The following is a 141,924-nucleotide window of genomic DNA, read 5'->3' on the forward strand; positions in this document are numbered from 1 at the left end:
CACTATCGTTAGTGTACAATGGCCTTGTAATGTAATTTGTGAGTGTGTAATGTAATTTGTCGGAGAAGGCAATGGCACCCCACTCCAGTACTCTTGCCTGGAAAATCCCATGGACGGAGGAGCCTGGTAGGCTGCAGTCCAAGGGGTTGCTAAGAGTCGGACACGACTGAGCGACTTCACTTTCACTTTTCACTTTCATGCATTGGAGAAGGAAATGGCAACCCATTCCAGTGTTCTTGCCTGGAGGATCCCAGGGACGGGGGAGCCTGGTGGCTGCCGTCTATGGGGTCGCACAGAGTCGGACACGACTGATGCGACTCAGCAGCAGCAGCAGTGGTGTAGTTTGTCATTCGTGAGCGCTCTGGGCACGGTGGCCGCCACTCAGCCAAGACAGGTCCCAAGGGGGCTGGGCTCTGCGTGAGGCCTGGACTCCAGTGAAGCCAGACTTGGCCGGTACCTGGGGAGCTGGTTATAAGCAGAGAAGCCATGCCCACCTCCACCAGGAAATCCAGGAGAGCACCTGGGCACTTTTTTTTTTTTTTTGTAACCAAGTCATTCTGTTGCACCTGGAAGTTTGAAAAACACTGATCTAGATGACCTTTAAGATTCCTGAAGGTCCTAAAGGGCTGGATCCCAATATACAATATTATCACGGAAATCATCTTCATCAGCATCAAATAGCTATCACATGCTGAGTGCATGGTATCTACCAGACGCTCTGCTAAATGCTCACATACATGACTGCATATAATTCGTGAGGTAGCGTTATCATCCTCACCCCAGTTTACAGAGGAGGAGACATGCAGTGACTTCCTCGGAGCCAGGCAGAGTAGCGACCAAGGAGAATGTCACTCTCCGGGCTCCCACATGAGCTCCCTGCCCCATGCCCCACGGCTCTGTGTTGCTCGTGCTGGAAAGGCCCTGACTTTCACCACAGGCTGCCCCAGGCAGCAGGTCACTGGGAACCTGGCTCTTGGGAATCTCCATGCCCTCCAAATACTTTAGTGATGAAAGCTTCACCTCTGGTTTGCGTTGCTGACATTTTTCTCGTAAGCACAAATGAAGGCAGAGACTGTCTTACACACAATGTCCTTTCCTGATCAGTGGTGTCGCCGAGTGACATCTGTGGCCACCCCCATTGATTTAACATCCCAAATGCGTGCACGGCCCTTTCTGTGCTCCAGGCCGCCTTCTGAGCCCTTTATGTGAGTGTCTCAAACCTCACGATGCTCAGAGGTAGAACCTGTTACCACCCCCAGTTTACAGGAGTGCCAAGGAGAGCTGTGAGGACCCGCCCCAAGGTCACAGAGACAAACGTGGAGCCAGGCTTTGACCTGTTCTAAGAGCCCACACTTAAGAGTTGGTCTGGCAACCACTCCACCAGGGGTGTTAGGACCCATTACTGCAACCCTTGGGAATCAAGCAGCCTCTCTCTGACTCCAGCAGGGGGCGCCAAAGCCCCCTGCCCCAGCCCTGCCCCAGGCGCGCTGCAGGTGGCTCAAGAGGGGGTCTCTAAATGCCAAATGCCCTCGCCTCCCTGGCAGGGTCTGACCCTGCAGGCTCCTTGCTCCTTCCTGGCTCTCTCAGTGACTCCCAAGCCGCTCCTGCTGCTCCTGCCCCTAGCTGGTTCTCTCCATCATACTCAGCCTTTCTTCCATCATACTCAGCTTCCCCTGTGGCTCAGATGGTAAGGAATATGCCTGCAACGCAGGAGACCCGAGTTCAATCGCTGGGTTGGGGACCCTGGAGCAGGGCATGGCAACCCACTCCAGTATTCTTGCCTGGAGAATCCCATGGACAGAGGAGCCTGTTCAGGCTACAGTCCACCAGATGGCAAAGGGTTGGACTAACACTTTCACACTTTCAGCCTCTCTGCCTCCCAAGGCAGTATCCCATCCCTGCCTTGGCTTAACCAACTGCTGGCTGCGGAGACCTCAGTCACCCTCGGAAGCCCACACCCTCTCTCCCGGCACACACATTCACCTGTCCAATCAGTGACCTACAGGCACATCAAACTCAGTACCTCCAAAACCAAGTTCATGGGCCTCAGACCAGCTTCTCCTGCCCGGCTCCGTGTTGTCCTCATCAACCACCCTGCCTCCTAGGGCAGAAGCCTGTTTTGGGGCCTCTTCACCCCATCTCCCTGCCTTCAGACTGTCTGCATCCACTGGTCTCCTTGAGTCTTCACCAACCTGAGCCCTCTCTCCCAACAACCTCCCACCTCATGTCCTGCCTCCCTCTACTGGTCCCATAATAGCCACCATGTGCCTTCTGAAGCACAAACCAGAGCCTGTCACACCCCACTTGTCTTTCGGAGAAGGCCCATACTTATTCACTTTCCTTGTTGTGCAGTCGCTGAGCTGTTCTGACTCGTTCAAACCCCACTGAGGCACCCCAGGCTTCCCTGTCCCTCACCATCTCCCAGAGCTTGTACCCTGAATTTATCCCCAGGCCTCCTCTTGGGCCTCACCTCTGCAGCCCTCCCCACCCCATTCCCTCCAGCACTCCGTTCATATTAGCAAGAAGAGTAACACCGATCTCATCGTATCGTGAGAGGACTGAGTTAATCTGCTGATGTTCTTGATGACAGCACCCGGCATGCAGCACGTTCTACCTATGTGATGGTTAAACTGGCCCTCAAACTACTTGCCTCTGGACGGCAGACACTGAATGATTTATTTGATCCACCTGCCCCAACGTCCTGGTCGTGAACCAGTCCCTGGTTCTGAATGTTCCCTAACATTTGTGACCTGAGTGTGTCATTGGTCTAAGACTGATGGTGCGTGTAGAGAAGAAAGAGCACATTTGAGGGGCCTTCTGGAGGCCGGCTGCTCAGGGCTGAGAGAAACAGGCGGAGGATAGCTGCTCGCCTGCCATGGGGCTCCACGGGGTCCGCATGCCATCTCCCCGCTCCGGCCTCGCTGGCCTTCCGTCTCTCTGCAGCACAGCCCTCATCCCCTCCTGGGGCTCCTGCCCACCTGTGAGCCTCTGTCCTGCCTTCCTGCTCTGCTGGACCCTTTCATCCCTGCCCTTCAAGTCTCATGTCTAAAATCAACCCTCCAGCCCCAGTGCTGTCTCTCCCCATCACTCTGTCTTATCATCTGCACCTGCCGCTCTGACGTCTCCAATTATGCACTTGTTTACTTCGGGTCTGCCTCCCCCATCAGCTCGGAGAGAAGGATGTTGTACTTATTCCTTAAAATATCCACGGCGCCCATCCTGGGGCATGGCACAGACATTTGTGCAACGGGAATGGACGCTAGAATAGTGGTTTTCATTGACCTTGTGTGATTTAGCAAAGCCATTCAGAAGTGATAACCCTGGGGAGCTGGGAGCTGTTCACTAGAGTCACGCACGCCTTGTTTGCAATCTAGCTCGGCCACTCCTCCAGCTGGTGTCTTTGGGAAAACACTTTCGCTGCCCTGAGCCTCGATTTCTTTCGTTGCAATCTGAGTCCCAAAGCCCCTAGCTCACTGGACTGGGCTGTGTATCACGGGAAGGGGTCAGGACCTCTGGCCAGCTCGGACGCTGTCCCCGCGAGAGAGCCAGGCCTACCTGCACCGCCCGCCAGGTGTCGCCGCGAGCGCGCGCTGAGCCGCCGGCTGCGCCCAGAGCCCTCAGGCGGCTCGGCCGCCCCGCGTCTGGGCTGCGAGCGGGGAGTCCAGGCCTCCGCCCGACTCCGACTGTCCTCCAGGAGCGGGATTCCAGCGGAGGCTGTCTCACCTGGGCACCCACCTGCCGCCCCGCCTCGAATAGACGGGGGTGAGGAGGAATACGCTGAGCCAAGTCATCCTCCTCCGCCACTAGCCCTGCTAAAGGGGGCGCCCTCCCCCAAAGCTGGGGAGACGGGGGGTGAGCTCTCCACGACCCCTCCCCCCCCCCAGCTCCGAGCACTCAGAGGGACCGGGAGGCAGGCCCGGGCGCGAGCGAGGGTTCTCGGCTTAGCTCCGATTCCCCCCGAACCGGAGGGCTGTCCCTGCGCGTCCGTTCGCCCCGCAGTTGGCGAGTTGGAGCCGGAGTGGCGGCTTCGTGAGGACTCCCATTGCCCCCCACCCGGCTGGGCGCCCCGGAGCCGAGAGGGGGCGCCGCGGGAGCGCGTGGGGCAAGCGCGAGCGCGCTCGGAGCAGGAGGCCCTGTCCCGCGGGCGCGGGGGCGCGGGGCGGGCGCTCCGGGGAGGCGGGCGGGGAGGGGGCGGGGGACGGTGGGAGGGGCGGGGGCGGGCGGCTGCAGCGCCCCCGCACGCCCCGCGCCTCGCACACTCGCCCCGGCCGCTTGCGCGCAGCCCGGCGTCGCCCCGCGCCGCGCTCGCTCCTCCCTCCTCCCCGGGGCTCGGTGGCTCCCGCGCTCCCGGCGAGGCTCAGGCGCCGAGCGCGCGGACGGGCGCACGACAGACGGCCTCGGGAAGCCTCGGCCCGCGCCTCCAGGGCGGGCTATGTGGATTGCCCCGCCAAGGCCGGCCCGCGGGATCAGCCCGGCCCGGCCCGCGGCCCCGGCGGCCAGCGGGGACTATGAACCGGAAAGCGCGGCGCTGCCTGGGCCACCTCTTTCTCAGCCTGGGCATGGTCTACCTCCGGATCGGGTAAGGGCCGCTCGCACCCCCTGCACGCGCGTCCCGGCAAAGTTGGCGTGTCTCGGGGAGGGGTTGAGCTGCCCGCGAGCCGCCGCCGGCCGCCAACTTCCTCGGCTCCGCAGATAGGCTGAGGGGGTGAGGTGCGGGAGCTGTGGGCGCACAGAGGGCCCCCGCAGGCGCGAGCCCTAGGGGCGCGCACAGCTCCAGAGACACGGCCGTCCTGGGAATGCCCGAGGGAGGAAGCCCCCCCCCACCCCAAGCTAAGGACAGCCCAGCTTGGACGCTCCAGTGCGGAGGACTCTGAAGAGGGTCCCCCGCTGCAAAGGGTCAGCGCCTCCCAGGGACACTCGGACCGGGGCATGGGACCACCAGCCAGGACCACAGCAGCTCCCAGGGAGCTCAGCCCCCCAGAGCCCGAGAGAAAGTGTCCACAGAGGGGCGGGCACAGCCGCTCCTAGAGCAGGGCAGTCCCCGGGTGGCAGGCGGGGCGGGTCTGAGAGCAGGGAACAGGTACCCGCAGGGAGGGACGTTCGCTGGGCCAAAGCACAGAAGCCTGGGCACCACGCGTTTCTAGGGACCCTCAGACCCCCGGGCCGAGGGGACAGCGCCAGCCACCCGAGCAGACGCACACAAGGGTAGAGCTGGAGATGGCCCGAGACACCCAGGGACGCAAGCTCGCGAGCCAGCGCTGGCGAGAGGCGGGGCAGCCCGCCCCCTAAAGCTGGGCACCCGAGGCGGCCGGCGCGTCCGCCGAGCGGCCCTCCCCACCTCACCCTGGCGTTTCTAGTAGGTGGGCCGGGGGGGTGGGGGGGCCGCTCGGGCTGGAAGGTGGGAGGGGGCGGCCCGGGACGCGTCTTGGAGCTGCGTTTGCAGGGCCAGTCACCCTTTGTACTTCGGAGATAGTGCGCGTGAAGCGTGGGGGCAGGGGCTCCAGGGATGGATGGGGGGTTCCGACGCGCCGGGGCCACCTTGGCAGGTTTCACACGAGCGGCGCCCCCAGCTCCGCTTGGGGAGGGAGCGGACTGCAGGGTCTGCGGCGAGGTGTGTATGTGTGTGTGTGTGTGTGTGTGTGATGGACCCTTTGTGTTTTGTCACTCGCTTCCCCCGCCTCCCCGCCCCGCGGCTCCGGCGATCTCGCAAGTTGACCGGCCGCGGCGGCCAGCAGGTGCGCACGAAGCGGACCAGGCGGCTGCCAGCCGTGACCGCGGGCCGGGAGGCGGCTGCGGGGCTCGCGCGCTGCCTGCCTGCGGCTGTTTTAAGTGTTATTGATTCGCCCGCGTCTGGGTGGCTTTGCTTTTTTTTCTCCCCCCTGCTTTAATCTTCATCTTGGCCCGCGCCCCACCGCCCCGCGCGCATCCAGGAAGCCGGTGGGGCTGATTGGCGCTGGCCGCGTGCGGCTTTATCTCCTTTTTAATTAGAAACGGGGCGGAGGGACCCGGGAGCCGAGAGAGAGAGGGAAAACAACAGAAAATAACCTCCCCTGGCCGCCCCACCCGCCCGACCTCCCGCCGCCGGCGCCGAGACCTCACGGTCCCCGCAGGGATCCAGCCGCCCAGAGGGACGGAGGGAGGGAGCACTGGAGCGCCCGCCTTCCGTCCTGCGGCCGCCCTTTGGGGTGGGGAGAGAGGGCCAGGTCAGGCGGGGAGTGGCAGGGTGGTTTGCGGCCAGGCCCTGCTGCTCTCTGCACCTCGGCTTATCCATCTGTAAAATGGGCATGAAGGGTGAAGTTTCACAGCTCTCTCCCAAGAGGCCTTCTGGTTCCGATGGATGGCAAGGCACCTGTGTATTCTTATCTGGATAGTTCCGGTGACTCAGGCACCAGCCTTTTGGAACAATCAGACCCAATAACAGTAACTACTATACAGCTCATTTATTGAGTGCTCCCTGTGTGCCTGACACCTTGGGAGCACTTCCCACGTTTAATTTTTCAGCCGCCCTTTGAGAGGAGGCCTAGTTAATACCCTCATTTTAGCAATGGGGAGACCTAAGCGCAGAGAGGAGATGTAACTTGCCCAAGGTCACACAGCTTCTAGGTGAAGGAAGCTTTGGTGGCACCCTAGGCCTGAGCGCTTAGCTTTGAGACTATTTGTGCCTCTGAATTTTATTTTTCCCCCAAATGTATAATTTCACTCTCTGCCGGTGGAGGGGGTTTCCTGGTGGTCAGCTAGGTGTTCAGAGGCATCTCCCGTCTTGTGGCCAGAGCATCTCTGCTTGACTTATTCTTCTTATGCTGTCTCTTCCTCAAATAGTGCACACCCTTCTAGCTCCATGTTTTAGAGGCTGAGACGAATGACCGAGAGCACTTGTCAGTCTCCAGGTCTCACCCTCTGTGAGCCTCGGCTTTCAGCTGTGCAGAGGGGACACGTGAAATGGACGTGACGGTCCCTGCCCAGGAGGGCTGTTCAGAGAGGCCTCGTGGTCCAGTGTGTGTGGCGGCACAGCCATGCTGCCTGTGCGTATAGTAGGCACCCTGCAAAGCTCACGGATGCGTCCGAGTTGGGGGTGCCTCTGTGTGGCAGGCACGCAGCCTGAGTGATGTTTCTGAGGCTCGTGATTGGGATGGAAAGTTAGGAGGGATGGAGTGGGAAGACAGGTTCCCTTAGGCGGGATGGTCAGGGAGGGGACCCTCGAGGTCACATGGCTGATGGCAAGAGGCCAAGCACGTGAAGCTCGGGGGGCGAGAGCTTCCCGGGAGAGGGACCGGCGAGGATCAAGGACCCGAGGCAGGAGGAGGAGGGCTGGTGTGTGGCAGGTGTGGTGGGAAAGAGGGCAAGGGTGGTCTGTTACACACTTAGAGAGTAGCAGGGGCCCCTCCCCTTGGTGAATCCCAATCCCAGATCGACTTCCCACAGCCCAGGATGGGCAGGAAGGATGAGGCACTTGGTCGGTGGGGCCACTGACCTTGGCCGTGTCAACAGGAGCTCATTACTACAACCCGACTGAGGTCTTCTCGTTCAGAGGATGCTCGATGACTTTTCAAGGATTACACACAACGGGAGCTCCAGACACGTGGGCCATCTTTGTGTAAGGAGAGGGCTGGCTCCATGGTCAGCGCTGGCATCAGAGCCTCTCTGGGGTTACCTTGATGCTAGGAAGTGGCCCCACACTCAAGCCAGACACCTGCAACTCACACGGTCGCCTCTCTTTTCCTGTGTCCTTGCCCGAGCCCTCCACAACGCTGGGTCACTTCATCTGCAGCCACCCCGCACCACTTCCACCAAGGCCAAGCCATGGCCACCTCTGGCCTGCCCACGCTCCCTGCCTCGTCCTGTCCCGCAGTGCTCTCCCGCCCGGGGCTGGAGGTGGGGGGACCCTGCCAGTGACCGGCTTCCAGCCCTCCCGTGCCTCGGCACACATGGAGAAAATTCCTGCCGCCAGCCATCACCTCTCTCTGGGCTCTGCCCTTCCCTGAGCCCTGGTTCCCAGCTGGCTTTTGTAGCTTCTTTCTGTTCCTTGGCGATCCCAAGCTTGTCCCCCTCCCAGGACTTTGCATCTTCTGTTCCCGCCACACCCCCTCCCCCGCCCCCCTGGAATACTCTACCTCAGTCCTTCCCACGGCTGGTTCCCAACCCTTCAAGGCTCCACCGCACTGTCACCTCCTCCGGGAGGCCCTCCTTGACCACTCCAGCTGAAGCGGCCCCTCCCCTCCCCTCCCCTCCCCTCCCCTCCCCTCCCCTCCCAAGCCCACCCCTACTTGCTATCACAGCATCTTCATTATTTTCTCAGTAGTGGGCATCGCTGAATGGCCTGTTGTGTTTATCTGGTGCATGCATTGTGGCCTTTGGTGACCCCTCGAGGGCAGGGCCTCGCCTGTCTGAGCCTGGTGCCCTGACAGGTGTCTGGTATGGACCCGTGCAGCGAGTGAGTGAGCAAGACAGGAACCTCACTGCCAAGGTCGTGAGCGTGCTCTAGGCCACTCATGTTTGGAGTGGGATCCACATACTCCATGCACCTGCAGGAAGGAAAGACTGCAACTTTTATTCACAATTGCTTTTTAATTTTGCTTTATTTTTTCTATTTTTTCACATTAAAAATTTTTTTCTGTTTTTTTCTTGTTTATTTTTCTGTCTTTTTTGTTTTCTCTTTAGAGTTGCTTTTTAAAGATGTGTTTATAATGAAATGCGTACATCCGTGATACATCTATAACACGTCTAAGTGTTTTTTCTTTAATATCTGTGCACCTGCTGCCCTATTAGAGGCAACTGCTTCGTGAAACTGAGGGGTTACCTTTGCAGTTTCATCCAAGATGAAACAGAGATGATCCCTAAACAGTTATCAGTTCCATTTCGCATGATTCTAAACTTCGTCTCAATTGAATCCTCCCAAAGATGCAAAGGCAGCTGGCTGAGTTCGTGTGGCAGTATGTTTGTTGCCGGCGTCATCTTTCTTTGTGTCTAAAAAGGGAATTACGCCTAATATTGAATATACACAAGTGCTGGGAATGACAAACGTGTGAACGTGGGCTGGGCGTGCAGTGTCAGAAGCTGAGAGGCCTGTGATGGGAGCGGTCGGGGGAGGCAGAGCTGGACACCCAGGCAGGGTCTGCAGGCTGTGCCCCGCCCGTCCACCTTGCTGGCCTAATGCTCCGTCTCTCTGTGTCCCCTGCTCCAGTGGCTTCTCCTCGGTGGTAGCTCTGGGCGCAAGCATCATCTGTAACAAGATCCCAGGCCTGGCTCCCAGACAGCGGGCGATCTGCCAGAGCCGGCCCGACGCCATCATCGTCATAGGAGAAGGCTCGCAAATGGGCCTGGACGAGTGTCAGTTTCAATTCCGCAACGGCCGCTGGAACTGCTCGGCACTGGGGGAGCGCACTGTCTTCGGCAAGGAGCTCAAAGTGGGTATGTGCTACCTGGGCACCCCGAGTGGGGTCTGACAGGCCATGGGGAGACCAGGAGGCCTTGGGACTGCTCCAGGATCTCCTTCCCCTGCCCCAGGGTGGAACACCCCAGCTGTGGGATCCCGCAGGTGCAGAATTCAGGTCCGGTGAGGGGGTCAGCTCTCTGGTTTGCATCCACGCCACCATCTGTTCACGGCGGAGCTGCAGACCAGGGGCCCAGAGGCCAACTGGCTGATACAGCACTGGTGCTAGTCTGCAAGCTGATGCTCAAATTTTCAAGTTATCCGTTTCACCAAAAACATGAACTTCCGGCTGCTTTTGCAAAACTCGGAAGAGCTACTGATAGCTTATACCTGTGTCCGCTGAGCTAATGATGGGCTGCAGCTGAGAACACCGCACCCTGTCAATGGAGCCTGGGCAGCCCAGTCACGCCACAGGGCCCGCCCCTACATGTCCACCCGCTGCCCTGATACGGGCCACCTGGCCTCTGTGGGCATTCGGGTCTCCAGCCCCTGTCTTACGGGAATGGTGCCTTGTGCGGTAAAACACGCACAGCCACACACACGGTGCCAGGCCGCGCATCCGGTCTCCAAGGCGATCATGAGGGAAGCCTGGTGGAAAGGGCATCGGAGGGGTGTTGGTGGCCGGGAGGCCCGCGCTGGGTGGGGAAGGCCGCGTTGTGTGTTTTCTCGCTTGTGTGCATCTGGACCTGGTGGGGCCGGGAACCCTGCAAGCCCACTGCTGAGCTGAGAAGTGGGGCGCTTCTTTGGAAGTGAGGTCAGCTTGGGGTCCCTGAGCCGCTGTGGTTCACCCCAGCCCTCTTGACTGCTCCAGGGGCATCCCTGGGTTCTCCATCTCCCGCGGCCCTGACAGCAGCAAATTGAGTTCGTGTCGGAAAGATCCAACTGGATCTGCCCACTGCCCCGTGTCCTCACCCCAGCCTTCGGGAGCACCTCGGGGCTCCCCGGGCACCCCAAGCCCCCTACCTGTCCCTGGCCGCCCTGAAGACCTCATGTCCCTTGTAAATGGAAACTGGAATCTGTCGTCTCCCGATTAGCCTCCTTGGGAGGCTCTCCCAGCCTTGGGATGAAATCCCACCTGCTTATCCATCTACCGCACCCCCGGTCCTCATCTGTTCTCACCTTCTCATCCTCCCGCCCACCCAGCCTCACCTTGTTCCCCGAGCACACGACACCGAGGTACCGTGCATCCCTTGCACCTCGTCTCCTCTCCCGCCGTCTTCTGAGCCCTCGCTCGTGGTCCCTCGTGCTTTTCTCACCTTTTCCTGCCCACGCCCCTACCCCCTGTTTCTGGGACCCACGCCCGGGCTCTGGCATTTTAGCTGGATCTTTGTTAACAAGTGAGGTGTTACGTATGGGGAAACTGAAGCTCAGGGGGACTTGCCCAAGGTCCGCAACAGCGAGTGGCACGGCCTCCTGGGGCTGGGCTGACCCCAGTCTCACTGGCAGTCTTGGAATAGCTGCCTGTTGGTGGCGTGGTGATAGTGCCAGGCATGGTGGCATCCATGTAATAGTGGGCCTCCAGCATAGGGAGTCCCGGGATGAAGCTCCTCAGCTGCCCAGAGCTGCAAAATTGAGGGGTCTGCTGCAGGCTGAGGGGGGGCGGGGTGGATACCCAGTCTGCACTTCTCATTTATACTACCAGTATATTCCCAGCAGGAGCAGAGGCCTGGGGCAAGGAGCATTCTTGCAGAGGAGGCTCCAGTAGGAGAGGTGGCCTCGGGGGTTTTAAGCAAACAGAGGCTCCAGGAATACCCCTGGGATTGCAGTTTTAGAGTGACAGGCCTGCGAGGGACCTGGGACTCAATCTGATCGAATCTGGGGCCTGACTCGGGAGCGTCCATCCATCCCAAACCATCACAGGGACCGTGGACAACAGGGCTGATGTTGTACGGGCCTGGGAGCCGCACTCCGACCATTTTCCCGGGAGGGGGGCAGCTCGGGCGGCCATACAAGCCAAGGGCCGCAGGCTGGGCAGCTCCCACGCACAGTCCTGGGGATGGGGTCTGTGATCAGGGCCCAGGCAGGGTCAGCTTCTTCTGAGGCCCGCCCCGTGCTTGGTGTGTAGATGGTCTCCATCTTCCTGTGTGCTCACTTGGTCTGCAGGTGCCCTGATGTCTCTGCCCTAATCTCTTCTAAGGACACCAGTCAGGTTGGAAGATGGCTTAGCCTAGTGGCCTCATTGTAACTTAACCCCCTCTTTACAGGCTGTGCCTCCAAATACAGACACATTCTGAGGCCCTGGGGGTTAGGGCTGAATGTATGAAGTTTGAGGGACACAGCTGAGCCCTTAACAAGCAACCAGACAGCAGGATGGTCTGCACTTTAGGGAAAAGCATATGAGGAGAGCTGGGTGCTCAGAGGTGAGACGCCCAGGTGGAAAGAGCAGACTGGACAGTGGAGATGGCTTTGCTCTGGGTCCTGAAGGGTGGGAGGAATTTCACTGGCCAGTGAATTGGATCCCAGGCGGAGGGGACCGCAGGGAAAAAACATGGGCGTGTGATTGCTAAGGGGAGGGGCAGCGGGGGTCTGCGGCCTCAGGGATCAGGAGCCTCAGGTGAGACCATAGGCCAGCTATCAAGGGCCTTACACACCAGGCATTCTGTGACCCCTCATCAGGCTTATCAACAGTGTGGCCCCGGGGGACCCAGGAAAGCATTCAGCCCCCACTCCAGGCTTTTCCTCTGCTGAAATAGAACGATGAACTCCCCCTAGAATCCACCAAGATGACAAGGAGAACCCTTGTGAGCATTTCTCAGGCAACTTCTGTCTCCGCCTCCCAAGCCACACTTTGTCTCTCCTGAATCTTGATGTCTGATTTATCCTACTGATAGATCCCCCTGAAGCACATTGTTTTGAGTTGTGTTTAATTTTACAGAGGAAAGGCATCACGTAACATGCGATCTTTTGGAATTTACTTTTTTTCCCATCGCCGCTAACAGAGCTGGTATGTGTCGTTTCTTGTAGCTCTTTTTTTAAAAACATATTTTTTATTTGGCTGTGTCGGGTCTCAGGTGCAGCATCGGGACCTTTCGTTGCCATACGTGACCTTCTACTTGTGGTGCTCGGGCTGCAGAGTGCTAGGGCTCAGTAGCTGTGGTGCGCAGGCTTAGCTGCTCCGTGGCATGTGGGATCTTAGTTCCCGCCACCAGGGTTCGAACCTGAGTCCCCTGCATTGCAAGGCGGATTCTTAACTGCTGGGCCACCGGGGAAGTCCCCCTTGTGGCCGTGGTTGAATCATATCAGCCATGGTGAGTAGATCCCATCTGTGTGCCCACACACTGGCTGAGGGCCATCTGGGTTGTTACTAACAGGGCCCCTGCAGGCCTCCCTGTGCGCATGTCCCTGGGCCCCCGTCTGTGTCTCTGGCGTCTGTAGTGAGCCGCAGAATTGCTGGTGGCGGCGGGTGAGGACAGAGCTGCTTGCCCCAGTGACTGCACACTTTCTGCTGCCCCAGCCCGCATTGCTGACCTGCACCCGCTCCAGCACTAGGGATCACCCAGAGGTCTTCCTCGCTGCCTGCGGGGCAATGTGAAATGCTTTCTCACCCTGATTTGCATGTCCTTGAAGTCAAGGGGTTGCAATCTCTTCCCGAATTTGCTGGCCGAGCAGATTTAGTCTTGGGTGAGTTGCCCATTCATTCTTGTTGCCCATTTTCCATCAGGTTGTACGCAGTCGCGTCGTGCCATCGGTAGAGGGTGAGAGCTGCATCCCAGTCCCTGGGCAGGGCCCCAAGGAGGGTGGGTCACATGGGGCTTCACCCCCATCTTTCATCTTTATTGAGCCTTGATTGGGGGTGGGGGGCCCTTCCTCACCCATCACCGCATTGGTCTCTCGCACCTGCATCTCAGCTCAGCACCAGGTGGAGGCTGACCATGTCACACGGAGGTTTTGTGTTGAGATTGAGATGGGTGCCGAGTTTCCTGTGGCTGCAGAAGTTCTTGTTCGTGTGGTCCTAACAGACATATGACTCCCGAGGCCGCCATGTATCCAACAGGCTGGTGGTAGCAGTGGGCCGTGGGCCATCCAAGTGAGCGCCCGTGTCCACCTCCCATGGCCCACCTTGCCAGGAGGCAGGCAGCAGCACCCCCAGGACGTAAGGCCCTGGCACCCAGAGGATGTGGGCCATCGGGGGCATCCCTTCACCCTTCCAGGAGGCCCTCGTGCCTCTCTGCTATGAAGACAAACTCAAGGAACTGGAGGTGCTCTGGACTTTATTCCTGGTTTTTCCAGGACAAGTAGAAGTGGAATAGAAAGGGGAGAGGCTGTCGTTCCCGTTTCTAACCTGAGCTCCTCATTTTGATTCTACGAAGCACATCGCCCAGTCTGTCCACTTCTCCCCAGCTCCATCATCACCTCCTGGTTGGAATCTCCATCTTCAGAGAGCTGTCGCCCAACTCCATCAGTCCCTAATACACTGCCCCCCAACCCCGCCAACCACACGGCCCCCAGCAAAGCCTGTCCTCTTGGTTGCTTGGACCATGGCGTTTCCCTTTGTAAAACCCTCCCTGTTGCTCTGAGAACAAGATGCTAACCGTCCCCCGGTCCTTTGCTGACCTCCGTAACCTGCATCCCGACCCCATCTCCCCCCCGACCCTCACGCGTGACAAGTCCTTCCCACCTCGGAGCCTTTGCCCCGGCTGGTCCCCAACCTGGACGCCCTCTGCTCCTTCCACCCTCGGCTCGCATGCCCGCCACTCACCAGGGCCTGCTGCGCAGCGTAGACTGCCCGTCCCTCGTTGCCCCTCCCCTTCCGTGGTTTTCTTCACGTCACTTGCTGCTCCAGGGCACGTTCTCTATTTGCTTGCTTGTGCAGCCCCGAGGGACGGTGCAGACCCCCCACCCCAGTTCCTTCTGGAACAGGGGTCAGAGCAGAAGGGCCGCAGGGCCAAGCTGCTGAGTGATGGTGGGGACCTTGCATAGCCCAGCGTCGTGCAGGCCTCCCCCTGGATGCCACCTCCTCCAGGAGGCCTTCTTTGACCACCTGGCCGTGACAGCCGCCCCACAGGTCACTCCGTCCTGTTGTCTTTACAGCACTTACCGCTTTCAGAAGTGACTGCGTGCTTTGGGAAGGCTGTGTGTGTCTGACATCAGTCCGCGGCCGTGGGGAAGTCCATGGAGCATGGGCCTGTCAACCGTCTTCTCTGTGTGACCCCAGGGCCCGGCGCACAGTAGGTGCTCAGGAAACACATGGAGACAAGCTTGCTTCCCGGGCAGGCCCGCCCCACTCTGCCCTCCGCGCCCAGCCGCTCTGAACCCTCCAGGGTCTTGGTTGTCTTCCGGCCCAGGTCTGGGCGCACCGCACACGGGGGACGTGCTCCGTCCTCTTTGAGCGAATGCTTTCTGTTTCTGACCCGAAATGCAACCCTGATGGTTCAGTCCTGCCTGCGGTCATTCTGACCTGTCTTAGCCCAGCTTTCTGTTAGCTCTCTTCCCACGTTTGCATTGCTTCAGGTAGAATGAGTGTTGTCTAGGTCACTGCCTCGGGGAAACCGCTCCCGCACCAAGGCGCGACTCAAGAGGTCCTGTTACTCTGTCTGTTCTGGGGAACACAGGTCTCTAACCCTCCCCACCCCCACCTGCCGCTCTGGGGTGAAAAGGAGGGCTCCCTGGATGATCAGTTTGGGACCTCAGCATGCTGTACTCCCTGCATTAGAGGCTCTGAGAAGTCCTGCAGACAAGAGAGCACCTTGAATAGGCTTCCCTGGGGGTCCCGTCTCCCCAGACCTCGGGCTCATTGACAGTCTGCTGGAACTGCTCTTCCAAGGCACCCACCCCAGGAAACGGTGCTCTGGGGACCCTCACAGATGGGCCATGCCCGTCCCACGGCTTTCGGACTACCCATGGGGACCCTCATAGATGGGCCATGCCCGTCCCACGGCTTTCGGACTGCCCAGGAATCCACTGAAAGTGTGTCACCCGCCCCCAAGTCCAGCGTCCTTCCCCGAGGGCACAGCAGGGCCACGTCCCAGTATCTGATGTGGATGTGGACTGTGAGGTCCAGCCAGCGTCACTCTCCAAAGCCTTAAATCAGCCACAACATTCGGAATCCCTGCTTCTCTATACACGTACAGGAAACCATTCCTGTGCGCCTGTAACATACGTACAGCAGATAGAGTGAAGATGCGCTGTGTGCAAAGGATTCACGCAGTATTTTTTTCATATTTTTTTAAGATTCCACATAAAGTGAGATCATATAGTATTTGTCTTTCTCACAGTCCATCCAGAATGTTGCAGATGGCAGGAGTTCTTTCTTTTTTTTTTGTGAGTAATATTCTGTTGTATGTATACACGTGTGTGTGTGTGTGTGTGTATTTATATATGTATATATATGGGCTTCCCTGGTGGCTCAGATAGTAAAGAATCTGCCTGCAGTGCAGGAGACTCGGGTTTGATCCCTGGGTTTGAAGATCCCATAGAGAAGAGAATGGCAACCCACTCCAGTATTCTTTCCTGAATTCCATGGACAGAGGAGCCTGGTGGGCTAGGTCCATAGGGTCGCAAAAGAGTCGGACACGACTAAGTGACAAACACCTTCACTTCTTTTCGTGTACACGCACATGCCTCTATGTACGTATGTATCACTTCCCTATCCATTCGTCTGTCAATAGATCCTCAGGATACTTGCGTGTCTTGGCTAGTGTAAATAATGCTGTGATGAGCTTGAGGGTGCAAATATTTTTGAGTTACCACTTTCATTTTCTTTGGCTACATACCCAGAAGTAGAATTGCTATATGCTAGTCCTATTTTTAATTTTGTAAAAACACGTTCGTCTGTGTATCTGGCTGTGCCGGGCCTCACTTGCGGCACGATGCAGGGTCTCTAGCTGTGGCGTGTGAACACTTGGTTGCACCCCTTGGATCTGGTTCCCCGACCAGGGATGGAACCCAGGCCCTCTGTCTTGGGAGCACTGGGTCTTAGCTGCTGGACCACCAGGAAGTCCCTGTTTTTAGTTTCCCAAGGACTCTCCACACTCTTACACCAGGTTACAGCCCCATCCGTGCAGTATGTAACCTTTACTTCTGCTTTAGGTGCCTTTGGTTGAATTCATGGGACTTAAGTGCCCGTGGGACTCCCCCGCCCCATGTGTCCACCCCTCATTCATTCATTGGCCCCACAGATATTTACTGGAGTCTTCCGTGTGATAAGCAGCTGATGAATCAGCCACCGGGCCTGCCCTTGGGGTGCCCACCATCTGCTGGGGACAGACAGCGAAGTCGGGGCTGAAATGTGCCCTGGGAGTCTGCTAGAAGAGGGCTGGGCGCCAGGCGGATGGCACCCGGCTGGAGCATGGAAGGCTGCCCGCAGGGTCACCTAGAGTGGGCCGCCGCCACCCAGGAGAGGAAGGGCGTGGTAGGGAGGGGCAGTCACAGGCGGCCTGCAGGTGTGGCCCCAGCAGAGTGACCTGGGCACTGGCGGGATGCTGGGGGCCGGTGGGGGCAGAAAGGGGCTGGAGACAGGGGTGGGGAGGGATCCTTCCCACAGGGTCTGCCAGGGGACGGGAGTGGGGAGAGCTCTTTGAAGACCCTCTCTCCCTTGTGTCTGGGGAAGAGGCAGGATATGGGAACGATCAGATTCTTAGCACATATAGAAATCTGCTAGGAGTCCAGCATTATCGTCAACAGAGAAACGGTGATTTCCTGACATGCGCTCCTGGGGACGGCTGCATTCTTTTTCAAATACTCACGACCTCCTGTTTGGTACGCCCCTGCGGAATTTTTCCAGGGAAGGGCACCGGTGACCTAGGACTCAGGCGCTGGGGGCCACCCTCCTCTGCCTACAAGCAAGGCTACATGGATGCGTTTCTGGGCTTCTGCTCCCACCCCATTTCACTGCTTCTCCTCTCAAGTGGTCTAGAGCAGCTCGCCCCTCTCCCCGCGGTGGCCGGTTTGGGAATCCGCATGCCTTGCACAATGGCTCCGTCTTTCCCCCATCTCGGGCTGGGCGGGTGGATGGAGCCCATGTCTGGTGAGCGGATGACAGCTTGGAGGGGTGATCTGAAGACCTTCCCAGAGAGACACACAGAAGCAAGGGGCGGGCCAGCTCCACTTTCTCTCTGCCATTTCTTAACAATACGCCATCTTGCCAGAGCAAAAGACCTATTCTTTCCCTATTCTTGTTTAGAACGCAGCTAACAAAGGACTTTTTGTCTTGTGTGCATTTTTTTTTTTTTGCAAGCCTCAGTTCATCCTGGGTTTTAGCTCTCCTGACACTATTCTTTGAGATGACTCTTTTGTTAAAACGTTCTCTTGCCAGCTTTCCTCTGGTCGACAGACACACTCTCACACTCTCGCACGCCTTCACACGCACGTTGATTCATTCAACTGCCGAGGCGTCGCAGATCAGTAGCCTGGGTCCTCTGTGTTGAACTGGCGTCGCAGATCAGTAGCCTGGGTCCTCTGTGTTGAACTGGCGTCGCAGATCAGTAGCCTGGGTCCTCTGTGTTGAACTGGTCTTTGAATTCAACACAGAATAAGGATGGTGAAGGTGCTGAGCCACAAGCCACAGAGAGGATGTCAGGAAGGCCCCTCAGAGGGGACCCCGAGCTGCGCCTTGAGGGAGACGGTGACCACAAACCCTCCTAGGAAGAGCCGCTGCTTACCCGCCCCTTCCAGGCCTGCTCTTGATTTGGTGGCTGGTCCCTTGGCTTGTTTCATCTTCCTAACATCCTTAGGAGGCAGGTGCTTTATTATTCCCATTTCACAGAGGAGGAAACTGAGGCCTTGAGAGGTCAGACAACTCACCCCAGGCCCCACCCCCGGGAAGTGGAGCTGGGATGTCAACCCAGCTGGATCGGCACTCCCCTGCTCCGGGCCCTGCTCTGAGACCACTGGGTAACATGGCCTGTCACCAGGTCAGTGGGAGAGGAAGGGTATTTGCAGACTGAAGGCAGAAAGGCTTGGAGGAAGGAAGGAATGCCTTGAGCCTTTCTTCTTTTTTTGTAAATGTATTTGTAATTAAACCACAGGAAGATACAGTACGCATGTGTGTGTTAACTGCTCTGTCATATCCGACTCTGTGCGACCCCATGGACTGTAGCCCGCCAGGCTCTCCTGTCCATGGGATTCTCCAGGCAAGAATACTGGAGTGGGTTACCAATTCCTTCTGCAGGGGATCTTCCCAACCTGGGAATTCCTGCATTGCAGACAGATTCTTTACCATCTGAGTGAGTGTCAGTCAATTGTATGGCTATTTTGAATTAGATTCTGATACACCTATGGGCCAATGTACTGCACTGTACGAGTATTTTAAAAGAACCTCAGGTGTTTGAACAATCTTCTGCAGGTTTGTTGTTGACCCTTGACGAGCAGCAGCAGTGCGCTCCAGCCTTGCTCACCGGGTGGAGATGCTTGGTTGCAGTGGAGGCAGGAGAGAAGGGCGGACGCTGGGGACTGGAGATCAGCTCTGTGGGCCTGTCCCATCAGCCAGGCTCAGCCAAGACGCGAGCCCCTGAAGCCCCCACTCTTCCGTTCATCCAGGGGTACCCCAGTTCCTCGGCTTGGAGACAGCCAGGTGTGGCATTCTGAGCCCAGAGAGGGCTGTGAGTGCCACGCCATGGGGCTGGCAGAGGCCACCTTTTTCCATCTGTATGTTTTCCAAATCATCATATATTTCGGCCGGTGTCACTGCAGATTGCTCACTCTCTGACCCATCAGCTTTAAATAGCAAAAGAGAAAAAAAATACAGTGCACTTTGTGGTTTCCAGTAAGATACCGTAAATACACCCAGATAATATTCCGGTGCAAACCATTTGCAGCGGCTGTGCAGGGCGGTGGAATGGAATCTTTCGGGCAGGCTCGGACACCAGTTCATTTCCTCTGTCCCCGCCGGGATCATTACGGAGCTGGAATGCGGGGAGGGCGTCAGCCGGGCTCCCCGGGTTCATCTCCCTGATAACTCCAGTCTTTACGAAGAACCTCCCAGGGAACTGAGCTTCTCTGAACACAGAGGTTTCGTTTCATCTTCAGGGCAGCTGGGTCATGTCCTCTGGGCGGTTCCCACTTCCTAGGCAGGGAAGCTGAGGCTGGGGAGCCGGAGTCCTTGCTGAGGGTCACCCCGCTGAGTAGGGAGCAGGTAGGAGGGACGAAGAGGCTCCATCATAGACAAGTTCGGAGCTGAGGCCACCCGGGCTTCTGGCTGGAAAATTACCTGCAGGTGCAGGTGGCCTAGTGGAGGATCCAGAGGCAGCGGTGAGGGCAGGACTCCTGCTGGTAGCCAGGAGACCCTGCTCCTAACCCTCAGGTCTCGCTGACTCACTGGTGACCCTGGGCAAGTCTCCCGGCCTCTGTGAAGCTCTGGGTCCAGGAGGAACCTTGGGCTTTATGTCTGTGGTGCTGGGTACTTTTCTCTGGTTCTGAAGACAGAGGGCCCTCTGCCCAGGCCAGGCGGTGGGGCTGGCAGGATCTCCTCCCATGCCTGCTCCCACCACTGCCCATGCCAGGGCAGGGCTACCTGACCCTGGTGGCCGGGAGCCCTCTCTCCCTGTGCAGAAGCCCCACCCCAGAGCTCCCTGCCCCTGTCATCTCCCTGTCCTACACTCTGCAGGGCCCTGGGCTGCCTGAGTGATGCGATCTTGCTGTCTGTCCCCCCAGAAGGCAAGGCTTCGCCCAGATCCCTCCCTCAGGTTCCTCAGCCCCCAGCGTAGTAACCCCCACCCAGGAGGTGCTCAGGAAATAGCTGTGGAGTGAAGGAACAGGGCACTTGGCTTGGTCGGGGGCCAAGGAGAGGCAGGGCGGATGGAGGCTCTTCCTCTGCTCAGGGACCGGAGGGACGCGGGGTGGTCAAGGCGAGAGGGGGCCGAGTCTGCCCCTGGAGGGCATGGTCAGCGATGGCCAAGCCCACTGGCCCCATGAGGAAGAGTCCGGAAAGAGCCTGGCCAGGGACTGGAGCGGGTGTCCTGACATCAAGGCAGGAGAGAGGGTCAGACTCTGGGGCCAGGCTGACCGGGTTTGGGTCCTTGTCAGAGCACACCACCTCTCTGGGCCTCAGTGTTCACGTCTGTAAAATGGAGATAATGACACCACACACCTCAGGGGATGCCAGAATGAGGCAAGTCGATCTGCACTGAGCGTTTAGGAAAGAGCCTGGTGCACAGGAAGCATTTCACGACTTTGCTTTTCCTCTTATGAAGCGGGTGCCAGTGGGTCACCACCTCGTCCCGTTCCTGCAGCAGTAAAACAGGCCCCCAGGGACACGTGTGTACGTGTGTCCAGGGAGACTCACGTACACAGCTTCGGGAAACCGCCCCACCGGAGGGCCTTCCCCAGGCCGAGAGAGGGGGGTCCCGGGAGCACGCATGTGATCGGGGTCGGGGGAGTCCTTCGAGGCGACCCGTGACCTCCGGGTTGGCATCCTGGCTGTGCTCCCGAGCTCCGCTCCCCGAGCCCCCGTTTCCCACAGACCCAGTCAGGAACTGCTGTTTGCCTGGGCGGGCAGAGGGCGTGGGTGGGCGGCGTGTAAGGTGGCCTCTCGCGGAGAGTCTGAGGGTTTAAGATTTTGGGACCCTTGTCTACCTTCTTTCTGCTGTCAGCTCTGTTCTCAGCAGCCCGTCCCATCTGAATGGGTCTTATAAGTGATTTATTGATGTTTTAACCAATAACCATTGAATGGCAGAAATAAAGGCATGTTGATTGGGGTCGATGCCTTATGCCAAAGGAACCTCTCTCAAGTGTGGGCTTTCCCATGCAGTGAGGAGCCAGGAAGGGAGGAGGGAGCTGGGACTGAGGAAGGACCCTGCCGACTGACCGGGGCCCGGAATCCCAGTCCGGGCTGGTTTGCTTCTCAGAGCCTCGGTCTCCTCCTCCTTAGTAACCTTGTGGAGAATGGTGGCCACCCGCAGGGCCACTGGGAAACAGCCTCAAGTGTGGGTCTGGAACAGAGCAGTTGCTTCACCAAGGTCCCTTCTCTTCTAGCCTCTCCCTGCATCCCCAAAAGCCCCCAAACCCCAGGCCTCAGGCTGACTCTGTGCCGATGCCCTGAGTGGGGCGACGGCAAGGTCGTGCCAAACAGGCGCAGCCCATCCCTGCCCTGCACCTGCCAGGTCAGAGCCTCTCTGGACCCTGATCAGCTGGGTTCCTCGCCCACAGCTGAGCAGAGCTCTTCCCCAAAGCGCCGAGCCAGTAATAAGTGCTCAACGAAGCGCCCTCGGCTTTTGGCTCCTGTTGGGAGCCTGCCTTCATTCATTCACTAAACAGATGACGTACTGAGTACCCGCTCTGCAGCAGGCCCTCGGGACACGACACGGCACTGCCTTGCAAGGGGTGAGGCTCAGAGCCAGCGGGAGTGGTCGGTGCGGCATGAGCAACAGCCAGCAGACGAGTCTGACACTGCAGGAGGGCGATGGAGAACGCAGAGGCATGGAAGTTTCTCTCCGTTCTTCCCAGGAGGCCTGGGATTCCATCTGTTACAATTATCATAATTCTCGCCCCCGCTTATTCATGCGCCGGCCACGGGCCAGGTGGGTGAGACTCACAGATACAGAAATGGAGGTTCAGAGAGGCTCAGTGATGTGCCCAGGGTCACCCAGCTTCTGGCAGGGTGGAGTTGCTCATTCATTCAGCCCGCCCTCACGCGCTGTCATGGGGGCTGTCAACAGTTGGAGCCAAACAGGCCAGGAACCCCGAGTCTGGCCGGGCAGCCGGATGCTGGGTCATTCCCACACACCGGCCTCTGCATGAGGCAGCTGTGTCCTTCAGCCCTGGTGGACCAGTGGCTAAGACCCTGCCCTCCCAATGCAGGAGGCCCGGGTTCGATCCCTGGTCAGAGAACTAAGAGCCCACCGCAACTAAGAGTTTGCATGCCACAGCTCAAGTTTCCGCATGCTTCAGCTGAAAGCCAGCACAGCCAAATACGTATATTCTCTTAAGAAAGATCTTTAATAACAGTCACAGCAGCGGTATCAACTGTTTACGGGACGGTCACTCCGTGCCGGGCGCAGTGAGTCGGCCTCCTGCCGGCCCATGACTCACAGATGCTCTTACACCCATTTCACAGAGGGAGCAATAGAGGCCTCGACAGGTGAACAGGCTTGACAAGAGTTGCACAGCCAGCCCCCTGCCCAGGGGAGCTTCCCTGGTGGTCAGTGAGGAAGGGGAAGTATGGGGCTGGGCAGTCCTAGTCTCACACTGGTGGGCAAGGTCTAGGCCAAAGTCAGTAGCAGGAGTCAGCAGCGGCCCTTCCGCATCTGGACCTGAGCAGCCGGTTCCTGGGTCCTGGGAGCTCGGAAGCTAAGAGTAATGGTCCCTTTGTTTCCCAGGGGCCGTGGGTGCAGACGTGAGGGCCAGCTTGGGGGCGGGGGGGAGAGGGGAGGCCATGACCCATGATAGACTTCACCCTGGTCAGGGAGTGACCTTGAACTCAGGGAAGCTGTGTGTGTGCAGGGGTAGCTGCCCTTCTCCCACCCATTTGGGATAGGCTGGGGGGATCCCGGTGGGAACAGAAGCCATCAGCATCGCTGTTGGGTCTGGGTAGGTGTCCTCCCTGAACGTCTGGGTTGCCACGTGTTACACAGGGGCCTCAGAGGCCCGGGACCCTGGGTGGGAGAGCCCCGCCCCTGTCCCAGCCCCGCCCACTGAGTGGGAGAGCCCCGCCCCTGTCCCAGCCCCGCCCACTGAGTGGGAGAGCCCCGCCCCTGTCCCCAGCCCTACCCCGCCCCAGGGATGAGCCTGGGGAGCAGGGCAGGTCTCAAGTGGCAGGCCAGGGCCCCACCCCTCCTCAAGTTGCTGCTCTGCTCTGGGGCGAATAAAGGAGACACAGTGTCCGCTCACCTGCCAAGGCCACCAGCCGGGCCTCCGCACTCTGCGGTCATCTGATCCCCAGGGACAGTACCTGGTCTGCACAGCTCAGCACTGCCGCCCTACCAGTTGGGTGGCCTGAACGAGCCAGACTTTTCTCTCAGCCCCAGTTTCTTCAACAAATGAAGACTCCTTCTTACCTCACAGACTTCTCCTAAGGGACTGTTAACTACCATCATCAGTAGGAATAGTAATCAATTTGATACCCGGGGTCAGTTTCTCACGCAGGGCTTCCCTGGTGGCGCAGATGGTAAAGGGTCTTACCTGCAATGCAGGAGAGCTGGGTTTGAACCCTGGGTTGGGAAGACCCCCTGGAGAAGGAAATGGGAATGCACTGCAGTATTCTTGCAGAGGAACCTGGTGGGCTGCAGTCCATGGGTCTCAAAGAGTCAAACGCAACTCACACACGCTTTCTTTCTCATGCCAGGCTCTTTGCTAAATTCTCTGTTAACTCTGCCAAGTCCTCTCAACCTCCCTAACAAAGTGGGTGGTCGTTCTCCTACTTTGTAGTGCAGGCACTGGAGCGCAGAGCAGTTAGGTGACCTGGCTGAGGCCACACAGCCAGAAAGTGGTGGAACGGGGCTCTCCTCTCCATCTCACTCTCTGTGTTCCCTCCACCTGGCGATTCTCTGCTGTCTGTGCGGCTCTGACTTCGCTGTCGTCTGTGTGCTCCCGTGGGTCGTTTCCTTGTGGGTCTGGTGTTCGGTAGTGTGAGCTAGAGCTTGAGCCTCAGGACGAGGAGGAACTTGTCTGCGTTGCAGTCACTGCATGGCCGAGCTGGGGTTTGGACTTGGGTGTTCGCGCTCTGGAGCCCCTGGGTGAGCAGAGCTGTCGTAGAATGCCAGGGTCTGGCCGTAGCACAGTGAAGCAGTGGGTCCGGCAGGTGGACAGGCCTACGTGTCTGCAGGGTTGGTGGAGCAGGGGCCGGCGGGGGAAGGTGGCTGGGGGGCAGGGTGCTCATGTCCTGGCAGCCTGGGTCGGGGGCTGTGCAGTGAAGGGCGGGGGGTGTGAGAAAAGGCCTGCCTGAGTCAGGTGACAGTGACCCGGGGCTTGAAGCATCTTGGGGGTCGCTGCCTCCTCCACCTCCCCGGCCCCCGCTTCAGCCACCGTCACCCCCCTCCCAGACCCTGAAATGCTTCTCTGCCCGCAGAGCCTCTTCCTCCAGGGGCTTCCCTGACCCCCACCCATCCTGGCTCTGAGTGCCCACACCACACGCGGGGCCTGGGATCCTGTCCTTCCTGGTCAGACGGTGCTGCTCTCAGACCCAGAGGGGCCGGGAGGCTGTGTCACCAGCCCAAGTGACTCCCCGCTGGGTTCTGTCTCCTGCCCCCCAGCTATGCAGGACCCTTGCACCCCGCTGACCACCCCAGCACCCTCTTGCTGGGCCCATGTACCTCCTTCCACGGGGCCTGCAGCCTCCCTCCCGGCCAGGCCCCATCTCCACGTAGCTGGGAAAGCGTATGGGGAAGCGACCCCTCAGCGCTGGGTCTCAGCCTTCCCTCTGTAAGGTGGGGACCCCACCACAGCGCCTTTCTCATGGGGACCCCAGGGAGCAAGAGGTCAGAGTTTAGAACAGTGTCTGAAGGTGGAGCCCACATGCTGCGCAATTGATTCAAGCCTGTGAGAGTGAACAGAGAGTGAGGACTCGATGCCACTTTGAGCGGGGTCCCCAGGACCCCGCTTCCCGATGCCGGTCTGTCCTCCCGTCCCTGCGGGCGGTCCCTCTCCCCTCCCCCAGCTCTGATATCTGTGTCAGACGGAGGCTGAGGATGCAGGTCCCAGCCTTGTCTGCACGTGCTCACAGTCTCGTGGGCTGGACCTCTGGACCGCAGGTGACCTGGGTGCAGCAGGAGCAGGACCCCGAGCACAGGAGCTGCTGTTCAGGCAGGCGCCACGGGCCAGGTGGGCGCCCAGAGCTGCGGACAGACTCTCATCTCTCTCTCTTTTTAATCCTTACTTATCTTTTGACTGAAAATTTTGCTTTTATTATATTGGGAAGAGTTATTAAGTAGTTGTATTTAAACATTATTGTTCAAAAAATAACAATAAAATATATATTGAAGCGTAAGGATACATTTGCACACCGCATTTTGCAAAAGGTCCTTTCATTAGTTACCTGAAGGCTCAAAGTGGCAAAGGGCCGTCACTCTCCGTTCACGTTCGTAGGCTTGACCCAGTTTCATAGCAGGTGTTCGCCACCATCAGACACCGGTGAAAAACTCTGATCTCCTATTCCCTGGGGTCCCCACTTTATGGGGGAGGCCGAGACCCAGGGGAGGGTGGCAGCGGCTGAAAGTACCAGAGGAGAGGCTGATGTTCTGTGGTTTCGGCCCAGGCCTGTGGCTCCAGAGCCTTTGCACGCTGCGGGTGTTCGGCGTGCTGTTTGACGGTCGCCAGGGCCTCGTGTGTGTGTGTGCGCGCCGTGAGCGCAGCCACGTCAGTGTGGAGCGTGGGTGGTAATCGGTATGCTGGGGGGCCCCTCCTCTGACGTCACAGGGGCCAGGCAACCAGGTGCCCCTCTCCTGCGCTGCCCCCGTCCACTCCCCAGGGCGTTCAGTGACTGGGGATTGAACTGGGGTGCACGTGATGGGGGAGCTCTGGGGGCCAGGGACGGGCACTGGGCTGGTCTTGGTGGACCCCAGCGGAGCTCAGCCTGCCTCCTCACCCCAGATGCCCGGACCTGAGCCCAGTGTTTCCGCTCTTGTCCCCGCAGGGAGCCGGGAGGCCGCCTTCACCTACGCCATCATCGCCGCGGGCGTGGCCCACGCCATCACGGCGGCCTGCACCCAGGGCAACCTGAGCGACTGCGGCTGCGACAAGGAGAAGCAGGGCCAGTACCACCGGGACGAGGGCTGGAAGTGGGGTGGCTGCTCTGCCGACATCCGCTACGGCATCGGCTTCGCCAAGGTCTTTGTGGATGCCCGGGAGATCAAACAGAACGCCCGGACTCTCATGAACTTACACAATAATGAGGCAGGCCGGAAGGTAGGTGGCCGGGGGATGCCTGGCGCAGGTGCCACGAGACGGCTTCTTCGTTAACGGCTGGGGTTGGGGGTCTGGCGATGGGGCACGGGGCTCTGCCCTTGCCTGGTTCGCCTGGAGTCCGTGGTCCATTCGCTGCTGGTCGGGGGTCCTGTGTGGTATGACGCTGGTCAGTTACCCACAAGGCTGAGTAATTGTGTCCCTGTTAGAACATTGTAACCCAGCAAGATGGGATGAGGTGTGGATATGAACTCTAGTCCTGGGATCCACAAGATCAGCTGTAAAAACTCAGACTGTGGGCCAGGGGGGCCTCGGGAGTTGAGATGAGTTCAGTAAAAGTCATCCCCCTGGGGTGCATGCCAGGGCTGCTAACACGTCTATGGTCAGATTAACCAAGATCTGGAGCTGAAAAGGATGGAGGGGACCACCCCCTCTTCACTATCTCCTCACGCCCTCCAAGAGTCTGGGCTCAGCTTGGAAGACGGTCCGGGGTGTCCCAGAGTGGCTGCCGCCTCTGGCTTTAGACCCAGATTTTCATGCACAAGCACTTCATTTTTTCGCTGTTTGTTTTTAAAACTGGTCGTCACCAGTGACTCTTGAAAAATGTGCAAGAGGGAAAAGAGAAAGAAGGTTACTCCAGGGGCTCAAACACGTGTCCTGGCAACGGGGCCTGGCGCTGCCTGTTTGGCTGCCAGGGATCCTTGCTTTGCTCGAGCGTGTCTGGGGGCCAGCGGTCTTCTCCCTTCGTCCTCACGGCATCCTTGTGAACGGGAGCACTGTTACCCCATTTTGCAGATTGAGAAATTGAGGCACAGAGGGGTTGACTGACGTGCTATTCAGGGTTAAAGCCAGAATGTGAAGCCTGGAGTCTGGCTGGCGGGCTGGCCCTCTGCACAGCGTGGGCTGGAAGCGGGCCCCCTGGGTTCTGATCATGGCTCTTGCCACTCTCCTCCTCCTGGGAAGTAAGCAGGGCTGGCGGGAGTGTCCTCGGTCCAGGGCAAGAAGAGACAGGGAGGGGGCAGGGGAGCCCTTCCCAGGGCCTGGCACACGGCTGGCCCTCAGCACAGGGTGGGTGTGACCGCAGACGGTGCGTACGTGTGGCGTGGGAGGGAGCTGTCTGGTACCGATGTTGGGGGTGGCCTGCCCGTCTCAGAGGGGAGCCGGGCTCCCTGCAGGCGGACAAGGAAGAGGCACCAGCGGCCGTCTGTCCCTCCCGCTGTGTCAGAGCCTCCCGGCTGGCCATGGTGAATCACCGGGCAGGTGATGATGGTGGGACGGGGGGTTGGACTAAAGGCCCTGCCGGTCCAGCCCTGTGCCGGGAGTGCCTGCCCAGGGAAGTCTGTCCCACCCGCTTGCTATGGTCGGAGCACTCCTTAGGGCTGAGGTCATGGGCTCCCTCCTAACCTGGAAGCTCCCGTCCCTGGGAGTGGACAGCTCCACTCTGGTTTGAGAGGACACTTGAGGGTGGCCTCCTGGATGGCCATTCAGCCAGACGCTGTATTTTCCAGAGCAAAGAGGCTGAATCTGGGGCTCCCCAGTGCACACTGATCCACCCCCAGCGCAGCTGCTCTGTGGTTTGGGGGTGCAAGCAGAGGCCCGGAGCGGGTCCTGACTAGCCTTCAGCTACCCGGGGCAGTGGCCACACCACTCGGTCGGAGCACAGCAGGAAGGGGGTCTCCCTGCCTGGCTCCTCACCCGCAGAACCGAGGCACCCCAAGTGACCGGACGCAGATCCCAGCGGCCAGGAGCAGGGCCTAGCCCCAGGCAGCCGAGGCTCAGCCTGGGCCCACCCCTTTGGGGGCCTCAGTGTCCTCATCTGTCACACGGGTGATGAGCCTCCATTTGCTCCGGGGCTTGGCGGGGGCGCAGTTGGGGGATGCCCAGGACCCTGCAGCCTGTAGGCATGGGACCCCGCACCAGAAACTCTGCCCACCCCAGGCTTCCGTGGGCCCCAGGTGCAGTGGGGCTGGAGGTCTTGGTGAGCTGGAAGTCCTGCTGAGCGTCTTGGAAGGAGGCGCAGATGTGTTTATCGCCGGCTCCCTCCCCCTGCTGAGAGGAGACAAGACTCAACCTGACCACGGGGCTCTGGGCTTGCTGGCAGCCGTACGAGAGAAAGGGGGGCGGGGGGCGGGGTGTGTGTCCCGGGGGCCGGGGTGGTGGCAGACCCCACGAGGGGTGGCCCTGGGGCTGCAGGGGCGCCCCCGACCCAGCTGACTGATGACGAATAACGCGCAGGGACCACCCTGTCTCCAGTTTGCTCCGGGGGGCGCCGAGCCAGGCTTTCACCTGCAGATGTGTCCGAGGGGCTGCGCTGGGGGGGCAGTGGGCACCCCTGCAGCCATGACCTGCTGTCCCGAGCAATCGTGTGGTCAGCAGTGTTGAATCAGAGGGGTCAGGCGAGAAGACAGAGCCAGCAGATCCTTTGGAGATGTGATGTTCCAGTCAGAGTCGCTGTTGGAATTTTGTTGTTCAGTCGCCAAGTTGTGCCCAATACTCTGTGACCCCATGGACTGCAGCACGCCAGGCTTCCCTGTCCTTCACCATCTCCTGGAGCTTACTCAAACCCATGTCCATTGAGTTGGTGATGCCATCCAACCATCTCATCTTCTGTCGTCCCTTCCCTTGCCTTTAAGTTTTCCCAGCACCAGGACACATATTTTGGAATTTTAGGGTCACCGTATTTTGGGGTTGACATCGCAGACTGTTGAGGTTGGGGCTGTAGAATGTTAATGTTTACACTCTCACACTTTAGGTTTGAAATCAAGGTCTTTGGGAGGGAGCGAGGCGTCCAAAGCGGTGGGTTGGAATCCCTGGACGGTGTTGGGATCTTTGCGGCTTTGCGTCATCTCTTTCCCACCTTTGGGGCTGTGTGAGGGGATGAGCTCACCACTCCTTTTGCCCTCAAGGTGCTCAGTCTAGTGAGAGAGGTGGGTAGAGGAGCAAAAATGATAATTCGGGACTGAGCGTACAGGAGACACGCAGCTGTTCAGGAGGCTCATAGGGGCTCAGAGGTGGGAGCAGCTTCTTCTTGGACAAGTCCAGACACCTCTAGGGCAAAAAGGAGGGACCCTTGAGCAGGGCTTTGAAGGATACCTAGGAGTCCTCCACGTGGAAAAGGCAGGCGGGAGGGAGGGAGTTCAGGGAGAAGTCACGGCCGCTGTAAAAGCATCGTGTTGGTCGCTCAGTCGTGTCCAGCTCTTTGTGACCTCATGGACTGTAGCCCCCCAGGCTCTTCTGTCCGTGGAATTCTCCAGGCAAGAATACTGGAGTGGGTTGCCATGCCCTCCTCCAGGGGATCTTCCCAACCCAGGTATTGAACCTGGGTCTCCTGAGTTACAGGCAGATTCTTTACCATCCGAGCCGCCAGGAAAGCTCTACAGGGGCATGAAGTCCTACAAAAGCATGGGCCCTTGGGGCAGACTGCATATACGTGGGAGAGGGGCCCGCCGGTGACGGGGCCGCAGAGGGGCTGGGGTCAAGTGTAGGCCCAGGAGAAAGCATCCCCCTTGGGCTGGCGGTTCTTGCAGAGGCTTTGCAGGAGGGGTGCCGGGGGCAGGTCTCTGGGACCAGGTGGGAAGCAGAGTGCAGGGGGTGGGATGGTAGCGGGTGCCCCAGCCCTGCAAAGCCCACAGGTGGGCAGGGGGCACTGCCATTTAGGGGCCAGAATGGGCGGGAACCCAGCTCGGGTTGCATCTGGGGTGGATGGGTGGGAGCCCACCTCCCTGCAGTCAGGCCCTGGGGCGGGTGGAGACTGGACATGAGGGGTGATGGTTATAAGGGTGCACTTGGGCTTGGGAGTGGGGGGCCCCACGAGCAGCAGGTGGGGAAGCCCAGGGACCACGCGTGCCTGGAGGGAGGTTCTGGTTGGAGCCACTTCTGGAAGCCACCAATGGGAGGTGAGAGCCAACGCCCTGGGGTATTAGCAGGACAGGCTAGCCTGAAGATTGTACTGGGAAGGCCCAGAGCCGGGCTCAGCCCTGGGGAAACAGGCACTGGGGCAGGAACGTATGGGCCGCAGAAGACAGGGAGGTGGGCCTTGTGGATGGTCCCTGATCGCTGCGCTTGGAGCCGGCTTTCTGCTGGGAGCCTGGGGGTCAGTCTCTGTGCCTCCATGACGCTCCTGCACCGGGCTGGGCTTGCCTCCGAGCCCTCGCTGGACATTAAGCGCCATGCGTGCAGAGGAGCTCTGGAGGCCCTTCCTGGGCGCACGGTGCCTGAGCCCCGTGGAGGCAGCCCTGGGGATGGGGGCCCAGCTGGGATGGGGCTGGCCCCGCTGGAATGTGCCGCTTGCTCCAAGGAAGGTGAGCTCAGGGAGATGGAATTCCACCCGAATGGGAGTCACCTCCCAGTCCCTGCCCAGCCCCTGCCCGCCGAGGGTGCCGGTCTTGTCCCTTCCTGCCCTGCCCCGTCTGGTCTGGGTGCTCCCAGGAGCGGGCTTCCCACCCTGCCCTAAGGCCCGGGAGCCAGGGGACGGCAGGGCGCTGGCCTTGGGTGGCTGGGGCGGGGCCCAGATAAGGCTGCTTAGCTATGCTCCCCTCTGCTGTCCTGAGGGCCACTTGCATATTTGATCGGATGGAGTGGTCAGGTGGCACGCTGAGGGCCTGAGCCCAGCCAGGTCCCGCCTGCCCCGGAGCCGGCCGGCCGCCCGCCCAGGCTGAGCTCTGGGGAGGCCTCCGAGGGCCTCCATGTCCTTCCCGGCTCCAGGTCTGGTGCCCCTGTGGGTTCTTCCCTTTCCAGATGTGACGGCTTCCAGCTGCAGCTTGAGGGAGGTGGACCAAGGGTTGCTGTAGGCAAACCCCAACCCTCCAGGGCTTCCATGTCCTCCACGGCGGGACCCTGAGTGTCAGAGGGTCTTCTAGTTCTGACGTGAGGGGATGGGAGGAGTGCAAGGTGCTTAGGACCGACTGGACACCGGCCGTGTCCCCGGCCGTATGCTCTGGGAGGCCACCGAGCTTGTGTTCCTGCCTCAGGGCCTTGGCACGTGCTGTTTCCCTGGTCTGGAATGCCCTTCCCTCAAACGTCTGCGTAGCTAATTCCTGCTGGTCTCTGCTCAGAGGTCTCCTTCCCTGGGAGTCCGTCCCTGACTTTCCACCCGTCTGTCCACCTCAGCTCTGTTCACTGTCCTGCTTTGTCACATTTACCGCCATGTGAAGTCATCTTATTCACACATCTCTTTATGTCTCTGCTCGGGGCTTCCCTGAATGGCTCAGCGGGTGAAGAATCTGCCTGCAATGCAGGAGACACAGGAGACGTGGGTTTGATCCCCTGGGTCAGGAAGATCCCCTGGAGGAGGAAATGGCAACCCACGCCAGTATTCTTGCCTGAAAAATCCTCTGGACAGAGGAGCCTGGCGGGCTGTGGTCCAGAGGTGTGCAAAGAGTCAGACACGACTGAGTGATGAAGCACACACTTAATGCGTCTGTCCCCCGTCTCCTCCCACTACATCATCAGCACCGCAAGGGCTGGGCGGCCTGAGTTTGCAGCTGTCTCCTCCGTGCCTAGAACGGGGCCTGGCACACAGTAAGTGCTCAGGCAGCGTGTGTGAACTGACGAGTGACGTGCCAGGCATCGCCTCTCACCTGGGGGGATTTCCCAGGCCTAGGGCTGCCAGATAAAGAACAGGCCTCCCAGTCCAGTTCGAGATACTGAAGGGTTTTTTAGTACGAATGTGTCTCCAGTGTTGTGTGGGGCATATTTAGAGCAAACATGTATTCATTGCGTATCTCACAGTAAAACTTCAATGGATTTCTTGCATTTTTACATTAAAATGTTTATGTTGAGATGTCAACCCACGTGCGGTTATAAGAATTCAGAAGGCTCCTGCATGCCCGTTGCTTGGTGTTCCCCGGCAGCTTGTAAAATTAACACGGCATCCCAGCCGGGTGTGGCTCGGCACGGTCAGGACACAGAACGTTCCGTGGTGAGGATTCCTGTGCTTCCCTTTGGCAGCCGGAGCTGCTTCCCTGCTTCCTTGTACCCTCCTCAGCCCTTGTTGTTCAGTCATGCCTCTGTCTTTACCTAAGTGGACTGCAGCACACCAGCCTCCCTGTCCTCCGCTGTCTTCCAGAGTTTGCTCAAGCTCATGTCCGTGGAGTCGATGATGCCATCCAGCCATCTCATCCTCTGTCTCCCTCTTCTCCTCCCACCTTCAATCTTTCTCAGCATCAGGGTCTTTTACAGTGAGTCAGCTCTTCGCATCAGGTGACCAGAGGATTAGAGCTTCAGCATCAGTCCTTCCAGTGAACACCCAGGACTGATCTCCTTCAGAATGGACTGGTTGGATCTCCTTGCAGTCCAAGGGACTCTCAAGAGTCTTCTCCAACACCACAGTTCAAAAGCATCAATTCTTCGGCGCTCAGACTTCTTTATGGCCTTCCTAGCCTTTGGCAGCCACTAATCTCTTGTCCATTTCCACATTTTATCATTTCAAGGTTGTTATATAAGTGGAATCACACAGTAGGTAACCAGTTGGCATCGGCTTTTTTCGCTCAGCATAATCGCCTCATGATTCATTCAACTCGTTGCGTCGATGGAGAGTTTGTTCCTTTCTATGACGGAGTGTGGTTTCATGGTATGGAGCCCTTCCCCCATTCAGGGCTGTCTGGGTAGTTTCCGGGCAGGGGCTGTGGCACACGAGGCGGCTGTGAACGCTGGTGGACAGGTTTCGGTGTGAACACACAGTTCCAGGTCTCTGGGGTCGGTGCCGTGGCTGTGTGTTGAGCCTTGTGAGGAAGGGCTACACTCTCGCAGAGCGGCTGCGTGGTCTTAGGTGGCCGCCGGCGCTGTGCCAGGGAGCGTGTTTGACTGCATCCTCTCCAGCACTGGGAGTTGTCACTGGCTTTCAGTTTTGCCGTTTGAGAGGTGGGTGCAGGTCCTCACTGTGGTTTCAACGACTGTTTCCCTCGTCGCTAGTGACGCGGACCGTCTTTCCACGTGTGTATTTGCCAGATGAGCATGCTCTCCCTGGGAATGTCTCTTCGTGCCTCATGCCCATTTCTGATTTGACTGTGTTTCTTGCTGCTGAGTTTTGAGAATTGCTTGTGTGTTCTGGATGCTAGTCTGTCAGACGCACGGTTTGCGGTGCCCCCTGCTCTGGTTTATGCTTCTCCTTTCCTCCTTTTCGTAGATTCTTTTGCAGAGCAGATGTTTTTAATTTTAATAAGGTCTAATTTATCAGTTCTCCCTTTTACGAATAGTGCTTTTGTGCGGAGAACTCTCTGCTGAGCTCTCGGTCCCGAAAATTTTACCGTTTTTTTCCTCTAAAAGCTTTGTAGTTTTACATTTGAATCTGCCTTTTGTGGGGGGGGCCTTCCTTGGTGGGCTCAGATGGTGAAGAATCTGCCTTGCAGGAGACCCAGGTTCGATCCCTGGGTTGGGAAGACCACCTGGAGAAGGGAATGACTACCCTCTCCAGGTTTCTTGCCTGGGAAATCCCATGGACAGAGGAGCCTGGTGGGTTACAGTCCATGGGGTCGCAGAGAGTCAGACACGACTGAGCGACTTAACATACACACATAGCTTTAAATATTTTTATAACGTATCTGTTCCGAAGTAAAACTCAAAAACCGAAGCCCCTACTCTGGTCCCCAGCCTCTACTGTCCTGGTCTCCAGACGGCGCTGAGAACTGTGCCATTTAATAAATGAGAGACCCATCACAGAGACCGTGCCGAGGCCACAGGCAGCGGGCGTGGGGGCAGGATGTGCACCCCGGCCCAGCTCAGCACCCGCTTGCTGTTTCGACCCCTCCCCACCCCGTGACCGGCTGAAGCAGGGGGTGGGCTGGATGGGGTGCTGCCGTGGGGCTGGGAGGTCCCCGGGGACAGCCCGCAGGCATGGCCAGGCCGGGACGTGCAGGCCCAGAGGAAGGAGTCAGGCAGGTCCAGAGCGGAAACCGCGAGGAGGGGCTGGAACGGAGCCCGCAGGGGCCTGGGGGGAGGATGCCCGGGAGGCCTGAGGGCTTTTTTCCAGTTCTCCGTGGTGACACAGCAAGGGCAGGGCACAGCCAGGTCCGGTGGGTGATGTTGCCGTGGCGATAGCAGTGGGAGGGGCAGGGAGGTGATGGGGGGCGGGGGCAGCCCCAGCCCTTCCCCGGAGAAGGGAGATGTCTCCGGGACCCCAGCTCCACGGGGCCTGGTCTTCAGCACCCCGCTTAGCCCTGGGTTGCTGAGACCCCCCCCTCCCAGCCCAGTCCGGGTAGGCAGAGGCAGGCCCAGAGGTCTTGGGAGGAGCTTAGGACCTCAGCCTGAGGCGGGTGACCTTGGGGAGGCTGTCACTGTCCCCCGGTTAGCGAGGGGCCCGGGGTGGGGGCGTGGGGAGGCAGGCGGCAGGACCAGGCAGAGGAGGCTGGGAGGCTGCCGGTTGCAGCTCTGATGATGGGATGAGCCAGAAGGCAGGTGCCTGGTTGCTGGGAGAAGGTGGGGGCCGGGTTCTGAATTCTCGCCAACTTCATCCCCACGGTCCTGTGAGGCTGCCATTCTCCGTTGTCGTCTCCATCTTACAAATGGGGAAACGGGGGCCCAGAGAGGTCAAGACACAACCCAGGCCACATAGCAGGCAGGCACTGCCTTGGCTCTGGATCCGGCTTTTAACCTCTCACAGCTTCTCCTGCCCCAGGACCTCTTGGACCTAGACACGTTTCTCCCCATTTCTTCCATCCCGTGGTTCCAAGACGTTATCCTGAGATTCTCCAGCACCCTGTTTGGGGCACCTCAGATGCTCTGGGGCCCCCACCCCCCCAGAAGGCCCCAGTGTCTGAGGTTTGGGGCTCGTAGGTTATTTGGGCACCTCCTGTCCTCTCCTGTCCTGGCCGCTGCAGTGCTGGGGCAGCCTTGCCTTCGTCCTGGGAGAGGACTCTCCTGGGCCATGTGGAGAGGAAGTTGTGCCCATTGTCCGTCGCCAGCAGGAGAGGGCCTGGGCCATCCTGGGGGTGCAGGACGAGGAGGTGCCAGGGGTACCCAGGCCCGTGCTGGGACTCGGCACACCTCCTGCCATCGTGGGACCTCTGGGATGGCTCAGCCTAGGGAAGCTGGCCAGGGACCCCCATCCTGTCCCCCTGCCAACTCCTCTTGTCTCTCTGGGCAGGCATGAGAACCACCTCAGCACCTCCCAGAGCCCATCCTGGAGGCCAGTGCCCAGTGGGTGCACTCTGCAAGGTGGGGCGACCTCAGTGTGATGCCCGCTGTCCAGAAGGGGTCCTGGAGGGCTCGGGGGTTGCAAGGGCCTGTCCCCTGCCTTCCTGCGCACAGCTGTGGAGCTGAGGGGCTGGGCTGAGGCTGGCTTGGCCTGCTGTGGGGACTGGGCTCTGGAGATGGTGCCCAGCTTTCCTGTTTCTCGGCTGTGTGACCTTGGGCGTCTTAATACGCCTCTCTGTGCCACAGCGTCTCCCTCTGCAAAACGGTGACGATCGCTTCGTATTATGAGGGTTGGAAGAGCAAAGGCATTGAAAGTGCTCCTAGCCCTGCTGTCCTGCGTGGCCGCCACGGGCTCCGCGTGGGCTGAAGTTTGAATTCATTGCCAATGAGTAAGACAAAGCATAGCCCTCAGTCTGCGTTTCCAGGGCTAGGTGGCCACGTGGCTTGTGACTCGGGCAGGAAGGCCCAATGGACAGGCTGGCTTGGGGTGGTGGGCACTGGGCTCATACCTCTGTGTCACTTCTCGGGGGACACGGAAAGGTCTGGCAGCGAGGGGCGCAATCGTGCTGCCTCTCTGGGCCCCAGCCAGCCCAGGACAGGGCCTTGCAGAGGGGCTGTGGGTGGCGGTTCCCTTGGAAGGCGTCCCCAGAGCGGCTGCGGGCCCTCCGGGGGCGGGGTGGGGGGGGACACGCATTTGAAACTGGCCAAGGTGGGAGGGGGCGGCCTGGCGAGGCCCCGTGAGGCCCCCCAGGTGGGGCGCAGCAGACGGGGCTCAGTTTCAGCGCGGCGAGACCAAGTCAGAAGGCGCCCAGCAGGGCCAGTTGCCACCTTTGTGCTCTGCAGGGGGAGTGGGACTCAGGGTGTTATCAAATCTGCCCAGGCCGGGGAGGGGGAGCCGAGTGGGGGCGCGGTGGAGGGCTTGGCACCCGCGCAGCAGTGTCACTTGCCCTGATTCTGACACTTGTGTGTCCCTTGAGGAGCGATCAAGGTGCTGTCGTGTCCCCCAAAAGGACCCCTGGGCTGACAAAGGGCTTCTTCAAGCACCCCCCTGCAGCGCACCTTCGCGACGCGGGTCCTTGCTCTGTCTACACGAGGACGTCCATTTCACCGGCCTGACCACCTTGGGCAGAGGTGGGGCGGTCCTCATGAGCTCCATTTCGCAGACAGGCAGCCGAAGCCCCGGCTCGAGGGCTGCTGCAGGTCTGGGGCTCACCTGACCTCAGGGCCACCCCGGGACATTGCGGGGAGGGGGCGGGCCAGGCAGCGCCCGCTGTGGGTGGACAGGGCCCACCCAGCCTCCCCTGCTCAGCGCGCCCCTCGCAGGGTCTGTCTCACCCTGTGTGTTGGCCTAGTACCACTGGTCTCCATAAATGAGCCCCCGGCCCCCCAGGGGAGGTGCTGTTGCTCCCATTTTACAGATGGGGAGAGTTGGAGGCACAGGTGGTTAAGGGGTGGACTGAGGTTGCCCAGGCAGAAGACGTGGAAGCAAGCTTCCCTCTCAGCCACCTGCCTGTGCAGCCCACACTCTGCCCGGCCTCTCTGGGTGTCTTCTTAGTGTGTGTGTGTGTGTGTATCTGTGTGAGTCTGTGTGAGTCTGTGTGTGTGTGTCTGTGTGTGTTTGTGTGTGTGTGTGTCTGTGTGTCTGTGTGAGTCTGTGTGAGTCTGTGTGTGTCTGTGTGTGTTTGTGTGTGTGTGTGTGTGTCTGTGTGAGTCTGTGTGTGTGTGTCTGTGTGTGTTTGTGTGTGTGTGTGTATCTGTGTGTATCTGTGTGAGTCTGTGTGTGTGTCTGTGTGTGTTTGTGTGTGTGTGTGTGTGTATCTGTGTGTGTCTGTGTGAGTCTGTGTGTGTGTGTCTGTGTGTGTTTGTGTGTGTGTGTGTATCTGTGTGAGTCTGTGTGAGTCTGTGTGTGTGTCTGTGTGTATTTTAGACCTGGAAGGATTGGTAGTAGTTTGAAATAATAATGATTCTAACAACGTTTGTAAAACACTTTATAATTTGCAAAGCCGCCTGGTGGCTCAGGCAGTAAAGAATCCCCCTGCAGTGCAGGAGACCCTGGTTGGATCCCTGGGTCGGGTAGATCCCCTGGAGAAGGAAATGGCAACCCACTCCAGTGTTCTTGTCTGGAGAATCCCAGGGACGGAGGAGCCTGGTGGGGCTGCCGTCTCTGGGGTCGCAGAGTCGGACACGACTGAAGTGACTTAGCAGCAGCAGCTCTGAAGCTCCGTGTGTCCCATGGACCATTTGTGTGGCTCGCTGAGGACTTGGGGAGGAGGTGTGCGGGAACTCGTGGAGATTGGTCACTTCACTGGACAGAGGAGAGCGGGTCGCTAGGGGCAGAGCCCGCTGTGTGGGCCCTCCCTGCTCTGCGACAGGTGAGGTCCCCCTGGGCCTCTTGGGGGTGTCAGAGCAGCTCCCCCAGGAGAGAGCTCTGCCCCGGCCCTTCCCAGCCCGCCCAGAGGTACCCAGGCTCCGCCACAGTCCTGGAGCTGCAGAGCTGTCTGTGGAGTCCACTCTCCTGTCCAGACGTCTGTCCAGACTCGAGCCTCAGCTGCCCCTACCCCGCTCCAGGGGGTCTGCTGGCCCGGAGCCCACCCAGCCCAGCCCTCACTGTGGCTGCTTCTCCCACAGACACGCCCCTGCCTCTACCCGCCCACCCACTCGGGGGGAGCAGCCCCGTCCTCCCCACCATCCGGGCCCCAGACCTGGGCTCGGTCCCGACCCCTGCCACTCCCTACATCCAGCACGTCGGGTTCTGCCTTCGTGCGTGGCGTTCGCTGTCCACACCCCATCCCCTCCTCCCTGGCGTAGTACAGCAGCCACCTCCTAACGCGTCTCCCTGCTGCCAGTGTGCCCGGCAGCCTCTTCAAATGGAAGGTGTTTTTTTAAAATATTTATTGATTTATTTGGGGCTGTGCTGGGTCTCCATTGCTGCGTGTGGCCTTCCTCTAGTTGCAGAGAGCGGGGGCCACTCTCCAGTTGGGGTGCGCAGGCTTCTCACTGCCGTGGCGTCTCTTGCTGCAGAGCGTGGGCTCCCGGCGCACGCGGGCCCCCGTCCTTGGGGCTCACGGGCTCTGGAGGGAGCACTGAGCAGCTGTGGTGCACAGGTTTGGTTGCTCCGTGGCACATGCAGTCTTCTTGAACCAGGGATTGAACCAAGGTCCCTGGTGTTGCAAGGTGCACTCTTAAACGACTGGACCACCAGGGGAGCCCTTCAAATGTAAGTTACCTTATCCACTCTCCACTCCCAGCCTTACATCAGCCCCCAACTCGCTCAGAGCAGAAGCTGAAGTCTTCACAAACGCCAGTGAGGCTGTTCACGACCCGGACCCCGGGGACCCTCTGACCTCATCTCCTCCTTCCCTTTGCTCGCTCTGTTCTGCCTGTGTGAGTGCTTGTGTCTCCTAAGTCACTTCAGTCGTGTCCGCCTCTTGGAGACCCTATGGACTGTAGCCCGCCAGGTTCCTCTGTCCATGGGAGTCTCCGGGCAAGAATCCTGGAGCGGATTGCCATGCCCTCCTCCAGGGGATCTTCCCAGCCCAGGGATCAAACCCTCGTCTCCTGTATCTCTGCATTGGCAGGTGGGTTCTTTACCACTAGCGCCACCTGGGAAGCCCACCCTTGTCTTACTCCAGGCTCTGCTCTAAGTACTTGATGTATATTAGGTCATAAAAATCTCATGAGAGCCTAGTGAAGCACTATTTTTAAAAACACTGTAGTTGATTTACAATGCTGTGTTAATTTCAGCTGCATAGCAGAGTCATTAGCTTGCATATACACGTAGTCTTTTTCGTATTCTTTTCCACTGTGGTTTGAGACATTGACATAGTTCCCCGGGTTACACAGTAGGGCCTTTTTTGTCTCTCCATCCTGTATATAACAGCCTGTGTCTGTTAATCCCAAACTCCCAACCCTTCCCTCCTCCGACCCTTAGCAGCCGCGGCCGTCCTCCGTCTACGAGTCCGTCTCCGCTTCGTGGACCGGTTCACGCGTGCCCTGTTTTAGATCGGACATATAGGTGATGTCATGCGGTGTTTGTCTCTCTCCTTCTGACTGAGGAAGGAAGTACTGTGATCTCCTTTTTACAAATGAGGACACCGAGACGCAGAGAGGTTCATTAACTCACCCAAGGTCGTACGCTAAAAAAAAAAAAATAGAGAGCCAGGATCTGCCTCCAGGCAGTATGGCTCCAGAATCTACTCTTGCCACAGCTCTTCTCTCCTGCGCATTCACTGACTCATTCACTCAGCACGGGTAACACACCTGTTTGCGTCAGATGTGAGATTTTAGCAGCAGATGACTAGAAAATGGCCTTGGCCATCAGGGAGCTCACAGTCGAGTATGAAGTGCAAAACAAATAAATACAGGGAAAAGAAAAATCTGCTTATTCAGCGAACGTTCACTGGCATCTCCTACATGCCAGCCCTCTGTCAGGCGCTGGAGAGCAGAGGGAAGGCACAGCCTGTGCTTCCGAGGTGCTGATGTTCTAACAGCAGAGGGAAAGAGTGATTGCCACATGGAATCATGGCAGCACGAGCTGAACTCAGTGAAGGAGGGTGGAGACTGTGGGTCCTGGCAGTAGGAGGTCCCAGCGTCTGGGAGCTGGTTTGTGTGGGCGGGAGACTGAGCAGTTGGGCAGGTCGATTATGTGGATCAGTTCAGGTCAGTTGCTCAGTTGTGTCTGGCCCTTTGCGAGCAACCCCATGGACTGCAGCACGCCACGCCTCCCTGTCCATCACCAACTCCCAGAGCTCAAACTCAAACTTACCAACTCAAGCTCATGTCCATTGAGTCGGTGATGCCATCCAACCATCTCGTCCTCTGTCGTCCCCTTCTCCTCCTGCCCTCAATCTTTCCCAGCATCAGGGTCTTTTCCAGTGAGTCAGTTCTTCACATCAGGTGGCCAAGTATTGGAGTTTCAGCTTCAACATCAATGATTCCAATGAATACTCAGGACTGCTCTCCTTTAGGATGGACTGGTTGGATCTCGTTGCAGTCCAAGGGAGTCTCAAGAGTCTTCTCCAACACAGCAGTTCAAAAGCATCAATTCTATATGTGGATAGTTGGATGGATAAGTAGATGATAGGTTGTAGTTGGAAGGATGGTCAGATGAATGGTTAGATGGGTGGACGGATGTGTGATTAGATGGACAGATATTAAAAGATGGTTAGGTGGATGGTTGAATGGTTGGTTGGATGGATGAATGATATAGGCATGGCATGGATATAGACATGGATGAAAAATAATCATGGCACCCTGGCGTGGTTCACTGGCTCCCCAGTTCTATGTTTATGATTAGATGGGTAGATATGAGGAAATGGTTAGATGAATGGATACGTGGACGGATGGATAGATGTTTGGAAGGGTAGGTGGTGCTTGTGGTTTAGTCACTCAGTCGTGTCTGACTCTGCCACCCCGTGTAGCCCACCAGGCCCCTCTGTCCATGGGATTCTCCAGGCAAGAATGCTGGAGTGGGTTGCCATTTCCTTCTCCAGGGGATCTTCCTGCCCAGGGATTGAACCGGGGTCTCCTGCACTGCAGGCGGGTTCTTTACCACTGAGCCACCAGGGGAGGAAAGATAGATAGGAAGTGTTTGGAAGGGTGTTTGGATGAAGAGTTATATGGATAGACAGTTGGATGGATGGATGGATGGATGGATATTCGGAAGGAGGCTGTGTTGAAAGGGCGCATGAAAAGCTGAGCTCACCGCTGGCAAGTTGGACATTATCTCAGTGAGATCACAAGACCAGCTGAAAGAAAGAGATGGAAATCCATGCATTCACTCTTTCAACAAATGTTTATCAAGCACGTATTTCTGTGTCTGGTACTGTGTTAAGCTCTGGGATTAAATAGTACTTGCCTTTATGGAGCTGACATTCCAGAGGGAAAGCAGGGGATAAACAAATAATCACATATATAGACTCTACTGTCAATGTAATGAGTGCTGTGATGAGAAGGGAGAGCAGGGTGAGAGGGCAGAGATGACCGGAGGTGGGGGGACATTTTCTATTAGGGAGTCAGGGGAGGCCTCTGCTGAACGGGAGGTCAGGAAGCGAGCCGCGTGGGGAACAGCATCCCAGACAGAAGGAACGGCAAGTATAAGAGCTTGAGGCCAAGAGGCCAGTGTTGCTCACTGACTGAGAGAGACAGGAGGTGAGCTCCCAGGCGGTGTGTTTGGGGTCTGGGGTGGGGGCGATGGGCAGATCACCTCCTGGACTCTGGAAGGAGTGTGTGTGGCACAGCTTCTGTCTCGGAAAACCAAGGGCAAGACTCTGAACCTGGGCTGCTTTGCACGTAGAGAGGCCCTGCCCTGCCCGCTCCCCTGACAGGTCCCAGCCCTGCTCCTCCTCCAGCCTGGAGGCCCGTCAGCATTTTGATTCCAGCGCCCAGCTCTCCATGGTTTACAGCTCCACCGTGAAACAGCCCTGCGCCCCGGCACCTCGAGTGATTCACTTGCTCACCAGTTCTATATTTAGTGCCGTTGAACACCTCAGGGCCAAGTTTTCAGAGAGAAAAAGGAGGAGGAATTTAGGGAGAGTTGGTTACGTGTTTTATTTATTTATTTTTTTAAACACGCAGATCCATTTTTCAGTTGTTTTCTGAGATTATTTCCCAGCCTTTACCAAGTTACATGGCTTCCCTGATAGCTCAGCTGGTAAAGAATCCACCTGCAATGCAGGAGACCCTGGTTTAATTCCTGGGTCGGGAAGATTCCTGGAGAAGGAATAGGCTACCCACTCCAGTATTCTTGGGCTTCTCTTGTGATTCAGCTGGTAAAGAATCCACCTGCAATGCAGGAGACCTGAGTTCGATCCCCAGGTTGGGAAGATCCCCTGGAGAAGGGAAAGGCTACCCACTCCAGTATCCTGACCTGGAGAATTGCATGGACTGTATACTCCATGGGGTCACAAAGAGTCGGACATGATTGAGTGACTTTTTCAGCAAGTTACAGGATGCCAGCGCATGGTGGATTTGGGAGAGCGCATGGCTCGTTTCAAGGAGAGCCCAGTCCCTGCTTAACTACCCCTTTCTCTTGAAAGTTTGTGTTTGTTCTTGGTGAGAGCCAGCTGGCAGAAAGGACACTACAGACCAAGCGTATGACTCAGGGGCCGAGAGATCGATTATTTAGTATCCCACAGAACACGGCTGGACTTCAGGCTGTTCGTTCTCAGTCCCCCAAAGCCAAGTCCCCCAGACCCTGGGTCAAGGCGCCCGCAGGGCGTCTCAGATTTTCATTCGCACACACGTCACCTGAGGGGTGTGTGAAGGTACAGCTCAGGAATTCTGACCAGTGCTGTCCAAGAGAAACTAATATGAACCACATACGTAATTTCAATTTTCTAGTAGCCCCGTCGAAAAGGCAAGAGAAGATGACATTAAACTTAATAATATTATTAACATAATATTAACATAAACTTAATAATAATATTTTTAATATGCCCCAAATATTGTCATTTATTTAATACGCAATCAATATGAAAGTGGGCTGCCCAGGTGGCGTTAGGAATAAAGAACTCGCCTGCCAATGAATGCAGGAGACATAAGAGACGACGCGGGATCAATCGCTGGGTCGGGAAGATGTCCTGGAGGAGGAAATGGCAACCCACTCCAGTAAGCTTGCCTGGAGAATGCCATGGACAGAGGAGCCTGGCAGGCTACAGTCCAGAGGGTTGCACAGAGTCAGACACGACTGAAGTGACTGAGCACGTGTGCAATATGAAAACACGGGGAGGGTTGACTCACCTTTTCTTCCTGCCCCCCTCCGATAGTGAGTCTTTGAAATCTGGCCATCACTTTACACTTAGAGCACACCTCTGTTCAGACTAGCCCCAGTTCAGATGCTTGTGTGGCAGGGGGCTCCTCTCTTGGACGGCACAGTCCGTCTTGAGTCCTCTCAGTCCGACTTGAATACCTCTGGTGACAGGGCGCTCACTCCCTCTTGGACATTCACTCCATCCCCACAGACTCTTAGTTGGGAGTTGCCCCCAGGCCAACTGGGAAGAACCCAGCATCACTGCCTGCATTCCCGGGCTGGCTGGCATCCTCTGCAGGGAATAAACAGTCCTGCCCACGTGCAGAGGTCCCCTCCTCCAGCTCCCCGCTGCGAGCAGGCCCCTCGGGGCCCTACCCCAGCTGTGGTCTCTGCTGTTGTTCCTTCTTGTTGAACCAAGCTCAGGGACTTTAAATGTTGTCCCCCGATCACTCGGCCAGGATGTGGCAGAGCTGGAGCTCCAAGTCAGGACACTGATGCCTCTCCTCTCTGCTGTAAAAGCACCAGGGGCTTGGTGTGACACGGTTTCAATGGACCTCCTGGTCCTTCCTAGCTCCTGCAGGCACACAGGGCCGCCCACTTGCGCTGACAGCCCTCCTGGAAACCAGCACAAAGGGAGCTTCTGCTCTGGGGCGGGGGCGTTCGGGGGCTTCAGTCGTGCCTGGTCACCCGGCGCTGCAGAGCAGTAAGGAGCTGGCTCTCCCTGCACCACGCCCGGCCCCTGGCAGGGGGAGAGCTCCCCCCGCCACTGCTGCTGGAAACTGCCCTGGGACAGAGATAACCCGGGGTGTTTTTCCCTCTTGTCAGCCTGGAAAAAACCTGCCTCCTGCGGGGACAGGAAAGAGGCGATCTCAGGGGAGGTATCCCCGCGCCATGGCCCCTGGGCTGGCTGCCGGCAGCAGGGGCTGCAGGTCGGGCCCGCCCGCCTGCCTGGACACCAACACAGAGGGCGCTTCCACTGTGGGACGGGGGCGCTCACAGGGCTTCAGCCGTGCCTGGCCACCCAGGCAGGACCTCGCAGGGGTCCAGGCCCTTCATCTGGGGGTGGCCAAGGGCACAGAGGGTGCCAGGCAGCAGGGCCTGGGCCCTGTCCCAGTACTCTGGGGAGTCCGCTCCTCTGTCCTCGGTCCCAAAGCTGCTCCCTGGGGCTTCAGCGTGGTCTTCTGCGGACTAAGTCAGGGGCCTGTCTATTAGACCCCACCATGAAGGAAAAGGCCATCCGGGCTCCTGAGCCAGGCCGCCTTTGTTCATTCACTCACTCATTCATTCACTCATGCATTAATTCTTTCATTCACTCATTCACGTACTCATTCATTCATTCACTCACTCATTCATTCCTCACTCGTTTCTTCTTTCACTCACTCATTCACTCACTCATTTCTTCACTCATTCATTTCTTCATTCATTCACTCATTTCTTCATTCACTCATGCATTCATTCACTCACTCATTCACTCACTCACTCATTCATTCACTTATTTCTTCAGTCATTCATTCACTCACTCATTCCTTCATTCACTCACTCATTCCTTCATTCACTCATTCATTCACTCACTCATTTCTTCATTCACTCACTCATTCCTTCATTCACTCACTCATTCCTTCATTCACTCACTCATTCCTTCATTCACTCACTCATTCATTCACTCACTAATTTCTTCATTCACTCATTCATTCACTCACTCATTTCTTCATTCACTCATTCATTCACTCACTCATTTCTTCATTCACTCATTCATTCACTCATGCATTCATTCACTCACTCACTCATTCATTCACTCTGCAAATGCTTGCTGAGCACCTCGGCCCCCTCTGGATGCCTCCTGAACAGGACAGACGAGGAACCGAGGAGGGGTGCTGCAGGCAGAGGGGAGCGCAGGTGCCGAAGCCCCGAGGGTTGGAGTGGTTCAGAGCGGCCTGGCACGAAATGCACAGAGGGCTTCCCGGAGCCACACAGCCGTCATCACAGTCCATTCTAGAACTCTTTACTGCCTCGAAAGGAACCCCTACACCTGTCCGTGGTAGCTCCCCGCTCCCCATCCCCCAGCCCCAGGCAGCCAGCAGTCTGCTTCCTGTCTCTATGGATTCCCCTGCTGCTAAGTTGCTTCAGTCATGTCCGACTCTGTGCAACCCTATAGACGGTAGCCCACCAGGCTCCCCCGTCCCTGGGACTCTCCAGGCAAGAACACTGGAGTGGGTTGCCATTTCCTTCTCCAATGCATGAAAGTGAAAAGTGAAAGTGAAGTTGCTCAGTTGTGTCCGACTCTTCGCGACCCCATGGACTGCAGCCTACCAGCCTCCTCCGTCCATGGGATTTTCCAGGCGAGAGTGCTGGAGTGGGGTGCCATTGTCTTCTCCTACGGATTCCCCTATCTAGGCCCTTTTGTGCAGATGGAGTCATTACAGTGTATGACCTTAGGGGTCTGGCTTCTGTCACCGAGCATCATGCTGTCAAGGTCCATCCCTGATGTAGCCGGTGTTGGCACTTTGCCCCTTTAGAAAACCGTTCTTAAATTCCTTGGCCGCGCCAGATTTTAGGGGTGGCGCGTGGCTCTTCGATCTTCACTGTGGCGTGCGGGGCCTTTTAGTTGCGGCATGTGGAATCTAGTGCCCTGCCCAGGGATCGAACCCAGGCCCCCTGCACTGGGAGCTCAGAGTCTTGGCCTCCGGACCACCAGGGAGGTCTCCACCCCGTCCCTTTTTAGGGCTGCGTGACACTCCCCCTGTGGTCCAGGCCACGTCTTGTTTATCTGTCCATCCGATGCTGCCGTTTGGGTTGTGTTACCTTCTGGCTGCTGGAGCAGTGCTGTCGTGAACACGCGTGGGCAGGTTTTGCGAGGACACTCGTCTCTGGTCTGAGTGTTGCACCATCCTTGTGTCCAGGTACCACACGTCCTTGAAGTCCATCCTCTTCGGAGCCATCCCTGAAAGAGCCCAGGTCTCTGGGTCAAGACCAGAAGGAGGGTCTGGATGGACGCAGGCAGGACCTGTGCCCTGGGTGCTCTGGCCCTGCCTCTTTGTGGGGCTGGCTGGGGACAGCAGCCCAGCAGGTGCCGTGGACACAGGCTCGGTCTGTGGGGGCTGCCCCTGGAGGGAGGCGAGCGGTTCTCCAGCATCTCTGCTTCCTGGCTTCCCTCTACAGTTGCCCCTGGCTGAGCCACGTCCTCCTCCTCCCCACATCTGATCAGGTCTGTCCTCCACTTGGTGGCTGCAGGGAGCCTCTGCAATGCCAAGTCCCCGTCCCACAGGAGGTGGGCGGCCGTACAGCTAGGCCACCGGCTCCCTCCCCACCTTGGGGCTCCCTGGCTCCCTTCCATGCAGGCCTTCGCCCGTGCTGTTCTCTCCACCTGGCCTACCCTTTCCTCCTCTGCGCCCAGCCTGGCCCTCCTCGTCCCGTGTCAGCTCAGGGGTCATTTCTTCACCCACCCCCACTCCAGCCGGGCCTGCTCTCAGCCATACCCTCAGTTACTGAGCACCGGGCCTGCTCTGGATGCCAGTCTGGGTGCCGGGGCCATGGCAGGAGCGGGCAGACTGAGTCCCTGCCCTTCGGCAGGTGGCGTTCCCGTGGTAAACAAGAGAAGCCGAGGACAGCAATGTGTGCTATGTCAGATACTAATGTCCGCGGGGCTCAAGACGAACCAGGGCAGGGGTCAGGGAGAGTCCTGGCAAAGGTGAGATCTGAGCCTAAGGCCCCAAGAAGCGGGGGCGGGAGCCGTGGAGAGAGCGGGCCGTGCAAAGGCCCTGAGGCAGGAGCATGCCAGGGGTGTGGGAGGAGCCACAAGGAACCTAGGGTGATCAGGGTGAAGAGAGGAGGTGTGGATGAGGCAAAAGAGGCGGCAGCGACCGCGGGGGTGGAAGAGGGGGATGGGGAACCCACGGAGCCAGCGCTTGGCCAGCAGCCGTTGTCATTGTTCCAGGGTCCTCCCCAACCCCCCCAAACCTAGAGCAGCCAGAACAGCCCCTCCATACTGCACGACAGCCCACCTGACTCAGCTGCTCCCGTTGTCTTGCAAGCACTTTCCAGTCGGGCTGTGGGGGGGCCGGGGCCGCTGCTGGGGGTCTGTGAGCACAGCAGGCACTCCTCTTCAGAGCTGACAGCAGGGGAGGGCAGCATCAGCCTCGTGCCCGTGTGACAGTCGGGGGCACGGCCGCCTCCCCACCCAGGACGTCAGCTTCTGGTGAGCGAGGCCTGGCCTCTTTCTGCCGCCCGGTCACTGACCTCAGGCCTGCCTGGGGCAGAAATTCAAGAACACGTGCTAGAAAGTTGAAATTAGCGAGTGAGTGAGCGAATGGATGGGCCTCCCTGGTGGCTCAGCGGTAAAGAATCTGCCTGCAATGCAGGAGACACGGGTTCCATCCCTGGGTCAGGAAGATCCCCTGAAGGAGAGCATGGCAACGCATTCCAGCCTTCTTGCCTGGAAAATCCCACGGACAGAGGAGCCTGGCAGGGTGCCATCCATGGGTTCGCAGAGTTGGACAACAACTCAGCGACTGAATGATGGGTGAATGAATGAATGAATGCCAAGGCCAATCCAGTGATGTCAGAAGTCGGGAGGAACATGTTTCTGTGGCTCCGCTCACTCCCATCAGCCTCCTTGCCCCGCACCCTATAGTGGGGGGTACCTGACTGCCTTACTTGGGGCCACAGTCCACGCCCCAGGGCACCGAGCTTGCACAGGAGGTGGTGACACGCGTGCTCTGAATGTGTGAGAGACAAGTCAAGAAAGAGACGAGTCTGCAGTGAGGGCCGTCTGTCCCCGAGAAGCAGCTCCTCCCAGACCCGTCCGTGGGCAGAGGCTGGCAGGCCCCAGGCCCCAGGCTTCAGCTCCAGGACGACAGGAGCCAGGGGTGGCGTCTGAGCGGCCGTCACCCGGCCTACATCACTTCAGCAGGTCCCAGTCCAGACCCGGGAGCGTCTCCCTCGGGGACAGGACTGACGCTGCTCGTTCTGAGGCCCTGGCCAGAGTCCGCGCCCCTCCCCAGGCCGACCCAGCCGCATTCCAGCAGCTCTGCTTTGTGGAACGCGGCCTCCCCAGCCATCCCCACCGGAGGCAGGCAGGAATCCTTGCTTGGAGTCAGCGCATCCAGAGTGACTCAAAGAATGTGACCAAGGAGAAAATACTCCACGTGTTTACCAAAAAAAAAAAAGCTGTCTTTCCCCCCCTTTCATCTGAGTCGCCCAGAGGAACACAGCTGCAGCTGAGTGAAGTGAAGCTTTTCTGCTCATGATGGATCGACGTGTGGGGAGGAGGGGCAGTGGAGAAAGGAGTGGGAGTTCGGGGGCGGGGGGCAGGGGATGGGGGTGCTGGCAGCCCCCTCCCAGGGCGGCGCTCACACCTGTGGCACCTCCTGTGTCTGGGGGGTGGCGTCCTGCCCACGGGTTCCATGGTACCCTAGATCAGGGTCCTCGGAAAGGGTCCCCGACGTGGACACTCACCCGCCGTGCATTTCCCGGGAAGCGGGAGAGAAGCCAGGCGAGGATGCCATGTCTACAGAGACTCCAGTGGGTCCTGGGAGTGGCTCTGGGCTCCAAACGTCCCTTTAGCATCATCCCCAGAGGGAGGCAAGGGACCCAGCATCAACCAGGCACTGGCCACGGCCGCCCTGACGAGGGCCCGCGAGCTCGGTGCGGGGGCTCCTTCGTGTGCTGAGTCCCATCAGTCGTCTTGGACTCTTCGCGACCGCATGGACCACAGCCCCCAGGCTCATCTGTCCAGGGGATTCTCCAGGCACGAATACTGGAGTGGGTGGCCATGCTCTCCTCCAGGGGGTCTTCCCGGAGGATGATTCCAGGAGGCTGTGGGCCTCACAGGCTGACACCCTGCGCAGCCGGTTGGTGAGTGCTCAGTCCTGGAGGAGGGCCTGGGTGGGTGCCATGGCATCACTGCACTGTCCAGCCCTGTGACTATGGCCCAGGGGGACAAGGCCGACCCGGCACGCATGTCTTCCTTCCTTCTGTTCAGCTGTATCCTACAGCCCGACAGTCCGGGTTCACACCAGCCCAGCGCTGCCCACCTATGATGGCCCTGGCGCCTCTGCTTTCTCCCCTGGAGAGTGGGGGTGATGAGGATGAATGTGCCTGGCGGGGTCACTGGGCAGCTTCAGCAAGTCGCTGTCTGTTGCGCGCTCAGGACACCAGCCGATGCTGTCAGCGGCTTGGACTGGAGTCGGGCACGGTGGTGCCTGCCCTCCAGGGAGGTGCTCACAGTCCGGCGGGAGGAAGGGGTGTGCAGACGGGAAGTTGTGACCCCGGGCAGCTTGTCATGGAGTGGGCATGGGGCCCGGATGTGGGCAGTCGTCCCTACGCTCACCCTCGGGCGACGCAGGGACTTCGTGCCTAAGCGCCTGGCAACACGGCTGCCCTTCTGAGGGCTCCTTGGACCCGGCACCTCGCTGTGGGTCACTGGTCCTGATGCAGCCACCACGGGCCGTGTCCCCTCGAACACAGAGACAGAACCGAAGCCTGTTCTGTCTTTGGGGTGGGGCCTGGTGGACGGCACAGTTGGGGAAACACAGGGGAATTGAATGAAGGGGCTACTTACAGGCGCGGGCGGCATCAAGGCGCCTCAGCACCCGGGCCGGCGACCAGGGCTCCCCCGACTGGGCCTGGCTGGAGGCTGGGCACAGGGCGTCTGTGGGTGCAGCCTACACAGGTTGCCCTTGGGGGATGGAGAAGGGGGCACAGAGGTGCCCGGCACACCCAGGCCCTCTGCCTTGACTCCAGCGGGGGCCCCACCTTGTCGGGCTCCCTAGGAAGTAGGCACGGGGTGCCCGGCACAGGGCGTGGCCCTAACACACACAGCGAAGGACACCTTGGATCACGCGCAGAGGTGGAGGGGCCCATGCTGGCCTCCCTGCAACAGGCCGTGTGGGTCACACGCTGCCTGGAGACCGGCAGCTGGGGCCCGGGGACCATCCCCGTGCCCACGTCCCCTCCCTTGGTCCAGCCCGGCCCTGGGAGAGGAGGCCTCCGCACCCAGCAGCTCTGCCCCCTGCTCTCTGCTCCCCTCAACTGGTGCGGCCTCTCCCAGGTGGTCGGCTGCCTTGGGGGAGCTTGGAGAAGGTTCCGAAGCCAGGTCTCCTGCTGGAAGGGAGTGGCTGGGGTCTGAGCATGGGAGGAGGCACAGTGTCCACATGGATGATGGGCAAGGATGCGGCAGGGGCCAGGGCAGTGTCCAAATGGAAGGGCAAGGATGCGGCAGGGGCCAGGGAGGTGTCCACACGGATGATGGGCAAGGATGAGGCAGAGGCCAGAGCAGACGGCGTGCGGGGAGGAGGCGGCGATCGTGGGGGTGCACCCGGGCAGGCGGCAGCAGCTGGGCGTGGGGTTCCGACAGGAGAGGTGCCTGGGTGTGGGAGGAGGCGGGAGGGAGGGGCCGGGCCGCGGTGGGCACTCACAGTGCCCCCCACCCCGGGGGGGATGGTCACCCCCTCACTTCTGTCTCTGCTCCTGCACCAGCCAGAGCTTGCCTCCTGCCCCAGCGACACCTGGGAGAATGTGCCCGTCTCGTCCCTGTGTCCCTGTCTTCTCTCTTGGGAAGTCCCCTCTGGGGCCTTCGTCCTAGAGGCAGAGGAGACCGGGGCCCAGAATAGGAAAGGGACTTGCCAGCAGCCACACAGCAACGTAGGGGCAGAACCAGGACTTGGGCCTGCCTGCTCCCTCCACCCCACGACCCTGCCCCCCACCCTGTGCCAGCTCACCCCAGCATTCATTGTGCAGAACAAAGAAAACTCGAAAAGGTTTTTTTAAAAAATATTTATTTGGCTGCACTCGGGATCTCTGATCTTCCCTGTGGAGTGAGGGATCTTTAGCTGTGGCGTGTGAACACGTGGTTGCCGCCTGTGGGATCTACTTCCCCCACAAGGGATCGAACCCAGGGCCCCCTGCATTGGGAGCTCAGCATCTTAGCCAACAGGCCACCAGGGAAGCCCTGCCCTTCTCTCCTCAATCTCTACCTTTTCCTCTGAGGAAAGACTTGCTCCTGCTTGACGAGAAGGAGCAGATCTCTGAAGGTGCAAGGTGCCAAGTACCAGCATACCTTATTAGGTGTGGCTTCGATGACAGGAGTTGGCTTTTTCCTGCAAAATGAAAGTCTGGATACAGTTTCTTTCAGAGGCTCTGCAGACTCTGAGAGGCCCAAGCTGTTTCCATCCTTCCGTCTGCCCTTGTCACCTTGTTGGCCTCTGGTTCTGTTGCCTTTGGGTCACAAGGTGGCTGCCTAAGCTCCTGCAATCACGCTTTCACACCACAGCATCCAAAGAAAAAAAATGGAAGTTGTGTTCTCAGGTCTCTCTTTATCAGCTGGGGTCCAGTGTTTTCCCCTCTGTGGTCAGAGGCGGCCAGCTGTGGTCAGGGGGCTGGACAGGCAGGCAGTGTGCCCTGTGTCCTGTGGCCATTTCTGTCACCACCATCGTGTGGTGGCCGGAGGTGGGATTTGAAGCAGGTTCTTGGGCTGCCTTGCTCTGGTGCCTGCTGCCCTGCTTCAGGCTGCTCTTGTCACACCGTACTGCTGTGCTAAGACTGAGTCTGACTGCCTGGGTCACTGCTCACCAGCTGGGGTACAGACAGTCCAGAACTGAGCTCTCCCTGCAGAGCCACCAGGTGGGCCAACAGGGGAGGCGGGGCTCAGATGGACTGAAGCTGGAGATGTTCAAGGCTCTCAGCTCTGCTTCCTGCTGTGACTTCAAACCCACCAACTAGGGACTGGCTGTGGGGTTTACGTGAAGCATCGCTCTGTACAGGCAAAAGGACCTCTCGGCCAGGCTCAGCATTTCAGGCCACAAGGACAGAAACCCAAGTCAAGCCAGCTGAAAAACAAAAGGGAAGTCACTAGTTCATGGAAGCAACTGGTCCCGGGGTAGTGGGTTCAGGACCAGCGTGATCCAGGGCACAAATGATACTCCCAGGAAGCACGTCCACACACTCCTCCTCCTCTCTCCACTTCTCAGCTCTGCCTTCCTGGTTAGACCACGTGGCTGTGAGATGCCCGTCTGTGGCTCTGCCCTCTGTAGCCCCTCCTGCTCCTCTGGTGGGAAATTACGGTTCTTGTTCTGAAAGTCACACGGCCAGGCCGTCTCCTCCTGTATTACGAATGTTACACGACTGTTAATACGGCTTCAGATGGTTGCCTTTCAGCAGCCTCTTAGTTCATAGTGAGCTGGTGGTCGTCTAAAGCGGTCGATATTTCTCGGTCTGTTGCCGAACCCCGAGGACTCCCTCTGATTGGTCCCAGCCTGCCTGAGTCACCAGCCCGGACTTGGCGGTGACCAGTGGGAACTGGAGAGTTGACTGGTGGCAAGTGGCAGTGAGGGCTGGCTGGGGCCCCTTTAGTTTCCATGGCTGGAGAAAGCCTCACCGCGGAATCCACGTTTGCAGAGCTTGGAGGCCACGCGGGTTGGCGGTAAACAGGCGCACAAAGAGAAAGGTGTCAGGCGTGGGAGAGGTCCGTGCTGGAGGAGTCCTCCTGGGCTGGGTGGGGCAGGGCCAGGGCGCTCCGAGGAGGAGGAGGAGGAGGAGGTAGCATTTGCAGAGGCCCCAGGAGGGCTGGGCTGGGCAGGGCCGTGCGGGGATGAATGGAGGTGCATTCCTGGAGGAGGGCCGGTCACCACAAGGTGGGGAAATCGTCCTGGGCTGCGTATTTCGCTGGGCGAGGGCTGCAATTTGGAGGGAGGGCAGTGGAGCTCAACACTGGCCAAGAGCTTTTGGTCTCAGCACTCAGCTGCCTCTCACAGTGCTGTGGGGGGTGAGAGAGGCCCTCGGTCACTGCCTGCCCTCCCTCCCCAGAGGACCACTTCCTCCTCCAGGAAGTCCACCCCCAGATCATCCAGGCAGCCCCAAAGTCTGGGGTGGCCCAGGAGGCCAGCCCCGATAGTATCTGTTGGGTGTCATGAATCAGGAATTTTTTCTGGAGCGAGTTTCTCCTGAGGCCCCTCCCAGGCCTGGGAGCCCCGCCCTGGTAATTCCGGGCTCTGGGCAGCACCTGGTACATTGTTGGCACTTCCTGGGGGACCTGTCAGGGAGAGATTGATTTTTCTCCCTCCAGCGGTGCAGAAAATCCTTCCTACTACTCCAGACAGGTTTGGTTGCCAGGCTGGGGGACAGAGGAGCAGGTTAAAAGCGGCCCCGCCCCACCTGGTTCAGGAATGCCCCCTGCAGACCCCAGCTGCCGCCCCCCACACCTCCCAGGACAAGAAGTCCCCACGTCTCGCGGCCCCTCCAGTGCTGGCCAGCGTGCTGGGGTCGCCTGGCTTTGCACGGAGCTGGGATCTGCTGCCCGTGACTCCCCTGCAGCTGGGGTACTGGTTCTGATCCCTGGACACACAGCCCCTCCCATTCACCCCACCCCAGGACAGGCCAGCAGAGTGTAGGGGGTGGTGCCCAGGACCGCAGAATCTGCCTTCTCTTGGCGGGAGGGCGGGGGGCAGTTCCAGCTCTGTCAGCCTGGGCTCTGCAGCGCCCTCGTGTACGCGTGCTCTCTGGGTCTGTCCATCGGTGGCGGCATAGCCCAGTTCTGAAAGTCACATGGCCAGACTGTCTCCTCCTATGTTATGAACGTTTGACCTCTGTTAATATGGCTTCGGATGGTTGCCTTTTTAGCAGCCTCTTACTTCATAGTTAGCTGGTGGTCATCTTTCTCAGTCTCTCGTTTCCTGTGCTTTTGTAATCTTTTTTTTTAATACCAAAAATGATAGAGGTGGGTGTCCTACTTCTAGCTGTTTTCATCCACGTTTTGAGTCTTTGGAAGTGACTGGATCCTGACCGGGATCGTCTGCTGTGGTTGCTCAAGCTGACCGGGGCCAGATTTCAGATTTCTGCTCCCGGAGAGGCCCCCCCTTCCTGACCACTCACTGAGCCTGAAATGTCCCCATCATGCCCTCGACATGTGCCCTTCCCTGAGGCTGGCTCCTGGCCTGGCCCCTGGTCTCTGCACGGCCTCCATGTCCATCAGAGGCCCGTGAGTCACCCCGGGGCCCCACACCCTTCCCCACTGGGTGTCACCTCCCTTTCCCCCCACTGCCACTGCCTCCATCGGGGCCTCCAGCGTCTCCGGCCTGGGTGATGGGGACGGCCTCCCCGCCCTCCACTCTGCTTCTCTGACCTCATTTCCACCCTCTCTGGAGTCGTCTCTCAGGGGGTCAGCCAGACCTCATCCGTCACTGCACGAAGGCCCCTTCCCAGAACCCCTGGGCCCTCAGGTCATCAGGAGCGCCCCTGCCCTGCGCGTGCAGCCCTGTCTCCTCCCGCTCCTCCTGGGGGGTTATCCGCATGCCGCCCACCTCCGGGCCTTGGCATGTGCTGTTCCCTGGCTTTAACTGCCATTCCTCCATCTCCCCTAAGTTTGACGTTTTTAAACTTTTTATCGAAATATTGTTGCTTCACAGTGTTGGGTTAGTTTCAGGTATATAGCAGAATGACTCACCTAAACATACACGTTTCTATGTTTCAAATTCTTTTCCCACTTATTACAGAATCGTGAGCAGAGTTCCCTGCTCTGTACAGGGCGGTCCTTGATAGTTTTATTTTTTTAATGTCAGGGCTTCTCGTGTGGCTCCGGTGGTAAAGAAAGAATCCACCTGCAGTGGGGGGCGTCCTGGGTTCCATCCCTGGGTCGGGAAGATCTTCTGGAGGAGAGCATGGCAACCCACTCCAGTATTCTTGCCTGGAGAATCCCGCAGACAGAGGAGCCTGGCGGGCTACCGTCCACGGGGTCGCAGAGACTCGGTATGTCTGAGCGACTAACACACATATTTAGAGAAGATTTTAGTTTCTTTTCCTTTACATTTTTTTACATTCTCTCAGGTGCCACAGAAACTTTTTAATATTGTTCCAAGCTTGAATTTTCTTTTAAAATTTATTTTGTATTGGAGTACAGCCGGTTAACAATGTTGTTGTTAGTTTCAGGTGTACAGAAGAGCGACTCAGTTATACATACATTCATTCTTTTTTCAGACTCTTTCCCCATTTGGGTTATTACAGAATATCGAGCAGAGTTCCCCGAGCTATACAGTAGGGCCTTGCTGGTTATCTGCTTTAAATACAGCAGCGTGTCCGTGTCCTCCCCGGGCGCCCAGCCCGCCCCCTCCCCGCCCCTTCCTCGTCGGTATCCGTCCATCCTTTCTGTTTCTGTTTTGTGAATAAGCTCGTTTGTGTCACTTTGTAGATTTCACATATAAGCAGTGTCGTATGTGCCTGTCTTTCTCGGTCGGTCTTCACTTAGTATGATAATCTCCAGGTGCATCCACGTTGCTGCAAATAGTGTGATTTCATTTTTTATGGCCGAGTAGTATTCCTAAAGGGAATCAGTCCTGGATATTCACTGGAAGGACTGATGTTGAAGGTGAAACTCCAATCCTTTGGCCACCTGATGGAGAAAGCTGACTCATTTGAAAAGACTTTGTTGCTGGGAAAGATTGAGGGTGGGAGGAGAAGGGGACGACAGAGGAGGAGACGGCTGGATGGCATCACCGACTCGATGGACATGAGTCTGAGTGAACTCTGGGAGTTGGTGATGGACAGGGAGGCCTGGCGTGCTGCGATTCATGGGATCGCAAAGAGTCGGACACGACTGAGCGACTGAAGTATTCCATTGTGTATATGTACCCCATGTTTTTTATCCATTCAACTGTTGGTGGACGTCTCGGCTGGTTCCGTGTCCTGGCTGCGTTTAGTGCTGCCATGGACACTGGGGTGCGTGTCTTCTGGAATTACGGTTTTCTCCAGATATACTCCCAGTAGTGGGACGCTGCATCATAGGGTAGTTCTATTTTGAGTAGCTCAAGGAACCCCCATATTTTTTCCATAGTGGATGTACCAATTTACATTCCCACCAGCAGTGTGGGAGGGTTCCCTTCTGTCCACACCCTCTCCAGCATTTATTGTCTGTAGACTTTTTGATGATGGTCATTCTGACTGGTGTGAGGTGATATCACACTGTAGTTTTGATTGGCATTTCTCTTAATAATCATCCGTGCTGCGCATCTTTTCATGTGCCTCTTGGCCATCTGTGTGTTTTCCTTGGAGAAAGGTCTATTTAGGTTCCTCTGCCCAGTTTTGATGGGACTGGTGGTTGTTTTATTTAATATTGAAGCCCCTGAGCTGTTAGTAAATTCTGGAAATGGATCCCTTGTCAGTTGCATTGTTTGCAAGTATTTTGTCCCATTCTGTGGGTTGTCCTTTTGTTTTGTTTTGTTTTTTAATTTCATTGGCTATGGTTGCTTTCCAGTGTTGTGTTAATTTCTACTGCACACCAAGGGGAATCCGTTCCACGCATACACACATCCTTCCTGCTCTGGACCTCCTTCCCGTTTAGGTCACCACAGGGCACGGAGTAGACGCCCCTGTGCTGCACAGCAGGTCGAGTCAGTCATCTGCGCTACCCACAGTGGTGCGTATTCGTCAGCTCCAATCTCCCAGTTCACCCCTCCCCATCTTATCTGCTTGGTATCCATTCGTTTGTTCTACATCTGTGTCTTTATCTCTGCTTTGCAAATAAGTTCATGCGAACCACCTTTCTACCTTCTGCCTATAGATGACAGTATACGAGTTTTTCTTCACTCTGTACGACAGTCCTAGGTCCATCCATGTCTTTGCAAACAGCACGATTTTGTCCCTTTTTATGGCTGAGTAATATTCCATTGTGCATACGTGCCACATCTTCTTTATCCATTCCTTTGTTGATGGATACTTAGGTTGCCTCCATGCCCTGCCCATGGTAAGTAGAGCTGCAGTGAAGATTGGGATGCCTGGTCTCTTGGGTTTATGGTTTTCTCCGGCCATACGCCCAGCAGCGGGACTGCTGGGTCATATGGCAAATTCTATTTTTAGTTTGTCAAGGAGCCTCCACACTGTTCTCCACAGTGGACGCACTCCCGTTCCTACCCACAGTGTGGGAGGGTTCTCTCTTCTCCACACCCTCTCCAGGAATTCCTGTAGGTTTTTTGGATGATGGCCATTCTGACCCATGTGAGGTAATAAGACCTCCTTGTAGTTTTAATTTGCATTTCCCTGTGTCTTTTCATTTTGTTCATGATTTCCTTTGCTGTGCAAGAGCTTTTGAGTTTAACTTGGTCTCATTGGTTTTCTTTCTGTTACTCTAGGAGATGGATCCAGAAAGATATGGCTGCAATTTATGTCAAAGAGTGTTCTACTTCTGTTTTCCTCTAAGGCTTTTATAGTATCCAGTCTGTCATTTAGATCTTTAATCCATTTTAGGCTTTCTTTTGTGCGTGGTGTTAGAGAGTGTTCTGTGTTCATTTTTTCCATGTTGCTGTCCTCCCGGAACCGTTCACTGAGGGGACTGTCTCTCCTCCTCTTTTTATTTTTTATCTTCTCCTCTGTGTCGTCTTGAGTTGGGCGGGTTCTCGCGTGTCCTGCCTGGTTTCTGGTCCTTGCTGCGCAGGGCAGCTCCTCCCGGGTCAAGTTTCGTTTGCTGTCTGTCTCCCTCCTTCACAGCACTCTCCGACTTCGATCTGGGGGCGGTATTAATTCCAGGGCTGCTCCGTCTGGGTCCTCAGGCTCAGAGAAGGCAGGACGGCCCGTGTCTGTCTCACGGAACCCCCGGGGCCTCCGCAGCAGAGGTGAGCAGGTGCTCGGTGCACGACGAGTGAGGACTGAGGAATGCACACGGGAGCAGACGCACAGCGAATCCTCCTCTTCCTCCGCGGCTGGTCGACACCTACTCCGTGCTAGGTTCTCTGCCCGAGGCTGGGGGTGGAGGGCCGTGTCCTGGCCCCAGCCCCCCCAGGAGTGTCACAGCCTAGTGGGGGGGTCTCCTCATTCTCGTAGCCCCAGGAGCAGAGGCTGAGATGGAGTTCGGTCCAAGCTGTTCATGAGGAATCAGTGAAGGGGGGTCCCAGGTGGCTCAGTAGTAAAGAATCTGCCTGCCAATGCAGGAGACGCGGGTTTGATCCCTGGGTTGGGAAGATCCCTGGAGGAGGAAATGGCAACCCATTCCAGTATCCTTGCCTGGAGAATCCCACAGACAGAGGGGCCTGGCGGGCTACAGTCCATGGGGTCACGAAAAGTCAGACATAAGTGAGTGCGCACACACAGGGAGGGTGGGGAGGAACAGGGTGGGGCACGAGTGTGCCTGCAGCGCCTCGGTGGGAGTGCCAGAGCAGGTACCGCCCGTCAGAGCGGCCAGACCGTGGGACCCCCAGCTTTCTCTGTCCCCGGCTGTGGGGAAGGCGGCAGGTACGTGGGGCTGGGACGGACGCTGCAGGGTCTCACAGCTGGAGGCTGCCTGGTCCTGTGGTGTGCTGCAGCTGGCTCCTGGCACTCACAAGACCCCGTATTAAATACTGGAGATATGCAAGCTGATTGCTAAACCACTGGGAGCTTCAAATTGGCCATGGTGGGAGCAATTATCCCACACTGGGCTTTTTCTTCTCTTGGGAGCCGGTTTACCAGCACACCGCTACAGGCAGGGGGTCTGGGTGGCATGGCTCCATGTCCACCGCAGGGAGCTGCTGGCCTGACGCCAGAGGCTATTAATAACTGGCACACAGTCAGCAGGGGGACAAAGGGAAAATTACCCAACAGCCCAGGACAGGGGTGGAAACCATGGGGGAGTCCGTGACTGCCCTGGCAATCAGGGAAGGCTCTGTGGAGGAGGTTACGCTTTTCCGAACTGGTAGAATATTCAGATGGCGCCAAGAACAATCCTATGGCAAGGAAGGTACCAGGTATCCTCTCCGGAGGCAGCCCCTTCTCCCAGCGTCTCCTGCTGCTCGGGGCGCGCACTCTGTGCTCTCAAGTACACACACACACAGTCTATCTCGCGCAAACAACGCGTGCTCCGCATGCTTTGCACACCCCTGCTCTCTCCACTGGTGCATCTCACTGGGAAGCACAGGGCAGCCTCGTCCTCTGGCAGTTCAGGACATTCCAGTTTATCGATGCCCCGTGATTCGCAGAACCGGTCCCATTGGTGGATCCCGAGAGCGCTTCGGCCTTTTGATATCTCAGATAACGCCTCTCTGAGGCTGTCATTTTACACATGCATGCGCCTACCCCGGAGGGTATATATTCTGTGGTGGAATTGTTGGGTCGAGCCTCTGTAAAGGCAGTAAAGATTGGCCTTCCAGATAAGGGCCGGCAGGTGCAGAGCCCAGAGGTGGAGGGAGGGGAGAGCGCGTGGGCTGGGAGTTGAGGGGCAGCTCATGCCCGGGCCTGCTGCGAGGAACCAGGGTGTAGCACTGGGTCAGGGCCGGGTGGCCGACACGCTCCGACTCGGAAACCCAGGACGGTTTTAACCAGAGAGCCTGAGGCCAATGGCTGGTGGCTGGGCGGATGGAGTGCCACACGGTCCCACAGGGAGTATTATTCAGCCATGAAAAGGAATGGGGTGCTGACCGCTGTGGCAATGGGGTGAACTCTGAAAGCTTTGTGCTGAGTGCAGGGAACCGGACACACAAAAGGCCACACACTGTATGAGCCCGTTTATGCAAAATGTCCGGAACAGGCAAAAAAAAATCTATAAAGAGAGAAAGCAGATGAGCAGTTGCCAGGGCCCGAGAGGGGGAGAAATTGGACTGACTGCTGCTGCGCAGCATGGGCTTTCTCTCGGGTGATGAAGCGCTCTGCACTTAGCGGTGACGGCTGCACACGACATGTACTAAAGCTGCTGACGCGCACACGTTCAGGAGGGTGGACTCTGTGGCTTGTGCATTACACTGCAGGAAAGAGAGGCGAACAGAATAGAGGACAGAGGCAAGGGAGCCCGAGGGAGGGTGCAGCTCCCTGGGGCTGGCAGCAGGGGGGCCGTTACTCCTCAGGCCGGATGGGCCAGGGGGTCGGGCTGCTGGAGCCCAGTGGGCGCACAGAGCACATGGGAGCTGTGACCTGTGACCTTGGTGAGGGGGATGCGGCCACCCTGTGGAGCCGGTGGGGAGGAGCGGGAGGAATGAGAATCAGGACTTGGCTCTGCCCCCGGGGCTCCCTCCGGGGCCTCCACTGGCCAGAGCCTCTGCATTCATCCCGAGGCAGCTGTGCTCGGAGCCAGACCACTCGCCCCTAGGAGTGAGAGCCAGCTCAGGGGTGCAGCCTTCTGGGCCAGTTTCCTGGGGGTGGGGTGGGGGAGGCGGAGGGTGGGGAGTGCTCCGGACAGATGTATGGAGGAGATGCAGCCTGCACTGTGGTCTTGAGTCCCTTTCCTTCTCTGAGCCTGTTTCCTCACCTGTGAAATGGGATGGACGTGCCCATCTCTCAGTGGGTGTCAGACCCCTGAAAACGCTTTGGGTTGAAGAGCAGTATTGGTACGACGTTGGGATTCTTAGAGTCAGAAGCAGCCTTGGGAATCATTTACTTCAAACCCTTGACTTTGAAATGGGGAAACCCAGGTCCAGGGAGGCCCCGTCAGCAGCAGAATCAACCACGTCTGGACTCCAGCGACTCTCCCTGAGTACAGCCTCTCGCCTGGGGGTTTTTAAAGACCATGTTTCAGACAAGTTTTAGGTCCACAGTGCAATTGAGCAGAAGGTGCAGAGTTTTCCCAGATGCCCCTGGAGTCTCACACACACCGTCTCCCGGGGCTGGAGTGAGTGGTGCCTTTGTTACAGCCAATGAGCGGACGTTAAACAATCATAAATCCTGCTCCTGGCCGCCACTGGCTGTCCTGTCCTCACACAATAAGACCCCGTCTCGCAGCCCAGGGAGACAGGCAGACTGAAGGTCATGGGGTGGCCTGGATGGACTCCTGGAACAGGAAGGGGACAGAAGGTCCCAACCCAGGGGATCCGAATGAAGTACGGACTTCACTGAATAAGCGGATATTAGAAGAAGAGAGTGGCTCGGTCGTGTCTGACTCTTTGTGACCCCCAAGACATACAGTCCATGGAATTCTCCAGGCCAGAACACTGGAGTGGGTAGCCGTTCCCTTCTCCAGGGGATCTTCCCAACCCAGGGATCGAACCCAGGTCTCCCGCAGTGCAGGCGGATTCTTCACCAGCTGAGCCGCCAGGGACGCCCTTAGCTCGTTCGTTAATTTACCGTGCTGATAAGTGTACGTTATGCTGAGCGGAGGTGTTAGGCGCAGGCAAAACGGGCGAAGGATGCACTGGGGCCTCTGCTTTCTCCACACTTGCCCAGTGAATGTGGAGCTTCTTGGCGCTTCTCCCCTCCCTCCCATCCACCCCGCATGCCAGCCCTCTGGGTCACCGCAGGGCACCGAGCTGAGCTCTCCGTGCTGCACGGCACCTGCTTTGCACACGGCCGTGTGTACACGTCAGTGCTGCTCTCGCAGCTCGTCCCACCCCGCCCCTGCCCCACTGTGTGCACGAGTCCGTCCTTTCCAGCTGCATGTCTGTTCCTGCCCTGCCGTAGGGCTTCATCGCCGTTTTTCTAGATTCCACATATGTGTGTAAACGTGTGTTTTTCTGACTGACTTCACTCTGCGACAGGCTCCAGGTTCACCCACATCACCTGGTATACATATGACTGATGGACGATGCTGTACACCAGGAATACACATCATATTCCACTAAAAACAGAAAAACCAAGCCACTGCTCCTGAGCATGGTCAGCAGAGCCTGTGGGAGGCCCCCTCCTGGGCTCCGCGCAGTCCTGGCCCTGTTCAGCCGAAGCCTCGGGACCTCTGCCCTCTGGCCGCTGGCCCCAGTGTCTGTCCCATAAGGGGCCTGTGCTGCCCCACCCCGGCCTGCCCTGGGCCTCTGCTTCTGCTGGAGCATCCCCTCCTTCAGAGAGGATGTCCCGCCCAGCGGTGTCACGCGGCTGCCTGCCTCCCACCCCCACACTCCGCACCCTTGACCCAGCTCCACCATCTTCATCTGGCTTATTCTCTTATTTGAGGCAGGTGCCTGTGCCCTGCTTCCCCACGGGCTCTTTGCAAGGGCGCAGGTTCTGTGGCTCAGCGTTACTCACCAGGTGAGTCACCGGTCCTCACCTAGAGCCACTTCCATGAAGGCCAGTCCCTGCCCTGCCTGACCGGCGGTGACAGGTGGGGTGAGGGGCAGGAGCAGAACTCAGAGGGCCTTGCAATCTGCTTTCTCGGTGGCCTTTCCTTCCATCTCGAGAGGTCTCTGCATCAAGAATGCCAATGTGGCATCGCCCGGGCAGTCTCATGGGCCCGGTCGTTAAGCCAGGAAGGACCCAGAAGTGCAGCCATGGGCAGAAATACTGACAGTGGTCCACTCAGGCGGCTCCAGGCCCCCACTGCCCCTCCCCGGGGCCCCTGACCTTCCCTCCATCGGCGATGCAGGGCCCCTAGGACCCTGGAAGCTCGGGATGGGTGTTTGAGCCTGGGGTACCAGCTGTGCCAGGGTGTGAAGGCACTTGTTGCTGATTTCTCTCTGGACATCTCCTGAGTGCACCGGCCACGGGCCAGGCCACGGGGAAGGTGCACGGACCCGTGACTGCCTGACCCAGAACTGCAGCCCAGGCCCCAAGTGGGAGGGCCCCGGAAGGCCCCCCGCCCCGGGCAGCTCGGACGCTGGCAGCCAAGCCTGGCTTTGTCCCACATGCATTTCCTCTGCTCGCGCCCCCTTGCCTGGGGGAGAGGGCTCGGTGCCCGTCCGAGTGACCAGTCCTGGCCAGCGCGGCTGTGATTCCGCCCAGCTTAATGCGGACTTAATGTGATCACCGAGCTCTCAAAATGCAGAGTCTGCAGGGTTAATTAGCGGGCTGGGTGTCATGCGATCAGGGGCCCATGCAAGTGCTGCCAGGGCCGCAGGTCATGGTGGTCCCGGAGGAGGAGGGAGGCGGTGAGCTGGAGGCGGCCGCCCGGGCGTCTGGCCCTGGCGCTGGGGCTCGCCGCCTGGGGGGCCGCCACCAGGGACACACTCGGTGTCACCCAGTGCTTCCTCACAACCGGCCAAGAACTTGTTTCTTTTTAAAGCCAACTTAGTTACAGTCTACTTCACACACCATGCGTGGCCCTCACCCAAAGGGCGCAGTTCAGCACTGTTTGATATCGTCACACGTGTGCACAGCCACCCATAGTCAGCTTACCTGCAGAAGAGCCCTGCACCCTCCAGCACTCGCCCCCCACTTCTCGGGCCTGCCTCCTGTCTGCACAGCGCTGCCTCTCCCGGACGTCGCCGGTAAACGCGATGAGACCGGACCTGGTCCTGTGGGCCTGGCTTCGGTCACAGCGCCGCGTAATCAGGGTGCTCTGTGGCAGGGTTGGCACCCCATCCCTTTTCATGGGTGATACTCTGCGTGCGGGCGGCCCACGTTTTCTCTCTCCACCCATCGGTGCTCGTCTGGGTCGTTTCCACTTTGGGGCTGTTGTAAAGGGTGTTGCTGTAAACGTTGTTTAATCCATTTTTTACATGGATGTGTGTGTGCAGGCTTCTCTTCTGTTCAGTATATTGACTCGCCGGGTTACCTCCTCCTGAAGGCTGAGCATCTGGGGTCAACAGGACCCTGGACACGGGCCCATCCCTGGAGATGGGGATCTGATCTGGTCACCTCTCTGGCCCCAGCACCCACAAAGGCCCAGCCCAGAGATAGAACTAATGGCAACTTTTGGAACATCTGATTCTCTCCCAGCCACACCCCCCTGCAACTTTTGCCACAAAAGATCGAATTGTCTTCACTCCATGTTTACTGAAGGCAGCTGAGGCTCAGAGTGGGAGTGACAATCCCAAGGTCACACAGCAAATAAGCAGCCACCAACCACTTGACTCACACCCTCGGCAATAAGACCCGGGCCTCCGAACACCGCACAGACCAGCTCTAGGAGGTAGCTGACCCTTAGCTTTTGCCTTGTTAAGTGGAATCATGAAGACACCACCTATAAAAGCATGGACCCAGGTGTGCACAGGTGATGAACAGATTTCTCGTTATCCTTGCTCTAACATCTTACAGAAAAACTGAAATGACCTCTGTGGCCAACCCAACACCTAGGGAGAATTGCTGGGTGTCTCGGGGTGCCCGAGCAGCTCCAGAAGAGTGCCCCAGACTGGGTGGCACAGGAGCAAAACAACAGCAACGTGCTTCTCCCAGTTCTGGGAGCAGGGGGCTCAAGGTGCGGCTTGTGCCCTGGTGAGGACCCGCTTCCTGGCTCTCAGCCGGGACCTTCTCTCGGTTCTCCTGGGCTGGAAGGGGCTCTCTGGAGCTTCCTTCACGAGGCACCAAGAGCATTCATGAGGGCTTCATTTGTGACTGACGACCCTCCCAAAGGATCCCCACTACCCTCCCTTTGGGGGCTAGGATTTCAGCCTGTGAGATGAGGGGTGGGGAGCACGGTCCCGGGTCATTCGGTAGCCGTGTGTTTAACACGGAGGAGCTGCCAGCCTGTCTCTGGGGGCTCGCCTGCTCACATCCCCCCAGCAGCACACGAGGCCACACTTCTCCACATCCTGCTGCAACGGCGGCCCTCTCTTTCCTCTCGCGCACCCCGGTGGGTGGTGCGTGCTGTCTCACCGCGGTGCTGATCCGTGTTTTCCCGGAGCTACTGACGTGCATTCTCTCTCCCTGTGCTTGTGGGCTCCTGCGCCCGTTGCATTTTTATAAATTGCAAGCGCAGCTCATGTACAAAAAGAGCTCTCAGATCGTCCACGAGGATTTAAAGGAATAAAGAGAAAGCGCCCATATCAAGGAACAGAATGCTGCCAGGACCCCAGGAGCCCCTGGGTGACCCTAGCCAGCCGTGCCTCGCCTCCCACCCCAGGGATACCCTGTCTCGGTATACCTGTGACTCTCCTTTCTCTCCAGTCCATTCTGCCGCCTTTGGACGTGATATGCACGCAGTCATTCCGCGCAGCGCTCCCATGGCTGCCCCCTTCCCTCTCCACTGTGTTCCGAGGTTGACCTCTGCTGCTCTGGCTGTTCAAGGTCCCTGTCCTCGAGGGCCCCGTTGAGCCCACTCACCTCCGTTTATCCATCTTACCATGGACGGACATCAGATCGTGCCCACAAAGCCGTCACAAACACTGCTGGCAGGAACATCCCTGAACCTGTTTCCGGGCATGTGATTTCCAGGGCAAGCGCCTCGGAAGGAACCACTTCCAAGCCAGGTGCTCCGTGTCCTCACCCCTGCTCAGTGTCAGAACCTGTTCTGAATGCCCCTCACCCCAGGCATCCGTGTGGGAGGCTCTGATGCTCTAAGATCCACCAGCCAGGGCATCAGGCCCCAGAAACGCCTGCTGAACTCTGCCCCCAACACATACGACACCTGCTTTTTAGGCCAACACGGAAAGGTGACACCTGGCGACTGTCTGCTCACTGATGACCACAAGGGACATCTGTGTGACTTGGGGGGCTGCTCCCCCCACCAGCTGCACCATGTGGGGATCACACAACAGGTGTCCTGGAAGCAGGCGTTCAGCTGAGTCCCAGGACACTCTGGTGCCCTGGCCTCGCTGGCGTGTTTAAGTACAGACACTGTGGGTTTCCTTCCTGTTGAGTATCGTGACCAATCACCTCTTGGACTCGGAGCGTCTGGGGCCAAGAGGACCCTGGACACAGGCCTGTCCTTGGAGACAGGGATCTGACCTGGTCACCTCTGTGTCCCCAGCACCCACACAGGCCCAGCCCAGAGGCAGAACTAATGGCTACTTTTGGAACATCAGGTTCTATCCCAGCCCCCTTAACTTTTGTCAGAGAAGATGCTCCCATCACTCCATGTTCACTGAAGGCAGCTGAGGCTCAGAGAGGGGGTTGACAACCCCAAGATCACACAGCAAGTATTCAGCCACCAAGCACTTGACTCGCACCCCTCGACAACAAGACTCTGGCCTCCGAACACCTCACAGACCCGCTCTGGGAGTCAGCCGAGCCTTGGTTTTTGCCTCATTAAATGGAATCCTACTAACCCCAGAGTTAAATAAGACGCCAGTGCACGGGCTTCCCTGGTGGCTTGGTGGTAAGGAGTCCACCTGCCAGTGCAGGAGACGCAGTTTGACCCCTGGGTCGGGAAGATGCCCTGGAGAAGGGAATGGCGACCCACTCCAGTCTTCTTGCCTGGAGAATCGCATGGACAGAGGAGCCTGGCGGGCTGCGGTCTATGGGGTTGCAAAGCGTCGGACACAACTTAGCAGCGGAACAACAACATAAACGCCTGGACCCAGAGTGTGCCCAGGCCACTCCCTCCCTCCCGCACTCAGCCTGTCGCTGTCACAGGCAAAGGCAGCCGGGCAGTGTGGATGAAGGACCGCTCACACGCTCACACGCAGTGACCCAGAAACGGCGCCCACCAGCACGTGCCCATCCCGTGCCTGGCGCACAGCAGCGAGGGCCTGTTAGGATGACATCAGGCTGAAGATGGCCTGGAAGGAGGAGACACTGTGACCCCAAAGATGCCTCTTCATGCACAGAGTTTAAATCAATTTACAACAGAAAGAAAGGAGGGAGGGAAGGAGACAAAAACTGGAAAAAAAAAAACTCAACCTAGATAGCAATATAAATATCCTGTCCTGTGGGGGGTTTGGTAAACGTTGTCTTCTTTAATTGTTGGGCTATTCCAAGAGCTGCCTCATTGGAAGAGGCCCTGATGCTGGGAAAGATTGAGGTCAGGAGGGGAAGGAGGTGACAGAGGATGAGACTGTGGGATGGCATCACCGACTCGACGGACGTGAGTTTGAACAAACTCCGGGAGATGGGGAAGGACAGGGAGGCCTGCTGCACTGCAGTCCATGGGGTCGCAGAGAGTCGCTCAGACGTGTCCACAGCGGGGCCAGCAAAATCCAGGCCATGGGCCATCTCGGCCCATTTCTGAAAATAAAGATGGCACGGAGCCCAGTCGTCAGCTTTGCCTTTCCTGGAACTTTCTGTCACTGCCGTCACGTAGTAGGTCCTCTTTTGTGCCCGGCTTCTTCCGTGCCACGTTGTGTCTTAGATAGCTGAGCTTCCTGTGTGTCTCAGAAGTCCGCCCTCTCTCCTTTCTGACCAGCATCTCACTGGAGGGTTATAATGAAGTACAGCCGTCGCCCTGGTTCTGCACATGGGGAAACAAGCAAGCTGCCTGAGGGCGCTCAGCAGGCTCATGTTAGATCTGGGACTTAAACCAGTCCTTACGGCTCCAGGGAACAGTAAGGACGGGGGCGAGCTGAGGGCTGCCAGCCTGGGAGGGAGGCGGAGGCTGGCACAGCTCCGTGTATCACTGCCCGGGTGGCCGAGCTGGTCGAGGTGAGCCAGACGCCGCTGGACCGCCGTGCTGGCCTCTGTGGCCAGCTCCCACGCCAGCAGGTCAGCGCCCAGCTGCTCTGGTTATGAATAATTTCGAGCATCACTCCGGAGTTGCCGGGTACCTGTTCTGTTGGCCTGGCAGAACACCTCGCAGCCTGCCTTTGAAAGTCTCCTCCTGGCTTTCAAACGTTGGTTCTGAAGTGATTTTAAGCCGGCGCAGCCCTGAGAGAACCCACGTGTGGTTAAGACGGGCCTGCGTGGATCTAAGCAGCGGCATGAGGCCCCCTCGGGGTTGGGAGCAGGGAGAGCAGGTGAGTCCTGGGGAGGCTTTGCATCCAGGTTTGAGCTTCCGGCACCAGAAAGATAGTAAGCGAAAGTGGAAGTGGCTCAGTCGTGTTCGCCTCTTTGCGACTGCATGGACTATACAGTCCATGGAATTTTCCAGGCCAGAATACTGGAGTGCGTAGCCTTGCCCTTCTCCAGGGGATCTTCCCAACCCCAGGATCACACCCAGGTCTCCCACATTGCAGGCAGATTCTTTACCAGTTGATCCAGCAGGGCAGCCTCCCGGAAAGAAAAGCACAGGCCAAACCCGCCAGGCGGGGCAGCAGGGCGGGTGGGGGGTGGCCCCGGGGCGCCCCGCGGCCCTGCCATGACAAGCTGTGCTCTCCCCACCGCCCCCACAGATCCTGGAGGAAAACATGAAGCTGGAGTGCAAGTGCCACGGCGTGTCGGGCTCCTGCACCACGAAGACCTGCTGGACCACGCTGCCGCAGTTCCGCGAGCTGGGCTACGTGCTCAAGGACAAGTACAACGAGGCGGTCCACGTGGAGCCCGTGCGCGCCAGCCGCAACAAGCGGCCCGCCTTCCTCAAGATCAAGAAGCCGCTGTCCTACCGCAAGCCCATGGACACTGAGCTGGTGTACATCGAGAAGTCGCCCAGCTACTGCGAGGAGGACCCGGCGACGGGCAGCGTGGGCACGCAGGGCCGCGCCTGCAACAAGACGGCGCCCCAGGCCAGCGGCTGCGACCTCATGTGCTGCGGCCGCGGCTACAACACCCACCAGTACGCCCGCGTGTGGCAGTGCAACTGCAAGTTCCACTGGTGCTGCTACGTCAAGTGTAACACGTGCAGCGAGCGCACCGAGGTCTACACGTGCAAGTGAGCGGCGGGCGGCGGGCCCAGGCCACGCGCGCGGCGGGGCGGCGGAGGGCCTGCGCGCTCCCGCGGCCCGGCCGCAACCTCCACAGCTTCCCGCCCCAACCTCCACAGCGCTGCTGAGCTTGTCTTGTCTGCTGGCAAGGGGGGCGGGGCGGGGGGGGACCCTGACGGTGGGGAGGGGGGCGGGGGACCCCTCCCGGGCCCCAAGACGTCATCCACGCCCCACCCAGACGCCGCCTTCTGCCGGAGCGGAGCCTGAAACACCAGACCCCGAGGGCCTCAACAGTAATAGCAATATTTAACAATTTATTCTGATATTAAATAATATTAATTTATTTAATTAAACAAGAACCCTTCCACCTCCTCGGGATCCGTTTTCTGCAATCAACGTGGACCGCTGGCTTTCCCTGTGGGATGTTCTGCTGCTAGGACGAGGAGTGGAGTAGAACTGTGCGTAGTGATTCTTCAGGCAGATCTTTTTCCTAGCTGATTTCGCGAAGACCCCCTTGCCGCACTAGATGTTCAAGCGCAAGGGCAGACATCCTTTCTACGTATATAGATACACACACACACACACATTTTTTTTTGCTGTTTGCTGCTAATTCTCCAGAGATTTAAGCTGGTGTGGAATTGGGAGACGTTTTCTAGAATACGGTTCCCAGCCTGTAGTCCTCCCCAGCTCAAATCTCCCCATTAGAAAAGTCCGGTTTGGAACAGAGAGAGAGAGAGAGGGGAAAGGTAATGCTAAACCCCCCAGCAGTTCCCACCTTCTAGAAAGTGAGCCACTGGATAAGAGAGAATATTTTGTAAGAGACTATTTTTATATGAATATTTTATTTATATTGAGTCCGCCTGTATCATTCCACAGCCTGTGCTGCTTCTTAATCCCGGTACTCCCTTTGGGGTAAGGAGGGGCCAGGCCTCACGGAGACCCTGACTTACACGGCTGGCTCTCCAGCCCTGTTGGCCAAGTGGGTAGGAGCAGCCCCAGACGCCTGGGCCGTGGTGTCGTCAGCTTCCCCGAGAAGGAGGCAGGGCCCTGACCCCGGCCTTTGGAGCAGGGCCCCCGAGTGGCGACCTTGAGCGGAGCCGTGTGGAGCACAGGCTCGTGTCCCGGGCCCCACGTGACTGTCACAGGGACACGTCATAACCGCTTGGCAGAAGTCACCAAGGGAGCGCGCTCCTCCTCAGGATGCCCTGCCGCTGCTGGGCACTCTCAGTTACGGGGCAGCAGAGCTGGGCGAGGGGCTCCCTCGAGCAGCAGGGCTTCCTGGATGGCACAGTCCCAGGGCACAGAAAGGTGTGGATGAGGCCTCTGCACTGGGTCCACCGGTGTCCAGCGCCTCTCAACCTGGAAGTCTCTCCTCCAGGAGGGTGTGGGTGTTCTAATGCGTGTGTTTGCATTTCCCTGTGTGTGTGTGTGTATGTGTGTGAGACACACATACACACACACTTTAGGGATGCTTAGCACTGTCGTGTGACGCCCCCTCAAGCACCTTCCGGGTGCCAACGTGTACGTCTTGTGTGCTCCTGCATGTACATGGCTATCTGTGTATCTCTCTCCACGTGCCTGGGAGATTCAGGGTGCTGTGTGCCTGTTGCTCTTCTGGTCCTGGGGGTGTCTGCTTGCGGGTGAGGGCTTGTGGTGTGATGCAGGTTGCTGGGATCTTTGGCGATTGTGTTGAGCCACCAAGAAGAGATGGCACCTCTGAACTCTGTGCCCACAGACACTGATGAAACTGATACCTCTGAGACAACAGCCCCCTGGCCCCACACACTGGGAGCCCCTCGGTGCCTATAGGCTGTGTCAGACTCCCCGATGCTAGCAGTGGGCCTGGATCACAGCATGGACAAATAAAATGACTGGACAGTTGCTTGACTTCTTCCCTTGCACCTTTTTTGTCTTCTTTACATGGGTGTCTGGATGTGCAGGCACGCAAAGGGATGAGTGGATGGACAGATGAATGAGTGGATGGGTGGATAGAAAGATGGATGGGTGAGTGGGTGGATGAATAAGTAGATGGTAATGGATGGGTGAGTAAGTGGGTAGGGGGTGGATGAGTGAGTGGATAGGTGGATGTATAGATGGGTGAGTAATGGATAGGGGGGTGAGTGGGTCACTAGATGGATAGGTGAATGGATGGGTGGATAGAAAGATGGATGGATAATGGATGAGTGGATAAGTAGATGGGTAGATGGATAGCTAGGTGGATGGATAGGTGGGAGGTCAGTGGGTAGGTGGATGGATCAGTGAATGAAGAGATGGATGGATGAATAGATGGGTGGACAGATGGGTAAGTGGAAGGATAAATGGATAATAGATGGGTGGGTAGGTGGGTGGGTCAGTGAATGGGTAGATGGATGGGTGAGTGGGTGGATGAATAAGTGGATGGTAATGGATGGGTGGGTAAGTGGGTAGGGGGTGGATGAGTGAGTGGATAGGTGGATGTATAGATGGGTGAATAATGGGTAGGTGGGTGAGTCGGTCACTAGATGGATAGGTGAATAGATGAATGAGTGAGTGGATGGGTGGATAGGTAAGTGGGTAGGTAGATGGATGGATGGATGAGTGAGTAGATGGGTGGATGGATAGATGGATAAAAGGTGGGTGGGTAGGTGGATGGGTACATGGATGAGTGAGTGGACAGGTAGGTGGATGCATGGATAATGGATAGGTGGGTACATGGGTGGTTCACTCAATGGGAGAGGGATGGGTGGATGGATAGGTGGATGAATGGATAGGTAGATGGACGGATGAGTGAGTGGATGGAAGATGGGTAAGTGGATAGATAATGGATGGATAGGTAAGTGAGTGGGTAGATAGATGGATGTATTATTGGCTAGTAGGATGGATAAGTGGATGAGTGGACGGATAATGGGTGGGTAAGTGAGTGGGTTGGTGGATGGGTAAATGGATGAATGGATGGATGAGTGAGTAGATGGATGAATGGATAGATGGATAAATAATAGATAAGTGGGTAAGTGGGTGGGTGGATAAGTGGATGGATGGATAAAGGATGGTGGGTAGGTGGATGGGTAGATGGATAGCTGGATGGATGGATGAGTGAATTGATGGATGGATGGATGATGGGTGGGTAGGTGGGTGAGTCAGTGGATGGCTAGATGGATGGATGAGTGGGTAGATGAATAGGTAGATGGATAATGGGTAGGTGGGTAAGTGGGTGGGGGGTGCATGGGAAGACAGATGGGTGGATGGATGAGTGAGTAGATGGTAGATGGATAAGTGGATGGATAGTGGATGATTAGGTAAGTGGCTGGATAGATGAATGAATGGATTAGTAGGTGGATGGATAAGTGCCTGGGTGGGTGGGTGGGTAGAAAGATGAATGGATGGATGAGTGAGTAGATGGGTATATGGATAAATGGATAGGCCTGTCAGGTTCCTCTGTGCATGGAATTTTCCAGCCAAGAATCCTGGAGTGGGTTGCCATTTCCTTCTTCAGGGAATCTTCTGGACCCAGGGATTGAACCCATGCCTCCTGCTTGGCAGGTGGATTCTTTACCACTAAGCCACCTGGGAAGCCCAATTGGATGGACAGACGGATGTTAATGGATGGGTGGGTAAGTGGGTGGGTAAGTGGATAGATAGATGGTTGGATATGGATGAAGGGGTAAGAAGGTGGGTTGGTAGATGGATGTGTAGATGGACGGATGGATGGGTAGATGGTTGGGTGAATGAGTGTGGGTGGATGAATGAGCTGATGGGTGGGAGGGTAAGTGGACAGATGAGTGAATGGGTGGATAGGTGGGTGGACAGATGGGATTAGGGAGAGGAAACATATGGACGTTTCTTGCACCCCACCCCAGGTCACAGTTTTATCCCCACCTTGGAAAACCTCCGGCATCTACCATGAGTAGAGGCTCCCCAGTCCTGCGGTCCTGCTCCTGTCTCACAGCACCTGACAAAGGGGAGGCTCTGACCACACTCCCCAGACCACTTAATGTTAATCACATAACATGATACCAGAAGTCACCCCATGACTTCCATCTCTCCAGGTAAGGAACGGGCCTGGCATGAGGGCAACCAGGCCTTTAAGAAGAATGCCAGCCTTCATGTGGCACCTTCAGTTCAGTTTAGTTCAGTCATGTCCCACTTTTTGAGACCCCATGGACTGCAGCATGCCAGGCCTCCATGTCCATCACCAACTCCTGGAGTTTACTCAAACTCATGGCCATTGAGTTAGTGATGCCATCCAACCATCTCATCCTCTGTCTTCCCCTTCTTCTCCTGCCTTCAGTCTTTCCCAGCATCAGGGTCTTTTCAAATGAGTCAGCTCTTCACATCAGGTGGCCAAAGTATTGGAGTTTCAGCTTCAGCATCAGTCCTTCCAGTGAACAGTCAGGACTGATCTCCATTAGGATGGACTGGTTGGATCTCCTTGCAGTCCAAGGGACTCTCAAGAATCTTCTCCAACACCACAGTTCTGGCACCGTAGAATAATGTTAATTCCCAAGCCTGTGGCCTGCCTTCTCTCCAAGATGCCCAGCTCAGCTGTGCTCTGAGCCCCAGCTTCTTCACCTGAAAAGTGGGGAATAATCCCTACTTCACAGGGCTGTTGTGAAGGTCCTCCCTCCCAGTAACAAGTGCATGGCCCTTTCAGCAGCAGAGCAATGGGTCAATGCTAAATATTAGTATTATTAATTATTGCTGTTACTATTATTCTCCCCATAAGGGTGAGATTCTTCAGATACAGTGTAGAGCAATAAATATTTGGCTCTGTGTTGGGCAAAGGTATTTTTTCCCTCTTGAGCTTATTTCTAAAGTGGCTTTTCAATAAAACAGACTCTAAAAAGGCCAAAATCGTAAGAAGCTGAATCAAAACTTAGAAAATCCAGGACTATGGTGTTGAATGCTCAGATGCCGGGGCCCTGGTGTAACAAAACTGAGGGAAATGAGTCACTCAGCACGGGCCCACTGCAGTCGCCCAAGTCTGGGAGGCATAGAGAGTCCCACACAGGACAAACCCAGGGAGAAACTCGCCAAGTCACATATTAATCAAACTAGCAAAAAGTAAATTCAAAGCAAAAAGTATTAAAAGCAGCAAGGGAAAAGCAACAGATAGTATACAAGGGAATCCCCAAAAGTTTATCAGCTGATTTCTTCACCAGAAACTCTGCAGGCCAGAAGGGAGTGGCCAGATATATTTAAATTGATGAAAGGGAGAAACCTACAAACCAACATTACTCTACCCAGCAAGGATATCATTCAGATCTGATGGAGAAATCAAAAGCTTTACAGACAAGCAAAAGCTAAAAAAAATTCAGCACCACCAAACTAGCTTTACAACAAATGCTAAAGGAACTTCTCCAAGTGGGAAACACAAGTGAAGGAAAAGACCTACGAAAGCAAACCCAAAACAATTAAGAAAATAGTAATAGGAACATACATACCAATAATTACCTTAAATGAAAATGGATTAAATGCTCCAACCAAAATACATGGACTGGCTGAATGGATACAAAAATAAGACCCATACAAGATGCCCACTTTAGACCTAGGGACACGCAGAGACTGAAAGTGAGGGACTGAAAAAAGATATTCCATACAAAAGGAAATTAAAGGAAACCTGGAGGAGCAATACTCAGTTGAGTTCAGTTCAGTCGCTCAGTTGTGTCCGACTCTTTGCAACCCCTTGAACTGCAGCACCCCAGGCCTCCCTGTCCATTACCAACTCCCAGAGCCTACCCAAACTCATCTCCATCGAGTCGGTGATGCCATCCAACCATCTCATCCTCTGTCATCCCCTTCTCCTCTTGCCCTCAATCTTTCCCGGCATCAGGGTCTTTTCAAATGAGTCAGCTCTTCGCATCAGGTGGCCAAAGTATTGGAGTTTCAGCTTCAACATCAGTCCTTCCAATGAACACCCAGGACTGATCTCCTTTAGGGTGGACTGGTTGGATCTCCTTGCAGTCCAAGGGACTCTCAAGAGTCTGCTCCAACACCACAGCTCAAAAGCATCAATTCTTCGGTGCTCAGCTTTCTTCACAGTCCAACTCTCACATCCATACATGACCACAGGAAAAACCATAGCCTTGACTAGACAGAGCTTTGTTGGCAAAGTAATGTTTCTGCTTTTTAATATGCTATCTAGGATGGTCATAACTTTCCTTCCAAGGAGTAAGCGTCTTTTAATTTCATGGCTGCAATCACCATCTGCAGTGATTTTGGAGCCCCAAAAATAAAGTCTGACCCTGTTTCCACTGTTTCCCCATCTATTTCCCATGAAGTGATGGGACCGGATGCCATGATCTTCGTTTTCTGAATGTTGAGCTTTAAGCCAACTTTTTCACTCTCCTCTTTCACTTTCATCAAGAGGCTTTTTAGTTCCTCTTCACTTTCTGCCATAAGGGTGGTGTCATCTGCATATCTGAGGTTACTGATATTTCTCCCGGCAATCTTGATTCCAGCTTGTGCTTCATCCAGCCCAGCGTTTCTCATGATGTACTCTGCATATAAGTTAAATAACCAGGGTGACAATATACAGCCTTGACGAACTCCTTTTCCTATTTGGAACCAGTCTGTTGTTCCATGTCCAGTTCTAACTGTTGCTTTCTGACCTGCATACAGATTTCTCAAGAGGCAGGTCAGGTGGTCTGGTATTCCTCTCTCTTTCAGAATTTTCCACAGTTTATTGTGATCCACACAGTCAAAGGCTTTGGCATAGTCAATAAAGCAGAAATAGATGTTTTTCTGGAACTCTCTTGCTTTTTCCATGATCCATCAGATGTTCGCATTTGATCTCTGGTTCCTCTGCCTTTTCTAAAACCAGCTTGAGCATCTGGAAGTTCACAGTTCACATATTGCTGAAGCCTGGCTTGGAGAATTTTGAGCATTACTTTACTAGCATGTGAGATGAATGCAATTGTGCAGTAGTTTGAGCATTCTTTGGCATTGCTGTTCTTTGGGATTGGAATGAAAACTGACCTTTTCCAGTCCTGTGGCCATGGCTGAGTTTTCCACATTTGCTGGCATATTGAGTGCAGCGCTTTCACAGCGTCATCTTTCAGAATTTGGAATAGCTCAACTGGAATTCGATCACCTCCACTAGCTTTGTTCGTAGTGATGCTTCCTAAGGCCCACTTGATTTCACATTCCAGGATGTCTGGCTCTAGGTGAGTGATTACACCATCATGATTATCTGAGTCATGAAGATATTTTTTGTACGGCTCTTCTGTGTATTTTCTCTTCTTAATATCTTCTGCTTCTGTTAGGTCCATACCATTTCTGTCCTTTATTGAACCCATCTTTGCATGAAATGTTCCCTTGGTAGCTCTAATTTTCTTGAAGAGATCTCTAGTCTTTCCCATTCTATTGATTTTTCCTCTATTTCTTTGCACTGATCACTGAGGAAAGCTTTCTTATCTCTTCTTGTTAATCTTTGGAACTCTGCATTCAGATGGGTATATCTTTCCTTTTCTTTTTTGCTTTCACTTCTCCTCTTTTCACATCTATTTTTAAGGCCTCCTCAGATAGCCATTTTGCTTTTTTTGCATTTCTTTTTCTTGGGGATGGTCTTGATCCCTGTTTCTTGTACCTCAACATAATAAAGGCCAAATACAACAAACTCACAGCAAACATCATTCTCAATGGTGAAAAACTGAAAGCATTTCCTCTAAGATCAGGAACAAGACAAGGATGTCCACTCTCACCGCTATTATTCATTATCACTTTGGAAGTCCAGCCATGGCAATCAGAGAAGAAAAAGAAATAAAGGAAATCCAAATTGGAAAAGAAGACTCACTGTTTGCAGATGACATAATACTTTACATAGAAAACTCTAAAAATGCCACCAGAAAACTACCGATGTAATCAATGAATCTGGTAAAGTCGCAGGATACAGAATTAATGCACAGAAATCTCTTGCTTTCCTATATACTAACAATGAAAGATCAGAAAGAGGAATTAAGGAAACAATTCCATTTATTATTGCAAAAAAAAATACCTAGGAATAAACCTACCTAAGGAGGCAAAAGACCTATACTCGGAAAACTATAAGATACTGATGAAGATGCAAACAGATGGCAAGAAATACCATGTTGCTGGATTGGAAGAATCAATATTGTGAAAATGACCATACTACCCAAAGCAATCTATAGATTCAATGTAATCCCTATCAAATTACTAATGGCATTTTTCACAGAATTAGATTAAAAAAACTTAAACTTTGTATGGAAACACAAAAGATGCCAAATAGTCAAAGTGATCTTGAGAGAGAAAAACAGAGCTGGAGGAGTCAGGCTCCCTAACTTCAGACAATACTACAAAGCTACAGTCATCAAAAGTGTCTGGTACTGACATAGAAACTCACACACAGGTCAATCCAACAGGACAGAAAGCCCAGAGATAAACCCACATACGTCTAATCACCTCATCTGACAAAGGAGGCTGGAATATACAATGGACAAAAGACAGTCTCTTCAGTAAGTGGTGCTGGGAAAACTGGTCAGCTACATGTCAAAGACTGAAATAAGAACCTACTAACACCATACACGAAAATGGATTAAAGACCTAAATGTAAGACTGTTCACTATAAGACTTAGAGGAAAACATAGGCAGAACACTTTTTGACATAAATCACAGGAAAGCCTTCCTGACCCACCTCCTACAGTAATGAAAATAAAAACAAAATAAACAAATGGGACTTAAAAGCTATTTCACAGCAGAGAAAGCTATAAAGATGGAAGATCATATTCTCCTCTGAATAGGAGAAAATATTGCAAACGAAGCAACAGACAGGAATTAATCTCCAAAATATGCAAACAGTTCATGCAGCTCAATATCAAAAACAAAACCAACAACCCAATCGAAAAATGGGCGGAAGGCCTAAACTTCTTCTCTAAAGAAGACTGCAGATGGCTGTATGAAAAGACGCTCAACACCCCTAATTATCAGAGAAACACAAATCAAAACCACAGTGAGGCATATTACCTCACACTGGTCAGAACGGCCATCATCTGAAAATCTACAAACAGTACAAGCTGGAGAGGATTTACTGGAGAAAAAGAGCACCGTCTTTCACTGCTGGTGGAAATGTAAAGTGATACAAGCAGTGCGGAGAACAGTAGGGAGGTTCCTGAGAAAACTAAAAATAAAACTGCCGCATGAGCCAGCAATCCTACTCCTAGGCACATACCCTGAGGAAGACACATGTAGCCCAAGGCTCCCTGCAGCGCCAGTTACAGCAGCCAGGACACGGAAGCAGCCTGGATGTCCATCAACAGATGAACGGGCAAAGAAGAGGTGGTGCACACACAGTGGAGCATATACGCAGCCAGAGGAAGGCACAAACTGGGTCATTCGTGGTCATCGTGGAGCGCTGGGATGAACGCCCTGTGCGTGCAACAGCGTCTCACTAGCTGCCTGTCTCACACACGTCAGTGCGTGCGTGCCAGTGCCAGTCTCTCGATTCATGCCACCCTCTCCTTCCCCGCTGGTCCTGAAGTCCATCGTCCACATCTGTGTCTATTCCTGCCCTGCAAATAGGTTCAGCAGCACCGTCTTTCTAGGCCCACACACTAACACGTGTACAATAGATAGCTGGTGGGGAACCAGCTGGTGGGAAAGCACTTGGTGTTCTAGACCACACTGCAGTGTGCCCGTGCGTGAATGCACTATGAGGGATTGCCATTTCCTCCTCCAGGGATCAAACCCAGGCCTCTTGCATTGCCAGCAGACTAGGAAAGAAGTACGTCAAGGCTGTATACTGTCACCCTGCTTATTAAAGTTACATGCAGAGTACATCATGAGAAATGCCAGGGGGGATAAAGTACAAGCTGGAATCAAGATTGCTGAGAGAAATATCAATAACCTCAGATATGCAATGACACCACCCTTACGGCAGAAAGTGAAGAACTAAAGAGCCTCTTGATGAAAGTGAAAGAGGACAGTGAAAAAGCTGGCTTTTTGAGTTCACACTCTGAACTCAACATTCAGAAAACTAAGATCATGGCATCCAGTCCCATCACTTCATGGCAAATAGATGGGGAAACAATGCAAACAGTGAGGGGCTGTATTTTTTGGTCTCCAAAATCACTGCAGATGGTGACGGCAGCCATGAAATTAAAAGACGCTTGTTCCTTGGAAGAAAAGCTACGACCAACCTAGACAGCATATTAAAAAGCAGAGACATTACTTTGCCAACAAAGGTCCATCTAGTCAAGGCTATGGTTTTTCCAATGGTCATGTATGGATGTGAGAGTTTGCACTATAAACAAAGCTGAGCACTGAAGAATTGATGCTTTTGAACTGTGGTGCTGGAGAAGACTCTTGAGAGTCCCTTGGACTGCAAGGAGATCCAACCAGTCCATCCTAATGGAAATCAGTCCTGGGTGTTCATTGGAAGGACTGACACTAAAGCTGAAACCCCAATACTTTGGCCACCTGATGTGAAGAGCTGACTCATTGGAAAAGACCCTGATGCTGGGAAAAACTGAAGACGGGAGGAGAAGAGGACGACAGAGGATGAGACAGTTGGATGGCATCACCGACTCAATGGACATGAGTTTGAGTAAGCTCCGGGAGAGTTGGTGATGGACAGGGAAGCCTGGCGTGCTGCGGTCCATGGGATCACAGAGTTGGAAACGACTGAACTGAGTGGGAAACTGCTGTGTGACACAGGGAGTTCATCTCAGCGCTCTATGATGACCTAGAGGGGTGAGATGAGGGGGTGGGAGGGAGGCTCACAAGGGAGGGGACACACGTACTCATATAGCTGATTCATGACTTTGTACAGCAGAAATGAACACAACGCTGTAAAAGAAAATGGGGCTTCCCTGGTGGTCCAGTGGTTTAAGAGTCTGCCTTGCAACGCAGGGGACGCCAGTTCGCTCCCTGGTCTGGGAAGATCCCACATGGCACAGAGCAACTACGCCCATGTGCCACGACGACTGAGCCTGCGGCTCTAGAGCCTGCGAGCCGCAGCTAGAAGCCTGTGCGCCCTAGAGCCGTGCTCCACAGGACCCCACAGCCGTGCTCCACAGAGCCACCGCAACGAGAAGTCCACGAATCACCACTAGAGCCTAGCTCCTGCTCGCTGCAGGTGGAAAAGGCCCATGTGCAGTGATGAAGACCCAGCACAGCCAAAAGTAACTAAATAAAATTATTTTTTAAAAGACAATAGATAGTCAATATATTTTATATTAAAAAAGCGATGAAAAGACCATCAGAATGGGAGGAAATATTTTCAAATGACGCAACTGACAGAGATTAATCTCTGGGAGTTGGTGACGGATAGAGAGACCTGGCGTGCTGAGGTTCATAGGGTTGCGGAGATTCGGACATGGCTGAGCGACTGAACTGAACTGAATCTCCAAAATGTACAAACAGCTCATGCAGCTCAATATCAAAGAAATAAACAAAAAACACAATCAAAAATTGGGCAGAAGACCTAAACAGACATTTCTCTGAAGAAAACACAGAGATGGCCAACAAATACATGAAAAGATGCTCAACAATGCTCATTATTAGAGACGTGCAAATCAGAAGTACAATGAGGTATCACCTCACGCCATCATCCAAACATTTATGACCAATAAATGCTGGAGAGGATTTACTGGAGAAAAAGGGAACCCTCTTTCACTGCTGGTGGAAATGTAAACTGATATAGCCACTATAGGAAACAGTGTGGAGGTTCCAGAAAAAATTAAAAATAAAGCTACCATTGATTTAGAAATCCCACTGCTGCTAAGTCGCTTCAGTTGTGTCCGACTCTGTGCGACCCCATAAACGGCAGCCCACCAGGCTCCGCCGTCCCTGGGATTCTCCAGGCAAGAACACTGGGGTGGGTTGCCATTTCCTTCTCCAATGCATGAAAGTGAAAAGTGAAAGTGAAGTCGCTCAGTCGTGTCCGACTCTTCACGACCCCAGGGACTGCAGCCCACCAGGCTCCTCCGTCCATGGGATTTTCCAGGCAAGAGTCTTGGAGTGGGGTGCCAGTGCCTTCTCCGATGGTTACACCCTGAGAAAACCGTAATTCAAAAAGACACACGTAGCCCAATGTTCATGCAGCACTCTTTACAATAGCCGGGACATGGAAGAAACCTAAATGTCCATCAGCAGATGAATGGATAAAGAAGATGTGGCACCTAACACAATGGGATATTACTCAGCCATAAAAAGGAATGAAACTGGTTAACTTTCAGAGACATACATCGACTTAGAGACTGTCATACACAGTGAAGTAAGTCAGAAAGAAAAAGAAATACCGTATATTAACACACACACACGTATATATGTATGACATCTCCGAAAGTGGTACAGATGAACATACACGCAAAGCAGAAAGAGAGACACGGAGCTAGAGAGCAAACACGGACACCAAGGGAGGAAGGGGCGGTGGGGGGGGGGGGGTGGAGGCCGGGATTAGCGCATGCGCACTGCTACTTATAAAACAGGTCACTAGGAGAAGTACCGTGTGGCACAGAGAACTCTACTCAGCGCCCCGTGGGGGCCAAAATGGGAAGGAAATCCAAAACGGGGTACACATACACATATGGCTGATTCACTTTGCTGAACAGCAGAGACCAACACGACCTTGCCAAGCAGCTATACTCCGGTGAAAATTGAAAAAACCCACTACTTCTACTATTACTGCCATTCTCCTCACAAGCATGAGGTTCCTCAAACACGGCATACGATAATAAGCATTTGGCTCTGTGTTGGGCAAAGGTATTTTTTTCCCTCTTTGGTTTATTTCTAAAGTGGCTTTTCAACAAAACAGACTAAATAGGTGAAAATACTAAGAGGCCAAGTCAAGAATTAGGAAGTCCAGGACTTTGGTGTTGAAGGTCTACGTTTAACAAAACTGTGGGAGGTGAGCAGCTCAGTTCGGGCCCACGGCGGCCGCGTGGGGATGTGGGCCGCGCTGTGGCCAGACCGTGTGGTTTTTCAAGAAGGGCTGAGTATTCAGGTTTTCAGGGTAAAGCCTCCTCCTCTTTCTGTATGTTGACAAGCACCGCGAGGAGGGCGCAGAGCCTGACCGCACGCTGAGCGTGGCGTTTGTGCACGCAGCACCCAGCCTAGGGTGTGCACCAAACCTCCTGTTTTCAAGACAGAGAAACTGAGGTCCAGGGAGGTGCGGGCCTCTACCCCAGACCACACGCACAGCAGAGGGACCGTCAAGGCCACGACTCGTGCCTCCTGGGGGAGCCCTTTCCTGACACAGGGCACCCCAGAGGCGGCAGAGTCATCCGCATGCGGGTGGGGAGGATCAAGTTCGCATGTCGTCCAGATGTACATACGTGAGCACACGTCTGTGTGCACACACTCACGTGTCTTCTGCAATTATGTTTAAAACCAGCTCAAAGTTCCCCGGGCTGGGAACTGGGCCTTCCCGAGGCCTCACAGGGATGTGCTGTGCCCAGCAGAAGGCCCAGGGACCCCAATCCTTGCAGACTCCCTGCCCCCAAACTCAAGGGACTCGCTCAGCGAGACCCGGGTCAGGGGAGTCCTTTTCTCCACCTGAGTTGCAGCTGAGCCCTGCAGCTTCAGAAGAGACTGCCACATGTTCCCTGAGCCCCTAGGAGGTCGCCCATCCCCAGGTTCAAGGGAGGACAGTCTCAGGGGAATGAGAAGTGACAGCTTCAAAGCCCCCCACCAGGAGGAGGGACAAGGGCTCTGGCCGAGGCTGTCCCACGCCAGCCACACACGGGGTCCCGAGCCTCCACGGGCTCCACAGAGGCTCAAGGAAGACAGTGGATTCCGGTCGGGATGCCCATGCCAGGCACAGAGTGCCATGAACTTCCTCTAGCCACCTCTGACAGGTCACCATGCTCTGGCCCTGCTTCCCTGGGCCCCTCCTCTGTCTGCCCTCCCTCTTCACTGACCTGCCATCGTCTCTCCCCCGAGGAAGTCACAGCCTCCTCCCAGGCCTCTCTGCCTCCACCCAGGCTCCGTCAAGCCAGCCTCCCAGCTGCAGCCAGGTGAATCCATTCCCAGCATGCCGTGCTCTGCTCTGCCTCTGGGCCTTTGCACATGCTTGTCCCTCTGGCTTCTGCGGGGCTGGCTCTTTCGGGTTCATAAGACTCAGTTCAAATGCCAACACTTCAAGGACACAGCACCAACCACCCTGGCTTCAGCACCCCTCCTCCTCCGTTTCTGTCTCCTTATGGCGTGTACCGCTATCTGAAACGCTACTTCTCACTTCCTAGAGGCTGTGCAGGATAGTGGTAGTTAAAAGCAGGGACGCTGGAGCAGACACCCTGAGTTCAAGCCTGCCTCTGCCATTTACTGCTGTGCGGTTTAGGGCAAGCGACATAACTTCTCTGTGCCTGCCTGTCTCTATTTATAAAATGGGAGCGGTGACAGAATTATCGCAGTGATTGAATGAACTAATGCATGTAAATTGCAACACACAGGACCTAGTGCATCATACGGACTGAGGAAGCACGAGGTTTAATTAACATGCTGTTAAATTTCCCGAGGGTAGGACTTTGTCTGTCTTTATGGCCACTGGGTCTCCAGTGCCCAGCACATAGCTGAGGGTTAATATCTGTTAACCAAGAAAGAATGATGATAAAATGGACAACCTAGGAGAAGTGGACAAATTCCTAAAAGTGTACAATCTCCCAAGACTGAGTCAGGAAGAAATAGAACGTATAAACATACAAATTACCAGTAATGAAGTTGAATCGGTAATTTTAAAACTCCCAAAAAAACCAAAGTCCAGGACCAGATGGCCGCAGAGGTGAATTCTGCCAAACACTTAGAGAAGAGTGAACACCTATCCTTCTCAAACTATTAAAAAAAAAAAAATCACAGAGGTAGGAACACTTCCAAACTTATTCTAGGAAGCCAGCAGTACCCTGACACCCAAACCAGACAAAGATCTCGCAAAAAGAAAATTACAGGCCAACGTCACTGATGAACATAGACGCAAAAACCCTCAACAAAAGAGTGGCAGACTGAATCCAACAACAAAGGGCCAGACACCATGATCAAGCAGGATTTATCCCAGGGACGCAAGGCTTTTTCAGGATCCATAAATCAATCAGTGTGACACATCGCACTGACAAATTGAAGAACTGAAATCACGTGATTACCTGACTAGATGCAGAAAAAGCTTGTGACAAAGTTCAACATCCGTTTATGATTTAAAAAAACCCTTCAGAAAGTGGGTATAGAGGGAACATACCTCAACATGATAAGCACCATATATGACAAACCCACAGCAAACAGCATTCTCGGTGTTGAAAACCCAAAGGTGTCTGAGATCAGGACAAGACAAGCATGCCCATCCACTCTCACCATTTTTATTCAGCATAGTTCTAAAGGTCCTAGCGATGGCATTCAGAGAAGAAAAATGAAAGAATTTCAAGCTGGAAAAGGAGTAAAATGTTCACTGTTTGCAGATAACATGATACTATACATAGAAAAATCCTAAAGATACCACCAGAAAGCTACTAGAGCTAATCAATGAATTCAGTAAAGCTGCAGGATACAAAATTAATTTACAGGAATCTGTTGTATTTCTATACACTAACAAGAAACTGTAGGAAGAATTTAAGGAAACAATCCCATTTACCACTGCATCAAAAACGTTAAAGCACCTGGTGATCGGCCTACCGACGGAGGCCAAAGGCCGGTGCTCAGAAGACTGTGAGAGTCTGACGAAGAAACTGGAGACGCAGACGAAAAGACAGCGCACGTTGGGCTGCAGGAATTAATGTTGTTAAAGCATCACACGATATCACTCATATGTGGAATGTAATTTTTAAAAATGAGATACCAATGAACTTGTTTATAAAACAGAGACAGACCGAAAGACACAGAAGACAAACTTACGGTTCCCCAAGGAGAAGCGCGTGGTGAGGGATAAACCCGGTGCTTGGCATTTACATGCACACACCCCACACACGAGAGAGAAACCAGCCAGGAACGCGCCTCAGCATTCTGTGATAGCCGAGACGTGAAAAGAGCCGTAAAAATAGTGAAGACATGTATTTGGAGGTGTTGCTCAGTTGCTCAGTTGAGTCTGACTCTGCAACTCCACGGACTGTAGCCCACCAGGCGCTGTGGGGTTCTCCAGGCCAAGACTACTGGAGTGGGTTGCCATTCTCTTCTCCAGGGGATCTTTCCCACCCAGGGATCAAGCCTGCCTCTCCTGCAAGTCTCCTGAATTGCAGGCAGGTTCTTTTTACTGCTCGGCCACCGAGGAAGCCCAGATAGACGTATATGTGTAACAGAATCAATTCGCTGTGCACTTGACATTAACACAACATTGTAAGTCGACTCTCCTCCAATAAAAGTAAAGGATTTAAAATATTCAGAGACTGTTACAGTGACCACACTGCTCAAGGCAATCTGCAGATCCAACGCAATCCCTATCAAAACACCAAGGGCACGTTTCACAGAATTCGGACAAATAATTTTAATATTTGTATAGAAACGCAGAAGACCCCAAGGGGCCAAAACAATCTGAGAAAGAAGAACAGAGCAGGAGGAATCACGCTTCTTGACTTCTGACTATATGCAAAGCTACAGTAATCAACGCTGTCTGGGACTGGCAGAGAAACAGATGCACAGATCAACACGACAGAACACACAGCCCGGAAATAAACCCACACACTTACGGCCAATCATCCCACAGCAAAGAGGGCAAGAACACACAACAGAGGAAACACAGTCTCTTCAATAAGCGGTGCTGGGAAAACTGGACAGCTACGCGTAAAAGAAGGAAATGAGCACATTTTTTCATACCATATACAAAAATAAACTCAAAATGGATTAAAAGGCTTAAATATAAGACCAAAACACATAAAACTCCTAGAAGAAAACATAGGCAGAACACTGTTTGATATAAATGGTAGCAACACTTTTTTTTGGATCTGTCTCCAAAGCAAAAAACAAACAAGGAATCAAATGGGACCTAATTAAATGTAAAAACTTTTGTATGGCAAAGAAAACCATCAGCAACATGAAAATACAATCTACTGAATGGGAGAAAATATTTGCAAATATGACTGATAAGGGGTTAATATCCAAAGTATATAAACAGCTTATACTGGAAACAGACAAAAAAACTGATCTAATTAAAAAACAAAAAACAAAAAACAGGCAGAAGACCTGAATAGACATTTTTCCAAAGAAAATATACAGATGGCCATCAGGCACACGAAAAGATGCTCAACATCATTAATCACCAGAGAAATGCAAATTCAAACCATAATGAGCCATCACCTCATATCTGTCAGAATGGCTATTATCCAAAAGACTGCAAATAGCAAATGTTGGTGAGGATGCAGGAAAACGGAGTCCTTGTATACTCTCGGAGAGAATGTAAATTGGTGCAGACACTGCAAAATAATACGGTGGTTTCTCAAAAAACTAAAAAACAGAACTACCATATGACCTAGCAACTCCACTTCTGGGTGTACATCTAACAAAAATGAAAACAGTAATTGAAAAAAGATACATGCACCCCAATGTTCATAGCAACACTATTTACAGTTGCCAAGATACGGAGCAACCTAAGCGTCCATGAACAGATGAACGGATAAAGAAGATATGGTACATATGTGTGCACACGCGCGCGCACACACACACACACACACACACACACACACAGGAATACTGCTCAATCGTGAAAAGGAATGAAAGTTTGTCATTTGGAGCCACATGGACGGACTTGGAGGGCATCACCCTAAGTGAAATGAGTCAGAGACAAATAGTGTGTGATATCAGTTATACCTGGAATCTAAAAAGGACAGCTAGCGAGTATAACAAAAGGAAACAGACTCGCCCGCACAGAGCACAAGCCACCGGCTACTCTCGGGGAGAGGGGAGTGGGGAGGGCAGGACAGGGGCTGCGTGTAAAATAAAGGAACCACAGAGGCACCGTGCACAGCACAGGGAATGCCGCCCGTATTTTATAACAACTGTGAGCGGGTGGAACCTGTAAAAACCGTGAGCCATGATGTTGTACACGTGAAACTTACATAATACTGTCTACCAACTCTGTCTCAAGAAAAAAAACATTTTTAATAAAAATAAAAACAACAATAACAAAGAGCGAGTGAAGACGCACATCCACTCCCAGACGTGCCAGGCCCCTACCCGGGCCGAGGCTGGGGGGCAGTGGGCTCAGGTGGGCTTCTGGGGCCCAGGCCTGGGGGACAGAGGTGGCCTCCCCTGGGGGCTGCTCAGGGGGGTGGCAGGGACAGCTGGAGCCCCCGGACGTGGTCACAGGCCCATCTGCTCCATTGACAAGGTGGCCGCTGGTCGCCACGACGACGCTCCTGGACCCAGAAGAACGTGCTGGAGACAAGGGGAGAGCCTGCAGTCACCCCCGGCTCCGCCCCCAGGATGGCCGCCTCTGACGCAAAGGAAGTGTCACACACGTGCTCGTGGGCAGGCACGCACAGACCCGTGGCCACACGCGGGAGGAGCCAGACACCCACGGGGACTGCACACACCGGAGGGGCTCACACCAAGGGGCAGACCAGACACCCACACGGCGAGGGCACACGCGCACCCGCCCAGGCCAGACCCAGACAGACCCCACGGGAGGCCCCCCACCCAGAGGCCAGACACGGACCAGGCAGCCAGCATCCCCTGGGAGGCCACATCAGACCTCACCGTTCACCCGCGGTCCCAGAACCCGCCCTGTGCAGGCCCCCAGCGAGTGTGTGCACGGTGTGTGCGTGTGTCTCTATGTGTGTAAAGAGAGACCACCTCCGAGGCCTGAGCCCTGTTCCCACAGGGCAGTGACCCCGCCTCCCCCCCACCAAGCCCCGGCTCTCAGCCCAGGACGCAGGCCTCCAACCACAGCTCGCCCCTCTTACCTGGAGAGATGGGGGGATGGATGCAGATACCAGCGGGACACCCCGTTGCCTTCAGCGCCGACAGCAGCTGGGAAGGCCCGCCGCGGAGTGGGCAGCGCCCGGACCACCACCTCGACGCCCAGGCCTGGGGCAGCCCCACCGCCATCGCGGCCAGGTGAGGCTCAGGGGTCGGCGGGGCAGGGGGCATCTTCCCAAAAGGAGTCCTAGACAGGGATTCTCAAAGCGAGGTCCCAGAACCTCTCAGGGGATCCAGAGAACAAACGATCAAAACTACTTTCTTGATGATAGTAAGAGATTTGCATTTTTCACTCTCACTTTCTCGCAGGCAGGTGTTCCACGGAGTTTTCCAGAGGCTACGTGAGGCGTGATCTCGCGAGAGCTTCAAAGCCCTGGCAGGTGTGATAACCCAGCTGGCCTTGTGTTAACCTCACTCAAGAGAGCTGCGAAGTGAAACACAAGGCCACTCTTTGGGCTGCTTTGCTGGTTTTAAGACAGAGCTATTTTTCATTAAAAAAAAGTGCATTATTCCTGTGAGTACAGTGAGTTCGTTGTCATGAAGCAACGAATGCATAAAGACCTCTGTTTTTTCTCAGCTTTAATTTCCATCGCTGCAAATGTCGATATACACATACACAACAGCTCTGGGCCTGCAATGATTTTTTAAACGCTAAGGGGCCCTGAGACCCCCAGTGTCTGAGACCTGCTGCCTGAGACACGTGGCTAATGATTGATTACAGCTCCTCTGCGCACCCAGCCTCAGTGGAGGACACACACAGGGAGCGCGTATTGAGTCCTTTCGGCGCCCAGCCCCCAGCTAAAGGCTTTACAAGGTCATCTCAGGGAATCCTCACACCAGCCTTATGCGGGCGGTAATGTCAAGGCCGAGGAGGAAACCCAGGCTGAGCTGTGAGTAACCCAATGGGGTTGTGGGACCAGTGAGTGGTAGTCAGGACTGAAACACAGAGTTTCTGGCCTGAGAGACCCCAAGTCGAAACCCCACCATCTCCCACCCCTCCCTGTCCCAAATAAGATACGAAGTGCCCAGGTAACTCTCAATTTCAGATAAGCAAAACATTTAGTACAAGCGTGTACCCAGCATTACACGGGACATACTTATACTAATTCATCGTTTGTCTGAAATTCAGATTTAACTGGTGTCCTACATGCTTATTTGCTAAATCTGGTGACTCTAGCTGTGCCAGGCCTGCTCTGGGTGCTCAGGGTCCCCGCCGGGCAGCGTGGCCTGGCCGCTTTCTGGCTGTGCACCCTGAGGCCAACCCCTTCCCCTTTCTGATGTGCTTTATGGTCCCCCTCCCCAGGGCCAAGATGGAGGGGTGTTGGGAGCAGAGTTGTAGTGATCGCGGGTGCTTTTCATTCTAGTAAACTTTCCCCTAAAATTCAGTCCATAGCATCCACTTACCCACCCCACACACCAGCCCTGGCTCCGCCCCCGCCCCCCGCAAAGCTGGTCAGGGCTACTTGGCAGGATCGCCCCAGAGCTGTTGCAAAATGCACCCCCTACCCCCACCCTGGGTGCCCCGGAAGGACTGTGTGTTCTGCAGCCTCGCCCTGATCCTCTCTGACCTCCCATGGGGCGTGGCTGGGGAGGGGCCAGCCGGCAACAGGTTCTTGAAAGGCCACAGGTCCTGGAGCTTCCTCTTCAGAGAGATACCCATTTTACAGACAAGGAAACTGAGGCTTAGCTCTCAGGGCCTGTGATTTAGTACTTGATTAGGTGCCAGGCCGCTGCATCCTGAAACGCCAGGCCCTCTCCCCAGGGGAAGGTCTTCTGCCTGGAGCGGCCTTCAGTCCACCTGCCTCTGGCCCCTACCCGCCAGCACACCTGGATGGCGGCAGAGAGGCGACCGCTGGTGGGCATGCTGACACATTGCCTGCCAGTGGAAGGCAGCCAGGGCTGCACATCCCTCAGGGACTCGGCGATGCTGAATCACTAAACACACCGGTGGACTTTTCCACTTAATACATAATTACTTCCTTGAGTAAGAGCCTACCTCCGCCAGCCTGGCCCCCTTCTCTGCTGTTCCGTTTTTTTCCCTTGACCTCTGAAAGGATGATCAGTTGGCGTGGTTGAGCCCCAGCTACGGGCAAAGAAGGCCCAGGCTGGCAGGAACCCAGCAAAGCGCCCTCGGAAGGGGACTTCACACTGGAGCTCAGCAGGGTCACCAGGAGATCAGGCACCCCGGAGCTGTGTGACCCAGGGCAAGTTGCTTAGCCTCCCCGGGCCTCAGCTGCCTCATCGATGATGGAGTGAGGCCCTTTTCTAAGCACTGTGCACACCTCTAATGTACTTCTCTCCATATGAGACAGGACTCTTATCAGCCTCGGTATGAGTACCATAGGCTTGGTGGCTTAAATAACAGAGATTTATCACCTCTCAGTTCTGGAGGCTGGAAATCCCAAATCAGGGCATCAGCAGGCAGGTTCCTTCTGTGGCCGTGGCAGACTGTCTGCTCAGGCCTCTCTCCTCAGCTTGTATATGACCCTCTCCACACTGTCTGCCCTCAACGCATGTCTGTGTCCATATTTCCTCTTTTTATAAAGACTCCAGTCATACAGCCAACCATGGCTTTGACTAGACGGACCTTTGTTGTCCAGTCATACAGTCAAACCATGGCTTTGACTAGACGGACCTTTGTTGGCAAGGGACCAACAGTCCCTTGCCAACAAAGGTCCGTCTAGTCAAAGCCATGGTTTTTCCAGTAGTCATGTACAGATGTGAGAGTTGGACTATAAAGAAGGCTGAGCACTGAAGAATGGATGCTTTTGAACTGTGGTGTTGGAGAAGACTCTCGAGAGTCCCTTGGACTGCAAGGAGATCCAATCAGTCCATCCTAAAGGAAATCAGTCCTGAATATTCATTGGAAGGACTGATGATGAAGCTGAAGCTCCAATACTTTGGCCACCTGATGCAAAGAACTGACTCACTGGAAAAGCCCCTGGTGCTGGGAAAGATTGAGGGCAGGAGGAGAAGGGGACGACAGAGGATGAGATGGTTGGATGGCATCACTGATTCAATGGACATGAGTTTGAGCAAACTCCAGGAGATAGTGGAGGACAGAGGAGCCTGGTGTGCTGCAGTCCATGGGGTTGCAAAGAGTTGGACACAACTGAGCCACTGAACAATAATAAAGGAGGTTGGGTGGGCAGGCAGGTGGTCATTGGCACTGCTCACACATAAGCTGTTTCTCCACCCCTCAGGTGCGTCCAGGGCCATGCTCCGGCCTTGCAGCTGGCCGTGTGACCCGCACTGGCCAGTTTTCAGGGGAAGTCATGCGTTTCGTGTCCAGGCGGACACCCTGGGAGCTGGCAGCAGCCCCTGCTTCCTTCTCTCTGCCACAGCGACTGGCAGCGTTCCCGATGCTGGCTGCCCCGTCAGCCTGACTTGACGGCACACAGCAAAGCCACAGCTAGCCCATTTGGGGCATGTTGAATGGGTGAAAAGGAAACTTTTGTTGCACTAAAGCCACTGGGGATTTGGGGCTTTTGTTACTGCAGCAAAACTTGGGCTCTCCTGACTTGACGGTCCTGACGAATGGGATTCCACGGCCCTCATGCTCCCCGGAGGATCTGCAGGAATAACAATGCCAGGGGCTTATCCGCGTTGTGTGTCTAATGCCCCGACTGGCTCACTGCACGGTCGCAGCAATCCGGTGACCAGGCACCGCTGCTGCCCTGCTGGCGGCACAGATGGGTGGGACACTTGCCCGGGGAGCCCCGGGTGGTAGGCAGGCTGTGAGCTGGGCCCCACTGGTTCCTGGTCTCTGCCTCTGAGAGTTGGAAGGTTCCAGCCACCCCAGCCCAGCGGCCAGCTTGACCCCGAGGAAGGCTGGCGGCTCAGCGCCTGGCCTCTCTGCTCGGTTTGGGCCCAGGCTGAGCTAGGGTGCCAAGTTCAAGGGTCTTTGCTCAGGCAGTCAGGTGGGTGCGGCTCCGGTGCTCAGAAAAGGGCTGGGCTCCTGGTTGCTATGAACCCCTCGACATGCCCCCAGGCCCGGGTGCAGGCTTGTCCACACCCCCCTGGGGAGTCTGCCTTTCCCCTACCTTGGCTCTTCCATCCAGAGCACCCAGGGCCCCTGGCCCCCGATAGGCAGCACTGCTCAGGTAGAGTCCAGCAGCCCTGCTGGGCTATCTGCCTAACGGAGGGATGGCGGCTGGGGTGAAGGCCTGGATTCAGCTTCTGCAAACCAGTTTCCATGAGTCCCGCCCCTCTGAGAAGCCTTCCTTACTGAATTTTCAGTGGTGATGGGAGAGCTCTCCCATGTGCCTGGGGAGTGGGGAGGAGGAGAAGAAAGAGTTGTGTCAGGGGTTGGCCCAGGAAACCTCACTAAGGCCTCTGAGGTGGGTGCCCTGTGCCCATCTCATAGATGGGAAGCTGGAGGATGCCGAGCGAAGGGGCGGCCGGTCTGAAGTCGTACAGCTGCTGAGTGGCAGAGCCCGGACTCATGCCAGGATCCTGTTCCCTCGTTCAGTCATGGCCAACTCTTTGCAACCCCATGGACTGCAACACTCCAGGCTTCCCTGTCCACCACCAACTCCCAGAGCTTGCTCAAACTCACGTCCATTGTGTCAGTGATGCCACCCAACCATCTCATCCTCTGCCGCCCCCTTCTCCTGATGACGGACAGAGTGCAGCCTGCACGCCCACCTCCTGCCGGTTTCTCAGCCACCTTCCAAGCAGAAGCCACCCCTGTGATGGGAACTGGGTTAGGAACTGAAGACACACGACAGCTGCCTCAGGGTCAGACCTTAGCTCCGGACACTCAGTGCCTTGGGCACCAGGGCTCCGACCTGCTGAGCCTCAGTCTTCTCGGCAGTACAATGGGCACAAGAGAGATTCTTTCTGCAGTGCAATCATGAGGTCAAGTGCACGCATCTGTGAGCTCACTGCCCCAGAGAGCACTGTAGGACGGGGGCTTCACAGGGACCTGTGAGCAAGTCTGGGGACCAGTTCCAGGAGCAGAATTGCTGAGCCCCGGAGGCGGCCCCACCAGCTACTGTTCCCACGCAGGGCACCAAGGGGCCCTCACGCCCACATCCTCACCTGGCACTGCCCAGCCCCACCGGCCCCAGTCTACTAGATGCAGGCGAGACCTGGGCTTCCCTGGTCACCAGTGAGTTTGCCCATCTGGGCCTTTTCCGTCTCTGCTGTGAATGGTTTGCTTACACCCATGGCTCTATTTCTACTGTGGCTACCACCTGAGAAAACCCTCCCGAGACCCCGGCCTGACCAACCTCCCTGCTCCAAGGCATCGTCTCCTTAGGAAGCAGGCAGGGGCCCCACGTTCGCGGGGTGCCTGGACTCGGGTGGTTGGCTGCACTTGGCTCTCCCTGCTGGGACGGGCCACACTGCGTTCTCACCCCTGCCTGCTCCTCTGGCTCCTTCCTTCAGCCACTGTGATGGTTTATTATCAAACTGGAATAAATTCAAACTCCTTACTGTGGCCAGAGGGGCCCCAGGACCGGGCTTCTGCTGCAGCCCACCTCTCCTGACCGGCCTGCAGCCTGCCCAAGCTGGGGCTTCCAGGCTGGTTTCACCTGCCACGCTCACCCCCACCCTGAGGACTTGGCCTGTCGCTCCCTCTGGGCCAGTTCCTGCCCACAGAGGCTGCCCCTGCCTGCCCCACCATGAGGCTTCTGCAGACTCAGGAAAAGCAAGGAGTTGGCCTCGGTTGCAAGAAGCAGGGGGCAGCCTCTGTGAAAAGAAGTGATCTCCTTACAGTCCAAGGGACTCTCTAGAGTCTTCTCCAGCACCAGAGTTCCAAAGCATATGTTCTTTGGTGCTCAGCCTTCTTTATGGTCCAACTCTCACATTCCGGCACGTGACTACTGGAAAAAACACAGCTTTGACCAGATGGACTTTTGCCGGCAAAGTGATATCTCTGCATTTCTAACACACTGTCTAGGTTGGTCATAGCTTTCCTGCCTCCTAAAAGTGGGGGTTCTGGGTCACACAGTAGTGGCTTTTACATTCTGATGGGACCACCGAAGGGGGGCGGTCTTCCCCCAGGATGACTCTGGCTCAGCCCTGGAGAGCCCCTGAGGAAGTGAGCTTCCCTTTGTTGGAGGAAGTCAAGGGACTTTTAAGCCACCCCCACCCCCCAGATGAGACCTGCGTGAGGTCCCTTCACAGCCACGGTGTGAAGGTGGGGAGGGGGCTGTCTGCTGGGGAACTAGAGCCGCCGCTGCCTGTGGTTGATGCTCCTCCGCCCCCCGCCCTGGGATGGCCGTGAAATCAACAGGAAAACCGCAGGCCTTGCAGAATCACGGCACTGGTTGTCACCAGATGCTCTGAGGCGGGGGTGCTAATTTATGCAGACAAGTGGGAAGGGGGCTTCGCGGAGGATGTGCGGGCTAGGGGAGCGAGAGAGCCCCATGCTGGGCCCGGGCAAGGAGGTGCACCCGTGTCTGTTGCTGTTCAGTGGCTCAGTCGTGTCTGACTCTGGGACCCCATGGACTGCGGCACGCCGGGCTTCCCTGTCCACCACCAACTCCCAGAGCTTGCTCAAACTCACGTCCATTGCATCAGTGATGCCACCCAACCGTCTCAGGCTCTGCCGCCCCCTTCTCTGTTTGCCTTCAGTCTTTCCCAGCCTCCTAGGAAGGACTGAACAGGTGGGGGACCCCGGGACATTCAGGGGCTCTTGGCAGTGAGACATAAGGAGCCTGACAGTAAAGGATCTCTGATTTCCCTCTAAGATCTCATAGTGCCATTGAGAATTTCTGTCTTCGGTTTCCTATATCCAACTCTGCTTTAAAATGCTCCATCACGTGATTCTGAGCCCCTGATTCTACGTGACAGCTTCAGAGGGGACCACACAGAGCAGCCGAGGTTCCTGGAGATCAGACCTAACCCCCAGGAGTGGTGAGAACTTGGGGCTCTACCTGGCGGCTCCATGCCTTGGCTTCCTGGCTGGTCGATGGGGAAAGAAGGTACCAGCTCAAAGTGTCCCCGGGAAGGTTTGAGGAACCAACCTCCGTGGGCCGTGGCGAAGGGGGCCAGGCTCACAGGGGGCGCTCAGCAATGCTGGCTTGGGCCGCTCCTCAATGACTCTCGACAGCCAGGGGGACAAGAGGTGAGTCTGGGAGCTAAGGTTGAGGACTGAGCTCTGGGGCCCGGGTCCACCGGGTGGCCAGCCCTGCACAGCCGACAGCTGCCAGGAAGCTCAGCAAACACGCAGAGGGAAGGGGGCTCCAGGGGCTGTGAGAGAGCAAACAAGGGTACGCTGTGGGCGCCAGCCTTTTTCAGGGCTGCTGCTTGGGGGTCCTCTTGGGGCACCTGGCCTGTGTTTGGACAGCTTGAGGGGCGTGGGTGCAGAGCAAGCGGAGATGCAGAGAGCCAGGCCCAGCCAGCCAGCGCGGCCCTGACCTGCCTGCCCCCAGGCTGGGCACCGCGGGCAGTCTTCCTGGCTACATGCTCAGCCGGGCCTTTGGGGCTCCCAGGATGGGGCACTGGGGCCAGGTATCCAATGACATCAATAATAATTATTATTATTTCCTTTTCCAGGGGATCTTCCTGACCCAGGAATCGAACCTGAGTCTTCTGCATTGCAGGCAGATTCTTTACCAACTGAGCTATAAGGGAAACCCATAGTAATAATTAGCATTGGTTAAATGCTTACCACTGAACACCTGCCGACCTGGGCTGGGGTGGGGGTGGGGGCCTCATCTTCCAGTGTCATATCTGTTTGCCTTTTCCTACGGTTCATGGGCTTCTCCAGTCAAGGATACTGGAGTGGGTGGTCACTCTCCTGCAGTAGACCACGTTGTGTCAGAACTCCTCACTATGACCCGTCCGTCTTGGGTGGCCCTGCATGGCATGGCTCCTAGCTTCATTGAGTTACATGGCCCCTTCACCACGACAAGGCTGTGATCCATGAAGGGGATCGTTTCACCGACTCAATGGACATCAGTTTGAGAGAACTCCGGGAGACGGTGGAAGACAGAGGAGTCTGGCATGCTGCAGCCCGTGGGGTTGCAAAGAGTCGGACATGGCTTGGAGACTGAACGACAAAATGCTTACCAGGGGCCGGGCACTATGCTAGTGAGATATGCAGAGCGTTTCGTTTAATCTTCACAGTATCCCGTCACTACTGCAATTCTACGGATAAACTCATTGAGGCAAGACAAAGTACTTCTACAGCCCAGAGGGTCCTGTTCTGGATACCACACCGTCACAAACCACACACTGCCTTTCAAGAGATTCTGACGATGATGCCAAGAGGGAGCATTTTCTGAATAACCTGCTTGCACTGAACCCTATTAGGTGGGCATCATTATGAGACCCATTTTCCAGCTAAGGTAAACTGAGGCACAGAGAAATGGAGCCGTTTGCCCGAGATTGCGCACTTAGAAATGGTAGCAGCTGGGACTCACAGCTGTTTCCGTCAGGCGCTGAAACCCGTGATGCTGACCAAGCGCTGAAACCCGTGACACTGACCAAGCGCTGAAACCCGTGATGCTGTGTATTACACAGTAAAACACCACTATGCAGTGTATTAGACTCCTCTTGCTGCTGTAACAAATGACCACAAACTGAGTGCAGACTTACCCACTTCCAGGTCTGGAGGTTAGAAGTCTGCAGTCACTTTCCCTGGGCTGGAGGCAGGTGCCGCCTGGGTTGGTCACTTCTGGGGCCTCTGAGAGGAAGACCCACGCCTTCACCTTTCTCAGCTTCTGGCGGCCACCTGCACTCCTCGGCTCCTGGCCCCTTCCTCCATCTTCAGAGTCCCTCACCCCCTGCCTTCCTCATGAAGCCACGATGATCACATCAGGGCCATCTGTGCAACTGAGGCTCATCCCCCATCTCAAGACCCTAGATTTATCCACATATTCAAAGCCCTTCTGCCACTCGAGGTTAACACACTCAGGCTCCAGGTACCAGGACACAGGTGATTTGGGGGGCCATTATCCCGCCTGCCACAGCCATGAACAGGCTGGGCTGCGTCTTGCTAAAGAGGAGGTAGTGGCCGCCCCGTCCCTGGATGCACGGAGCACATCTCAGGTCCACAGAACACTGGTGGTGGGAGTCGTGGGTGCTCACCTCAGACCGGAAACCCTGGCACTCACTCTCAGCCCAGCCTGCACATTTCGGGGTGGAGAAACAGAAGCATCCCTTGCCCCAGTTCAGGGCTGGGGGGCTCCTCCACACCAGCTCCCAGCACCCGGCCTGCACCTCCCTTGGGGACCATCACCCTCAGGGCTGTGTTACCCCACATGCCTCTGCCGTGTGCTGTGAGCTTGGCCGGGACCCTGCTCTCTCTGGTGCCAGCAGTGTGCATGCCGCACACATGCACGCGGGGAGAGTGAGCAGCAAGGCTCAGAGGGCGCCTCCGACCCGCCGGTTTGCAGACAGTCAGGGTGGAGCCTGGCACACGGCAGGTGCCCAGCAAGTGTGTGTTAGTCCACTGTGCTCGGGCTCAACGGCCGCGCCGCCCAGAGACAATTCCACGTGGAGCAGTGTGGCAGCCACGGCCACGCCTGGCCAGGAGCGCGTGAGACGCGGCCAGTGCGATGGAGGAGACACTATTTCATCTTTCTCAAATGTGAGTCGCCACACAGGGCAAGCGGCTACTTCATGGACGGTCCGGCTCGCCCAGCACCTGGCCCACCCAGACCCACAGCCTGTTTTTTTTGGGGGGACAGGCCACTGCGTGGGCTGAATTCCCTCAAGAGCCCCAAGTCCCAGACTTCCCTAGTGGCTCAGTGGCCAAGATTCCATGCTCCCCACGCGGTGGGGGGGCCTGGTTCAATCCCCACTCAGGGAACTAGATTCTGCATGCCGCCACTAAGAGTTCGCGTGCCGCAACGTAGAAGATAACACAGCCAAGACCCAAGACCCCACGTGCCGCAATGAAGACCTGTGCAGACAAACAAATATTGAAAAAAAAAGAACCCCGAGTCTCAGCCTGCAACCGGGCGTCTTCAGGGTTAGCCCCTGAAAGATGTGGCTGGGAAGGTCTCAGGGGAGCCTGGCCTCTGCATGTCCCCGTGGGGACCCCTCACACCTGGCTACAGTTCTGCCCGGCCTGAGGTCACCACCGCCAGCTTGTGCTGCGGAGAACCACAGCCTGCAGCAACCGGGCCAGCGGCCGCCATCAGCTTGGACCCACAGGTGAAGAGTCGAGAGGGCTCCACAGGGGTCAGAAAGGCTCCTGGGTTCCCCAGGAAGGCCTGGGCCTGTCCTCCTGGACCATGAGTCCTGGCCTCCCGTGCGCCGCTGCAGAGAAACTTCTAGAGCAAAGGAGTCCGGCGTCCAGTGGGGCAGGAAAGAGACAAAATTAAGGCCACCTGAGGCGACAGCAGCCTCGCCCCCCTCGCCCAGCAGTACCCCCACCCCCGACCCTGCCTGCCTCCTGGACATGCTGCCTCAGCCCGCCGGGGTCTGAGGGCCCTCGGGGGGCAGCGGGCTCTGTGGGTGGAGGCGGGGCAGCCCCTCGCCCGGCAGGGCCCAGTTTCGTCCAGGCCCGGGAACAAAGCGCTTTCATGGGGTGAAACCCAGGCCCAGGTGTAGGGGGTCAGGTTCACACGGAGGGGAAGAGGCAGCCGCGCGGCCTGGCTGGCACGGGGGGCCGGTTCCGGCCGCTCCCCGGGCGCTGGCAGCCGCTGAAGGCCCTGTTTGTGCACCCTGTCGGCAGGGGAGGGCAGCCTCTCTGAGGGGCGAGATCGTGTGGCCCGATAGCTCACCGGGGCCTCTCCCTAGGTGGGGAGCCGGGCCCCCCGTGGGGACTGTCGGCCATTGTTAGCTGCCCTCGTGTGAAGGGAAACGGGACCCAGGCGGTGAGCTGATACCTGTGTGATCCGGCCCTGGCCAGGCTCCCCGCGCTGCGGCTCTGGTTACACGGCCGGGGTTGGGTGGGGTGGGGGGTGCCTGCCCTGAGAGGGGCCGTGATGCTGCTGGCCTGGTGGAAGGCCCTGTGTGTCCCCAAGGGCAGATGGAGTGACCCCCCACACACCCCAGAAGGAAGGGCGCATACCCTGAGGCCACAGAGCCCCCGGACCTGACACCCCTCCGTCCGAGAAGAAAGGACCCACATGCAGCCTCCGGGAGCGCTTGGCCACGTCCACCCGCCAGCCACATGGCAGAGGAAGTTGAGGTGGGTGACCGGAGAGGCAGACGAGGCCCTGTGTGCCGGGGTCTCAGCTTCCACTCTGCAAATGCTGGGGGTGGGGGGTGCCTGCTGCTCCCTGCAGACCACGGGCGCTCAGCTTCTCCCCCGCACACGGGGGCATCCGTGGCCACTTGGGAAGGGCAGGGACAGCCCAGCTGGTGAGCGTGCAGAGTCCTCATGTGTGAGGTGCTCTAGTAACTACCACTCCCGATTTACAGGCGAGGCTCAGAGAGGCTGAGCCACTGGCCCAAGGTCACACAGCTGCCACACGGCCAAGATGTGATCGCAGTCCAGACCGTCCAGCTCCAGAGTCAAAGCTGTTGACCGTGGTGGAGCCCTCTCCGCCTGCCCCCTGCAGCCCAGTTAAACAAGAGCCGTCTGCCAGGAGCGGGCGATGGGCTGGCTATGCCACTGGGATTCTCTGCCTTAACCTGTTCAGCAGGGTGTGGTGCCTGTGAGCACGCCCATTTCACAGAAACCGAGACTCAGCTATGCAGGAGGACTTGCCTGGTGTGTCGGACGGGGTCCTGGCGGGGAACGGGCAGCCTGTGGGTGGGTGATTCACACCGTTTCAGAGGCGCCGGCCAGAGAAGCCAGGAAGATATGGGGGTGCAGGTGGGGAGACGTTCCCTCTGAGGCCTGAGGCTCAGAAAAGCTGAAACCAGTGCCCGGGGGAGCAGCGGGTGGCCAGGCAGGAGCCACAGGCCCTGGTGGACTCAGTGCCCCCCTGCCCTGCTGCCAGCCTGCGGGAGGGGCAGGGAGCCCCACTCACCCTCTGCCCAGCGGCTGGGAGGCTGTGGGAGCCGCCCCAGGGTCAGCCCCCCGGGCCTGGAGCAGGGCCGCCAGGCGGTCTGCAGGGGCCAATGTAGAAGGGCCAGCCCAGCTGTCTGCACAGAGCGAGCGACGGCCAAGCCGGGGGTCCAAGGGGCGCACGAGCTGCCCGCACGCACGTGCCTGCCCAAGAGCACGCTGCCAGGAGCCGGGCCCGGCGCTCAGGCCAGGCGCTGGCCACAGAGATGATGCAGAGTCCTGGGTGCAGGGCCCCTGTCTCGCAAGCACGTTCATCCATTTACGGAACGTGTCGTCCTGCCCCGGGGGCTGCAGGGCACCGTGCTAGACGCCTGCTGGGCACACAGTGATCCACGTATGCCCTGGAGGCTACAGAAAGTGCTCCCCGCTCCCCGGTTGGAAGCCGCCTCGCCCTGGCATCCAACTGGCATTTTCTAACAGTTTTTACAAACTGAAGATGCCTGACCACACCAGTTCACATACATAGATGCGTACGTGTGTATACGTCTCTATGTGCCACTGTGTGAAGCACACAGATGTGTGTACACGTGCAGGTGCTGTGTGCTCACATGTACACGCGTGTGCATGTGTGCACACACTGGATACAGTACGTGCGTGTGTACTATGGCTTCCCGGGTGGCTCAGGGGTAAAGAATCTGCCTGCCAATGCAGAAGCTACAGGATACGCGGGTTCGATCCCTGGGTCAGGAAGAGTCACTGCAGGAGGAAATGGCAACCCACTCCCATGTTCTGGCCTGGACAATTCCACTGAGCTACCTGGGAAGCCATACACACACAGACACACACACACATCCATGGACAGAGGCGCTTGCCGGGCTCCCGTCCACGGGTGCATGTGTGCTAGACACACACGCCTGAATATACCAAGCTCACAGATGAGGGAGTCACAGAAGCCGCTACGAGGCCGCACACGTGTGGGCTCAGGACACGGCAGCAGGTGGGACCCGGCTGTTAGGCCCACTCGGACAAGGTGATGATGCCAGAGATTGGGGCGATGAGGCGGGTGAGGGGCTCCAGGCTCCGGGAGGACCGTCTCAGCACTTCCCACGCCCGGACGCCCCGGACGCGGTCACTGACCTTGCTACCGACCTGAACACCCTGCAGCACCCGCTCAGCCCCATCGGCTCTGAAGCCACCCGCTCTCTGCCTTAAAGCCCCGCATCTGTGGGCTTTGTTTTAAGGACACACACCCCGCCCCACGCCCACCAAGACGGGGTCCTAGCACAGCCTCCCAGCAGGGGGCCGTCGGCCAGCAACTTCCTCCTCCGCGCCTCCTTCTCCCTGGTGATCAGACCGACAGTATGGACACGGCGTCACGGGGTTCCGTCCGCATGAAACGAGCCCCACCCCCGTCCACAGCAGCCGCCACCATTGCCATTGCTCCGTGGTTACCCCTGTTAACGCCATTTGCAGCAGAAACACAATGCAAACCACTCAGCTGGCTTAAAATTTTCTAAAAGTGAAAAGAAGGCAATGCGAGCCACTCTAATAATATATGTTGTTTAACCCAATATATCCCCAACATTGTCTTAAAACACAGTACCGGCCACATGTGAAGGACTCAGTAGCCACACATGGGCCCGTGGGTACCGCACAAAACGGCACAGGTTAAAGAACCCACGTGTGAACATGAATGAGTCAAGGAGGGTTTTGCTGCAGCCTGGAGCCCTCCTGAGAGTTCCTGCAGGAGGGGGCACTGGCCCGGGAATTGCAGGGTGAGTGGATGTGACCCTGTGAAGATGGGGTGGGCATGACCCAGGCACGCACCCTTCCCATTCTACAGATGCAGAAACTGAGGCCCAGAGGATCTGGGAGCAAGAAGCCCTGAACCGCAGGGAGGAGGCTCAGCGTGTGAAGGTGAGAGGGGAGCAGGGTCGAGGCTCAGCGTGTGAAGGTGAGTGGGGAGCAGGTACGACCCCTCGTGTGAGCGCAGCGTTGGTGGGAGGGAAAGAGAGGGGGAAGGAAAGAGGAAGGAAGGGACGGAACAGTGTTAAGGAGAACTGGAGCTGCAAGGGGAAGGGAGGGTGGGGGTGGAGCAAGGATGTGTGGAGCCTGAAGGGGAACCATCTACGGCTTTAAAAGATCCGGCTGCATCCCACTGCTGCTTAAGATGCTCAGCCTGCTGTCGCCCTGGTAACGGGAGAAAAATCACAGAGCAATTTGTAATCAGCGGTGGTTCCCACTGCTCCCTGGGAACATTGTTCCCCGCTGGAGGCCTGCGTCTCTGAGCAGGAGGGGCCCTGTGGACCCCGGAGTCCCGCCCCCCACTCAACACCAGAGCCCACTTTTGCATCTATCAGCCTCCACGTGAGGCTCCTTGAATGTGGCGCTTCCCCCTCTACGCGTCAGCCCGCCCCATCCTGCCGAGCTTGCCTGGGAGGACATGCTCCCCCAAGCCAAGCAGGAGCCCAACTCTGTGCTCTGGCCACCGGAGCCCCGCCTGGCCCTCTGGGCGCACAGCCCCACCTCCTCCCCTACCGGGGGCAGCCGGCAGAGACTCAGACGGAGCTGGGCATCTCCCCAGCCTCACTCACTGAGTGGTGTGTGCAGTCACCTTCCCAAACCTGGTTGGCTCCTCTCACCCAGCTCCAGGCACAGGAGCCAGGAGGGGCTGGGCAGCCTAAGCACAACTTCACCTCCCTTCTTCTAGGTATAGACCTTGATTAATGGGACCCGAGTTCAAGTCGGTCCAGCTTTGAGCCCATCCTCCCTGCTCTCTCCATGTCTGTGTCCAGGTGATCTCACCCATGCCTGCGTGTCCTGTCCTTGAAGGTCTCCCTGGACGAGGCTAGTGTGGAACCCCTCACTGTTCCCCAGTTCTTCCCGCTCAGGCCAGGACCTAGGATGCCCAGGGTCGAGGGTCAGACAAGTGTGTCCTGAGGGCTGAGGCTATAATGGTCTTTCTCACGTGGCCCCCAACTGCTCCGTGCTGGTTTAGCTGCTAAGTCGTGTCCAACTCTTGCAACTCCATGGACTGTAGCCCGCCAGGCTCCTCTGTCCGTTGGATTTCCCAGGCAAGAACACTGGAGTGGGGGTTGCCATTTCCTTCTCCAGAAACCAGCTGTGAAATTCACTCTCCACGTTACAGATGAGGAAACAGACTCAGCGGGAAGCGACTGGGTTAGCATCACGGAGAACGTAAAGGTGAAGCAATGTGCCCCGCAGCCTCCGGCAGGCAGAGCAGATCCAAGGCCAGGGAGAGGGCAGATTTGAGAGCTTTGAGGCTGACCCTCCCAAGTGCTGGAGCAGGTGGGCGACAGCGTGTGACTCAGGCTGCTAGGAGGGTCCCCAGGTACCTCTGGACCAGGAGAAAGGGTCCCAGACTCTAGAGGTCACTTATTCTGTGACCCTGGACAAGCCCCTTCCCTCCTCCAGGCCTCAGTCTCCAGTTCCGCCTAATGGAGCTGCTTGGCCCATCTAAGTGGTGGCGGATGGGGGCTGGGGGGAGGCTCGGGGGCTGGGGGAGGCTCAGATGCTGGGGCGTCGGGGAGAAGAGGGGCAGGGAGGCAGAGGGTGGGGGCATCCCACACCTGCGTGTCCCAGCCCCCATCACCTCCTCCAGGCTCGCCCCCTCCGCCCCGTGTCTGGTGGCTGCATAACTCAGTCTGCGGTCGGTACCAGCTGTGCCCGCTCCGGCCTGGAAGGTGTCCAGTCGCAAATGCACTGGCTGAGCAGGCGAGTCTGTGGTTCTGAGGATGGGAGCCTCCTGTGATCAATGGGGTCTGGTGAGGGGGAAGGAGAGGGGCGCTGTGTCCACACCCACCCCCTCTGCCCTCCCACCCTTGGCCTGGGAACCGCCCTTCAAAGCTTGCAAGTGTCCGCCTTCCTGCTGTGGGTGCAGAGACCCTGGACGTGCCCGCAAGACGCTGTATGAGGAGGGCAGTGACTTCCCTACAGCTGCTCAGCACACATGTACCAGAGGCTGCCCCACCCAGCTGCCCCTCATCCCAGCTTCCCCCACTCCGGGGGCAGTAACAGCATTTTCACTTTGTAAGTGAAGGAGCTTCGCAGATCTTTGAACAGACTGGAGTGGGGAGGACTCTCCTAGCTAAATGTCGATGAGGGGCAGGTCAGAGAGTGGCTCAGCTGCGCCCTCCCTCCGCGTCTCTGTGTGAATGGGCCTCTGTTTCCACATCTGTGAAATGGGTGCAGTGAAGGCAGATCCAGCAAAGGGACTGCTGCCGGGCTTGGGAGATACCCCATCTAGCCCACCCCGACCTGCACTACCCCGGCGCCCCCACCCAGCCCCCCAGAGGGGCGGGACAGGAGCTGCGGCTGCCCGGGGTCACCGGGGAGGGTGGGCGTGCCCGCTGGCACCCTGCGGAGCTGAGCCACCCAGCACAACAGCCACATGTGGACTCTCGGCAGATACAAGAGGACTGAGACATGCGGTGCGGGGGTCTGACACTCACCAGATTTCAAAGGCCCAGTGTGTTTCATAAACACAATGTCTCGTTAATAGTATTTCCAATAGAGGTTATGTGCTGAGGTGAGATTTCGGGCAAGTCCCATGAACTGTACTCCTGAAATTCATTTCACCTGTTTCCCTTTCCTTTCTTTTACTGTGACTGCGTGGAAGTCACACGCATCATGAGACGCCTGGCCTGCACCTCGTTTCTGCCGGACAGCGCTGCCCTCCTTGCCCCCTGCAGTCCCCCACCACGCCTCCTGGGCCCCCCGAGGCCTGGTGACTTGGTCTGCAGTGTGACCGTCGCAAGCTGGAGGGAGTGCCGGGTCCGGCCCAGGTCACCAGACCTGGAGTCACCGTGGGGCTCAGGGCAGGGCCCGCCTGGCAGGTGCTCCCGGCGAGCACTCGGAAACGCTCCTCTTGGGGGCGAGTGCTGCTGCCGAGCCCCAGAGAGGGGTGCCCGCCCTGGCTCCCAGCAGCGGCAGTGGCCGCTCCAAGGGCAGCAGTCTGGGAGCCCCTCTACCCACACCCGCACGTCCAGGCCTCGTGTCAGGAGGAGGGCGGAAGGGGGGCAGCAGCTGGGGGGCCGTCTGAATTGTTCAGGTCCAAGCTCCGGACACAATGGAAGCACTGACCAGGCCAGGCCGGGTGGCCCCTGTCTGCTTAGCATACCCGGCGGAGGCCCCCGGCCCGCCCCCGGAGGCTCTGGGAGCAGCCGTAACGTCCCGGCTGTCGGACAATGCCATGATGGAGGGCCCTGTCACACTTCTGCCCCGGTTACTGGGGTCCCCATTCACGGCCACTGTCACCGGGCTCAGAACAAGCCAGGCCTGGCAGCCTCCTTTGCATTAAAATGGGACGAGAACTAAGCCTTCTCCGCTGTTCAGCTGGGCAGAAAACGGGATTAGGCTGAGGGACGGGGCTCCAGGCCCCCGATGGGGGCCCCCCACCCTGGGGAAAGGGAGTGTCAACTGCTGCCCCCAAACATCCCGCCCCCCACACCCTGCTCCAGGCAGGGCCTTGCCCTCCAAGCCCCTCTGCCTGGACCTCAGGGTCCCTGGATCTAGAACATGGAGAGAGAAGGGCCTTTAGACATGGTTCCACAGCTGAGAAACTCCACATCTGCAGGAAAAGAAACCCATCTAAAACTAGACAGGGCGGTGTTGCCCCAGCTGGCTGGCGCTGATCGGGGTGGAAGTTTCAGGGACAAGCCCATCTGTCCCTCTTCTCACCCTCGACGGCGTTTCCCATCAGAGCCCTGAAGCGGGGCGGGAGCCATGGGATAGGTAAGGCTTCTAGACCCTCTAAAGCAGAGCAGAACAACCGAGCAAAGAGCCACGGAAAGAGCGAAGCACTGAGAGCAAGGGAAAGGCCCAGCAGTGCGGGGCAGGCCCGGCCGGTCGAGGGACCTCACCGCTGCAGCAGACACACAGGCTGGGGCCGTACAGACTTGCTCCTGCAGCCTGGCCCAGGGGCGCGAAAACCAGAAACTGCCCATTGTCTGCACACGGCGGGGGGTGGGGGGAGGGTGGGGGAAGGCTTAATAGAGCACAAGGTACCCGGACCTCGGAACACCACGTTCCACGAAAACCAGTGGGGTGGTCTGTGAACTCCGCAGCGGCAGGATTTTCACTAGCAGATTAAAAGAGGAGACGCAGAAAAGTGTGTCTCGAGGGTCCATGTGTAGAGAGAAATACATATTGTGTGCAGAAGCACAGAAAACGTGTGCAGTGGAGAACCAGAGACTCAACAGTGGCTGCCTCTAGAGGAATCAAGAGGTTGACAAGGAAAATGTTACTTTTACTCGATGTAATTATTTACTGCTTTATATATATATACACACATATATATATTTCCCCTTATGAATGTTTCGTTTTTTAAACAAAACATCCAAAAACATCTACCTTGGCATAGAGTCCCCTGAGTCCCCCCCTCTCCTTGCTCGCTAATTCAATCAGATCAGTTCAACCAACATTTAGGAAGTTCTTCTGAGCGGCCGTGCCCACTGCGGTTACGATGCCAGCCACCAATGTGCCCCCAAACACTCCCACTCGGAGACAGAAACAAGCCAATGGCCTCGCAAACGTGATGCCACCGGAACAGGCGGCACCCGATGGATGATGCCTCTGAGAAGGAGGAGAGCAGCCAGCACTGGACTGAAGAGGGGGAAAGCAGCTGGGTTTCGAAGGATGAATAAGAGTTCGCCAGGCAGATCAGCAAGGGAAAGTTATCCAGGAGAGAGACTTGTGCACCTGTGCAGGAACACGGGCTAGCCTGTCCCCTGCTTTACCCACAGCTCACTCCCAGCACGCAGCGCAGACTCACAGCTGACATTTCTTTTTATCGAAGCCCTTCCTATTCATGAATTCATTCCACAGACTCTCTGAGCTAGGCAGCAGTCCTTACAACCATCCCCACTTTTACAGACAGAGAAACAAGGGTTGTCCAAGGGGAGGCAAGTTTACGAAGCTCACGGGTGCCAGGGCTGGGATGGGAAGCTAGGTGGCTGGCTGCAGAGCCCACACTCTTACCGCAACGCTAGGCCATCCTTGCAGCTGGAGAACATGTTGCCTGAGCCTGCAAGCTGAGCGTTTTATGCACGCACATAACCGCTTGCCCGAGGCCGCTCAGCCGGCAAGGGGCAGCGGGCAGAGTTCAGTCCTTGGGTGTCCGGCCCCGAAGCCCACCTCCCTCTCAGCAGGGGCACTGCCTCTGGACACGTGCAGGCAAGTCAGTACCGCCGAGATCGACGGTAATGGTGCACGTGAGCGTGAGAGGCAGGGCACTGCAGGGCGACCACAGGAGCCGAGGGGGGATGCGCTTACGAGAGCGTGGGTGCCCGGTCCAGGACACGCAGCTCTGCCCCTTCAGAGCGCTGTGCGTGCAAAGTCACCTCGGTCATCTGACTCTTTGCGACCCCGTGGACTGCACCCCGCCAGGCTCCTCTGTCCATGGGATTCTCCAGGCAAGAATACTGGAGAGGGTTGCCATGCCCTCCTCCAGGGGATCTTCCCCACCCAGGTATTGAACCCGCGTCTCTTACATCTGCCTGCATTGGCAGGCGGGTTCTTTACCACTAATGCCACCTGGGAAGCAGCCCAAATAAAAACACACCCGCAGGCACTCCAGCCTCTAACTGGTCTATCCTGCAGGTACGAAGGCAGCCGGCACAGCCAAGCCCTTGTCTCGGGGCTCCCACCTGCCGAGACCAGCCAGCAGGTCGACCTTCCTGCTCACCCTCCGATCTCTTCCGGCTCAGTCTGGGTTTGACCTCAGCCTCTCCTGTTGCAGTTTAAATTGGAGCCTGTGTGCAAGTCCCCCTTCATGGCCGGGGGCTGGGGGTGCAGGGTAGTTGGCCTTCACAGCCCAGCTCCACGCTATTTGCCCCCCTGGCGGGGACATCACAAGCCAGACGGAGGACGTTCCCAGCACCGTGCCCTGGTCCGCGCCCCGCAGACCCTGGCCGGGGCACTCCCCATTAGATTAAACGGCATTTACGGCAGCTGTAAGCACGTTTTGAGTTGATTACCCTATAATTTGTATGCAGTTGCAGGTCATTACCAAAATTACAATTAAACGCAGCACCCTGTAATTAGATGTTTTCATGAATTAGGTCCTGCGGTATTAATGTCAGATTTCCACGCTGTGCTCCTCCCCCGACTCCACTGCCCTGGCCCCTGCCAGCCAGCAGACCAAGTGACCTCTGGGCTCTTCTGAACCCTGGGCTGGCTTCGGTCAGAGGCTCTGCCACGTCCCAGATGGCCGTCACCGATGCCTGTGTCTCCTGTCTCCCCGGGGACAGACACGGCTTCCCACAGGCTTACTCGAAGCGGACGGCACGAGTTCATTCCATCGTCTTTGCTGAGCACCTTCTAGGCGCATGAGCGGTGGAAGTGATGGCAGTGAATGTATTAGATAAACAAACAGATACCCCAAACCCTGTCTGGCTGGAGCGGATAGTTGAACAGCAACCGCAGAACTGATAATGTGTCTGGGGTGCCTGGTATGTTGGAGCCACAGTGAAACTGGAGAGGAAGATGAACGCGAGCTTCAGACGTGATACCCAGAGGCAGGCTCTCTGATGCCTGACCTGCAGCCTCTGCGTGTGGGCATCTTGCAGGAGCATCACTCACCTGGGATGTCAGGGCACACAGGCCTGAAGCTGTCTCCTGGGAACTGGCTTCCCTTCACCTCCGAGGCACTCCCCCGAGTCCCCATCGCCCCGCCAGGCAGGGAAAGGGCGCCTCAGTCTCCCCCACCACCTCCACAGCTGTGCCCATTCTCCACGGCACACTCTTCCACATCCCCGAGAGATGGAGCGTCTCTGGCAGCCCCGCCAGGCTACCGTCCCCTCACTCCAGGCCCAGAACTGGCCTGGCTTCCTGGACGGCAGCTGGCAGGGGCTCAGGGGCAGGGGGATGAAAGAGACCCGAGTGAGTCCTCGGAGACCCCAGCCTGCCTCCCCAGGCCCTGAGGCAGCTGTGCTCAAACCTGGCACAGCTGGGGTCTATGGGGCTGCTGTCTGATACACCCTCCTGCCCCGGGAAACACCCGTCTTCTCCCACCGGACCCTTCATGGTCTGACTGGTCCCTGTCACTGGACTGCATGGGAAAGCAGCCTGGAATCCCTAAAACAGAGGTTTCCGGGGTGCAGACAGCAGAACCACAGGGAGGCACCTGATGCAGGGCCGTCTTTGGGCACATCCGTGCGCCGCGGCTGACAGGGAAGCACAGCAGCCCAGTGGGGGCTTCCCCGGTGGCTCAGCGGTAAAGAAGCCAACACAGGAGACCCAGCTTCGATCCCCGGGTCGGGAAGATTCCCCTGGAGGAGGAAAGGGCAACCCCCTCCAGTGTTCCTGCCTGGGAGACCCCACGGACAGGGGAGATGGGCGGGCTACAGTCCATGGGGTCGCAGAGAGTCGGACACAACTGAGCAACATTAGAGCAGAGGTGGATGGTGACCCGGCCCCCGGGACACGCCGGATAAAACGCCCTGAGAAGCACCGTCTGGGACATCCTGGCCCATAACGCCGCACCTTCTTCAAGAGATTCGTGCTGGAGGTCAGTCAGCAAAGAAATTGACGGGCATGCTCTTAAAACATAAACCCAGTGACAAAAGCCCCAAGACGAGCCCCAGGTTGGTAGAGACAAAGGCTGCTCTAAGACATCTGAACACACCAGGGCTGGAACGGTTCTTCAAAAACCAAGACACTCAGAAGTTGCAACTCAGCTCAGCGTTCTCCCCTCCTGCTAAGATCCCCCTAAAATATCTGAGGAGAAGAGAGGAGAGGAGATGGTTTTCCCAGCTTCGGGCCACCCTGGAGGGGTATGAGTCAGCTGTGACGGGACAAAGCTTCTGTCCGGTACCGAGATGAACCGCTGGCTGGCTGACTTCCGGGCTCCCTCTCAGCGGGGATGCCATGCCCTCTGGTCGGGCTCCGAGCAGAGCCGGTGCAGCAGCCTCCACAGCCACAGAGCCCTGGAACAGGCTGGGTGTCCTCGAGGGCCCCCGGGCCCCTGACAACCAGGCTCCCTCCACGCCTTCGCTCAGCTGCCTTCAGGCCCCAGTCAGCCTCCTGGCCAGGAGGAAACATCACTTCCCCCAGGAACCCTCTGCTTGAGCCAGGCTGAGGCCGTGCTCACCTCTGGAACCCCACGGCTCCTCTCTGCCCACCCTTGGCCCCTGCCTCACTTCACTGGAATTCTCGAGACTCCTCTCAAGGGTGGGGACAAGGCCACGTCCACCCGTGTGTCCCCCTGGCCCCTGCCTCCAGCCCAAGTCACTGGCTTTTCCGGAGAAAGACGGAGTGAGCCAAGCGGGCAATAGAGCAGGAGCCTCCCAGGCAGGAGAAGGGGACGACAGAAGATGAGGTGGTTGGATGGCACCACCGACTCGATGGACGTGAGTGTGAGCAAGCTCTGGGAGTTGGTGATGGACAGGGAGGCCTGGCGTGCTGCAGTCCATGGGGTCACAAAGAATCAGACACGACTGAGTGACTGAACATCAGTCCCAGGCAGCGGGGTCAGCAAGTGCAAAGGCCCTGAGGCAGCACGTGTTTGCAGCTACAGAGAGTGAGTGGGAGGCTGGAGTGACCCCTCTGAGGGCCTTTATGGCGCCTCTGAGCCACGCAGGGAGCTGAACAGACAGCAGGCCTGCCCACAGGGGTTCCCGCAGAGCACTCCCCATCAGCGTGTGAGCATGGGTGTGAGTCCTGGCCCTGCTGGGCCCCAGCAGTGTGACTGTGGGGTCACGGCAGCACCCGGCAGGCAGTGGGCATCCCCTACGAGCCAGCGTCCCCCACTACTCTGTGGGTCGGAGTCTTCTCCAGATGCTGAGGCTCTGGGTCCTCAGCTTCCCTGGGGAAAGGCGGGACACCCCCACCCCGTATCCCCTCCCCCAGCCCCCTCCCTTCTCCTCTGGCTGCACATTCTTGGAATTGCTGCTGGTGAGGAATGGCTCTGAAGCCAGGCTGCCCGGCAGTCCTTCTGACTTGGTAGCTTTCATTTCCTCCACGGTGCTGGCTGGGGGGCCACCAGGGAGCCATTTCTCTGGGCCCTAGGCTCTCCTGGCTCCGACCTGGAGGGACAGCCCAGCCTCCGAGGCTCCAGCCTGGACGGTGGGCGAGGCCCCACCCTCCCTGGTCTGCTCCATCCTCCTGCCTCTGCACACGGCGCTTCTTCCCTCTTTCTTTCGCCAGCAGGAACGCCCGCTCTGAGCAACTGTGCTGCAGCCCATGGGGTGCGGGCAGAGGCGCTGGCCTCCGAGGAGCCAGGCCTCTGGGCTGCCGGGGTTACTTAGTGACCCACAAACCTCACTTTTTGCACAACTGATGTGCCAGTACAGAATCGCCTGCCAATGCAGGAGATGCAAGAGACGTGGGTTTAATCCCTGGGTTGGGAAGATCCCTGGAGAAGGAAATGGCAACCAACTCCAGTGTTCTTGCCTGGAGAATCCCATGGACAGAAGAACCTGACGGGCTACAGTCCAAGGGGTTGCAAAGAGTCAGACGTGACTGAGTGCTATCCACATACACACACACTCACCCCTCATTTTATGGGGTGACCACAGCCCCTGACCCTTCTGACCAGAATCCAGTGAAGACCCTCTTTCTCGCCCACCTCTGCAACCCAAGACGGCAGCTTCTTGGGGGTCCACTGCTTTGGAGGACAGGACCTATTGTGAACCCCATGACAGTGGCTTAGGCTTAATGGGGGACTTACTGACCCTCTGGGGTAGATCTGAAATAAATGAAAAGGTGGGGCTACCCACTTTCTGTGGAAGTTGAAGGAAATGCTCTGAAACCACGCAGAGCCTGTGTATAATAACAGCACCTACCTCCTGGGGAGGGAGCCGGCTAAGACCTTTCGCTGCCTCTGCTTTCCCATTCTCTAGACTTTCTACGACCCTTCAGCATCTACTGGACGGTCACACTGTTAAACCCAGCAGGTGTCAGCCTCCCGCAGCGCTGTGTCTCACTGGCAGGACCGGGAACTCCCCAGCTGAGCGGGGGGTGGTGGTATTGGTGACTCGGGAGTCAAGGTGGCCTTGAGCTGGGCGTGGGGAAAAGGGGAGAGGGGCTGGGCACAGTGCCAGGGAGCAAGGGGGTCGGGAGGGTCAGGCTGGACCAGGCGGGGTGGGCAGGTGAATGGAGCAGAGGGTGAGGCACACGTAGGGTCCCGCAGGCCCCAGGCAACCATGGATGGCGTGTGAGCAGAAGGCTGAGTCTGGGAAGGGCAGCGGGCATCTCCCAGGTTCCTTTCTCCCGCTTTGCAATGTTGATCCCACGCTTCTGTGCGGTGTGAAGATCCCAAGCGTGCCTGCTCTGGACGGCAGCGTGACCCTGGGCTTAGAAGTGGTGGCTGCGGAGCTTGGCCGGCTCAGACCCTCGGGCTGTGCTCTGTGGCTGCGTGCGATGTCCACAGGCCGTGACCCCACCTCCCTGGGCTTCAGGTCCTCACCCCTGGGTTGAGAACGGCCATAAAACACCAGCCTCCTGGACGGGGCGGGCAGGCCTTCGATGAGTCAGGACACGTAAAGCATTTGAGACGGGGAGCCGGCACACAGCGAGCCCTCGAGATACCTGGTCCCTGCCATCACCCCATTGCCAGTGTCCTCCCGGACTTCAGTCTCCCTCGACGCTCGCTTTCGAGGGTTCCTCGGGGGGCAAGCATGGGCTCAGGGTCTGTCGGCCAGCAGACACCAGCAAGGCCTGTCCTGCCACCCACCTTCAGGACACGGTGTCCCCAGGCTCCCTCTCTCCATCCTCAGCATCTGCGCGAGCTGGGCCAGTGCCAGGAAGCCCCGGGTTCAGCCTTGCCTCACCTCGTTTATTCTCCTCTGAGACCCTCTCGGGGTGCTGGGGTGGGGGGCCGTTCGTTCTCGCCCCCATTTTATAGACGGGGACACTGAGGCTCAGAGAGGCGAGGGAGCACACCCACCAACAGCTCCCTCCTATCGGGGCCCTGCAGTGCCTGCATGCCCAGCTGGGACGCCCTTTCCAAGGCTGGCAGGACGCAGCAGGTGGGACAGAGACTGAAAGGGAAGCACTTCGGTTTCCCAGAAGGCTCTGGGTTCCCGGGCTCCAGGTGGGGAGCTGGGGAGACAGGGGGCACCTCTGGCCTTTCATCTGGAGCTGGAGGTCCCTCCCTGCAGGCCTCAGTGGGGGGTCCCCACATCACCCACCTGGAGCCATCAATGAGCTGCTTCTGAGGCCCACCTGTTGCCCGGCAGGTACGCCAGGACCCAAGACAGGGAGGGGTCCTCCCCCCACCCCGAGAAGGAAGCGTTGCCCACCTTGAGCTGCACCATGCCAAACTTCTGAAGCCCCATAAAAGCTCAGAGAGCTTCCCTCTGCCAAGCCTCACCTGCCTGCCCGGCGGCCAGCCCCTCCCCTCGCCCAGCTGGGGGTCCGTTAACCAGGGGCTGGACCCCTCCGAGCCTCTGCTCCCAGCTCAGGACAGGGGAACGTGCCAGGCATCTCAGGAGGTCAACTCCGGCCGCCCAAGGGTCCACCGCGCTGCCTGCCTGTGGCCCTGCACGGCCTTTCCAACCGAAGCCGGCATCCTGGCAGCCGCCAGCTGGCTCTGCGGCTCTGAGCTGGAGCCCCATAGCGGGCCAGCGGGCTGGGTGGTCCCTGGGGAAGCAAGCCCAGATCCCTACCCAGCCTCTCCCTGGGGGTGGTGGGGACCCCATGTGCCCAGTCCTGACAGTCAGCAGAGGCGGGCGCTCTGAGCTCTTAGGACCTGTCATGCCCCAGTTCTGAGGGACCCAGAAGCGCCTCCCATGCTGTGCTGAGAGGCAGAGGCCCGGCCGGGTCACTGGCCTGGAAGCCCTACCTCCTCTCTGAAGCCCAGCATCCCTGGGGCAACTGGGAACCGGTTCTCAGTGGCCGGGGCCCCGCCCAGAGGGAACCCGAACTCACCTCCCTCGCTCTGCACACCTAAGCGCCTGGCTTTCAGAGGTTGGATTTTCTAGAAAAACAGGTATGCAGTGGAATGGGGACACAGCCTGCCCCAGCACAGGGGAGAGGCAAGCCTCCAGGTAATAACTGTTCCGATAAGCGACTACCGCGGGCATTATTTTTTTTTTTTTCCCTTCAAAGTGGTTCGAGGAATCCAGCCTAATTAGTTTTCCCCAAAGTGGGGAGGACCATCACTGGTCCCCCGCTCTGATGTCCGAGCACACGCGAAGGACGGGGTGTGGGGTGGGTGTTCCCAGAATCCCAGAGACGGCAGAGAGGCCTAAGGGAGGGCGAGGGAGGAACCGGCCCCTGGGAGGCTGCCCGGTGAGACGCAGAGAAGAGCAGAGATTAGAGGGAGGCAGGCGGGCTGGGAGCGGGCAGGCCTCTACCTGCCCCGAGAGCCGCAGGCCGTCCCGGCCGCCTTCGCGCAGAGTCACCTCGGAACAGCCCAGGTGCTGCTACCCTCTGTCCTCGCTCTGCCAGCTGAGAACACTCTCTCGCCAACAAAAACCATTAGCTTCTCGGTGGAGGCCTCCAGTCCTTGAATTAGGAACCGGGACCATATGTGTAAGAGAAACGGAGTCCGTGGACCGAGGCCCCGTGGACCGAGGCCCAGTCCACGGCAGCAGAGACCACCCAGCAAGGGGAGGGACTGACGGGGCGGAGGGAGCACAGAAGGGACACCAAAGCGCAGCTTGGAGACGTTTCACACCACAGGCAACGTTTCATCTCAAACTGGGTTTCGAAGGGTGAGTAGGAGTCTGCCAGAAAGGGCATTCAGGCAGAGAGAACAGCAAGTACAAAAGCATGGAGCTAGACAGGGCCTGGGTGTCTGGGGAACTATGAGTAATTCCAAACGACTGGAACACAGGGTGATTCCTGAGAGGGGCTTGGTTGTCAACAGTTGGACTGGACTCTTCAGACCTCAAGAAAGGCTTCCCAGCCTTTGCCCCATCCCTCCGGGGTGTGCAGAGGTGTGTTCAGCTGCTGGGGAACAGACAGCGCTGCTGAAGTCAGAAGCTGCCAGCCTAGGGCTCCAGCCACTCAGCCTGTTCCACCTGCCTGAGGCCCTAGGGAAGTCGTAACTCAAGACTCTACAACCAGTAACACAGAGATAAAAAAGTGTTGCCTGAGACATCACTTTTGACCACACAAGAAATCCCAAAGTAAGGATCCTGCTCTTGTCCAGAGGCTCAGTGATGCCACTGAAGTAACAAGGTTTTCTATGTTGCCACTCTGTGATTCTTTGCATGCTGTGCCACCTCCCCTCATGGCCACAAGACGGCTGCCACAGCCCTCGTGTCACATCCCCTCATGATAGCAGCTCACTCAAAAATGACGGGAGGCTATGGCTAAAAGGCTTGCTCTGTGCACATCTCTCTCTAGGAAAATTGTTCCCAGAAGTCCCTGACAGAATTTCCTGTAAATACTATCAGCCAAAATAAACTCGTGCCCATCCCCAAACGAACCCCTGGCCAAAGGAAGTGGGGCAGTGAAGATCAACCAAGTCCGATCAGAATTCATCCTCAGCTGCTGCTGCTAAGTCACTTCAGCCGTGTCCGACTCACAGCGATCCCAGGGACTGCAGCCCACCAGGCTCCTCCTTCCATGGGATTTTCCAGGCAAGAATCCTGGAGTGGGTTGCCGTGGATCTTCTACTCCAGGGGATCTTCCCAACCCAGAGATCGAGCCTGCGTCTCCTGCCTCTCCCGCATTGGCAGGCGGATTCTTTACCACTGAGCCACCTGGCAAGCCCGACCTGCTGTTAACTCTGTCATCTTAACATTTTTGTCTTTTCTTTATTGTCTGTTTCCTCATCAAATTGTCAACCCCATGAGGCCAGGAACCTCTCTGGTTTTACTAATTGCCTGGCCTCTAGGGCAGGACTGGGCTTCCCTGGTGGCTCAGATGGTAAAGAATGTGCCTGAAATGCAGGAGACGCAAGAGACATGGGTTTCATCCCTGAGTTGGGATGGTCCCCTGGAGTAGGAAATGGTAACCCACTCCAGTATCCTTGCCTGGGAAATCCCACGGACATAGCAGCCTAGTGGGCTACAGTCCACGGGATCACAAAGAATCGGACACGACTGAGCACTCTCAGAGCAGGATCTGGTACACAGCACACACTCAGTATGTACTGAGTGAAGAAATTAATAAGCCAGACGGTGTGAGCAAGCATAGAGGTCAGTCCAACTCGTCAAGACCTGAATGTCCTGCGGGAGCTGGAAGCTACGGAGGGTCTGAGCAGGGCTGGACAAGGTTAACAGTAAATCTGGAGAAGATTTCTCTCAGCAAAAGGATCGGAGGAGCATGCTGGAGGCCAGGAGACCTAAGAGCGGAGATGCTGTGTGCAAGGCAGTGCACAGAAGACCTGAACTCGGCCCCGACAGAGTGACTATCTGACCACCTCCCACATCCCAGCCCCTAGACGCTGACCCCAACCCACTCTACTCACCATGCTCTTGTCCTCAGAGCTCCATGTCCAAAGTCTCCCCACCTGCTGAGCTTTGCCCAGATACCCCCTCCTCCAGGAAGCCCTCTCTGCTGCACCTTAGATCCGCGACCCAGTCTGTGCTCCTTTCACACCCTCCCCGGGTGTTCCCAGGCCCACAGCAAGCCTAGCAACAAGTGTGTGAAGGAATCAGAGGCCTAGAGAGGGTCAGGCTTCTGGAGGGCAGAGGCTTTAGGAACGTGAGTGATCACAGATGCAACGCAAGGCCAGCCCACGGAAGCTTCTGGAAGCACACAGGGCTAGGAGGGCTGGCAGCCCAGCTTCTTTGAATGGGAGGAAGAGTAAGGGCTTTGAGGTCTGGCTGAAGACAGCAGGGGAGGAAGGGAGAGCAGCCTGCCACGCATGAATGCACCACCTTGCCTCACAGCAAAAAGCCCCATTTAATAGAGGAGAAAACTGAGGTTCAGGGAACCGTTTATCCAAGGCTGCAGAGACAAGCCTGGCCCCTGCAGCTGCCAGACTCCTTTCTAAACTTGGATTTCTCAAAGGGAGTTTTATCCCCCAGGGGCATGTGGACTTTTACGGGTGTTTATGTTCGTTCCGGTAGCTGGGAGGGCGGGGCTACTCCCACCCAGCAGACAGGATCCCAGAAGCTGGACATCTCAACACGCAGGGCCGTCCCGCCAGGCAGGCCTGTCGGCACCCCGTTTGTGATCTCTAGAGTCTAGAATCCCACTCTATTTTGCATTTAAACACACGGCGGGTTTATTATATTTTGCAAGGTTATTTTATACTTTTTTAAATACACATGAACTTGCCAGGGGTGGAAACACTGTGTAAACCAAGGAAGGCAATGCTTTCTGTCTGCCCGGACTTTGCCAAGAGTTGTTCACCGTTTCATAACACCACCTGCAGCCCCGGTTACCGTAAACCGCACCTGGCTGAGTCTGTACCGGCAGCTGCTGTATACACAGTACACTCTGCCCGTGTGCAGAAATGTATGTTTTAGCCCTGACGTTTTTCAGTTATAAAGAGTCTTATTTCTCTCAGACCCAAACGCATTCATTGTAACATCAAGGACTTCCATGGCGTCCCAGTGGTTAAGAGCCTGTGCTTCCACTGTAGGGGACACAGGTTCAATCCCCGGTCCGGGAACTAAGATCCCACATGCCATAAATTAAAAAAAAAAATTTTTTTTAAACAAGGGGACTTCCCTAGTGGCCCGGTGGTGAAGAATCTGCTTGCCAGTGCAGGGGGCACATGTTCGATCCCTGGCCTGGGCACTAAGATGCCACATGCCGCGAGGCAACTAAGCCCGTGCACCACCGGTACTGAGCCTGCCCCCTACGGCCTGTGCTCCGCAACAAGGGAAGCCACAGCGATGAGAAGCCTGCACGCTGCGAGCAAGAGGAGCCCTGGCTGGGCACAACCAGAGAACACCTGCGTGCAGCAACGAAGCCCTGACGCATCCAAATGATAATAATAATAAGTAGGCACAATCCCTTGAGAGCTTGACCCTCTCTCCTGGTATATACAGTCCTGCCTGAGCATTCAGGTCATGGCACACGCGTCATTCTGTGACAAGTAATTCTCCTTTCATATTACAACTGGGGCATTGTATTGAGTTGCTTAGATTATGGGTTGCACGTAGGTAATGCTACCTATGAATCTGATTTCAGAAGAGAAGAGGAGCCACTGCAGCCATTCGTGAGTGGGGTGGGGAAGGCCGTGGGTCTCAGCTCTAAGCCACGGGGCCTTGGCCCAGAGGGAGGCTCAGTACAGACCTCAGGCAGAGCCTTGCAGGGTGTTCCCTCGACAGACCCTGCTGGGGTCTCCTCTGTGTCAGACCTTCTGAGAGCGAGGGCAGGAGGACACAGGCGCTTCCTGTCTAGGGAACAGGTGTGGGAGGGGCTTGGGGCTTGCTGGGGGGGTGGGTGGGTGGTGAGCTCCTAAAACAAACCACAGCACTGCCAGTACCGCTAGCATTTTCAAGGCCCCTTGATCCTTCAGGAGGGGAGCAGACCGTGTCTGCGGTGAGAAGTACATAACGGGATAGAGAAACGGAAGGAAAGGTCACAGGTTTCCAGAGCGTGATTTCCAGAAGTGACTGGACAAGGAGAAGCACAGGAAGGGGCTGCTTGAATTGAGCCAAGTTGACTGGAGAAGGCAGTGGCACCCACTCCAGGACTCCCGCCTGGAAAATCCCATGGATGGAGGAGCCTGGTAGGCTGCAGTCCATGGGGTCGCGAAGAGTCGGACACGACTGAGCGCCTTCACTTTCACTTTTCACTTTCATGCATTGGAGAAGGAAATGGCAACCCACTCCAGTGTTCTTGCCTGGAGGATCCCAGGGACGGGGAAGCCTGGTGAGCTGCCGTCTATGGGGTCGCACAGAGTCGGACACGACTGAAGCGACTTAGCAGCAGTAGCAGCAGATCTTTAATAAAAGCAGATACAAGGGGGAGGGGTGGCGGAACTCCTCGCAGCAAAAGGGTGAAGGAAGACACCGGCTGTGACACTGCTCGGCCACAGGGTGGCAGTGTTGGCATGAGACAGCTTGGTTGCGGCTCAGGGTGTGTGGAGGGTGTTTAAGCAGCAGGCAGCCCAGAGGTTTTCAGAAGCGAGGTGTGGAGAAAGGCGTTCACAAGCCCATCGAGGCCAAGTTATCTTGTGATTTCAGCACTGGCTGCACCGTATTTCATATCTGCAGAGTCTATTCTTTTTAAACGCAGAAGTAGAAATACGTGTGAATTTGCGTGTCACACAGGCTTGGCGTGACGATGGTTTAGGATCCTTTCAGGCACCGATCCCAGGCTGTCTTAAGCACAAATAGGGCTTTTTTCCTCACTAACTGAAAAGGCAAAGAGTAGATCGGCTTCCAGGTGAAGCTTACTACAGGGGTCAAGTGCCCGTTTCTCTCACCTCCTCCGTGGGGTCACCTATGCACAGGCTGTTTGCCCAGGCAGGTCGCCTGTTGGGGTGAAGAGAGGGGTGCAGAGGCGTCAACACCCCTCTTCCAGCTTTAGGTCCTTGAGGGCAAGAGAAGGCAAAGACGAGTCTGGTCATTTCTGATTGGCCAGGACTCAGTCATGTGATAACCCAGGATCCAATCGCTGTGGCTGGGGCAGTGACGTACAGACTGACACCTGCCATGGTTGGGGCCAGGGTGGACGGCACCAGGGCGGGGCAGACCGCCAGAGAGGCACGAACTCACAGGGGAAGACGGATTCGGCAGAGAAGGGGTAAGCGGTGCTGCAGAGAGGTTTGTTCAACATCCAGACACAAGTGCACTGAACCCACTCCAAAGAAGAGGTACAGAGGGTCACCCCACGTGAGAGGGTGTCCAACATCCTTAGTCAGGAGGCAAAGTCAACCAAAGCCACAAGAAGATTCCACTTCACACGCACTGGGCCAGTTCTCATAAAGAAACGACAGACACTCAGGAGTGCTGGCGAGGATGAGAAACTGAAGGCCTGAGGCACTGCTAGGGGAAGGTACAGGGTGTCGCTGCTGTGGTGGGCAGTTTGGAGGGGCCTCACAAAATTAAACAGAAGTCATCATATGTCCCAGCAACTTCCCTCCTGTGTATATATGGAAAACATATGAGGCACACAAAAGCTTGCACGTGGATGTATATAACAGCACTCTTCACGGCAGTCAGATGGTGGGGACAACCCAAACACCCATAATGATTAATGGATACACAAGACGCTGTCTAACCCATACAAGGGAACATTATTCAGCCATAAACAGGGAACAAAGTCTTGGCGCCTGGTATCACAGGAATGAACCTGGAAAACTTCAGGCTCAGTGAAAGAGGTCAGACATGAAGGCCACATACCATGCGATTCCTTTTGGATCAACGATCCGGGACAGGCAAATCCATAGGGTCAGAAAGTGGATTTGTGGCTTCCTGGGGGGAGGGGCAATGAGAAGCGACCGCTAAAGGGCTCAGGGTTTACCTGGAGGTTGAGTACATTCTGGAAGTAGATAGAGGTGATGAGAGAATAACCCTGTGAATAGACTAAAAACAAACAAAAAAGCCCCTGAATTGATCACTTTAGGATGATGAGTTTATTGTATGTGAACTATTTATCGATTTAAATAAGGAACAAACAGCACACACACCCATTACGTGGAACCCAAGAAGGGCCAGGACACGCCTGAAGAAGAGGGTTGAGGACCTGCCTTATCAGATACCCAGATGTGTTAAGAACCGCAGCGATCAAGAGCGGGATGCCTGGGGTTTCACTGAAATCTGGTGCCGGCGATACCACATTAGTGATGAGCCTCCATGAAAACACCGCTGGTGACATTCCACAGACGTCTGTGCGCCTCTCATTCCAGTGACCCACAAGGTGATGAATCATGCTGTCAGTGGCACACCCAGCAGCAAAGGGAAACCAGACAGGAGCTGTGAAGAGCTGCTTCTCGAAGTGGGGTCTGTGGCCTCCCGCGCCCAGCGTCTCCGGGGGTGTGAAGTGTCAGGACCATGCTGTGCAGGTGATGACGATGGATGCTCCCCCAGTCAAGTTCATCCTTCTCAGTCCAGGCTTCCAGCTCCTCCGAAGATCATCCAGGAAGAGAAGAACCTTCCTATACTTCCTCAAGATGCAAAGAATTAGGACGCGTATTTTCTCCAGTGTGTTGAAGGACTAAAGGTTTTAGAACCCTTTTTAAAAAACTGAAATGACATAATGATCCACGGATGTTGACAGCCGACAGACGTTTTGCTAAAGGGATGGACAAGGCTTGGTGAAGTTGTGGCCGCCGAAAGAACGCTAGTGTTGCCCTTCTAAGACACGAGCTTCCCTGGTGGCTCAGATGGTAAAGAATTCGACTGCAATGAAGGAGACCCAAGTTCAATCCCTGGGTTGGGAAGATCCCATGGAGAAGGGAATGGCAACCCACGCCAGTATTCTTGCCTGGAGAATCCCATGGACAGAGGAGCCTGGCGGGCTACAGTCCATGGGATCGCAAAGATGTGGAAATCAGCTTTTAAAATCTGTGTTTCCCACATCCCAAATTCCCTTGGTCAAGTTTTGATAAGCTTGATGATGTCACAGGAATTTGGTGGGGTTTTTTTATAAGTCTTTAAGGCCAGAATTTATTTCTATTTTTAAATGTTCAAGACACTTTAAAAGGGCCCAAAGATGTTCGGGTTTAATAAAAGGTCATAACTGAGGTGGTATCTGTTGGTTCCTCCATTGCTAAAGGCTCAATTTAATCCTGGTTAATCACACACCCTGATAATTCTTCCAGTCGGTGGTGGAGATCTGTTCTGACTCCCAGTATCTTTCATAAATGGCCACCAGTCCACAAGCAACAAAAAACGCAGTAGCAGAAATAATCATGAAATGATTCTCCCTGGACATCCTTCCCGTGTTGTTCTTTGAAATTAGGCCCTCTGATGATCAGCTGGGGTAGCTGAGATCACACTGAATCTTATCTGGTATTAAATGTAGCTCTTTCTCTATAGAAACCAGCAAACACCCTTCAAGATAAAGTGCCCACAGAAATGTCTTGCATCATCTAATTCCATGCATTCACCAGGGGAAAAGCTCAGACGCCAAATCCCTGGTCTCAGGTTAGGTTTTCAAGGCATTTTTTTCACTGAGTGCTTGATTTTGTAAATGCAGTCATCAGAACAAGATTTCAAGGGCCAAGTATTCGATTTACAATTGTATTCCAATTGTATTAGGTTTTGAAAGCACAAGAAAATTTTCAAATGAACTCTCGGGATAATTACAAAGGTAATGACTGCTTTGCATGAAACATTTAAAAATTCACATGGAGAAACTTCACAACCACCCTGGAGTCTGCTTAGCATGTTCTAATGACACTGACGTAGATGTGCCAGTTTTTAAGTGTGCTCCTATTTGAACATGAACAATTGCCATCACGGTGCCCACAGTAAGATGCCCTTTTATCTAACGAAACATTATTTATAACACGCCAGGGAGGACTATAAAAAGCTTCACAAGACCAGATTCCTCAGCTGAGAGACTCTAGCCAATCAAAACCTAAACATCTAAGAGTTCGTCCTATCCGTGTCAACTGATGACTCTGCGGATGTCAAAAGATGCCTCAGTGCTTTGGGCATTTGAAGTATGACTGAAGCTGAGTATCTCGAATACATCTTCTAATACACACAAGATGTAGTAAAAAGAGAAAGGCCGGATAAAAAGCAGTTTTAAACGTCCACACTCTCGTTTGATATTTTCTCTACCTAGCCTCCAAATATTATTGTTAATGCAAAAGGCGTCATTGCTACCCTTCCTTCAGTCAATCTGTTTTCATTAAATGCTCAGCAGAGGGCTTTTAAACTGCTTTTTAACAACACCGTGTGAGCCACAGAGCGTTGCTGGACGTGCAGCATATCAGATCTCAGCTCCCCAGCCGAGGATGCAGCCCTCACCCGGCACGGGAATCATGGCGCTTTCATCCTGGGACCACAGGGAAGCCCTAGCACCGCTGTCTTTTAAACTAACTAAAGAAAAAGATTTTAATGTGAATATGTTTAAATGCTGTTTGCGTTGAAAAAGTGTCTGTGTTTTAAGAATCTGCTGTAAAAGAGACACAGATGTAAAGAACAGACTTTTTGGACTCTGTGGGAGAAGGCGAGGGTGGGATGATTTGAAACATGTATATTACATACGTGAAATAGATGCCCAGCGCAAATTGATGCATGAAGCAGGGCACTCAAAGCTGGTGCTCTGGGACAACCCAGGGGGATGGGATGGGGAGGGTGGTGGGAGGGGGGTTCAGGAGTGGGGGACACATGTGCGCCCATGGCTGATTCATGTCGATGTGTGGCAAAACCCACCACAATATTGTAAAGAAATTAGCCTCCAATTAAAATAAATTAATTAAAAAACAACAAGAAAAAGAATCTGCTCTATTATTTTTTCAGCTTCAGCTGTTAGGGACACAGCCATATCCTTAATGAAAAAGAAGATGAAATGGTTAGTGGGGAACGGCACCCACACACAGCATGTTACACTCTTAGAGGGGACTGAAGACAGAGGAGGGGGCAATTCTGCTGCCTTAAGAATAGCAATTAATGTATCATAGCAGTTATACATAACTATTTTGGTGGCACTAGCGGTCAAGAACCCACTTGCCAATTCAGGAGACTCAAGGACACGTCTGTCCACACATGGGCTGAAGCCAGGAACCGAGGCTGCCGGTTTGGACAGAGGGTAAATGAGTTATGACCCTGACAGCAACATCCTTGGCCAAAGACCACTCCCCGAGCCCAGTGCATCTCCCTCCAGCCCAGTACATTCTCCCCACTGAGTGCCTCAGCCGTGGCACCCTGCTATCCACCCCACTGTGCCAATGGGAGCCGGATCCAGCCACACACGAGTTACAAATGGGGTTGGGTCTCCCCTAGTCTGCACCCTCTCCCCTCCCACGTTGGCTGCAAAGAGGGCTTTCAACTCCAGCTCATGTCAGTGTAGACCGAGAGCAGAGGTGACGTGATGACAAGCTTTCTCTCCAGGGCCCTCAGTCTTTGACTTCCTCGCCCTGACCGCCTTTTCAATCTTATTTACAGGAAGAGTTATTTTCCCAAGAGTAACAGTGAGCCAGGCCCTGTTCTAAGCACTTTATACAGACGGGTCTCACTTAGTCCTCACCACAGCCCCGCAAAGCCAAGACTACTTCCGTCTCCATTTTATAGATTAGACAACTACGGCTCAGACAGGTTAAGCAACTTGCCCAAGGACACACAGCTAGTAAGTGGAGAAGGCAACCAATCTGACCCCAGAGCCTCGACTCTTGAAGGCTGTGGTTCGTGGGCATTCACTCATTCCCCTGTACGTGGCATCACACATTCATGGCACATTCTGTTCCAAAGTGGGATGTACAGACCCCAGCGGCTGTGTGAGATCCACTGTGGAAAGGAGCTTCACGTGAGGCAGAGGACACGCAAGCCCAGTCAGCTGTGAGCCACTTACTGGGCAGCTGCCGTCTCACAGGCATTGTTTCAGCCGCTTGGACCACAGCAGTGAGCCAGCCAGACAAAACCCCTGGCTGCCCGGAGCTGAGAGGCTCGTGGGGGAAACGGAGAGTGAGGAGAGATGGAGACGGTGAAAGAATACCAATCAGGAGCTGCTGGAGGCCCGGGAGCAGATGCTCCTGAGACAGGAGCATCCAAGCCAGGACCCGCAGGAGGCCAGGGAGGGAGCCTCTGGAGGCAAGCATTGTGGGCAGAGGGAATGGCAGGTGCAAAGACCCTGAGGCAAGATCACGTGTGCACGAGCCCAGGGGGCAGCCCAGCCGGCCTGGGCAGAGACAGCTGGGGACGGGGAGGGCTGGGCCGGATGAAGCCAGCCTGCAGACCACCCAGGGCTCTGCAGCTGCCTCCAGGGAGGACGGGAGCCAGGGACAGCGAGAGCACAGCAGGGCTGTGACGCCCAGTGGCAGCGGCCTGCTGGCTGCTGGTGGAGGCTGGGTTGGGGGAGGGTGGGCACGGGGAGGCCGGGGCTAGGACGCAGGTGGCGGCTTCGGGCTCCTCGCTTCAGCTCTCAGGCTCCTCGCTTCAGCTCTCAGGCTCCTCGCTTCAGCTCTCGGGCTGGCTCCTCTGGACTTGCCCCCTCCCCGCCACCTTCCTGCACCCCAGCCCAGGCAAGTGCTCACTCAGAAAGCCCTGCCAGCGCCCCCCCGGGAAAGGCCCGGCCTAGCGGAAAGAGACATTCAGAAACCGCCAACCCTACAATTACCGATAAGATGGATTCTTCTCCCTGACAGGGTGCAGGAGTTACGGAACCTGTTATTACCAGGCCTAATTACAGCGTCTCGGGCTGCTGCACTCGCTGCGAGAGAAATACCAGCGGCCTGCAAAGCTCAGCGCTCCCTCCTCCCTGCTGTCAGAAGTATTCAATCTGCCCGAAATAATTACATATCTTCTCCCCCAAGAGGCTGGAGACAGGCCTGCTCCTTCTCCAGGGGCTGGAAACTCAGAACCTGCCTCTGCAATCGCTGGCAGGCACCTAGGATGCTCACATCGAGGCCGCGAGTGGCTCAGGTCTCCCCAGGCCTGGGCCTCTCCAGGTCCGAGGGCTGCTCTGTGCTGGGCGGGAGTCTCCGCTTCCTTGTCTGTTAAATGGTTTTGTGATAACTGTTGTGTGCAGAGTGGGTGATGGATGCCCCAAGGTGAGGGCTGGTTCAGTTCAGTCGCTCAGTCGTGTCCGACTCTTTGAGACCCCATGGACTGCAGCACGCCAGGCCTCCCTGTTCATCGTCACCTCCTGGAGTTTACCCAAACTCATGTCCATCAAGTCAGTGATGCCATCCAACCATCTCATCCTCTGTCATCCCCTTCTCCTCCTGCCCTCAATCTTTCCCAGAGTCAGGGTCTTTTCAAATGAGTCAGATCTTCGCATCAGGTGGCCAAAGAATTGGAGTTTCAGCTTCAGCATCAGTCCTTCCAATGAATATTCAGGACTGATCTCCTTTAGGATGGACTGACTGGATCTCCTATTGTGTCACGGGGTCACTTTTGAAGAGGTGAAGGGGTTCTGTGTATGGAATGCCTACCGGGTGCTGGGCGTACGATGCTGACTTCGATTCTGCTGAATGAGTGGCTTCCTCTTAATGACATCTCACACCCAACCTGAAAAAGGGAGGGCTCCTGTTCCTACCGGACGGAAGAGGAAATCGAGGCCCTGCAAGAGCGGGCCGTCTTCCAGAAGTCATGGTCACACAGCAGTCCCAGCCGCCTGGCGGGTCGCAGGGAAGCAGAGGGACCTTCCTGGACACGGGGCTGGCTGCAGCCTTGGGTGGGCTCCTCGCTGACCTTGGAGCTTCCCAAGCGGACAGTGACAGTGGGCGGGACCCGGCTCTTAGGAGTCCCCCGAGGGCTCCTTGGGGAGCCGCACCCTCCACGGCCACAAGCCGAGAGAGGAGGCTTCAGGCCGGGCGTCCTGAGAACGACCTGCTTGCTCACAGACCACCGACGCGTAGGACTCACTCAGCTTATGTCTACCATGACTTTTCACTTTTAGTACAGGAGTCCAGGGTGGTTTGTGTGGGTTTTTAAGATAGTCTAATCAAGTTTCCACTTGTTTAAGTGTGTTAAAAGTGTTAAGTGTGCAGTTTTTTTTTAACTGCATTTTTTGGCAAAAATGGGGAGGGGCCGGGCAGTTCAGGACCACTCAGGAGAGTCTGGGAAAACTGGGCGCTGGAAACCGTCCCACCCGGACACCGGGTCACACAGAGAGTCGTCAGTCCTGGTGCCTGGAGCTGAACCCTGGCCCCACGAGCCTCGCAGTGTCTTCTGCTGGGTTCTCAGCCTCAGCTTCCCCCTGGGGAGAGGACTGGCCCTCGGAGCCCTACCTTCCCAGCCTCTCTGAAACCCGGGCCTGGGTCCCAGGCTGGACTCCGGTTCCCCGCCCCCACCCAGGTCCACGGCTAAGTGAGATGTCAGCACGCCGCGGCTCCGCTCTGGCTGATGGGCTAATGAGCAGGCACCTGACGGCCCCGGAGACCTGACATGTCTATTTTCAGGAAACGGAACATCTGGTTCCAGGCCCAGTCCCTCTCCCCGCACCACCTGCCTGGCCGCCGCGCTCCCGGCCGTCTGTGCCTGACGGATCGCCCTCCTGATATCTTTATTATCGCTTTGAAAAGACGCCGTGGGGGCTCCTGAGCCGCCCTCCTTTCCTGGAGAAATGTTCCCTCCAGGGCGTTCCGATGTCAGCGGGTTAAGGGTGTGACACCACGGGCAGTCCCTGGCCAGAAGCTCCCCCTGTCACTCAGATGGCTCCATAAATAACGCCCAGCCCCTGGGAGCACCTCCACCCCTCCCAGGGAGCTGCAGAGGCTCCGGGAGGCGCTGCCGTTTCCACCTTTCCTGCCAGAGGTCGGCCGGCCGCTGCTTAGACAAGTTTCAGGAAACAAGGATTTCCGGAGAAAACAATCAATAAGTAAATTCAAGGCCCACGGGGGTGTAGACAGCCTCCAAAGACTCAGTTTGAATTCAGTTCTTTCCCACTGGTTTTGCAAAAGCGCCTTGGAGGATGTGAGCGATCATTCACTAACTCACTCATTTGTTCATTCCAAAACAGTACTGGTCTGCCGGGCAGACGACCTGGTTTGTTTCAGAAACAAAAGGCACAGAAATAAAAAGGGGGGATACGTTACAAATTCAAAGACCCGACTTATAAGTCAGATGGAATATGCGAGTCTGGCACAGATCCTGGTTTGATTAAATGAGGTGTGGGGAGAGGAAGGCACCTATCCTGAGCAGGAATAAGTGAATGCACTCTGAGTTGGAAAATATTAAGGAATTACTGTCATTCTTCAGACACAATAATGGTTTTGTGGTTACTTTTTAAAATTCGTATCTGTAAAGTCTGGGATTTTCTTTCCTGGAAATTATTCCAGGTAACCCCCCGACTCCTAACCCCCCACAACACACACACACAGATTCGACTTGAGGACGAAATAAGATCAGCAAGTTTGATGATGTTTGACTCCGGTGAGGTGTGAGAGGGGACATGAGTGCGTCACGATTATGCCATCTCTCCAATTCTGACCACTCTTTAAACACAATGCCCGATACTGTTACATGAGGAAGTCACATATGTGCCATCACCATGTAACTTGCCATATGATACAATTTTACATTATGACTGCACATACGGTATCCTATGCTAGAGGCAACGCTGTACCATGTAGAAACATGACATAACGCATGTTACAACATTAGACAGAACGGACACGGAACACAGTGCGCTGTATATTTATTACGGTATTGGAACGAAATAACCTCAGGGAGGTGTTAACTGATGCCTTTCTTTTTTTTTTGCCTCAGCATGTAGCTTGTGGGAACTTAGTTCCCCAACCAGGTACTGAACCCGGGCCCTTGGCAGTGAGAGCAGAGTATCAACCACTGGAGCGCCAGGGAGTTCCTGACTTAGGGCTTTTGGTTGGGATCCAGCGGGCATAAACCCTGTGTAAGTCTGAGATGTACCAGTGTTGATCCGGGTGCATCCCCATTCTGCAGCAGGAGTGGTCTTTGCCAACACCTCTATCACAACTCACTGGAGGAGGGCATGGCCATCCCCCACAGTGCTCCTGCCTGGAGAATCCCATGGACAGAGGAGCCTGGCGGGCTAGGGTCCGTGGGCTCACAGGAGACGGACACGACTGAAGAGGCTTAGCACACACAGTGCTGACTAAAACCATCAGTCTGCTGTGCCTCGGGCTTCACTGGTGGCTCAGACCGTGTAGAATCTGCCTGCATTCGATCCCGGGGTCGGGAGATCCCCTGTGTATCAGCTCTCAGGTCTTATTCATCCACTGGTTGGTTGCAAGTACTTTAAACAACATCTACCCGTTTCCCCCACCTCCAGCCCCTGGCAGCCACCCTTCTACTCTCTGTTTTTATAAGTTAGGCTATTTGAGATTCCACATACAAATGACATCACAGTGTCTGTCCTTCTCTGTCTGGCTTCTCTCACTTAGCATAAAGCCCTCCAGGCCCATCCGCGCTGTCACAATGGCAGGGTTCCCTGTTTCTCGTGGCTCAAGAGTATTTCACTATACATACATTGCCTTAAATTTCAGCTGGTCCCCCCAACACTTTTTCCACTCCGTTTTATTTCTAACTGTTGTTATCAAGGAGATCAAACCAGTCCATCCTAAAGGAGATCAGTCCTGAATACTCATTGGAAGGACTGATGCTGAAGCTGAAGCTCCAATCCTTTGGCCAGCTGACGCAAAGAGCCGACTCACTGGAAAAGACCCTGATGCCGAGAAAGATTGAGGGCAGGAGGAGAAGTGGGCAGCAGAGAATGAGAGGATGAGATAGCATCACTGATTGAACGCACATGAATTTGAGCAAACTCCAGGAGACGGTGGAGGACAGAGGAGCCTGGCGTGCTATAGTCCATGGGGTTGCAAAGACTTGGACTAAACAGCAACACTAGTTATCATTCAGTTCAGTTCGGTATCAGATATTAAAATATATTACATAACAGAGCTATTTGTCCTGCGTGTACAGAGTGGCAGCAGAAGTCATCGGTGTCGTTCACTCCTGGCGTATCACAGGCCTCCAGTGAGCAGAGCTCCACTGCGTAATTAACACAGCCCGGGTTTACAAAGACACGGAGCTGCCTCCCTGTTCGCAGCGGGCTTCAGCCCCACCACCGTCCTCCTCTCACATCAGCTGACTCCTCACAGAGGAGTTTCACAGGGCAGTGCCCGGGGATAACGGCCTTCAGCAGCTCACTCCCCACTGAGCCTGCACCCCGCCCACTCCACATCCACGGGCGTGACTTGTCTCCTTGCCAGCCCCAGCGCCAGCAACTTGGGTGTGAGGTCCGTGGGCTGAGGGACATTCCTTCCATGAAGAGAGAAGCAAACCAGAAACAAACACATAAATAATTTCAGTAACTGCAGGTGGGGATGACGGACTTAGAAAGAAGAGAAACCAGATTTGGGACAGAGGACAGTGGGGCACACTTTATGCCAGGCGGTCAGGACGGTGTCTTGAGCACAGGACCTTGGAAGTGAGGTTGGCAGAGGACCAGAAGGAGTACCTAGGCTGATAAAGGCAGGTGCAGAGGCCCTGGCACTGGACAAGCCCAGCACGTGTGGGGTCAGACAGAGAACTGACCCTGAGGAGTGGAGGAGCAGCGTCACCCACGCTGAAGGGGGATGCCAGGTGCCAGGGAGGAGGGGCGCCTGCTCTTCTCATGGACCAGAGACGCCAAGGGTCACAGGTGCCATGGAGCATCCTAGCTCTGGGTCCTGCTCAGAACCCCCTTCTCCAGCCTGGGCCTCGGTTCCCCGGCTGTGGTCTCAGCCCCGCGGGCACACCACTGGCATCCATGGTCCTAAGGGGCAGCCAGGGGCTCTCTAGCCAAGTCACCTGGAAGTCTCCTCTCCAGGAAGGCCAGATCGTGTGGGTCTGTAAGGGCACCTACTTCCCTGCCTCTCCTACCCACATTCACTGCCCCGAAGGCAGGAAGCTCTTCTGTTTGAAACGCTGTGAGGTTCAGGTAAGGACAGTAGAAGGCTGAGTGGCCTTTGTGTTTGGGCCGTTTCCTGTGTCCTCAGATCAGGTGGCCGGGAGTGCGTGACTAGCTTGGACCTTGTCCATTCTGTGCTTTACACGTGCGGTCCCAGACAGGGATATGTCGACCCCAACAACAACCGCAACTCAGGACGACAAAGTCGTTGGCCCTCCTGCTGTTTCAGTTCTGAGAACATCACTTCTACCGCCCATGTCCGCTGGCACGGGCATCGCCCACAGCTCCAGGCTGACGGAGCCCCCCTCACCCTGGCTCACCTGCAGGACACTCTGTGCCAAGTGACTTTGTATTTAGCAGGAAAATCCTTGAAAGAAACTACTACAAACAGGTTCAGATAACTAAAGAAACCAAATTTAAAGAACCAAAGGAAAGCATGATGACAATGAATCAGCACAAAGCTTACTGACTGGGAGATATAGGTTATAGGAAAAAAAACCAAATCAAACTGTGGAGACGGAGAGAACGATATTTGAAATGAAAAAGAACATCCCCGGGAAGACTTCAATAGCAGGATCGAGATGGCAGAAAAATCCTATGAACTTGAGGATACCTCCATAGACATCATCCAGTCTGACGTACTGAGAGCAAACAAGACCGAAGGAAAACAAAGTCCGTCTCAGAGACCCAGAGGCAGCATGAAGCACACCAACGCACATGGAATGGGAGACCCAAGGGGAGCGAAGAAGGACGCAGGGACGTGTTTTGGAAACAACAATGGCCAAAACGTACCGAATTTAATGGAAAACGTTGAACCACACGCCCAGGAAGCGTAACAAACTCCGAGGTGGAAACACACAAAAATATTCACACGTGGACACGTCACAGTGAAGCTGCCGAAAGAAGAGGAGGAAGCAAAATCTCGAAAAACAGTAAGAGAAGAATGACTCTTTACGTACAGAGGTGTAGCAATATGAATGGGTGACTTCCCACCAGAAATGACGGAAAGCGTGAGGCAGTGAGGGGCGCACTATGTCCCGAGTGATGAGGCAAAAACGCCGCCAGCCAGAATCTGCTGTCACCAGCAAAACTGTCCTCCAGCAACTAAGGCAAAATTAAGACGTTCCCAGATACGCAAGCACCGACAGAGCTCATTGCTGACTGGCTTATCCTAAAATAAATCCTGAAGGAAGTCTTCCAGGCTGAAACTAAATGACTCCATAGAGTGACTCAAATTCACAGGAAGAAAGGAAGTAGCAAATATATCATTTAATAAAGGACTCTATCAACCTATAAAGCTTATGTCATATTTTACTGCCTTTGAAATACATACTAATGTTGTATTCTTGGGTTTACAACATATCTAGACATAATATCTACGGGGGAAGAGAACAGAGTTATACTGGAGCAAATCTTCTGTATTTTACCAGTATTAAGTCTGTATGCAGATAGTGACTGCAGCCATGAAATTAAAAGACGCTTACTCCTTGGAAGGAAAGTTATGACCAACCTAGATAGTATATTGAAAAGCAGAGACATTACTTTGCCAACAAAGGTTCGTCTAGTCAAGGCTATGGTTTTTCCAGTCGTCATGTATGGATGTGAGAGTTGGACTGTGAAGAAGGCTGAGCGCCAAAGAATTGATGCTTTTGAACTGTGGTGTTGGAGAAGACTCTTGAGAGTCCCTTGGACTGCAAGGAGATCCAACCAGTCCATTCTGAAGGAGATCAGCCCTGGGATTTCTTTGGAAGGAATGATGCTGAAACTGAAACTCCAGTACTTTGGCCACCTCATGTGAAGAGTTGACTCATTGGAAAAGACTCTGATGCTGGGAGGGATTGGGGGCAGGAGGAGAAGGGGACGACAGAGGATGAGATGGCTGGATGGCATCACTGACTCGATGGACGTGAGTCTGAGTGAACTCCGGGAGTTGGTGATGGACAGGGAGGCCTGGCATGCTGCGATTCATGGGGTCGCAAAGAGTCGGACACAACTGAGCGACTGAAATGAACTGAACTGAACTGAACTGAAGTCTGTATTAATTTGAAAGAGATTGTTTTAAGTTAAGATGCATATTAAAATCCCTAGAGCAAGCATTAAAAAAACTCAAAAATGTAGAGGAAAAATATACAGAAAAATTAAAAATGTACACTAGGAAATACTTACTTAACACAAACAACAGCAGTCAAGGAAAACAGAGAAATGAGAAAGATAAGTGACATGGAAAACAAACAGAAAAATGGCAAATGGAAATCTAACTATACTGATAATCATATTAAATGCGAATGGTTTAAACATCCCAACCTAAGGACAGAGATTGTCAGACTGGATAAAAAGGTGAGATCCAATTGTTAACTGTTGACAAGAGACAAATGTAAGATGCAAAGAGAGAAAAAAGTTGAAAGAAAAAGAATGGACATATATATACCATACAGACAGCAGACCAGAAAGCTAGAGTGGCTATATGAAAATGAGACTAAATAGACTTAAAGTCAAGAAAGCAAATTCATAGCTGTAAATATCTAGATTTAGAAAGAGGAAAGGTCTCAAATCAATAATCTAACTGAACTTAAGATGCTGATAAAAGAACAAACTCTTCTAGAGTAGGCAGAAGGAGGGAAATAATAAAGGTTAAAAAAGAGACTAATGAAGTAGAAACACAGTGGAGACAAGCCATGACACCAAGAGCTGGTTCTCTGGAAAGAAAAAAAAATCGACAAAATTGACAACCTGCTCGAATGATGGGCCAGAAAAAACAGAGAAGGATCCAGCGACTAGAGTCAGAAATGACAGCGGCGCTTCCCTGCTGACTGAGTGATGAAGAATCTGCCCGCTGATGCAGCAGACACTGGGTGGGTCCCCGGTCCGGGAGGATCCCACGCGCCACGGAGCAGCTAAGCCCGCGGGCCCCCCCACCGGACCTGTGCTCTGGAGCAGAGCTTGGCGGCCACGACTACTAAAGCCCGCGCGCCCCAGAGCCCACGTTCTGCAGCGAGAGGCGCCATGGCAACAGAAGCCTGCACATCCCTAGAGTGTAGCTCCGCTCGTCACACCTAGAGACAGACTCCGTGCGGCAGAGAAAACCCAGCACGGCCAGGAGTAAATAAATAAATAGTTTAGAAGTTAAGAACTCCTGTTTTTTTTTAGAAAAAGAAAGAAATGAAAGAGGGGACATTCCTACCAACTGCACAGAAATAAAATGCAATAGTATGAATCCCTGTATACCAGGAAATGAGATGACTTCAACAGCAGAGGTTGGCTAGATGATGCTGTGAGGTGGGCGGGGGGTGGGGGCTGGGGGGGCAGGGAACGGGCACAGGTTTCCCAAGAAAACCCCATTCACCCCATCCCAGGGAGTGTGGGTGGGGTCCTGGAGACCTCGGGTCTCTCTCAGGCTTTGCCACAAACGAGTTCGGTCATGTTAAGTCCTCCCCACCTGCTGAGCCTCAGTTTACCCCTGTTTCAGATGACCATTGCTGGACCAGATGAAATTTTCCCAAAGTGTGAGCTTATACCACAGATGGGATAACAACGCTGCATTAGAGACCCCCAACTTCCAAGGTGGAAATCCAAATCTTCTTAGTTCTTTTGATGATCTCACACACATAAAAAAAAGTGTCAGCCTGCTGCTAGATGTCTCAGCTTCCCTCTAACATCTGCTGGTCTGTCTGGAACAGAAGGCAGGTAGGTCTCGAGGGCAGCGTCCCCACCAACAGGACCGCGCCAGGATTTAGGAGCCTTGCTCTATTCCACGTAGCATGGCTACCTTCCGCTGATACAAAGTGGTGGGATGTATTTTTCATTTAACTTCACTTACGTAGAAAAGTTGATTTTAAAAATAATCCGAGAGAAAAAAAAAAATCACACTGTACGATGGTGTACATCGCATGCTTTGGGATTGTCTTTAAAATAGGGCAAGTACATCAAATACATACTTTGTATTGTATTTCCTGACGTAGAGTAATAGCCTTGGCCCATGGGGCAGGGCTGGGTGGTGGGAGACGGGGGCCGGAGGCAGACTCGCCCCAAAGTGTTCATGAAACTTTTTGATTTTTGAACCATGTGAGTGTAACTCAGGTCCCCCTCCAAAAATTAAATGAAAAAATAAATTTAAAATTAAGACAAGCGTGAAATAAATTATAGTGATGCTCACTCATAGGGCAAAAATCTCCAAGGTGGCGCCCACACGGCTGAGGCTGGCTGGGGGTGGCGGTTCCCTCCAGCTCTGGCCACGGCGGTGGGGTCAGAATACCGGGCACACGGCCCGCGCCCCCGCCTCCACCGGCACTGGGTCCCGCAGGGAGGGCTGGGCGAGGCTCCTCAGCCAGCGGGGCTCCCATCGCCGCACAATGTCCTGTCTGTCCGGAGCTGGGTCAGCTTGCACCTGTCCCGGCCAGGCACTCCCTGCCCTCCGTACGCCCAGACCCCCAGGCCCCCAAACCCTGGGCAGCGATTCGTCACCATTCGACATGAGATCCCATCCACGGCAGCCTGCCGCCTCCCTCAGAGTCTCTGTTCTCAAGCTCACCCCAGAAGGTAGTAACAACAAACTCAGCCCTGCCCCTCCCCTGTGCCAGGCACGGCAGCACAGTCAGCGCGACGCCATCAGCCTCATCACCAGCATCACCACCGTCATCAGCCCGTTTTCCAGGTGAGCACACAGATGGAGGTTACATAACCAACACATCTGGAAAGGCAGAGCCTGCACTGAACCACCGAACCCTGAACCCAGAGACCCTAACCACTACAGAGCCAGCTGCAGAGTCCGAGGCTCTCACAGGGCCTTGACTCTCAGTCCCCAGAGTACAGATGGGACAAGGAGGCCCAGAGAGGGAGAGGCCCAGCCCAAAGTCACACAGAGAGTCAGCGAGGGCTGGGACACACAGGAGGTCAGGACACAGCCCTGGGCGATGGGATCCTGCAGAGAAGATGGGCCCGTTCACGCGGGTACTGTCTGCGCGCCTGCGTCCTTTCAAGGGGCGGGGGGAGTGTGTGTGCGTGTGTGCGCACACGCAGCCCCAAGCCTGAGCCCAGATTTCCAGATCAGCGGTTCTGCTGCCGAGTGTCCACTCCCCGCTCCACCCCGAGCCCCGGCCCACACGGCTAGGCCCCTCCACCCCATTGTTCCCGTCTCACCTAAAAGAACATACGCATTTTTCTGCTGGCGCCACGCCTCGCCCCCTGCTACAACCCATGGCATGGGGGGGCGGTGCAGGGAGGGGCTGGGGGATGGAAAAGAAAGGGCCGAGGCAGGCAGGAGATCTGGGCTTCAAGGCCGCAGCAAGGGAGCCCGGCCTGGCGCTGAGAGGGGCTGGACCGGGAGTCTCCTGGACTCGGCTCAGGCCTCGGAGCCTCAGTCTCCGCCTCTGTAAATGGGCTTCCCAAACATCCTGGACCTGCCTGTCGTCAGGGTGACACAGATTTCTGAGACACGGCCTAGCTCAGCGCCTCAGACAGACTGGGTGCTAACGTAGATGAGTCTGTTTTCCGTACCCCAGTTTCCTCATCTGGAAAATGAAGTGGGGCGGGGGGTAGTAGCAACCCCCTTTATGACGTTTGTCAGGAGAAGCAAACGTGTTAACGGTGGTGACGTGCAGGGCAGGTGACGTCTGTGCTGTGGGATTATGCGTCCTGACGGACCACCTTCGACCTGGGGCGAGTCACAGGGTCCCACTTGGGCTCAAACTGCCCCAGTTTAGAGGGAAAACCTCACATGCCCTCTAATAATGTGAGTACACTCAGACGCTCAGTTGTGTCTGATCCCTTGTGACCCCATGGACTGTAGCCCACCAGACTCTGTCCATGGGATTCTCTGGGCAAGAATACTGGAGTGGGTTGCCATTTCCTTCTCCAGGGGATCTGCCCAACCCAGGGTTCGAACCCGGTCTCCTGCACTGCAGGTGAATTCTTTACCAACTGAGCCACAGGAGAAGCCCAATCAAAACGTTAAAGACAGACACAGTGGCTCTAACAGAGCCACGCTCTCCCGAAGTCGCGTCCCCTGTCTGCTTTTCTCCTCCAGCCTCCGTGTCTCTCCTGGGCGGGCTGCCCCTCACGGACGACCGGGATCCCGGGGGGGCCGGGAGGGGTATGTCTGATCCCTGCCACCCTGCACCCCTGCCACCATGACGTCCCTCTTAGCCCAGGGTTCATCTTCAGGAACGGTTCCTCAGCCCACTGAGCGGCCCTCCATTTCTGTCTCTCAGGCTGTGATTCCCTCCCTCTCGTGGTTCTCGTGCTGGCGGAAAAGGCAGACTTCTGGGAACAATCCAGAACGATGGCCCTGCTCAGGCCAACTCCAGCTTCTTCGTGTTGCCTCAGCTTGCACACATTTCCCACCGCTTCTCAGCCTGGTGGACTCCTACACACCCTTCAAAGGCCAGCTCAAATGGCCCCTCCTAAGAAAAACCTTCTCCTGCCTCCTGAAGGATATCATCAAGCCCTTCTCTGGGCTCCCTCACTGCCCTGAGATCCAGCACTGACCGCCTTTCTGAGCCAAGGAAAGTTTCCTGGCCTCTCTGTGCCTCAGACTCCTCACCTGCAAAATGGGAATGAGAAAAACAAGACTCTCCAGGGCTGTTGTGAGAGTTACACGATACCGTACGTGTAGAAACACCCTGGGATATGGTGAACACGCGCCTTCTGGGTATTGTATTCTATTAATTGTGGTCCTGGCACTCATCACAGCCCTCACCGCCGCACACCGTCCGTGAGGGCTTTTCTATCTCCCTAACAAGATGGGGAACACTTCTGGTTAGAGGCTAGGGGCCTGGCCCTAGATCCTCAGCTGAGAGCACTGGATGGGCAGAAAATAGGTCCACATGAATGAAGAACTAAACAATCCAATTTGTTGGGCTGGGGCAGAACTGTTCAGGGCTGCAAACCGGCACAAACCCATCAAGAACCTTGTGCAGATAGGAGGACCAAGGCCAGGGAGGGCGGGCCCCGGGAGGGTGGACCCCAGGGAGGGTGGACTCCAGGGAGGATGGACCCCAGGAGGGCGGGCCCCGGGGAGGATGGACCCCGGGAGGGGGGGCCCCAGGAGGGGGTGCCCCAGGAGGGCAGGACCCTGGGAGGGCAGGCCCCAGGGAGGATGGGCCCCAGGGAGGATGGACCCCGGGGAGGGTGGACCCTGGGAGGGTGGGCCCCAGGGAGGATGGACCCCAGGAGGGCGGGCTCCAGGGAGGGTGGACCCCGGGAAGGTGGGCCCCGGCAGGGTGGGCCCCAGGGAGGATGGACCCCCAGGAGGGTGGGCCGCAGGGAGGGTGGACCCCAGGAGGGTGGGCCCCAGGAGGGTGGAGCCCAGGAGGTCAGGCCCCAGGAGGGTGGGCCCCAGGAGGGTGGGCCCCAGGGAGGATGGACCGCAGGGAGGATGGACCCCAGGAGGGCAGGCCCCATGGAGGATGGACCCCGGGAGGATGGACTCCAGGAGGGCGGGCCCCAGGAGGGAGGGGCCCAGGGAGGGTGGACCCCAGGAAGGATGGACCCCAGGAGGGCAGGCCCCAGGGAGGATGGATCCCAGGAGGGCGGGCCCCAGGCGAGTGTGCGGGGTCTGAGTCTGTGAGGGGTGGGTGATGCTGCCCAGCGCTTCAGATGCCCGGGCAGCAGGCCGCCTGGTCCCCACTGTTTGGACAGATGGCCATCTCCCCGGCCAAGGTTAACGCGATTCCCATTGTATGGGAGCTAGACCCGCCCGACAGTAACAGGATCCTCAGTGTTTTCCCCAGGTTGGGGAGGGAGAGGCGGGCAGGCTGCTGGGTAATGCTCAGAGCCCTTTACAGAGGCTGGGGCATCATTATGCCTTTTTCTGGATGGGACAACTGAGTCTGAGATACACTGGCAAAAAGTGACAGCTTCCCAGGATCCCACTAAGAAAAATGGGGCCCCCCAAATGGACAGATCAAGCTGCCTGCTGTAGGAATGCCATTAAGAAATAGCCCTAAAACGTAAGCCCTTCTCCAGTGAAAACCTCGGTGTTAGCAGTGACTCCATGTTTCAATGGGCTGTCCCATTTCTCAGATAGGGAAACTGAGGAGCCAAGAGGTTTCCTGACTTGTCAGCTGGCAGAAAAGAGAGGAACCTGGGAGACTCTGACTCCAAAGCTCCATCCCACCCCACCTTTCCACCCACCTCATGGCGAGAGGCCACCTATCCCCATGTGTCCAGGAATCTCTAGCTTCCTCTGTGGCCCACAGCCTAGTCCTGGGGAGACCTCATCTCCTCCCTCTGCAGGCAGGGCTGGGACAAGGGTATCTGCGCTCAGAGAGGTCCAGGGTATGCAGGGTCCAGCCCGGCCCCCCTACAGCCAAGGCTGGGGGCACCTGCTTGCTCCTGCCTGAGTGGCCAACCCCCCAGGTGGACACCTGGGTCAGGGCCAAGTCCAGCTGCCGCCCCACTTACACGCCTCTCCCACTGGGGAGCTCAGTATCGGCCCCAGCCCTGCCCTCGGCCCGCTCCACCCGCTCCAGAACAGCCCTGTGGAAGCTGGCTGGCAGGACCGGATCCCTGCGGGCTCTGAGTGCCAGGAGAAATCTGAGCTTCGGCTCCAGCACAGAGGCGAGGCATGCAAAGCAGGAGCCCGGCCGCGGAGCGGGTTTTTAGGAAGGACATCCCAGCAGCTGAGCTGAGGATGGAGGCGCCTCCAGGAGCAGAGGGGCCAGACCGAGGCTGGGCCAGGGCCCCACACACTGGAGGGGTGACCAGGCTAGAGCAAGCCGCATGAGGCAGAAGAATGCTGCAGACAAGGGGAGGGGGTCCGGGTGGAAAATGGGTCTCAGGGGAGCGGGGAGGAGGGTCCCCAGCTTTCCTGAGGCCCTGCCCTTTCCACACCGGCCAGGCCTCCTGAAGGCATCTTCCTCTCCTCCATTCAGATGGAGCTGCAGCGAGGTGAACCTTAACAGGGCTGAGAACCGTGACCCACTCAGTCAGCCCCAGGAATAACCGTCGCTGCTGTTGCTGTTGTCTCTCGGGCTTTGTTCCCTGTTTCTGGGCTGAATAAGCGGCTCGGCACCCAGGCAATGAGGGGCATGGCGTGGTGGGGGGAATGGGGGTGGGCAGGCCCCTCCGAGGCAGCTGGGGGCCCCAGTCTCTGGCTCAGGCAGGAATTACCATCACAAGCCAGTGATGAGCTCACCCAGTCACCCTGCTCACAATACACAATCAGCCCATAAATCCCGGGATGCTGGGAGCCAGGCGGGCATTTGAATATGAAAGGGTGGGAAAGAAAGCAGGTCCTGGGGGCTGGGGGGGAGGGCGGCGGGGGCTGGGCACAGCCAGGCTGGGTGCAGGCCACACACTCACCACTCACCGGGCAGGCGCACACGCGGGGGTGCACACACACACACACAACCCCGTTTTGCCTCTGCACCTGAAAGAAACAGCGATGAGACAACACTCTCTGACGTAACTGAATGCGGAGCCTGGATACCGTTTATTCCACAACCTCAAGGTTCAAGGCGCTTTTGAAAAGACTTTCCCATATCTCCGATTCATTTCTGAGGTCTCCTCTGACAGAAGCTGAGCCACAGTCAGCGTGGGGACGTTCCCCCTAGCCCCCGGAGCCCAGAGATGGGCACGCTTCAATCGGGCGCTGTCCTGAGAGGATGCCTGGCCCACCTCCAGGCCCCACCGGCCAGCAGCTCTCCTGCACGGCTGTGTGCCTGCCCCCTGCCAGGCCAGCCCTCTGCCTGCACCAGAGACCCTGCCAGCCACCTCTCCTGTGGGGCGGCAGGCCAGGCGCCATCTGCTAGAGGGCCCATCAGCCCCCCTAGAGCTGGGGGCCCGGTCTCCCTGAGTGGGAAATCCCACTGAGGGTTAGAGCGGCTGCTGGCAGCTCCGGCTCCCCAAGCGTGTGCATCGCTGCTTCCACGGGGCCCACCGCCAGGCCGGGACCCACGGCCAGGAGGACCACACTCCCTGCCGCCGGCTCCTAGCCCGTGGATTCTGGCTCCCCACTTCATCTTCTGAGAACTGGAGGGTCAAGCAAACCCATCTCCAAATCCAGAGCCCCCCACGGCCTCAACCTCGGCATGGAGGTTGGACAAGCCTCTGGGGCTGATGGGGTCTGGAGGCCAGCAGGCAAGTGAGGAGAGCCAGCTCCAGGGAGAGCAGCGTCCCCTGGGGTGGTCTCAGGAACACGGCTGTGGCACAAGCTGCAAGTGGGCATCCAAAGTGAGCTCCCAGATCAAACTCAAAAGCTCCTGTACAGCAAAGGAACCGGCCATGACATAAAAAGGCAAGCCACCTCATGAGAGGAGACGTTCGTGAATCACATATGTGAAAAGGGGCTAACATCCGATCTATGTAAGTACTCAACAACTCAGCAGCAAACACCGAACAACCGATTAAAAAGCGCCAGAGGGTCTGTGTTCTCCCAACAAGACTAACAGGCACACGAAAAGATGCTCAGCATCGCTGACCGTCAGCGAAATGCAAGGAAAGCCACAGTGAGATACCGCCTCACACCTGTTAGAACCACTGCCATCAGAAAATGAACAGCGCGCGCTGGAGAGAGTGTGGAGAAAAGGGAGCCTTCGTGCACTGCTGGTGGGAAGGGACCCTGGCGCGATCAGTGTGGAAAACAGCACGCAGGTCCCTTGAAAACCGAAAACTAGAACTACCATGCGATCCACCAATTCCACTTCTGGGCATTTACCTTAAGGAAACAAATGCACGAACTCACAAAGCTTCCTGCACCTCCATGTTCATCGCCGCAGCATTTACAACAGCCAAGACATGGAAACAACCTCGGGTCTGTCAACAAATGAGCGGATAAAGAAATTGTCTCTCTCTCTCTCTCTCTCTCTCTCTCTCACACACACATACACACACACACACACACACACACACACACAGAGGAGTATTACTTAGCCATGAAAAAGAATGACATCTTGCCATTTATGACAACATGGATAGATCCTGAGGGCATTTGGCTAAGGGAAATAAGTCAGACGGAGAAACACAATTGCCACACGATCTTGCTTGTATATGGAATAAAAAAACAGCTGAACTCATAGAAATAGAGAACAGATTGGTGACTGCCAGGAGGAGGAGGGAGTGGGTGGGGGAAATGGGTGAAGGAATCAAAAGGTACGAACTGCCAGTTACAAGATAAAGAAGATGAAGTCCCGGAGACGTGATGCACGCCATGCTGACGACAGTCCATTGTAGGTTTGACAGAGGATAAGAGTGTAAGTCTCAAAAGTTCTCATCAAAAGAAAAAGAATTTGTAACTGTGGTGATGCATGCTACCTACACTTAGTGTAGGGATCATTTTGCAATACAAACGCTGAATCGTCACGTTGTATGACAGCTTCCTGGGGATGCAGTGGTAAAGAACCCGCCTGCTAATGTAGGAGACTCAGGAGATGCAGGTTCAATCCCTGGGTTGGGAAGATCCCCTGGAGGAAGACATGGCAACCCACTCCAGTATTCTTGCCTGGAGAGTCTCAGGAAAGAGGAGCCCGGAGGGCTACAGTCCATGGAGTCGCAGAGTCAGACACAACTGAGCACGTGCGTGTGCACGCACGCGCGCGCACACACACACGTGCGCGCACACACACACATATACACACACGTGCACACACATACACATACACTCATACACGTGCGTGCACACACACACATACACACATGTGTGCATGCACACACACGTGTACACACATACACATACACTCATACACGTGCACACACACACACATACTCACACACACACAAACACACACGCGTGTGCACACACACGTGTACACACACGCACACACACATACACGTGCACACACATATACACAAACATATACACACATGCACACACACACATACACACAAACACATACACACACATGCACACACACATATACACACGTGCACACACATACACACAAACACATACACACATACACACAAACACACACGCACACACATACAGACATACACACATACATGCACACACGTACACACACACATACACACGTACACACACACACGCGTACATACACACACACACACACACACACACTGTGCTAATGAAACAAACACGGTGTTGTATGTCAATTGCACGTGAGACAGTGTGTGCACTCGGGCCTCACTTCTCTGGGGCGCTTTCCCCTGCTCAGCCTTCTTCTCTATCCCTTCATGGGGTGTGTGCCCACCCCCCAGCCTCACGATTTGGCTTACAATCACCACGATGGACACACGGCAAGGTAGACGAGAACGAACCAGGGGGTGGTCAGGCCCTGGCGTCCCCTCCCCCTGCCCTGACAGGGGCAGGACTGGACTGCCCCCCCAGAAAATGTGTCCTGAGAGGCACAGAGCTTGATTCATCCCGGGACCCAGGAGCAGCGTCTCCACATGGTCCCTGAGGCCCCGATGGAGGCCGTGTGCTCTCACCGCCACAGCTTTGGGTACCGAGTGTCCCAGGCAAGGCTCTCTGGCCTCCCGGTCCATTCTGGTGAGCCCCTAAAAGCCTTCTGCAACAGGTAGGGTGTGTCCTGCAGAACGTAACCAAGTCTCATTAGCACGCAGGACCACACGGGGT

At 56.1% G+C, this 141,924-nt stretch overlaps 1 protein-coding gene across 1 annotated transcript; it reads left to right on the forward strand.

Annotated features, from left to right (window-relative positions):
- Nucleotides 1-4,508: 4,508 nt before the first annotated feature.
- On the forward strand, nucleotides 4,509-68,356 carry WNT7A (Wnt family member 7A). Its single transcript, NM_001192788.1, has 4 exons — nucleotides 4,509-4,579; nucleotides 9,182-9,408; nucleotides 25,935-26,206; nucleotides 67,877-68,356. Exons 1-4 carry the CDS (start codon nucleotides 4,509-4,511, stop codon nucleotides 68,354-68,356), a joined length of 1,050 nt encoding a protein of 349 aa, NP_001179717.1.
- The last annotated feature ends 73,568 nt before the right edge of the window (nucleotides 68,357-141,924 follow it).

The sequence above is a fragment of the Bos taurus genome, chromosome 22, assembly GCF_002263795.3.
Source record: "Bos taurus isolate L1 Dominette 01449 registration number 42190680 breed Hereford chromosome 22, ARS-UCD2.0, whole genome shotgun sequence".
NCBI classification, from domain to species: Eukaryota; Metazoa; Chordata; class Mammalia; order Artiodactyla; family Bovidae; genus Bos; species Bos taurus.

Coding starts and splice junctions, on each gene's coding strand:
- WNT7A (NM_001192788.1), top strand. CDS start 4,509: ATGAACCGGAAAGCGCGGCGCTGCCTGGGCCACCTCTTTCTCAGCCTG. Junction 4,580..9,181: donor ATGGTCTACCTCCGGATCGG/GTAAGGGCCGCT, acceptor CCCCTGCTCCAG/TGGCTTCTCCTCGGTGGTAG. Junction 9,409..25,934: donor CGGCAAGGAGCTCAAAGTGG/GTATGTGCTACC, acceptor TTGTCCCCGCAG/GGAGCCGGGAGGCCGCCTTC.